General features: G+C 39.1%; 4 protein-coding genes and 1 long non-coding RNA gene across 14 annotated transcripts in view; 2 read left to right on the forward strand and 3 right to left on the reverse strand.

Moving 5' to 3' along the window:
* The window catches only part of LOC139030355 (oxalate decarboxylase OxdD-like), a 15,376-nt gene extending 10,752 nt beyond the window's left edge, over positions 1 to 4,624 (reverse strand). The window contains 4 exon segments of the mRNA XM_070452502.1: positions 784 to 830; positions 833 to 989; positions 1,473 to 1,694; positions 4,133 to 4,624. Of these exon segments, the coding sequence (XP_070308603.1) occupies positions 784 to 830; positions 833 to 989; positions 1,473 to 1,694; positions 4,133 to 4,216 (510 nt within the window). The 5' untranslated portion in view covers positions 4,217 to 4,624.
* Positions 4,625 to 11,075: 6,451 nt separating this feature from the next.
* On the reverse strand, positions 11,076 to 58,533 carry C22H18orf54 (chromosome 22 C18orf54 homolog). Of its 7 annotated transcripts, none has more exons than XR_011482669.1 (10): positions 58,359 to 58,532; positions 57,655 to 57,751; positions 55,333 to 55,655; positions 53,284 to 54,066; positions 52,793 to 52,943; positions 50,209 to 50,311; positions 37,682 to 37,813; positions 37,258 to 37,328; positions 18,790 to 18,913; positions 11,076 to 13,125 (listed from the first exon to the last, which is right to left on the reverse strand). XR_011482669.1 is itself a non-coding variant. In XM_070452505.1 (10 exons), exons 4-10 carry the CDS (start codon positions 55,607 to 55,609, stop codon positions 13,726 to 13,728), a joined length of 1,629 nt encoding a protein of 542 aa, XP_070308606.1. In that variant the 5' UTR covers positions 55,610 to 55,655; positions 55,890 to 55,943; positions 57,655 to 57,751; positions 58,359 to 58,533; the 3' UTR covers positions 13,472 to 13,725. The 7 variants fall into 7 exon arrangements, 6 of the variants coding, with proteins under 6 accessions (XP_070308607.1, XP_070308606.1, XP_070308605.1 ...); XM_070452505.1 differs by lacking the exons at positions 11,076 to 13,125; positions 18,790 to 18,913 and adding exons at positions 13,472 to 13,837; positions 55,890 to 55,943 and having other exon boundaries at positions 58,359 to 58,533; XM_070452506.1 differs by lacking the exon at positions 18,790 to 18,913.
* LOC139030356 (uncharacterized) lies at positions 56,253 to 57,862 on the forward strand. The gene is made up of 2 exons (XR_011482670.1): positions 56,253 to 56,360; positions 57,463 to 57,862. It is a non-coding gene; the product is annotated as an uncharacterized lncRNA (long non-coding RNA).
* Positions 58,534 to 58,659: 126 nt separating the features above from the next.
* Positions 58,660 to 77,402, forward strand: STARD6 (StAR related lipid transfer domain containing 6). Of its 4 annotated transcripts, XM_020895703.2 has the most exons (9): positions 58,660 to 58,980; positions 59,147 to 59,438; positions 60,078 to 60,160; positions 61,565 to 61,658; positions 61,857 to 61,906; positions 64,680 to 64,806; positions 68,125 to 68,242; positions 70,646 to 70,739; positions 76,890 to 77,402. In XM_020895703.2, the coding sequence occupies exons 4-9, from the start codon at positions 61,569 to 61,571 to the stop codon at positions 77,089 to 77,091; spliced, it is 681 nt and encodes a 226-aa protein (XP_020751362.2). In that variant the 5' UTR covers positions 58,660 to 58,980; positions 59,147 to 59,438; positions 60,078 to 60,160; positions 61,565 to 61,568; the 3' UTR covers positions 77,092 to 77,402. The 4 variants fall into 4 exon arrangements, with proteins under 4 accessions (XP_020751362.2, XP_070308609.1, XP_020751363.2 ...); XM_070452508.1 differs by lacking the exon at positions 76,890 to 77,402 and adding an exon at positions 72,714 to 75,180 and having other exon boundaries at positions 58,660 to 59,438; XM_020895704.2 differs by lacking the exons at positions 58,660 to 58,980; positions 59,147 to 59,438; positions 60,078 to 60,160 and adding an exon at positions 60,167 to 60,307.
* A 5,495-nt stretch (positions 77,403 to 82,897) lies between these two features.
* Positions 82,898 to 112,733, reverse strand: POLI (DNA polymerase iota). The gene is given in 11 exon segments (XM_070452503.1): positions 82,898 to 83,168; positions 83,170 to 83,954; positions 90,450 to 90,655; positions 95,804 to 95,934; positions 100,026 to 100,117; positions 100,936 to 101,114; positions 102,016 to 102,252; positions 104,669 to 104,821; positions 108,236 to 108,400; positions 110,882 to 111,004; positions 112,586 to 112,733. Coding segments are annotated over 11 exon segments (2,244 nt in total). The 3' UTR covers positions 82,898 to 83,143.
* Between the last annotated feature and the right edge of the window lie 31,446 nt (positions 112,734 to 144,179).

Here is a 144,179-nt window from a genome sequence, read left to right on the forward strand (position 1 = left end):
TAATAACATAGTGCATTTACTGTTTTGTCCAAGTATTCTTCTAAGGAGGGTTTAATCTCATAGATGAAGCTCTAATCTCTCGTTGTAAATTCTAAAATCGAGTGAATTGTCCAAGTATAAAAAAGAAGTCTTATTAGCAATAACAGAAATATGTCACACATAAAAATTGGCTGATCTATTAACAAGATTACCAGAGTAAGACCAAACTCTGAAAGTTCTATGAAAGCTTAATCACTCCAATTTCCCCAGTGTCTGGAACACAGAAGCCATAAATACATTTCAGAATTAATGAATTATTTGCAATTCAGGGAAGTACACTCATTTCACTTCCAGCTCTATTTCGCTTGACTTCCAAAGAATTCTGAAAGGTAAAAGGGACAAAAGGGCATCCCATTGGCTGATCCCAGGCTGAGCATCAGCAAAACTAGTTCATTATTCCAGTCCCTGCTTTTTCCCTAAAGGGAAGCTGTAGTCTCTTTGATCATTAGATCAGAGCTAACAGTTTTAGCTTTGGCTCAAAGGAAGGAACAGTGATCTGAGCTTAACAATGTATGAAAAATGATTTCATATTGAAGAAAGAAGTTCAAAGTGATGCCACGAATAATTAAAACAAACAGGCTAATGTTCCAAGGCGTTGCTAACTGGTCTAACTGGGTACACGGCCAAAGCCTGGATGTTGTCTATCATCCTATTAGTTTAGTAGGTTCTGCAACAACCTAAATAATAACCTGAGGACACACAGCACAAATGCTCAAGCACAGAATGTGGGCAAGCAGGCTATACCTGTACAAGAGAGCCATGTTCGTTGGCATTGAAGTGCCAGTGAGGGCCCGGAGGCCACTGCTTTTTATTCTCAGGGTCCCCAGACTCATCTGTGATCTCTGGCTGTTCAAGCTGCTGCCAAAGTCGTCTTCTTCCATGCTGAGGTAGTCTTTGGCATTGTTCCTGTACCTGGCCCACTGGATCGCGCCACCAGGGAACTCAAACACCTGAAAAGTCATACGCGAGCCGTCAGCGTGGAGGCCATCTCCCGAGGAATGCGAGGCCACTGTGGCCCCCAGAGTGAGGGGGCAGCACAGGGAAAAGGACACGGGGGTGAGTGGATACTGCAGTCCCCCCAAAAAGAAGAGAAAGAACAGGTCTGCAAGACTCCAGGAGGCAACAGTGCCACCAGGCCCCGTTAGACAGAAAAACGAACTCCTATCTTGACGAGAGAATACAGGGCCTTCCATCTGTCTACCTGCACTTCTCCCCTCCAGCCAGAGAACCAGCTGCTAAAGCGAAGTTCAGCCTGGAGCCAACATCCACCCACCGTTCCCCTTCTCCATCCCTCCTTCCCTTCATCCAAAGAGCCCACAGCTGCTTCCTTCTGATGAAGAGAGGACAAAGCTTAGTAAGTAAAAAGGGGAACTTCCTTTTGAAATCATCATTTATAATAGATGACTCTTTTTCCTAATACGTGTGAGCCATACCTTGGATTTAGATAAATGATTGAGAAACTGAAATTTTGGATCAACAGCCTTTGGCACCATGGGAAATGATGTTTGCAGAGGTTGAGCTCCGGCTTCTGAATGGGGCTGAGGGTTGTTGACATAAACCAAGGAGAGAATCAGGACTCCGATCACTGTGGTGATGGTGCAGGCCAAAAGACACACCAGGAAAATGCTCATCAGTGACCACTGCCTCATCCTTTCCTAGAAGAAATTAGAAATTATTCTGCACTCTTGAGGCATCAGAAACATTGCCGACTGTCTCAGTTTGGTTATTTCCTCTTTTATTTAAAGAAAAAACACACATTTGTGGGATAAACATACTTAGTAAAATGAGACATGTGTAAATCAGTACACACACACACACACACACACACACAGGCACTCACAGTTTGATCAGGCCCCAGAAGACGGCTGCTTCCCTGCTGTCTGTACAGCCCTTGCCCCACCCTGCCTCACCCTTACCTGATGCGCATGACTGCCTCCCCTCCTAAGGCGAAACTAACCAGTAACCATGTGCATGATCGGCCTGACCCCCACTAATGATTGTTCCAGCCCTCGGACCACATCGGCTCTGGTATGCTCAGTCATCACCGAGGAACACTGGCCCTTGCAATGGTTGCTAACCCAGAGCTGTGGGGAGATGCATTCCAACAGTCTCCCCGCAACCCAGGAGCCCTTCTGACATCATGCCCCCTATAATTGATAGCCTCCTCCTCCCCTGTGCAGGGAAAATTGAGGCTGTGTCCTGCCTGCCCTCAGCAGTACCTGGTGGGTGTCCCTCCAGGCCCTTGGCCTCTGACTTGTAAGACTCCCTGTCCAGTGCACCACTGATGCCTCTGTTGCTGACTCAGGTTCTCTCTTCAGTCTAGCAGCTGAGCAAGTGCAAGAGTTGTAGGACACTCACGCATAGCCCGTCCATCAGATGACACCCAAATAAACAAGAATAAAAATAAACATTTGAGGACTGGGGCACAGAATAAATTAAGGAAATTAGGTACTAGGAAATTAAGTACCCAGCTATACTTCCAAGTCAGTCAGTTAGCCCCTATTTATCAGTTTCTTCACCTGAAAATCAATGAGGTTATAAGGAGTTATTTTCTAAGAATGTTTTGGTTCCAGAATGTACAAATGCATTTATGTGTGCAGGTACATGCATGGGAATAAGTAATGGGAATATCAGTAACCAATGGGCCTGACCTGACCAGTCTCTGTCTTTCCCTCCCTCCTTCATTTAAAAAGCTTCAGAAAATTCCCTCCTTCCTGTATATCACATATATGAGGTCCTAAGTCATCACTCAACTCAAAGTCACGGTATTTCCATGTATTTCTATGTTACTACTTCCTGGTTTTATATCACAAATATATGCTATAAACAACACTACTATTTCTGAGTTACAATCCACATTACTGAAAGCTGCCAAGAAAATACTCACCCCAACCTCTGAACCAACTTGCCCTTAGTCCTCTGACCACTAAAAGGACGATTATCATCAATGACGTCAAGGACTCCTTTTCCACTGCTCTCTGAGTGCCTGGTCTTGCTCTCTGAGCAAGTAAATTTTTGATCACTAATAATTTTAATATAGATATTCTTACTTTAACACTCACAAATATTCAAAAGAACACAAATAACAAATTTTGGCAAGGATGTGGGGAAAAGGTTGGAACCTTGTACACTGTTGGCAGGAATGTAAAATCTGCAGCTACTCTGGAGAACAATATGGAGGTTTCTCAAAAAACTAAACATGGGACTACTATATGACTTGGAGATTTTACTCCCAAGCATATATTTAAAACAAAAACACTAATTCAAAGGGATACATGCACCTCAACGTTCATAGCAGCATTATTTACAATCTCCAAGGTACGGAAGCAAATAAGTGTCCATTAGCAGATGGTTGGATAAAGAAGATGTGGTATATATACAATGGAATACTATTCAGTCATAAAAAAGGAACGAAATTACTTGCCATTTGTAGCAACATGGATGGACTGGGAGGGCATTGTGCTAAGTGAAATAAGTCAGACAAAGAAAGACAAATACTGTATGATATCACTTATATGTGGAATCTAAAAAAAACACAACAAACTAGTGAATATTACAAAAAAAGAAGCCTACTCACCATATAGAGAGCAAATTAATGATTACCAGGGGGTAGGCAGGGGAAGAGCAATGGGTTGGGGAATAAGAGTACAAACTGTTGGGTGTAAGACAGGCAACCAGGATGTATTATTATACAACAGAGAGAGTATTGCCAATATCTTGTAATACTTGAATGTAGTTTTTTTAAAGTGTAAAAAATTTTTTAATGTTTTAAATTATTTAATGATGTTTTGTATAGCATAATCATTTACCAACATATTCAGTTTAACCTTGTATGAGGGTATTATATTGAATGATAAATAACTCATTAATGCCGTGAACAAGAATTCATAGAAAGCTGGGCCACTAAATAGCTACAGGAGTTAGCAGTTTATGAGAGAAAAGGCAGGTCAGGAGATTTTCAGAATAGGACATGCTACCTTTCTGAAGAGGTCACTTGAAGAAAACTGGTCTAAGGAGGGGCTCTTTCCTGAGATCTGCATAAAGGTTTTGAAGCAAGTAATCTCAAGATGTAAATCCCCATTTACATTCTTACCATTCTGGAGAAGGTGTTCATCTTCCCCTCAGACACAACCTTCTGCTTTGCATCTTCATGCATTTCAAATGCTAGGTTGTCCATTGGCTAAGAGGGTAGGCAATTCACTGAAAAAGAACAGGGGAGGGATGTAGCTTTAGCAAATGCAGAAACCCCTGAGAAGAATGATCATTCATAAGTAAGAAAGTGCTTATATAAAGCTGAAAGCCAAGGAAATGAAATAAGGAAGCTGTTTCTTTTTTTTTTTTTCCATTTATTTTTATTAGTTGGAGGCTAATTACTTTACATCATTGCAGTGGTTTTTGTCATACATTGAAATGAATTAGCCATGGATTTACATGTATTCCCCATCCTGGTCCCCCCTCCCACCTCCCTCTCCACCCGATCCCTCTGGGTCTTCCCAGTGCACCAGGCCCGAGCACTTGTCTCATGCACCCAACCTGGGCTGGTGATCTGTTTCACCCTAGATAATATACATGTTTCGATGCTGTTCTCCTGAAACATCTCACCCTCGCCTTCTCCCAGAGTCCACAATTCTGTTCTATACATCTGAGTCTCTTTTTCTGTTTTGCATATAGGGTTATCGTTACCATCTTTCTAAATTCCATATATATGTGTTAGTATACTGTAATGGTCTTTATCTTTCTGGCTTACTTCACTCTGTATAATGGGCTCCAGTTTCATCCATCTCATTAGAACCGATTCAAATGAATTCTTTTTAATGGCTGAGTAATATTCCATGGTGTATATGTACCACAGCTTCCTCATCCATTCGTCTGCTGATGGGCATCTAGGTTGCTTCCATGTCCTGGCTATGATAAACAGTGCTGTGATGAACACTGGGGTGCACATGTCTCTTTCAGATCTGGTTTCCTTGGTGTGCATGCCTAGAAGTGGGATTGCTGGGTCATATGGCAGTTCTATTTCCAGTTTTTTAAGGAATCTCCACACTGTTTTCCATAGTGGCTGTACTAATTTGCATTCCCACCAGCAGTGTAAGAGGGTTCCCTTTTCTCCACACCCTCTCCAGCATTTATTGCTTGTAGACTTTTGGATAGCAGCCATCCTGACTGGCGTATAATGGTACCTCATTGTGGTTTTGATTTGCATTTCTCTGATAATGAGTGATGTTGAGCATCCTTTCATGTGTTTGTTAGCCATCTGTATGTCTTCCTTGGAGAAATGTCTGTTTAGTTCTTTGGCCCATTTTTGGATTGGGTCATTTATTTTTCTGGAGTTGAGCTGGAGGGGTTGCTTGTATATTTTTGAGATTAATCCTTTGTCTGTTGCTTCATTTGCTATTATTTTCTCCCAATCTGAGGGCTGTCTTTTCACCTTGCTTATAGTTTCCTTTGTTGTGCAAAAGCTTTTAAGTTTCATTAGGTCCCATTTGTTTATTTTTGCTTTTATTTCTAAAATTCTGGGGTGTGGGTCATAGAGGATCCTGCTGTGATTTATGTTGGAGAGTGTTTTGCCTATGTTCTCCTCTAGGAGTTTTATAGTTTCTGGTCTTACATTTAGATCTTTAATCCATTTTGAGTTTGTTTTTGTGTATGGTGTTAGAAAGTGTTCTAGTTTCATTCTTTTACAGGTGGTTGACCAGTTTTCCCAGCACCACTTGTTAAAGAGGTTGTCTTTTTTCCATTGTATATCCTTGCCTCCTTTGTGGAAGATAAGGTGACCATAGGTTCATGGATTTATCTCTGGGCTTTCTATTCTGTTCCATTGATCTATATTTCTGTCTTTGTGCCAGTACCATACTGTCTTGATGACTGTGGCTTTGTAGTATAGTCTGAAGTCAGGCAGATTGATTCCTCCAGAGGAAGCTGTTTCTTAAACAATAATCTAGGTTGAAAAAAAAAAAAAACCCATAGAAAGAATTGCCAAATTAGAGACCAAAAAACACTTCTGGTCCACCACTCTGCTCACTGATGACACACACAACAGATAATAACAGTAGCTACTAACGTTTATTTCCTCCTTTCCACTAAGTACCGAGCACAGTACTAAGTGCTTTCTAAACATCATGGGATTTAATTCTTACAGCAATCCTGTCAGGTATTCTGGTGATTATTCCCACTTTGTAAATTAGGTACCTAGGCACCAAGAGGTGTGATACCTGTCCCAAATCACACACCTAGTTTTAGAGTAGGAGCAAAGATACCCTTTATCAAAAGATTGTCCCATAACATTGGATTCTCTGCAGAGTTTGATGTGGGTACAAACATTTTTTCACCCACATCAATCCTGCCAGGCAAGAATACTGGAGTGTGTTGCCATTTCCTCCTTCAGGGCAGCTTCCAGACCCAGGGACTAAACCCGTGTCTCTTGTGTCTGCTGCATTGGCAGGTGGATTCTTTACCACTGATGCCATCTAGGAATCCCTGTCTCTTGAGAGTGTGATTGATTGGTCTATGTGGTTTGTTTATTGGATAATGCTGTTAAAGTTAAATCTTTAAAATTCATTTTACATCATCTTTCCTGGTGATGCGTTGTGGCCTGAGTAAGCTAAAAATCTACTACTATAACCCACAAAACAACCAACCATCTGAAACCAGTAGGCGGTGTTTTGGGGGTTCTAAGGAGCTCTGGTCCTTCAAGTCTCAGTGCAGAAAGAATTGAGCGAGGGGCAAAGTGACTAGAGAAAGTCTGTGAGCAGCAACCAAGACCCAGAACATCCAAAAATAAATAAATATTTTTTAAAGAGAAATTATTTGTTAGAATAGGACATTTGTGAGGCTTGCAAACAACTGGGGGAGAAGGTGCCACACCCCAGGAACTTGGAGGGTTACATTCTTTTTATCAAAGCAAAAGTGGGCAGGGGGAATAGACCACCTCCTTCGTCATTCTTGAGTAGACATGATGCTTCCATCATCAGCTCCTTCTCCAGGTTAGGCACAGGAGTTTTCTTGTCCCTCCATGGTCAAGCCAGGACTGTCGGGGCTCCATGGAAAAATTAGTACAATGAAGGTCTTTCAAGTCACGTTTTCGTAAATTATTGAGTTTTAAGTGTGCAGAGAGCATGTCATAGGGGTCATTTACTTACTGAGCTCACTGAGCAGAATATGGGTCTCATGCCACCATTATTTTATTGTTTTGGGGCATATCTTGTGCTTCTGTGGCATGGTTTGTTGCTAAGCAAGCCTGCTTAGTTTTGTGGTTAAGCAAACCTACTTTCTTGAGTAACCATTAACTTACAGGGGTCTCCCATACTTTCTTCTTTATCTACCATTCTCTAGAGGAATTAACTATTTAATCATCTATTTTGTCCCTTTATATCTTCAATAAACAGGACTGAATGCCTATTCTATTTCAGGCTGTATACCATTCTACACATTAAGAAGGCTTTTATTAGCGTATAATCTAGTAGGAAAAATGGAAAGGAAACCAAATAGTTTCCCCCAACAACATGCTGAGTTATGATAGAAGTATGCACAAGATCTTGGGAGGACAGAGAGAGTCACTTTGTTTAAAACAGAAAGAAAAGACAGGGCCAATCTGAAAACATAATTGTGAGCTAAGACTTCGAGTCCTGACACAATTTCTCTTGTTAGGCATACCTACTTGCATTCTATTTTCTATGTCTGACTGCCTGGAAGTAGCTTATTAAGAGAGCATGTAGTAAAAATACAGATCCTATCTGGGTCAGTCAGCTCTGACTCCGACAAGGCTGACAGTTAACCTGTGCCCAAACGATGGGGAGTGGCTGTGTGACTTTCCTACCATCTTGTCAAATCTAAGACTTGTCAGTGACTCATATCAATTTAGCCTTTTCCCATAAAGTCCTGGAATTTAAATGTATGGCATTTGATTTTTGAGATAATAAAATATTCAAAATAATTTATCTATGGGGCTAGCAAGGTGATTTTCTCCTTGTGCTATTACAGTACCATAAAACATATTTTCCTGTTCAATTTTCCTGGTGCATTTGTCGGAGAGAAAATTCTATATTTTAACATCCCTAAAAAGGGGATGTGCTTTACAATAAGTGAGTAATAAGATTCAATGGAAATACAGTTGGTGTGGCCTCACCAGTATATACTAGATGAGTATCAGTCCTGCCAATGGCTATAACCAAGACAAAATTTTATAGTGTATGATTCAGAGTGAAAATTCTGGAGCCAGATCATCAAGGTTTGAATCCTAATTCTGCTACTTAGTAGCTGTGTGACCCAGGATGAGTTATTTAACCTCCTGTGCCTCAAAGCACTTCATTTTTTTGTTGTTAGGTATTTCGTCGCTAAGTTGTATCTGACTCTTTTGCAACCCCATGGACTGTAACCCAGGAGGCTCCTCTAACCATAGGATTTCCCAGGCAACAATACTGGAGTGGGTTGCCATTTCCTTCTCCAGGGGATCTTCCCCAACCAGGGATCAAACCCATGTTTCTTGCATTGCCAGGCATATTCTTTATCACTGAGCCACTTGGGAAGTCCTCTTCATCTTTACAATAGAGATAATAATGTTGCCCTCATAAAGGTTTGAAAAGATTGAGCCAGTTAATGTAAATAAAGTGTTTTATACAGAGCCTGCACATAATAAATGCCCAGTGAATCCTTTTTAATAAGCACAAGTTGACTTACTACTTTAATAATATGCTTATTTTAAAATGGCAGGACATCTGAATTCATAAATCACCTATTGCCCCTCCTAGTGAGTCAAAGTGCTACATTCTCAACCATTACCTTGAATGATTTATAGAACTGTCCTTATTCTACAAATTAGAAAATCACAGTAAAAAAAAAAAAAAAACCTGCTTATATTAAGATAACAGAATTGTAACTAAAACCCTGGTTTTCTTATTGCCAATACAATGAGCCTTCTGTCAAGACCAGCTGGATACAGTGATGCACTGGGGTTGGGGGCGGGGGCAGGGGCAGAGCCTCTAGAAGGGAAAGTGTCTAGCTCTCTGATTCATTATGTAGAAGAAACCCACCTGCCAACCAAGAACACTCATCTCAAACTCTTGTGTAAACAAATAATAAATTTCTGACATATTGCAATATTCTACATTTGGGCAATCTATTTTTTTTTTACCACATACCGAAACAAACTTGTATCCCTATAAAGCTATATCTCTAGTCCTACTGCCACTAAAGTATGCTGCCAGGTTTATTCTTTGAATGTTTATCTCCATCACAAGGGCTAGGAGCATGCTAAAAATACATTTGGCAAGTGCAAAGAACTGACTCATTAGAAGAGACCCTGATGCTGGGAAAGACTGAAGGCAGGAGGAGAAGAGGATGACAAAGGATGAGATTGTTGGATGGCATCACCAACTCAATAGACATGAGTTTGAGCAAGTTCCAGGAGTTGGTGATGGACAGGGAAGTCTGGCGTGCTGCAGTCCATGGGGTCTCAGAGTCAAACACGACTGAGCAACTGAACTGAATTGAATAACTGCTGATTGCAATATCTATCAAATGAATACATATTAAGATATAACTCTTCATTAAATGACTGGAGTTTATTTTCCTGGAACACACTCAATCAAAAAATACTGTTTGTCTTTGTAAACCTGAGTCAACTAGATTCTTACTTTATGCCATGTTGGTGGAGGAGAAAAGGAGGTGCTTCTATGTTCCAGTAAGAACATTTCCCCAGCTTCTCCCATCTCCAAGTTATCTGAATTATATAATGATTCAGGTGGAGAAAGCTGATAAGACAAAGTTGGGCAATCAGTTTTGATTACTTCCTTTGAAATGTCTACCAGTAACAAGATGGATCAATGCTCTTACTATGCAAATGTTTATCTACTGCTCAGCTTTCAGATATCCAGATACTGGAGACAGTTACCAGCATCATAGAAGATATAGACCCTCGCCTCAAAGACAACAGAGTAATGATTCACACCAGCTAACAAATGCATGAGGAAAATTAAACAAGAAAATGATGTTGTATAGTATCCTGATAACCAGATGGGGCTTCCCAGGTAGCGCAGCGGTAAAGAATCCGCCTGCCAGTGCGGGAGATGCAAGAGACACAGGTTCGATTCCCTGGATCAGGAAGATCCCCTGGGGAAGGACATGGCTACCTGCTCCAATATCCTTGCCTGGGAAATCCCATGGACAGAGGAGCCTGGAGGGTCGCAAAGAGCTGGACACAACTTAGTGACCGAGCATGCACCACACACGTACAAGAACAAGACGGAAATCACCTTACTAGCCCCACAGATAAAACATTTTACTTTAAGTATTTTGTCACCTCAAAATCAATGCCATACATGTAAATTTCAGATATTTGTGGGGAAAGGCTCAATACATGTTCCCATTGCTCCCACTGCTACCCATTCCAGAATGTTCTCAAGAAGAACCCTAACACTACAGCTGTTTGGTGGGTATGGGCCCCTAAAGTAAGTGTCAGTGAAGGGAAGGAGCTGGGCAGGAGCTCTGAACTTGTACAGAAAATGAAAACATTCTATTCATGCAGCTCTACATGATGATCTGATCTTGGCCTAACTCCTTAACCTTGCTAAGTCAGTTTTCCTCATGGACATAAAATTAAGGCTGGGTTAAATAACACTTAGGACCGTCTAGCTCTACTCACTCGAATTGGAGGTAAAATTATCTTGAGAAATAATATTCCTAGATTCCCAGCACTCCCATTTTTTCAAGATTCTATTGACATAATTCAAGATATTCAACAGTTCAGCTTTTGTTTTTTTCCCTCCAAATAATTGCTTCATCTATAATTTTCAGTGCCAATCTAACATTAAAAGAGAAGGCCACTGAGTGTTGCTATGAACAAAATCAGCTGAGTCCAACTCTAGAACCTGTTACAGCTCACATGAATTCATGCAACAAATACTGACTGAATGCTCACAATGCCCAGGCAATGTGTTAAGTGCCTGAGATAGATCAGCACCCCAGATAATAATTCCTTACCTGATGTGCAGTTTACAACTATTAGAGGAGTCAGACAAATAAACCAATGAACAAAAAGAGGTGATGCACACACTGTATTAGAAAGTGATAAGGACCATGAGAACTGATTAAGCAGGAGCAGGCAGGAGGGTGTGGGGTAAGAGGGAGCAAGTTTAACAGTGATAAGAACAGGTTTTGTCTGCAGTTAGGTAAAATTTCCTAGAAAAGGGAGTTTTATGCTACTCTCAGCTTCATTGGTGACAAGCCATGTGCCCATCAATAAGGAATAAGTTCAGTTCAGTTCAGTCGCTCAGTCGTGTTCGAGTCTCTGCAACCCCATGAGTCACAGCATGCTAGGCCTCCCTGTCCATCACCAACTCCTGGAGTTTACTCAAACTCATGCCCATCAAATCAGTGATGCCATCCAGCCATCTCATCCTCTGTCATTCCCTTCTCCTCCTGCCCCCAATCCCTCCCAGCATCAGGTCTCTTCTAATGAGTCAGCTCTTCGAATGAGGTGGCCAAAGTACTGAAGTTTGAGCTTCAGCATCAGTCCTTCCAATGAACACCCAGGACTGATCTCCTTCAGGATGGACTGGTTGGATCTCCTTGCAGTCCAAGGGACTCTCAAGAGTCTTCTCCAACACCACAGTTCAAAAGCATCAATTTTTCAGCCCTCAGCTTTTTTCACAGTCCAACTCTCACATCCATATATGACCGCTGGAAAAACCATAGCCTTGACCAGACAGACCTTTGTTGGCAAAGTAATGTCTCTGCTTTTTAATATGCTGTCTCGGTTGGTCATAACTGGCCTTCCAAGGAGTAAGCATCTTTTAATTTCATGGCTGCAGTCACCATCTGCAGTGATTTTAGAGCCCAAAAAATGAAGTCTGACACTGTTTCCACTGTCTCCCCATCTATTTCCCATGAGGTGATGGAACCAGATGCCATGATCTTAGTTTTCTGAATGTTAAGCTTTAAGCCAACTTTTTCACTCTCCTCTTTCACTTTCATCAAGAGGCTCTTTAGTTCCTCTTCACTTTCTGCCATAAGGGTGGTGTCATCTGCATATCTGAGGTTATTTATATTTCTCCCAGCAATCTTGATTCCAGCTTGTGCTTCTTCCAGCCCAGTGTTTCTCATGATGTACTTGCATATAAGTTAAATAAGCAGGGTGACAATATCAATAAGGAATACAAATTCTTTATGTCTTTCTTACTCTTCAGGTAAATGGGTAAGGTCATAAGACCTTTCCAACAATATACTTCAGAAGTTTATGACAAAAATTCAATGACCTATAGAAGAAAATGTTTTGGAAAACTTTTACACTCACCATAAAACTAAAGGGATTCACAGTTACCCTGTCTTCCCCCTTCAGAGAGAAATAAATATACATCTAGGTTTCTCACTTCCTTTACAGTGCTTCCACATCACTTTTCCTTCAAATTTCACCTATCCTATCTGCTTTCTATCTACTCCAGAGAGATGTGTTACGATCAATCCTTCAAATAAATTGGAGAGAGGTTTTACGTGATCCTTCTGACAGATGATCTCTAAGCCAGGTTAATGATATGTCATACATTTCATTTGGTGCCACACACCTGGAACGGTCTCTGCCTCTGACACCATCTCCTGAACTTGCACACCACAGACTGAATTTTTTTATTAGACAAAAGCCAAAAACCCGCAGTGTTAAGAATGAAGCAAATTACTATGTACAAGAATCAGTCCACGGACACCCTCGGCCAGAAACCATTCAGTTAAGTTCAGTCGCTCAGTTGTGTCCAAGTCTTTGCAACCCCATGAATCGCAGCACGCTAGGCCTCCCTGTTCATCATCAACTCCCGGAGTTTACTCAAACTCATGTCCATCGAGTCGGTGATGCCACCCAGCCATCTCATCCTCTGTCATCCCCTTCTCCTGCCCCCAATCCCTCCCAGCATCAGGGTCTTTTCTAATGAGTCAACTCTTCACATGAGATGGCCAAAGTATTGGAGTTTCAGCTTCAGCATCAGTTCTTCCAATGAACACCCAAGACTGATCTTCTTCAGGATGGACTGGTTGGATCTCCTTGCAGTTCAAGGGACTCTCAAGAGTCTTCTCCAACACCACAGTTCAAAAGCATTAATTCTAAAAAAAAAAAAAAAAAAGCATCAATTCTTCTGCGCTCAGCTTTCTTACAGCAAACTAACAGATCAACTGATAATGCATCAAGCACTTGTCCTACACAAGCAGTGTGCTCAGGGGCTGAGAAGAATACCGGAAAACATGCACCGTGATTCCTGACAGTTGTACACCTGAAACTAACACAACACTGTACATCAACTGTACACCAGACCCAGAGGGATCGGGTGGAGAGGGAGGTGGAAGGGGGGACCAGGATGGGGAATACATGTAAATCCATGGCTAATTCATTTCAATGTATGACAAAAACCACAAAAAAAAAAAAAAAGAAAAAAAAAGAAATAAATAGAATTAACTAGAAAAAAAAAAAGCTATGAGGGGATTTCCCTAGTGGTCCAGGGGTATAGCATCTGCCTGCCAATGCAGGAGACATGGGTTTGATCCCTGATCTGGGAGGATCCACATGCCACAGAGCAACTAAGCCTGTTTGCCACAACTACTGCGTCTGTGCTCTAGAGCCCGGAAGCCACAGCTGCTGAAGCCCCCACACCCTGGAGCCCGCGCTCCACATCAAGGGAAGTCATCGCAGGGAGAAGCTCACACACCTCACCGGGAGTGGCCACTGCTCGCCGCAACTACAGAAAAGTCCACGCAGCTATGAAGACCTGCTGGAGCCTGCCGGCAAACGAACTGGTCGAGAACGCAATTCCCAGAGTACCTAAGAAAAATAAGACTCAGAAAGACTTAGAAAGATGGGGTTGAGAGGGACAGAGTCAGCTTGCGTCTGACTCTGCCAACTTTATTGAAGAATACCACACCTATATATATGCTAACAGGAGTTACTAATAGATCAAAGGTTTGCATATGTGCAGAGCTACAGGCACAGATGTTTTAAATTCCTCCACTTAAGATCAGTAAAGCATCACCCTAGTGCCCAACATGACTAAGATCAATAGAACATTAACTAGATAGAAAACAGGCTTCAAGCACGACGAATTTATCAGCACCAGGAAAACAGGCGAAAGGTCACCGGGGTGTTTTTTCCCTGAAGGGGACAAATGCCAGTCTATACTTTAACAAGAAGGGGTGGCAGGACAAAGAGAGACCCTTTGTTCTCTCTTAGGGCCGTAAGGGGCCTGTACGTTCAGGCCAGCTCCCTGCAAAGACCCAATACAGCCAAAAATAAACAAATAAATAAAACTTTAAAAAAAAAAAAATAAGAAACTATGCTTCTTCAGTCGCTGCAATTTTACTTCCTGTCTGTGTGGGCCTTATAATGTCTCCGAACACAGCAAGTTCTTCAGACCTTACATCCACCTGCCGAGCGCCTTTTCCTTTCTCCCATCTATCTAAACTTTAATACCCCAACTGGGTTAAGTGCTCCTATAACATGTTCTCAGAACACCTGAGTGTTGACAGTCTCATTTCAGTTATATGTAAATTATTTGTAGCATGAATGGCTCCAGTGCCAGATTACAAAGAGCACAGACATCATCATTAAAGCTGAGCACTAGGTCTGACACTTAGCGGGCTTAAATGAATAAATGCTTAACTCTTACGTCATCTTTACATTCAACATAATCACATCTCTTTCCCCCAAACGATCACCAACTAGTGACCAGGCTCCATCTGCCATCCTTTATCTTACCCTTCTACAGTGTTGTTAAATAGGATAACATCTAAAGGATCAATGAAATCATATTACAAAACTGTTTTTTTTAAAGTTATAGTATAGGAATATACTATCTATCCCTATAAACAGATATAGTATAGGAATGCACGTGTTCCAAGTTGCTTCAGTCATGTCCAACTCTTTGGAATCCTATGGACCGTAGCCTACCAGGCTCCTCTGTCCATAGGATTCTCCAGGCAAGGATACTGGAGTGGGTTGCCGTCCCTCCTCCAGGGGCTCTTCCTGACCCAGGGATCGAATCCACGTCTCTTATTATGTCTTCTGCACTCGCAGGCAGGTTCTTTACCACTTAGCGCCACCTGGGAAGCCCACAGTATAGGAATATGAGGAGCCAAAGAAGTACAGATGTGAATCCATGAACACGGTTCCAGCTCTTCACTACCAAAAACAGCCCAACGCCACCTGCAGTCGCTGGGCTTTTGCCCTCCATCCACTCTCTTTTGCTTCTCAAGTGTCCAGACTTTGATCTCGAATGTAATTCCCCACTATGAGGAACAAGAACTCCGGGTTCCTTGGGAGGAGGTTATAAGTATGTCCTATGGCAGGAAAAAATCAGGAAGGTCTTGAATATCTGGTTGTTTCCAGAAAGCAATGATGCTGTCAAGAATGTCAACATGAGGGAGGCTTTCAAGGGACCTCACAGGCCAGACTGTGATAACTGGAACTTCAATAATAGTCTATTGGGGTTAATTAGACTGTCACACCTATAGAAGGTTCTAAGGTCATAATGATACTCAAAAGATAAAAGGTAATATAAAGTGTTGATAATAATAATAGAATATATTCTATATTGTAATAAGAGTGCTAACTTGCTTCAGTCATGTCTGACTTTTTGCAACCCCGTGGACTGTAGCCCACCAGGCTCCTCTGTCCATGAAATTCTACAGGCAAGAATATTGGAGGGGGTTGCCATTCCCTTCTCCAGGGGATCTTCCCGACTCAGGGATGAAACTCACATCTCTTACTTCTCCTGCATTGGCAGGCAAGTTCTCTACCACTAGTGCCACCTGGAAAGCCCACTGTCATAAGTAGAAGGATATTAATATATAGGAACCTTGTTTCTTCTATTAATGATATATCTATTTAGAAAGGCATGGTAAACGTCTCCAAGAAGCAGACAACAGAAAAATCATTAGGAATAACAATAACATATTAGTTAAGTATGATCAACACTCTATTGCTCTGATGCAAAAGAGACATAGAAACACTATACCTAGTTACTAATACCAATAATAATATTGAAAAATAATGTACTAGTTAACATTTACTGAGGCTTCCTTTACTATTTACTTATTTACTATTACTATCTATTTTACTGTTCCATGAGATGTTTATGACAATCCTAGGCTGTAGCTGCAATCACTAGTCCCACTGTACAGATGTGAAAGGCAAAGTGTAGAGAAGTTAACTAAACCAGGGTCATATAGCTAGCAGACAAAGACAGGTCTGACTCCAGAGTCCCCACCTAGCCCTTAGAAACAAAGAAACAAATCCCCAACATTTCTTGTTACACACAACCCTCGTTTTCTTAAACCTATGTAACTATGAAGATGTCATTGGTCAGCATTAAAGGAAGAAAATTTACAGCTTTATAAAAGGGGGTGTCAACTTCCTTTTGTCTCCAGAGTCTGACATGTGCCACATATGATCCTTCATCACAACCCAGTGATGGAGTTGAGGAAGGAATACCAGCAACCTGATACACCTATTTTGAGAATTCCACAGTATACATGCCCATATCTTTATTTGTGAGCAATACTACTTATGAAAGTGAAAGTGTCAGTCGTTCAGTCGTGTCTGACTCTTTGCCATCCCATTGACTGCAGACCACCAGGCTCCTAAGTCCATGGGATTTCCCAGGTAAGAATACTGGAGTGGGTGTCATTCCTTCCTCCAGGGGATCTTCCCAACCCAGGGATCAAACCTAGGTCTCCCACCATTGCAGGCAGATTCTTTGCCATCTGAGCCACAAAAGCTCAACTACTACTTATGGCTCTACCCAAATCTTGCTTGTGGCTCTAAAAGACTTTTAAACAAAATGTATAGTCAAAGGTTTTTGCCACATTTCTCTCATGCAAGACTCATGTTAAAAAAATGTTATCACATTCTTCAGTATCAACTTATATGAAAGAAAACTGAATTAATAGAACATAACCTTAAAATGATATATCTGTTTATAAATTACAGGTATATTACTTCTATGAAGATACTGAAATAAACATAAGGAAAAGAACAATGAGTAAGATGAGAAATTTGGAGACTAACAGATACTATATCCAAATCAGGAAGGGCTGAGGTCCACCAATGGTCACATATAATAAGTAGAAGGAGGAGGGTTCAACAGATAATCAGCGCCTATCATTACACACAATTACTTGTCAAAAGAAGGGTTCCAATTGTGTGTTCCAAAAATATCGGTTAGCTAAATTTCTGAAGAGAACAGATAATTACAGGGCCAATCCTCACCTACTAGGAGAAGAAAAATCCTTAGGTTGTCCTACTAATCACAATAAAATCATTTGAGGAATGTATGTTTTTAAAATGTCAACACACCAAGTCAACAAAATATAACAGGAAAATGGTTCAGGTACTGCTGGCCATGCGAAATTTAAAGATTGAATTATTTCTGGGATAAATATCAAGTTTCACAAGTTAAATCTGTATGGAAAAACAAGTACTTAAGGTCTCATGATATAACAGGCAAAACTCATGAAAAGTGAAAGTGAAAGTCACTCAGTCGTGTCCAACTCTTTGGGACACCATGGACTATACCATCCATGGAATTCTCCAGGCCAGAATACTGGAGTGGGTAGCCTATCCCTTCCCCAGGGGATCTTCCCTACCCAGCAATTGAACCAGGGCCTCCTGCATTGCAGGAGGATTCTTTACCAACTGAGCTACCAGGGAAGCCCTATGTAACCATTAAAAAAAAAGAGAGAGAGAGGACTCCCTCTAATGCTCCTGTAAGTAGGCCCATTATCACAACCAATAATTGACTGTTGACACTCAGTTCGTACATTTTGCTTCATTAGGATCCAAAGTTATTGCTCCTTATCAGCAGAACCAGTTACAAATGTTCATCTGTTAATGCTGACCTATTTGAGATTTTACATATTTCATCTTTAAACATATCTTTTCACATAGAGAGTTACTGACAAACACTGATACCAACCCACAAGCACATTATTTCAGTTGAGAATATCCACCATTTGGAAAGTATGTAGAGAATTCTATTTGATTCTTCTCCTGATTGTTGCCTTTTTAAAATACATTGATCACCTCCAACTGAAGACCAGGTGAAAGCTCTTCAGCTGTACAATTATATAGATTTTGTAATTTGGAAGTCTTCTTAAGTCAGACAGAAAAGGAGAAACACCATATGACATCCCTTATATGTGGAATCCAAAAAGAAATGATACAAATGAACTCACAAAACAGACTCACAGACTTAGAGAATGAACTTATGGTTGGAGGGGTTGCGGTAGGGAAGGGATACTTAGGGAGTTTGAAATGGACATGTGCACACTGCTATATTTAAAATGGATAACCAACAAGGACCTATTTATAGCACATGGAACTCTGTTCAACCTTATGTGGCAGCCTGAATAGGAAGGGACTTCGGGGGAGAATGGATACATGTATACGTATGGCTGAATCCCTTCGATGTTCACCTGAAACTATCACAATATTGTTAATTGGCTATATCCCAATACAAAATAGAAAGCCTTAAAAAATGAAAATACATTTTAAGAACCTATCAAAAAAAAATTTGGAAACCTTCTTTGTACTTGCAGGGAGGTCCAAAAAATGCTGCTGCATTAAAATCTGTCTATTAAATTTGTGGAGGAGTACAGCTCTCCTTTCTTGTGTTAACATTTGAAAGCACAAGCAGTGTTTGACATTAAGATGCAAGCCACATTAGTTGCCACTAAAATGACGATACCACATATAAGATTTGCATATAGTTGATGTTTTACCTTGCAATTTCAGGTTGAACTCATTAAGAGGCATAACTGTCTCAAAAGCTAATTTCCAAAGTCATTCAGTGTTTACAGGTAGAGGAACACTGGCTCTTCTCATTAACAAATTTTGATTTTGGCCCTAAGATTAAAAAAAAAAAATCACAGTAAAACTTCACCATTGCTGAGTCATCAAATTTAGTGTGATAGGGCAAGAAAGAATATTCAGCTTCTGTTTCTGATAAAAATTCACAGAACTGATAAAGGTTAAGTCCACAAGAGCAAATGAAGTTCACCATTGACACTACTGGTTCGGTAACACGTGGTAGACTCAAATATTTTCTGCAGACTACCTACTAACGAATAATACCACAGGCAAGCTATAAACATCTTACATCTCATAACATTTGTAAATTTGTACAACTAAGTTTTTTCCCCTGCTTCACACACATTTTTGCCACTGTAAGTTGTTACATCTTTAGCATATTCCACTTCATGTTTACTGATTCGTTTTTCTAAAATTCTTTGAACTATTCCCTTTTTAGCTGTAACATGCAGACTAATCATAGAGGTTAATTCTTTGTCACTTTAAACTCATCTTTACCCCCTGGAAAAAAAAGAAAGCAACTTAATAGTATCAATAATGCGTTTTGGACTCATCAAGAGACAAGAAAAACCAAAGAATCTCTATCAACATCACTAGACCAATTTTTAACTACCAATGTTGCTCCCCAAAATCATCAACTCTTTGGTCAACTGTTCTCCCTAAGAGGTTAATAGCATTTAAACAAGTTTATCTCCTCTGGACACATTCCTTCAGTTGTTTTGATTAAGCAGAATTTAATAAACCCACTGTCAGTAAAGTTTTCCTTATTTGGCTAACAAACAAGCCATTCTAAACTTACTGTGACTTCAGCCTCATTTTCATTTTTTATATTTTTGAAGAAATTATGCTGTGATTTTTAAAAAGTTGTTTCTAATTTGCTTTTCTGTAAGTTGGAAATATTGAGTACTTGGTCTAGTAATGTTGACAGAGGTTGTATTCTTTATGTGTCATAAAACATTCATCTTTTAAATTGTATTCAATCATTTAAAAACGTACAAAACATTCTTAGCTTATTGACTGTACAGAAAACCAGCGGCAGGCTAAATTCCAAAAGTGAGCCATAATTTGCCCATCCGTAATCTAGACAACGGGCTTCCCTGGTGTTCAATGGTAAAGAATTCACCTGCCAATGCAGGAGACATGGGTTCAATCCCTGGGTCAGGACGATGCCCTGGAGAAGGAGATGGCAAACCAGTATTACTGAATCTGAGACTCTGGGTCATGGAGAAGGCTATAAAAACTTCATGCTATAAAAATCTAGACATGTCTAGAATCTAGAACTAGGATACAGAGACTCGTTTTACAATTCAGAACTCTACAAAGGTGACTCAAAGGGGAGCTCCCCGTCTATCCCTACTGGACAACAGAAACCCCCACCTTTTGAATATCCTGGATGATCCTCCCCTCTACTCCTCATCCCTCTATACCTTACTCACTCTTTCATGTTTGGGGGTTCCTTTTTGTGGCCATGGCCAAGTAGAGACCTGACATAGAAACTGGGACCCTCAATGTGACATTCCATTGTATACAGAAAACAAATACTAAGCCACAAGCAAACTAGGGTGTTATAACCTCCCGTGTAAGGTTACTTTGTCGGCATGGTCACTAGCTAGGAAACTGAAGTTTCTACTAACCCATGAAAAGATTATCCTAAGCAAGGTCTGTTAGTTCAAAATAGTGGTGTTATTAAAGTTTGTTCATATTTCACCTTTTTGGGGTTTTTGGCTTTTTGACCTTCCCCAGGGGTTCCCAAGTGGCTTAAAGAGTAGGAGACAGAGATGCAATGTAGGAGACGGCCTACAATGCAGCAGAGATGTGGGTTCGATCCCTGGGTCAGGAAAATAGCCTGGAAGAGGGCATGGCAACCCACTCCCGTATTCTTCCCTGGAAAATCCCGCGGAGAGAAAAGCATTGCGGGCTACAGTCCACGGGCTCGCAGAGCCGGACACGACTGAAGCAACTGAGCACCCACACACTCCTTCCCCATCTCACACCTTCTCTTTCCTCTGACTTGAAATTAAGACTGTGGGGAGGCTACAGCCACTGGCTTAGTCTACCAGCTAAACTTGCTTTACGTACGGGAAAGAGGATGAAGCATAAATGACAAGGGTCCTTCCCTTGAACCTCCACTCCCAACTCAAGATGTCAAGCCTGTATCTTGTTGAAGACCCAAGGCCAGGTGGTCCTTTTAGGGGCCACCCCTGTACAAAGGCAAACACACGTGCCTAGGCTAAAACACCTTCCCATTATGTGAGTGTTGGGACAGTAACTAGGGAGAGACAGGACACAAAGGCCATTAGTGGTCTAACAGGAACCACTTCAGGACTGAAGCCTCCTGAAGAGGGAGAAGAGAATAGGGGTCCTAATCATGACTACAGTCTAAAGAATACATCTGGTTTACAGAATGGGGAGAGCTGCTTCTTTATAAAAGGTTTTAACTTGATGTGGGAAAGAAGAGGGAGATAAGATCATCTCCTATCACACCCCCATGAGCTTTTAAGAGCTATAACAGAGAATGAATGCCAGGCACTAACCTCAAAACCCTGGAGAAGGGAAAGGCCACCCACTCCAGTATTCTGACCTGGAGAATTCCATGGACTGTATACAGTCCATGGTGTTGCATAGAGTCAGACACGACTAAGTGACTTTCACAAGCTCAAAACCAGATTAAGGAGTAGTAGGACTCATCAGAAAAGACCCTGATGCTGGGAAAGATTGAGAGCAGGAGAAGGGGATGACAGAGGATGAGATGTTTGGATGGCATCATTGACTCAACAGACATGAGTTTGAGCAATCTCTGGGAAATAGTGAAGGACAGGGAAGCCTGGTGTGCTGCAGTCCATGGGGTCACAAAGAGTTGGACACGACTCAGTGACTGAACAAGGCCAATGACAAAATGTCTTAATCTTGTTACTGCCAAAGCAGGCAGTGCCCTCTAGTGTGGGAAAAAATTTTAAACAGTCCTTACTAAGAGGGATGGCTTCTACAAAGTATCCACACACAGCTAAATGGCAACAATTGTAACTAGCTGAAATTCTGAAAACCAGTACTGACATAACTGCATTTAGCAATAATAGTTTACGTTGGGCACTTCCCTAAGGTGAAGCACTGTGCTAAAGAAGTGTTTTACAGGCATTCTCTCAGTCCCTTCAACTGTGTTCTGAAGCAGCCCCATTAGCTCTGCTTTATAAATGCAATCTTACAGCTCTAATTTGCTCAAGGCACCCCAACTAAGAAGGGGCAGGAGGGAATAAGACATTTAAAGTTTAAAGCCTTGTAAGAAATCTCAGAAACACACACACAATGAATGAGAACTACATCAGGAAGTTGGGAAACGTTTGCTAAACTTTGCTCATATTTAATAGAAAATTGATACCGCTTTAACTGGAGATGATGAAATAAATCTAAATAAAATTTTTCATATGTCCCTCAGGTCTAAAAAAAAATGAAGACTGAAATAATTTGAAGGAGTGCTGAGTGGTTCGTTTGTGAGGGGCATTATCAACGTCCTTCCAGGGCTCCGGCTCCTGTCATGAGGACTTCTGAATCCCATTCCAAGAGACTTCTTTGTGCTTCTTTCTGTTGTCTTCTTATACTCGTGTCCAAAATCCCACATAAATCATCCAGTAAATCAAATAGCATCTAGTACTTCAACCTGAGACAAATAAATAGTCCTCTAAATATTAGTATTGGAAAAAAAAAAAACCTATATTCTAGGGACTTATTTTACAATAAACCATCACAGGAACATAAGTAAAACTGTAATTCTGAGCAAAAAACTAAATAAGGCCTGCTTTATAGTTTTACTTCCTAAAAAAATTACTAACAATGCATTTATGCTGTGGTATCAGATTTTAAAGACTTAACTATCAGAAAGAAGAAAAATTGTTGGGTTTAGTAGCTGGAAAACAGTTCAGTCTGACTGCAGCCATAAATCAATGTAGGGACTAACAACAAAAGTTAATATTCACTCAAGGCTGCATCAAAAACATAGGTCCCTTTTCCTAGGGAATAACATCCAAAATTCTCAGCTGAGCACACCAACTGCCTCAGAAAGGTTCCCAAGCCACTCTCTGGTACTCATTCAGAGAAACAGCTACGTAGCTCTTTAAATTACTGCTAGGCACTATCTTAGTTGTTCAGGAGTAGTGAATAATACAAAGTTCCAGCCCTCAACATTCAGTGACGAAAAATAAGGTAGGAGTTTCCCTGGTGGCTCAGTTGATAAAGAATCTGCCTGCCAAAGCAGGACACACAAGAGATGTGGGTTCAATCCCTGGGTCAGGAAGATCCCCAGAAGAAAATGGCAACTCATCCCAGGATTCTTGCCTGGGAAATCCCATCGACAGAGAAGACTGGCAGGCTAGTCCGTGGGGTTGCAAGAGTCGGACATGACTTAGTGACTAAACCACCACCAAAAAGAGTAAAGTATAACAGCATGGTGGGGGGGGGGGGGGGAGGCTTGTCTGATAAAGTGGCATTTGAGCAGACACCTGAAGCGAGGGAGGGAATTAAGAAGTGTTTGTGGAAAGACTGACAAGGACACTGCAAAGGCCTGGACGCAGAGGTATATTTGTGGCTATCTGGTAACACCCAGGCCAACGTGGCTGAATCAGAGCAAAAGTGGCATTTGAGCAGACACCTGAAGCGAGGGAGGGAATTAAGAAGCGTTTGTGGAAAGACTGACAAGGACACTGCAAAAGCCTGGACGCAGAGGTATATTTGTGGCTATCTGGTAACACCCAGGCCAACGTGGCTGAATCAGAGCAAGCAGAGTGGTAGCAAAGGTTTCGGCCTTGAGGAGCAATGGGAGGGGCGTTGGCACGTACATCATCTAGGGCTTTTCAGGGTAGGGTGGGAACTTCTTCACAACTGCTCTTCCAGCAGGAAGCCACTGGAAGGCTTAAGAGGTACATCATCAGACATTTTTATAATTCTTGCTGTAATGTAGAGCATATAGCTCTACCATAAAGGAGGCAGAGCTCTGAAAAATTGATGCTTTCCAACTGTGGTTGTTGAAGACTCTTAAGAGTCCCTGGGGCAGCAAGGAGACCAAACCAGTCAATCCTAAAGGAAATCAACCCTGAATATTCATTGGGAAGACTGATGTTGAAGCTGAAGCTCCAATACTTTGGCCACTGAGCTCCAATACTTTGGCACTTGCTGCGAAGACCCAACTCATTGGAAAAAACCCTGATGCTGGGAAAGATTGAAGGCAGAAGGGGACAACAGCAAGGATGAGATGGCTGGATGGCATCACCAACTCAAACTCTGGGAGATGGCTAATGACAAGGAAGCCCTGAGTGCTGCAGTCCATGGGGTTGCAGAGTTGAACACAACTGCACAACTGAACAATAATGTCGAGTAGAAGGGGTAACCACAAGGGTAGAATCAGCCTTGTCTTATTCCTAGCACCTCCCTTACCTAGCTGTATTAGCATTAGTTGCAGCTAGTGTTTACTGAGATCACAGATGCCAGGCATTGTCATTCAATCCTTGAAACAAAACTTCAAAGCAGCTGTTACAAATTAAAAGGAGGTGGGGAGGGGGGAAAAAATGAAAGGGAAATTTTAAATGAAGCCTCAGGCAAGATCAAGGAGCTTGTTCACAAGAGTTAATAAATGGTAAAATCATAAAACACATCTGCCTGCTATTAAAGCACAGGTTTCCTCCACTATGACACACAGCATAAAAAATTTTCCATCAGGCCTTTTTAACAACTCAAGTCTTTGCATGTCTTGTTGCTGTCGTCATTTCATCATTATGCCCAGCTCTTTCTCAACTCCGTGGACTGTAGCCTTCCAGGCTCCTCTGTCCATGGGATATCCCAGGCAAGAATATTGGAGCGGGCTGCCACTTACAAGGGATCTCCTGACCCAGGGATCGAACTTGGATCCCCTGCATTGGCAGGCAGATTCTTTACCACTGAGCCACCAAGGAAGACCTTTGAATGTCTTACTCTGTCTAAACATCCTTCAGTCCAATTTCTTTGATGGCAAATTTGTTCATTTTGGAGATCAATTCAAGCAACCTCTCCTAAATGACCTTGTTCCTCATTCTTCCGGCCACTTAGCTGCGCCATCAGTTCAGTTCACTCAGTCGTGTCCGACTCTGAGACCCCATGAACTGCAGCACGCCAGGCCTCCCTGTCCATCACAAACTCCCGGAGTCCACCCAAACTCATGTCCATAGTCGATGATGCCATCCAGCCATCTCATCCTCTGTTGTCCCCTTCTCCTCCTGCCCTCAATCTTTCCCAGCATGAGGGTCTTTCCAAATGAGCCAGCTCTTCACATCAGGTGGCCAAAGTATTGGAGTTTCAGCTTCAGCATCCCTCCTTTCAATGAACACCCAGGACTGATCTCCTTTAGGATGGACTGGTTGGCTCTCCTTGCACTCCAAGGGACTCTCAAGTCTTCTCCAACACCACAGTTCAAAAGCATCAATTCTTCAGCGCTCAGCTTTCTTTATGGTCCAACTCTCACATCCATACATGACCACTGGAAAAACCATAGCCTGGACTAGACAGACCTTAGTTGACAAAGTAACGTCTCTGCTTTTTAATATGCTGTCTAGGTTGGTCATAACTTTCCATCATCTGTGCCTTAATAGCTATTGCTCCATCTTCATTTCTCTGAAACAATACTTACGTGGTGGCAATGTATCTGTCTACATATTCCCATCAAGTTCCTCATGATGTCATACCTTATTTGCCATCATCTCTCCTACCCCTACCCTCTCCTCTCCTCCTTCCCAGCTCCACAAAGAGCCAAGTGCATGTTGAAAAGTGAAAGTGAAGTTGCTCAGTCGTGCAGGACTCTTTGTGACCCCATGGACTGAAGCCTACCATGCTCCTCCATCCATGGGATTTTCCAGGCAATGGTACTGGAGTGGGTTGCCATTTTCTTCTCCAGAGGATCTTCCCGACCCAGGAATTGAACCTGGGTCTCCTGCATTGTAGGCACTTCAGCATCTGAGCCACCAGGGGAGTCAAATGCATGCTAGCTGAATGGAATAAATCATCGAAGAATCATACGTAGACTTTTCATGCACCTACTCTATGCATCTTGGATATCCGACGCCACATTTTAAAAAAATAAACTGTCCCAGAAAAGATAGTAATTGGTGATGAATATATTAATAAGATGGGAGAATCTTTTTACAATGTGTATACACAACATACGCTTTAAGTATCTTTACAATTTGCCAATTATACCTCAACAAAGCTGGAAAAAAATCAGCTATAGGTGGCAGTAAGAAAAAATAAAAGTGGATGGATATTAACTAGTGTTCAATGGATATTAACATAAGCGTTCAATCATGTCAGACACCTAAAACTAATAAATGTCAATCCTATCAATATGCAAAATAAATGCACACTCTAGCATCTTGCTGTTAGGTAGGGCTCTGAATCACCTGTACAATTTAGACATTTAAACAATAAAAGGAAAGCCAGATGGCATTATTACAAGTGAGGCAATTATGAACATAAACTTGTGTCCAAAGTACTTAGAAATTAAAAACAGCCTTAAAGATGGAAGTAGCATTATTTTTGTTGGTTTCAGTATTTTAAGACCAAAATGTGTATGAGATTGCCTTGAAAGGCAAAATTAAATAAGGGTAATATGTGGAAGACACAGAAAAACAAATCATGGCTTAATTTAAGCAATATACTACAATGCAAAGCATTCCAAATGCAAGAAACGCTCAACTTACATAAACACTCATATAAAACCTATGGGGCTTCCACGATGAAAAACAATTAAATGCAATCTACTCCTCTAAAATTCTGATCTTCACTTGTATAATTCCAGAATGTTTATAACAGTCCCAGATTTCTGGTTCAGAGTTTCTTCTATAAAATTATCAAATTTATTAGGTTTTGGAAGTATTGACCCAAGGTTTCTTATTGGGCCTGTTTCCTAAATGAGCTGACATTTTTGTTATTTTACCTTTATGCCAGGTTCTTGGTTTGGACAGGCTATATTGCAAAACAGGATGTCAGAGGTGGGCAGGTGAAGCAATTTTTAATTTCTCTTTGTGATGCTTTTTCCCACCAAAACCTTTCAAGAACCTGACAAGTTTCTGAGCCAGTCATCAATTCAGTCTCTCAGCTCCAAATTCACCCTGAAGGGGCTCACTTGCAGCTTTCCGGCAGCTCCACCATCAGTTAACACGACGGATATAAAGAAACCCAGTGGTTTTCTGGCCCAGTCACCGTCCCAGAATGTATGATTCTCTCTGGCAACGTCACACAGACCTGGCCCAGGCCGGTGATCACCTTCTTTCAACTTCCCCAATACAAACCTCTTTTGCTCCTGGCATCCAGCCAGCACTGTCCAGCATGCGGAGGCTCCCTCACTCCCTCTCCAGGCCCACACTTGGTCACTAGCTGCAGCTCCCCTGAACCTTGGAGGGTGGCTTCCTGCTTACCCAGTGACTGCAAACCAACTCTGGTCTGGGCAAGCCTGTAAACTTCTCTGCCATCCAGTGGGCTGCAATCACCCCTTCAACAAGGTCTGACTCCCATCTGAGATCCCTTGTCCTTGAGTACTTGCTTGTCCTTACAGGCTTGTCCCTGCTCGAGTCCGCTCCCTTAGCTCTGGGGTACCAGAGAGACTTCTATTTTGTCATAATTCAGAACTTCTTGTCCCGCTCTGTGGAACCTGGGAGGCAGGCAGCCAGCCAGGTCCAGGGCAACACTGCTTCATCGGCTGCTGCAAACACTGAACACTGGTGGGTCTGACTAGTTTAAAACTTTTGTATATTGAGTTGCTCCTGTTTAAAATCACTGGGTGGTTTGTTTCTAAACTGGACCCAGACTGACAGGTTCCCATCTAGCCAGGCTCACAGAAGCAACACAATGAAAACCAGCCACTGAAAGCTTCCCTAGACTTAGTCTGGGGAACGGATCTGTAACACAGGTCATGTACCTGATGAAATGCAGAATATAGAAAAACCCAAAAACAGTAAAAGTCTTGAAGGCTCAAGACGTTAGAAAGCTTACAGCCAAGTCACCCAAAATACCTAAATGTTAACCTTGTTTGATAAATTGCAGTATTAAAAAAGAAACCTCTTCCAAAATAGGTTTAATTTACCTCATTTTAAAAAGGATTTGTAGGACATCACAAAGGATGTGGTTTCTACCATGAATTTACAATCTTACACAGGAAACCTGGCTTAAAATAATCGATTAACATGTCTCTGGTTATTACATCACTATGTAAGAGACATTACCAAGGAGACAAAACAAAATCAATCTCATACTTTTTTAAGACATTTTCTCCCCTAGGGATACAAATTCTGCTACAAGAGGTACATCCAACACTTAAAATAAGAAATCTAACAGTTAAACACGTGATGGGGAAAGATAAAGGAGAGCCAACCTATCAGAGCTTGGAAGGTTAAAGTGTTTGGGGAATAAAGGATAAACTCTGTCAGAGCTTTAAAGAAATTACACAGTATTTCAAGTATGGGAAACAATATGTACAAAGGTGAAAATGAAAACATACCTATGAAGTTTGGGGGAATCTGAGTAAAGCAATTTAGCTACAGCAAACTTGCTGAAATAAATCAGTAAGATTTCAGTAGTGGTGTGTAACAGTGTCTTGCAAAGACTCGTCAGGATATCTTTGAGCCAAAAATGAAGGGAAGAATGGTTAAGGTTGAAACACGTATTAGGAGGCAAATGGACTAGTCTCAGTAAAGAGGCTGCTACAATGAGAGTTGGTCAGGCCTGGTCTACAGGAAGGACAATGTAGAATAAACTGGAAAGATAAAAAACTAGGTTTTTGTTCAAAAAAAGATCTTAGCCATACATCAGTTTTGCTCCCTTTCATGCTACTTGCCTTTTAGCCATTTATTTTTAATTATTTTTATTGGAAAACAGTTGCTTTACAACGTTGTGTACGATGCTGCTGAGCAGCCAAGTGAACCTACTGTACACATCCCCTTTTCTAGATTCCCTTCCCATTGAGGTCACCACAGAGCAAAGTGGTTTCCCTGTGCTGTACAGTAGATTCTCATTAGTCACCTACTTTATACATTGAAGTGTTATCATATGGGCTTGCCTGGTAGCTCAGCCGGGAAAGAATCTGCCTGCAATGCAGGAGACTCCCATTCCATTCCTGGGTCAGAAGATCCCTTGAAGACAGGATAGACTACCCACTCCATTATTCCTGGGCTTCCCTGATGGCTCCGAAGGTACTGAATCCACCTACAGTGTGGGAGACCTGGGTTCGATCCCTGGATTGGGAAGATCCCCTGGAGGAGGGCATGGTAACCCATCCAATATTCTTGTCTGGAGAAACCCCATGGACAGAGAAGCTTGGCGGGCTACAGTCCATGGAGCCGCAGAGAGTCAGACATGACTGAGCGACTAAGCACAGCACAGTGTATTATATAGGTCAATCCCAACCCCCCAATTCAGCCCACCCCCCTTGGCAAGTTTACTTCTGAGAGCACTTCTACCAAAGAGATTTTGAGACATTGTGAAAAGCAGGACAGAAAAAGAGGAAACCTAAAAACCAAAACTATGAGTCCACATATGCAAAACATCGGGGGAAGAAAATCTTGCCATGACTTCTCTTCAGGCAACATTTTGGTATAACTACATATGATTTACATTTATGATTGAACATTATCCCAAACATTAATTATACAAAATACACAAAACCCACATTTATAAATTTCAACAAGAAATAACTAGAGAGAGAAACACACAACCCAAATGAACCCAACACAGAGTTCCTTGATGTGGTCAGAAATCTCTACAAATCTGAAATGAATTATCCCAGAAAAAAATGAAGAGTTCCTACTGATAACAAAGAAAATGTAGTTAAGCTCAAGTCTTCACATATTCATCACAGTTTTATCCCTGGATGTCAAATAATTTTTGTAATTAAGTTTGTTCAATTTTTTCATACTCAATTAAAAACTTGAAATGTCATTAAAGTTTTATCACTTTTTCTATCCAATATTTTCCAATACACCAAAAGAGAGAAAAAGGTTGATAAAGGCTTATATTCACAATGCTATTCTTAAAATCTAATTGCCTTAAATTCCCAACTCAGTTGTCTCAATGATGTCTTCTTTTTTTTGGAAATCTCAAAAAAATGCTAAAATATTCAATTAAATTCCTTAAATAATTTATTGAACATTTATCATTTACATTTTTATTACTGAATCATTGATATTTTTTAAAGGTTACAATTAATCATTAAAAGTTTTCTTTTTACTAAAAAACTTAAAACTTTCATATTTAATACAAAAAACTTTGGGATAAGTATCATCAAGTTTCTTAAAATATCAGTTAAAATTCTAGAACAAGTTTATCTTACTTAGTACTGGGGATGTTTTTGCAAATGAAGTGCTAACCGAATCAGTGTTACAGAGTCATTAAGCAGAGCCCCTTTGCAGATCCCATCTATGTACAGTAAGGGCATCATGTCTGACCAACATGGAATACATAATTACCTGGTATCTGCTGTGCCTTTAGACCCTTTGCAGATCCCGTCTATGTACAGTAAGGGCATCATGTCTGACCAACATGGAATACATAATTACCTGGTATCTGCTGTGCCTTTAGACCCTTTGCAGATCCCGTCTATGTACAGTAAGTGTATCATGTCTGACCAACATGGAATACATAATTACCTGGTATCTGCTGTGCTTTTAGAATTCATCAAATCCTGGATTTCACTGAAACATGCTCAACTCAGATCCATTAATTCATCCACTTAAAAAGCTCAATTCATCCAACTTAAAATCAATCCATTCACACTTAATGGCCAACCACATTACAATCATCAAAGTAATGTCTTGTTTCATTGTATGCAAACTAGTTGCTGTGAAGCAGACCATAATTAGAAAATTGAATGTCGGTGGCAAAAACACATCCAGAGTAAACAAAACAAACTAACTAGCAAGTGACTCTCAAACTGGGCAAAAAAAACAGTAGTGACTATGATTCACTCTACAGTCTTTGACATGTAATTTCTGTAACCAAGGTCTTATATAATTGAGGTGAGGGGGCAGGAATTCTTTCACCCAATGTGCTTAGAAATTCTTGATAGTAAAGGTACTAGCAAAAAATGCTCCAAAATTTGAGTAGTGTTAATTTGTATACATACATACTCTTTAATTTCATCAGGCTTTTTTTAATATACTTCACCACATCTTGACTTATTTCTTCATTTTGTTAGCAAACATACTTCCTGCTCATCAGAAGCTCACTTGGCAGAAGTTGCAAAATTAGAGAGGTTTGTTTAGTTCTACCTAGTGACAAATCTTCAAGACTACAGATTGCTTTAAATAAAAGTTCAGCACTTACAAAATAGCTTTAATATAGTTACTGATTTTTGATATTCATTTCAGTTACCAAATTTCATAAAGGAATTGGTCAAATATAGTTTTTACTAGTTTGAGCTAACCTCAAAATTTAAATCTAAGAAATATCAAAATATTAAATTCTTAAATATCCCCCACAATATGTTTTTAAAACTGTCAAGTATTGTCAAATTATCTCACATAAAATCAAAGCATTAATTAAATGAGGTTTCCCTGGAATTCACAATATAAAACATTCCTTTTAGCACTCCATCAATTAATGTTATTTGCAAATATAACATATTCTTAAATGCTTGCTTTATGAAAGTAACATACTTCCATGTGGATAAGATACATCAACAATTTTGATATTCCTTAAGCTTCTTATGTTGGATGCTAACTTTATGAGCCTATTTAATTAAGAGATTTTGGATAGAAGCCAGGAAAAGCTTCTAAATGATTCAGAACCAGATGATAAAATCATGAGGATGCTGAAGAAGGTTTAAGTCCAGGTTAGCTTCAAGAACAGAAACCATCCATCTTTGACTATTAGACATATGATAGCCTGAAGACCAAAGTCAGACTAGGACTATGGGTCCTCCCAATTCACCTCTGGTATTTTGGCACAAAATGAGGACAGGCCACAAAAAAATACATGGACGTATTCAAGTCTGGTTTTTAAAAAATACGTAATACTTGAACCAATCACAGAATAATGTATGGCTTATAGGTAACTCTGTCAGTTTAAGCGATATGAAAAAAAATACATTTTGTTCTGTGGTGACTATTTATTGGTTAAACTTTTATTTTCCTCTTCATATTTTCGGTGACTGTTTCCCACTGGTATCATCAACCAGGTCTCTCAGGCGAGATAAATGGTGCAAAGCCCTTCATTAAAAAGTATAAAACACATTATCAACCAACATCAAGGACTGAATAGGTAATGCAGACAGTAAGAAATGGTCATTACATTGTTTATTAACTTCAAAATCAGTATAAGAGATAAACTTACGGAATATGTTTAGCATCAAAACTATGAAAATTTTTATGAAACCTTGCAATCTGAATAACTCAGGGCTAAAATAATTCATCTAAAGTTCTATAAACAGATAAAAACTTATGTTTGACATTTAAAGATTTTCTTTTTTAAGTGTACCAAGTAGCCTAATAAAAAACAGTAACAGGTATCATTTGTATCACACTTAAAACATCTTTTCCATGTAATTTTCAGAGATGAAGCCTTCTGATATACTAAGTATATCATTTAAGAAATAAAGGACATAATTCATTTTTAGCATATACATTCAAGGCAGCTAAAATTTTAAAAATAGCACTAAAGAATCAGTTACATTTGAGGAAAACTCATTTTTATTGAGCATGGGGAAAACAAATGACAATTACATTACATTGAATAATGTAGTATTATACCAGCAACCTGGTCTTCCCAATCATTCCTCAGACCAACCAAGAAGACAGGAACCCTTAACTTTCCAGTCTTCCTCTGAAAGTATTCTTCCAGCTTTCCCTCTCCCCTACCTTTCAGATCCTTGAGGGTCACTCAGAAAATATAAGTTAATCAACCATCCAAAAATATGTCTCTGATAAACAAGAGACTAAGAAAAACAGAAATAATATAACAATTATGATGTACAGTAATCTCTAAGGTGAGAGATCAGTGAGATGTTACAATGATGTATAATAAATAAAATACATCCTCCACTTTAAGAGTAAGAAGATAGAGGAAACTAGTAGTGTTAATTACTATATTACATCGTATCTCTACTTTTAGACACTCAAATGTAGTAAGAATCTGAATTCTGGCACCCATTCAACAGCTTCTGTTAATTTTTGAGACTGTCATCTTCATTAACTAAATGACAATAACTCACCCAGGGTTACTAAACAATTAGAGGTAAAACTAGACTTTATTATTTCTACATCCTATAATAATCTCTACTTAAAGAATTTTCTTCTTCCTAGACACACATTTATGAGGAAGAATAAAATCTGTAAATGTAATAGCTGGGGCATATCTTCCTTTTTCTTTTCAGGCTGTGATTCAAGATACAGAAAGACAAATGGCTAAAATCCGATCTCACTGTTTACAAATTGGAGGACCACAGATTCTTTAGATTTTAAGGATCATTACAATGGGATGGGGGGAAAAAATTATCTTTATTTTTACTAAATGCTATCTCTAAATTAGCATTTCCTTCCATTATGAATGTAAGCAACAAACCAAAGTGATCTCATATGCCACAGAAGTCAGAGATATTTTCATATCACATAAGTCATTGCAGGTATGTTTTATCCTCATGACTATTCCAAAATTACAAGTTTATATAATAGTTACAAAATTACAAGTTATTAAATCCACTGCTGTAAAACAGGTACTCTCATTCTTTTTTTTTTTTTTTTTGGTACTCTGATTCTTTCTGCCTCAGTCCAAAAGTTCATACGACATAACTAGGTAACTATTGGAATTTTAAGTCTAGTTGTTCAGCCACCAAACAGTGAAGTCTCAGTGGTGACCCAGACATCAATGTCTTCCAATATTCTCTTTAAGTGCTTGCTGATCAACATGTGAAAGGTTAAGTAAAAGACCACACAACTGGTTAATGCTTTTATTCAAGTTATGCAAAAGGCCTTCACAATAATACACGTTTCTACAAAATGAATTTTAACTTACCTGTATTTTAAATGTCTTGTCTTATTTTAAATGCAATAGAGAAGCATATATCACTAATCAGAAATGTATTTAAATATTTCCATAATTAATCCACTGTAACCGGTTTCCTTTCTAATCTCATGTAGTATATTTTATGCCTTTAAAAGGGGGGTGGGTAATGAAAGGAATAAAAAAGCTAAGTAGAAATATGAAACCTTTAGTCGCTCTACCTCAGTTACACAATCAGTTGGCAGTTTCTTTCATCTAACTCTTTTGAGAATAAAGCTTAGAAAAGACTATCAAAAGTGATTGGTATTTCAAAGGTAAGAAAGGGAAAAGGGAAGGATAAAGCTGCAGAAGGAAATTTTTCTTGATTTTCTTCTGTCAAAAAGTGAAAAAGCAGGTTAATGGGGGAAAAAATCAACTTAAGGATTATATTACAACACTGAGTAATCATTCACTTTAAAAACTGAAATTTAAAAACTCATTTCTTATTTTGACAATGTATCTACCAATGACCATTCAAATACATACAAATCAATCCCCAGAAACTCAGTAACACTGATTATATGATAACAATTCAGCTATATTTTAATTTACTTATTGCTACCTTGCATTTACGTTTCTATTAGTACTACTATATTGGCTGTTCTCTTAAAGACTATGTTTACTGACCAATATTCAGCCTAGTATCCAGCAAGAACTTAACAAAAGGCTTTTCTGGACAAACTGCCTACTATTTTCTAGATCTAAGTAACAAACGAGCACATTAGAATAAAGAAAAATCTTTCCTTTAGGGTCATGTTTTCCAAGTCTGAGAGCTAATTCTGTCTATCCCTAGTATAGAATGAACACCAGAAAACTGGGCAGGAAAGGAGATCTGAGAAACAAGACAATTTTCCAACTATCATTAAGCATGGTCTTCACAACATGACCTTTATTATTGAGAATTCTTACACATTTATCTCCAATTAATATATAAAACTACATGTCCTGAGGCCAAAACAAATTATTTTTGGAGGACTGATAATTCTGCAATCATCCACCACTGCTCACCTATATAGTAAGTGAACAACATGCAACTGCTCATTTTTTATAAACAGCCTAAGCTTATTCGACATAATAAAACATCCCCAAAAAGGTACTGGCTCAAAAACCAATTCTTTCATTTGCTTAAAGATGATAATTTTAATATGCAAATACATAAGACAAAACTAAGTATTATAGGGATACAAAACAAATATAACTGATTCCTATTAAAAGCAAAATCTTTCTGGAAAAAATAACATCTTCAGCTGTATCAGCCATTTATACTTCAGGTCCAATGAACCTTTTTCTCTGTTATTTCTAATAGGAGAACCTAAGAAAACTGAGTGTCCAGGGGAGTAAACAGAACCCATACCAAGATCCTGGAGTTTCCTAAAGTTAATGAAAGGTATTTTAATGAACTGGTTAGCAATCCAAACTGTTAGAAAGAAAATCCGGTTATTTGAGGATTGGGGAGAAACACCCGAGAAAAGTAACTAAAGCACCTAAAATACAACCATAACTTCTGCAAAAGTTGGGTTCCTTTAAAGTATGAAAAGATGACCATAATCCTAAACAGATATTTTGCAGTCTTGTAAGAGAAATTCTGAGACTGAATTAATTTTAAGCTGTCCTAAAAACAGTCTATCTTAAGACTGAAAATAAGGGGGAAAGGGGAAATGACATGCTTTCTTCATAAATCTAAACTTACTTCATAATACTACAAATGCCTTACTGATAAAACTTTCAAATGTAAAATAAAAGCCAAATTAAGGTTGCCTCAGCTAATCCAGAAGAATCAACAGCTAAGACCCATCTAACAAAACTGGACTCTTACTGGCATTCTGTAGACAAACTACTGATGGTCTAAGCTAGAAAAAAGTTACTACTATAAAAAAAATTACAGAAAATGGTAAAAGCACCTGTACAATCAGTATCAATTTTTGTGGTTAACTACGTATGGTTCAGAGTTCATTTCCACCAAGAAAAACATCTTCTGGGCTATGTACTTTAACTCAGGAAACACACAAGTCTTGTGACACAAGTTCAATATCAATGTTTTTAAGAACTGTGGAAAGCCTGAGGTCATCTACTTTAAATTTTAAAGCAGAATGAGGTCTTTATCGAAGATAATCAATTGAGGTACTGCACAGAGACTAAAAGGATAATGCACCACTATCATTAATGAGAGTAGTATTAGGAACACAGACTGTAGAATCTGTCTGGTTTGAATTCCAGTGCTGTTTTACTAGCCAGGCAGCCTTGAGCAAGTTACTTTATTACTTGATCTGTATTATGAAGCAAATAGTACTTACCTCACAGGGTTGTAAAAATCACATGAATTACATACAAAAGCACTAAGAATACTGATACTTGGTAAATGTTCAATAAAGGTTAGTTATTAGTATCACTACTCACTGAACCCTATTAGATATGAAACGTTATAGCCAAGACTATGACAAGCAACAAAGAAAGAGGCATTATTTCTACCTAGAATAGAGGCAGAAATTCATACATATTTTTTAAAGTATGAAAACAAAAATGATATACATATCTTTCTCATGACAATTATAAATTTACATGTCTAGGATTTCACTTTTCCACTGCTTCCTTACATAAGAGAATCCTAAGCAATTCTGAAAGGACAAATGGTAGTCAGTATTTGTCTAGCCCACTTACAGCCAAGCAAAATAATGTTACAAAGTAAAAAATTTTAATCTTAGCATTTACTAAACTGCCTATTCCATCTTTTTGAGGGCACTTCATATTCACACAACCAAATCTATAAAATATAACCTTCTCTTCCACCAATATCATGACTATAAGAAAGAACTGCATTCTTTCCAACTTTTAAGATAATGTAACTAAGAAAAAAAGTAAATTAACACCTTAGGACATTTGGACCTATCTTTACATCCAGGGCATTATATTCACTTTAGATTTCTGTGGAGATATATCAAACAATGATACAATTATTTACCTCTTCTAGAGAGAACACACGACAACACATCTCAAGCACAAGCTGTCCTTCCAGAATATCCATACCACTGCTCTCTCAAATTGCTGATATTACTCAGAAGGGAAAAAGAAAATTTCTCCAGGCCATTCACATCTATTATATTTTAAGTGTCCACTGTTATCTCATTAAACCCTAAGAATATTTTAAATAGAAAATAGTACACGTTTAAAAGAAAAGTCTCAGGGTTAAACAACATGCTCCAGAAAGCTTAAATATACCTAGTACATTCTTCCTTCTTAGAGCTACTTAATTCCACCCTGTAACCTTCTGATTTCAATCGAAGCAAACTAAAACAGATTTGTATTCATAATACACTCAGAAATTAACAGAGAACACTTACTTTTGAAGTGACCTAGTAATAGGAGCCATACTTTCCTTCAACTGTAATTTAGAGAGATCATCTTCTGAGATCTATAATTGAAAACACCAAATACAATGAAATAGTGTAAATATTATGTAATTACAAACGTAAATGTTATTTAATATGTGATTAACAAGAACACATTAAAAATATTGTCTGTGTTCCCAAAGAAATAAATCTAGTAAATAATTTTCAGTAATATATATACTTTTAATTCTAAAAATATAACTTTATTTTGCAACAGTCCTAAAGTATGCCTCTAAATGTTTGTTCACTATATACCATGCTTATTAACAAAAAACTAGAGGGAAAATCTACAAGAAGATCTAGGAGGAAATCGTATCCTTCACAGATCTCAATTTGCATTCATAGATTTCAATTCATAAATTAAGTTTATGCTTACTTGTTTAATTTCTCCTTTTGGCTCTGCAGTTTTATTCTGATTGAAACTTTCTTGCACTGCCTGAAGATTAAATAACATTTGCTTCAGGGCTTCAACAGGTCCATGATGTTTCCCTCCAGAAAGGGTACAGCTCTAAAGTTAAAACACATGAATAATGAACCACTCAAATTCATAAGGGAAAAAGTTATATTCCGCATTATTTCCCCACAATATAAAATTAATGCAAAATCCAAATAATACATGTCAATAAAGTGTTTTACCAAATCAAAACTGTAACTCAACCTCCTCTTACCTAGTCCCCAGATTGAATCACTTAAAGACAATCATTATTAAAATGCTGGCATATCCTTTCTAGTCCTTGTTCTTTTACAATGAATGGTGCATGTTTACATTTGCAGCACATTCATTTACCACATTTAAAATCATAGATTCTTACAAGTGTAAGGTCCTTAGAAAGCAGGTAAGCCAACATGCTCCTTTCAAGTGTGTAAATGAAGTTGATTATCAACTGAACAAGAACTAGCATTTCAAATACACAATGGTATACTCTTCATTCTAAGAAAGGAAGGAAATTCTGATACAACATGGATGAACCTTGATGACACTACACTAAATGAAGTAAGTCAATAACAAAAAGGAAAATATAGTATGATTCATCTTATACTATGCTATGGATTGAATTTGTGTCCTCCATCCCCACCCCCACCACCCCCAGAATTCATGACAAAATCTAACTCTGAATGTGGCTGTATTGAGAAATAGGGCTATAAGGAGGTAATTAAGTTAAGTGAGGTCATGAAGGTGGGACCCTGATAACCACTGAATTAGGAGACCAAGGAAAGGCCATGTGAGGACACAGTGGGAAGGTGGTTTGTCTGCAAGTCAGGGAAAGGGCCTTCACCAGTAAAATAATAAGTTAGCATCTTGATCTTAGATAATCCAGCCTCCAAAACTGTGAGAACTGAATATTTGTTGTTTAAGCCACCTAGCCTATGGCATTTTGTTATGGCAGCCTCAGCAGACTAAAACATACATGGTTTCCAGAACACTCAACTTTATCAAGAGCAAGGGTGGCACCAGCAGAGGGTGGTAAACAGGTGTGGGCAGTTACGTGTTTAGTGAGCACAGAGTTTCAGTGGGCAAAGATAAAACAGTCCCAGCAATAGATAGAGACGATGCGTACACAACAATGCAAAGATACTTACTGCACAGAACTATATACTATATCCTTAAAAATGGTCAAAATATTATGAATACTTTACCAAAATTTTTAAAAAGAAGAAAAAGAAACAGCATAAGGATTCAGTTTGGCTTATACTCCTAACAACCTTGGAGACAGCACTTGAGGCATTATCTCTAAATGATCTGCATCCAGTCCCTGGTTTAGAAGAAATTCTAGTTGCTAATGCTAACCATAAAAGTTACAAAAGCTTGCCTCTGAAATTTGGTGTCTACCTTGAGCGAACTTTTCAGGCAAAATTGTGGTCAGAGTACCAAAAACGAGAAAACTAAAAAACAGATTATATGAACTGTTACGTGTCATTCATGAATGAATGTTTAATAAATGCTATTCAGTACATTTGATAGAATTTGTTCTGAGACTTGGCATTAAATCCTGGTAGTGAATGCCTCTGAGTACATCTTTTGGTATAGCTCTGACTCTTAGAACTATAATAGTGTTTCATATATTCAAAAAACCACCATTTAAACCACACAAAATGTGGGAATAACCCAATTTACACAATAAAAAAATGACCTAAGAGCATTACAAATGGACGACATGACCACACTGAAAGGAGCTGAGCAGAAAATAATTAACCAAGGTACATTTGGAAAAGAATACTTTGACTGGATACCTTGCGGCTAAAGACAAAAAGTGTGTGTGTATGTGTTAGTCGCTCAGTCATGTCCGACTCTTTGAGGCCCCATGGACTATAGCCCGCCAGGCTCCTCTGTCCATGGGATTCTCCAGGCCAGAATACTGGAGTGGGTTGCCATTTCCTTCTCCAGGGGCTCTTCCCGACCCAGGGATCAAACTGAGGTCTCCCGCATTGCAGGAGATGCTTTAACATCTGAGCTACTACGGAAGCTCCAAAGACAAAAAGAATCACACACAAGCAATATAACTTAGCTAGTAAATCTATTTCTTATAGCAATTCTGAAACTATGCATATGCTAAGACTGAAAAAACAAGTAAATCTATTATAGATAGTAAGAGCAGAGATTCTTACCAGAGGAGAAAGAAGTTACAAATAAAGAACAGAAAGGGCTGAAACTAATACTGTGGTATTGAACTGGAACTGGTGTCAGTATGAACTCATGATTTATACCTACACATAAAATATACTAATCCGTATGTAAATAGACATAGAAATATGTATACGTGTATATGTGGGTTAGCAAACATGTTTTCTAAGTCTGCCTGCTGAAAAAGTCTAGCTTAAAGAACAACCCAGGAGCAATCAGCACACCTCGTGCCTAGATCTTAGTTTCTAAACAGTTTTCAAATAAAAAGAAACCATGGCTCCTCAGAGAAGTCCTCAAAAAATGATAGGGACATGTCAAAAGGACACAGGAGCCAACCTGAAGCAACTCTTACGGCCTATACTGGAACAATTTAAGCAACGAATTAATAATATTATATTGTAAACCTAGAAAATAATACCAGGTTTCCCTGGTAAAGACGGTAAAGAGTCTGCCTGCTGTGTGGGAGATCCAGGTTCGATCCCTGGGTCAAGATCCCCTGGAGAAGGAAATGGCAACCCACTCCAGTATTCTTGCTGGGAAAATCCCATGGGCGGAGGAGCCTGGCAGATTACACTCCAGGGGGTCACAAAGAATCAGACATGACTGAGCAACTTCACTTTCACTTTTCTTTCAAACCTAGAATTAAATATCTATAAAGCCCCCGGATTTAGAGAATGAACTTATGGTTGCTAGAGGGGTTGGGGGGAGGGAATGTTGGGGGGAAGGGATAGTTAGGGAGTTTGGATGGACATGTGCACATACTGCTGTATTTAAAATAGATAACCAACAAGGACCTACTGTACAGCACATGGAACTCTGCTCAATGTTATGTAACAGCCTGGATGGGAGGGAAATATGAGGGAGAATGGATACGTGTATATATGGCTGAGTCCCTGTGCCGTTCACCTGAAACTTTCACAATATTGTTAATCAGATATACCTCAATATAAAATAAAGTTTTAAAAAAATCTAAGTCCCAATAAAAACAGTTTAATAAATGGGGAAGGAGGAAGAGCTCATTAAACAAGAACTTCAACTAATAATTCAGACGAAAAAACAAGATTCACCAATGATGCTAAAAACAGTGGGTGGAAGTTTGAGACTATTAATACTTGCACAGTCTCACAGCATCTCCCCTAAGATACTTATTAATTACAAGAGGAAACTGTAATTTTACTTAAGAGAAAGCCAGTAGGCTCCACATGTTCAAGACTAATATCACCAATACTAACATAAGGTTTATCTATAATAAATATCAATTATCTATAAATAAATATAAAAATAAATTTACACAGATCTGTTCCTCTACCAGGGTTCACTTCAACTAAGTAAACTGTGCCACACACTGCTTTAGTTGCTTGGCTCAAACGTCTTGGACTCACCCTTTGAATCTTCTGTCTCCATCCTACCCAGTCACCTTAAGAACACATCACGAGTCTAACTATTTCTGACCACTTCTAATGCTCCCAGCTAACCCAAGTCTTTACAATCCCTATTCTGGAAGATGGCTAAAGTCTCCTAACTGGGTTCCTTGTCCTTCCCCAGTTCCTCTCAAATCTATATTCCATACCACTGCCACTTTTCATTTTTAAAATGTAGATCTGATCATTTCATTCCTCCGAAGTACTTAAACTTTTCATCTCACTTAAAATGTAAAATCTTCATTCCACTGCTTACATACGTACACGATCTGACTCCTGGCTACCATCTTATCTCTTAACCATTCTTCCTTGCTCATTCTGACTGAGCTACACTGACTGGACTCTGATTTTCCTTGAACATTTTTCTGCCTTGGGGTTTCTGCACTTACTAGTCCCTCTAAATGAAAAGTTGTCTCCCTCTGAGTACACATATGGCTTATTCCCTCATTTTAGGTTTTGGTGCAAACATCACCTCACAAGAGAGGCCGTTACTGCCCACTCCAGCTGAAATTTCTCTGCCCTCATTTCTCTATCTCAATCAGTTTTTTTTCACAACATCTGTAAGACTCTCCTTTATACATGGGCTTCCCAGGTGGCACAACGGTGTAAAGAATCCATCTGCCAATGCAGGAGACACAGGTTCAATCCCTGGGTTGGGAAGATCCCCTGGAGTAGGAAATGGCAACCCACTCCAGTATTCTTGCCTGAGAAATCCTATGAACAGAGGAAGACGGGTGGGCTGTAGTTCATGGGGTTGCAAAGAGTCAGACATGACTGAGCACAGCACTTATATATTATTGTCTGTTGTTATTCAGTCACCATTACCTATTTCATTTTGATATAGCTCCTCTGTCCAACTTGGAATAAAAAATCCAAGAGGCAAGGATTCTTCTCTTATTCACTATTAGGAATTCAATTCCTAGAAAAGTGTTTGGTATTCAAATTTATCTGGCAAATAAATATTTGATAATTAAGTTTCACTTACCCAGCATTTGCTATAGTATCTTCTTAGAGTACTAAGGTCAGACATATTCTGACAACCTCTACCTTCTCTAGTAAATTTCACTGAAGGAAAAGATATATTTTAAAATTTTTAGTGAACTGGCCTGAACACACTGCCAGCAGTTCACAAAACAAAGGGAATGAGAAACTCCAGAGAAGAGCCGGCCCATCCCCGCTGGAGGTAGGAGGCAGGGGGGAGGGGAAAAGGGCAAACTCAGCCCCTGAGAAGCCACCCCCTCCCACACTGCAAACAGGCCCCCAGTTCCTATCTAAAGAGTTCCTGAGACCCGACTGGAGGTGTGCGCTGGGGCCGCGGAGGGAAAAGGCGCGCCGCATCTGGGGAGAGTGCGCCCAAGCCTCTGGCGGCCTGAACCGTTCAGGCCGCGGAAGGCACAAAACGTAGGCGTAACCGAATCTGCGCTTTTGTGGAGTACCCGAAAACTGGAACCGCACTCAACGCAGGGCCCGCTCCATATAGAGCAGCCGGGAGCCTGAGCAGTGTAGACGGCGAATGCACTGACACCCGTGAGCGGGGCAAACCCAGTGTGACCACAACACGGTGAGCGCAATCCACACAGAGCGGTATCTGTCTGCAGCGCCCCGCCCTCCCCGTAGCAGGACTGAACTGAACTAGCGAACCTAAATAAGAGATCACCTCCGCCCGCCTGGGTCAGGGCGGAAATTAGACACCGAAGAGAAGCCAAAATAAACAAAGGGAACTGCTTCAGAAAGGACGGGTGCAACAGATTAAAATCCCTGAAGGTAACACCGACTACACCGGAAGGGGCCTACAGATATCGAGAAGTGTAAGCTGGAAAGAGGAGCTATCTGAAATTGAACTGAACCTACGCTGACCGCAACAACTCCAGAGAAATTCCTAGATATATATGTATATATTTTGTTTTAATTTAAAAAAAAAAATTTTTTTTTATTTTTTTCTCTTTCATTTTCTTTTAAAATTCCCTATTACTCACCCATTACTCCTCAACTTTAATTTTCATATATTTTTACGATTTTTTTTAATTAGGGAAAAAAATTTTTTTTTCTTTTTCTTGTTTTTCTCTACTTCCTTTTAAAGTCCTCTAATACTCCTCTATTATTCCTTAATTTTCATTTTCATTTCACTATAACCTTGCCAAAAAAAAAAAAAAAGAGAGAGAAACCCTATTTTTAGACCAAACTTCATATACAGTTCTAAATTTTTTTTGTGTTTTTGTTTTTAAATATTGTATTTCAAAGAGTCTAACCTCTACACTAGATTTTTAATCTTTGTTTTTCAGTAGTATGTGCTATAAATTTTGGTCATTTAAGAATCCAATATTCAGTTCCCATTTCTATTCAGGAGTGTGATGATTACTCTCCCACTTTTGACTCTCTGTTTTCTACCTCAGAACACCTCTATTTCCTCCTTTCCCCTTCTCTTCCCAATCCAACTCTGTGAATCTTTGTGGGTGTCTGGGCTACGGAGAACACTTTGGGAACAGATAACTGTGTAGATCTGTCTCTCTCCTCTTGAGTCCCCTTTTTCTCCTCCTGCTCACCTCTATCTCCTTCCTCCCTCTCCTATTCTTCATGTAACTCTGTAAACCTCTCTGGTTGTCTCTCACGGTGGAGAATCTTTTCACCATTAACCTAGAAGTTTTATTATCAGTGCTGTATAGTTGGAGAAGTCTTGAGACTATTGGAAGAATAAAACTGAAATCCAGAGGCAGGAGACTTAAGCCCAAATCCTGAGAAAACCAGAAAACTCCTGACTACACGGAACATTAAGGAATAAGAGACCATCCAAAAGCTTCCATACCTACACCAAAACCAACCACCACCCAAGAGCCAATAAGCTCCAGTACAAGACATACCACGCAAATTCTTTAGCAACGCAGGAACATAGACCTGAGTGTCAACATACAGGCTCTCCAAAGTCACACCAATCACATAGACCCATCGCAAAACTCATTACTGGACACTCCATTGCACTCCAGAGAGAAGAAATCCAATTCTACGCACCAGAACGCTGACACAAGCTTCCCTAACCAGGAAACCTTGACAAACCAATCGTCCAACCCCACCCACTGGGTGAAACCTCCACAATAAAAAGGAACCTCAGACCACAAGAATACAGAAAGCCCACTCCAGACACAGCAATCTAAACAAGATGAAAAGGCAGAGAAATACCCAACAGCTAAAGGAACATGAAAAAAGCCCACCAAGTCAAACAAAAGAGGAGGAAATAGGGAATCTACCTGAAAAAGAATTTAGAATAATGATAATAAAAATGATCCAAAATCTTGAAAACAAAATGGAATTACAAATAAATAGCCTGGAGACAAAGATTGAGAAGATGCAAGAAATGTTTAACAAGGACCTAGAAGAAATAAAAAAAAGTCAATTAAAAATTAATAATGAAATAAATGAGATCAAAAACACTCTGGAGGGAACCATGAGTAGAATAACAGAGACAGAAGATAGGATAAGTGAGTTAGAAGATAAAATGGTGGAAATAAATGAAGCAGAGAGGAAAAAAGAAAAAAGAATCAAAAGAAATGAGGACAACCTCAGGGACCTCTGGGACAATGTGAAACGCCCCAACATTCGAATCATAGGAGTCCCAGAAGAAGAAGACAAAAAGAAAGGCCATGAGAAGATACTCGAGGAGATAATAGCTGAAAACTTCCCTAAAATGGGGAAGGAAATAGCCACCCAAGTCCAAGAAACCCAGAGAGTCCCAAACAGGATAAACCCAAGGCGAAACACCCCAAGACACATATTAATCAAATTAACAAAGATCAAACACAAAGAACAAATATTAAAAGCAGCAAGGGAGAAACAACAAATAACACACAAAGGGATTCCCATAAGGATAACAGCTGATCTATCAATAGAAACCCTTCAGGCCAGAAGGGAATGGCAGGACATACTTAGAGTAATGAAAGAGAATAACCTACAACCTAGATTACTCTACCCAGCAAGGATATCATTCAGATATGAAGGAGAACTCAAAAGCTTTACAGACAAGCAAAAGCTGAGAGAATTCAGCACCACCAAACCAGCTCTTCAACAAATACTAAAGGATCTTCTCTAGACAGGAAACACAGAAAGGTGGTATAAACATGAACCCCAAACAACAAAATAAATGGCAACGGGACCATACCTATCAATAATTACCTTAAATGTAAATGGGTTGAATGCCCCAACCAAAAGACAAAGGCTGGCTGAATGGATACAAAAGCAAGACCCCTATATATGCTGTCTACAAGACACCCACCTCAAGGCAAGGGACACATACAGACTAAAAGTGAAGGGCTGGAAAAAAATATTCCACGCAGAGACCAAAAGAAAGGAGGAGTCACAATACTCATATCAGATAAAATAGACTTTCAAATAAAGGCTGTGAAAAGAGACAAAGATGGACACTACATAATGATCAAAGGATCAATCCAAGAAGAAGATATAACAATTATAAATATATATGCACCCAACATAGGAGCACCGCAATATGTAAGGCAAATGCTAACGAGTATGAAAGAGGAAATTAATAGTAACACAATAATAGTAGGAGACTTTAATACCCCACTCACAACTATGGATAGATCAACTAAACAGAAAATGAACAAGGAAACACAAACTTTAAAGGACACAATGGACCAGCTAGACCTTACTGACATCTATAGGACGTTTCACCCCAAAACAATCAACTTCACCTTTTTCTCAAGTGCACACGGAACCTTCTCCAGAATAGATCACATCCTGGGCCATAAATCTAGTCTTGGTAAATTCAAAAAGATTGAAATCATTCCAGTCATCTTTTCTGACCACAGTGCAGTAAGATTAGATCTCAATTACAGGAAAAAAATTATTAAAAATTCAAACATATGCAGGCTAAACAACATGCTTCTGAATAACCAACAAATCATAGAAGAAATCAAAAAAGAAATCAAAATATGCATAGAAGTGAATGAAAATGAAAACACAACAACCCAAAACCTATGGGACACTGTAAAAGCAGTGCTAAGAGGAAGATTCATAGCATTACAGGCCTACCTCAAGAAACAAGAAAAAAGTAAAATAAAAAACCTAACTCTACACCTAAAGCAACTAGAGGAGGAAGAAATGAAGAACCCCAGGGTTAGTAGAAGGAAAGAAATCTTAAAAATTAGGGCAGAAATAAATGCAAAAGAAACTAAAGAGATCATAGCAAAAATTAACAAAGCTAAAAGCTGGTTTTTTGAAAAAATAAACAAAATTAACAAACCATTAGCAAGACTCATTAAGAAACAAAGGGAGAAGAACCAAATTAACAAAATTAGAAATGAAAATGGAGAGATCACAACAGACAACACTGAAATACAAAGGATCATAAGAGACTACTACCAGCAGCTCTATGCCAATAAAATGGACAACTTGGAACAAATGGACAAGTTCTTAGAGAAGTATAACTTTCCAAAACTGAACCAGGAAGAAACAGAAGATCTTAACAAAACCATCACAAGCAAGGAAATCGAAACTATAATCAGAAATCTTCCAGCAAGCAAAAGCCCAGGACTAGATGGCTTCACAGCTGAATTCTACCAAAAATTTAGAGAAGAGCTAACACCTATCTTACTCAAACTCTTCCAGAAAATTGCAGAAGAAGGTAAACTTCCAAACTCATTCTATGAGGCCACCATCACCCTAATTCCAAAACCAGACAAAGATGCCGCAAAAAAAAACTACAGGCCAATATCACTGATGAACATAGATGCAAAAATCCTTAACAAAATTTTAGCAAACAGAATCCAACAACATATTAAAAAAATCATACATCATGACCAAGTGGGCTTTATCCCAGGAATGCAAGGATTCTTTAATATCTGCAAATCAATCAATGTAATACACCACATTATCAAATTGAAAGATAAAAACCATATGATTATCTCAATAGATGCAGAAAAAGCCTTTGACAAAATTCAACATCCATTTATGATTAAAACTCTCCAGAAAGCAGGAATAGAAGGAACATACCTCAACATAATAAAAGCTATATATGACAAACCCACAGCAAGCATCACCCTCAATGGTGAAAAATTGAAAGCATTTCCCCTGAAATCAGGAACAAGACAAGGGTGCCCACTCTCACCACTACTATTCCACATAGTTTTGGAAGTGTTGGCCACAGCAATCAGGGCAGAAAAAGAAGTAAAAGGAATCCAGATAGGAAAAGAAGAAGTGAAACTCTCTCTGTTTGCAGATGACATGATCCTCTACATAGAAAACCCTAAAGACTCTACCAGAAAATTACTAGAGCTAATCAACAAATACAGTAAAGTTGCAGGATATAAAATTAACACACAGAAATCTCTTGCATTCCTATACACTAACAATGAGAAAGAAATTAAGGAAACAATACCATTCACCATTGCAACAAAAAGAATAAAATACTTAGGAGTATATCTACCTAAAGAAACAAAAGACCTATACATAGAAAACTATAAAACACTGATGAAAGAAATCAAAGAGGACACAAACAGATGGAGATATATACTGTGTTCATGGATTGGAAGAATCAATATTGTCAAAATGGCTATACTACCCAAAGCAATCTATAGATTCAATGCAATCCCTATCAAACTACCAATGGTATTTTTCACAGAACTAGAACAAATAATTTCACAATTTGTATGGAAATACAAAAAACCTCCAACAGCCAAAGTAATCCTGAGAAAGAAGAATGGAACTGGAGGAATCAATCTGCCTGACTTCAGACTATACTACAAAGCCACAGTCATCAAGACAGTATGGTACTGGCACAAAGACAGAAATATAGATCAATGGAACACAATAGAAAGCCCAGAGATAAATCCACGAACCTATGGTCACCTTATCTTCCACAAAGGAGGCAAGGATATACAATGGGAAAAAGACAACCTCTTTATCAAGTGGTGCTGGGAAAACTGGTCAACCACCTGTAAAAGAATGAAACTAGAACACTTTCTAACACCATACACAAAAATAAACTCAAAATGGATTAAAGATCTAAATGTAAGACCAGAAACTATAAAACTCCTAGAGGAGAACATAGGCAAAACACTCTCCGACATAAATCACAGCAGGATCCTCTATGACCCACACCCCAGAATTTTAGAAACAAAAGCAAAAATAAACAAATGGGATCTAATGAAACTTAAAAGCTTTTGCACAACAAAGGAAACTATAAGCAAGGTGAAAAGACAGCCCTCAGATTGGGAGAAAATAATAGCAAATGAAGCAAGAGACAAAGGATTAATCTCAAAAATATACAAGCAACTCCTCCAGCTCAACTCCAGAAAAATAAATGACCCAATCAAAAAATGGGCCAAAGAACTCAACAGACATTTCTCCAAGGAAGACATACAGATGGCTAACAAACACACGAAAAGATGCTCAACATCACTCATTATCAGAGAAATGCAAATCAAAACCACAATGAGGTACCATTACACGCCAGTCAGGATGGCTGCTATCCAAAAGTCTACAAGCAATAAATGCTGGAGAGGGTGTGGAGAAAAGGGAACCCTCTTACACTGTTGGTGGGAATGCAAATTAGTACAGCCACTATGGAAAACAGTGTGGAGATTTCTTAAAAAGCTGGAAATAGAACTGCCATATGACCCAGCAATCCCACTTCTGGGCATACACACCAAGGAAACCAGATCTGAAAGAGACACGTGCACCCCAATGTTCATCGCAGCACTGTTTATCATAGCCAGGACATGGAAGCAACCTAGATGCCCATCAGCAGACGAATGGGTGAGGAAGCTGTGGTACATATACACCATGGAATATTACTCAGCCATTAAAAAGAATTCATTTGAATCAGTTCTAATGAGATGGATGAAACTGGAGCCCATTATACAGAGCAAAGTAAGCCAGAAAGATAAAGACCATTACAGTATACTAACACATATATATGGAATTTAGAAAGATGGTAACGAGAACCCTATATGCAAAACAGAAAAAGAGACTCAGATGTATAGAACAGACTTGTGGACTCTGGGAGAAGGCGAGGGTGGGATGTTTCAAGAGAACAGCATTGAAACATGTATATTATCTAGGGTGAAACAGATCACCAGCCCAGGTTGGGTGCATGAGACAAGTGCTCAGGCCTGGTGCACTGGGAAGACCCAGAGGGATCGGGTGGAGAGGGAGGTGGGAGGGGGGACCGGGATATGGCTAATTCATTTCAATGTATGACAAAAACCACTGCAATGATGTAATTAGCCTCCAACTAATAAAAATAAATGGGAAAAAAAAAAAGGAAAAAAAAATTTTTTTTAGCTAATTTTTGTCTGGAATGTTCAATCTCTCAAATCTTCCAGATGTCAGCATCTCAAAAGTGTATTCAATATTTAACAGCCATGAATTAAAATTCTAAATCATATTATAATCATTCCTTATGTACACATATAAACATTTACATTTTATTTCAGGATTACGTGCAAGATGTACATGTGATGTTATAAAGCTGAGTAATAAATTTCCCATTTTAAATTAAACAGATGTATAATTGTCTCTCAGAAACACAACTCTCAATAAGCAACTGCCCTAGGGGAAAATATACTATACTCTGTAAGGTGCTGTTTTACATGTTTTCCAGGGGGAAAAAAAAAAGAAACCACTGTAATGACAATTTAGGCTCCCAAGAGAGTTCAATCCCAGGTCCCTCTACTTCAGAATACCAAAATTATCATAATTCTAGGAGTCATGGTCTTACGGATATATGCTGGGGAAGAGAGGATTTGAGCCATTTTTTGTTTTATAATATCCAAACAACTTAGAAATTAATATCTATAAATTAGTCATAAATATTCCTTTAATAAGATAAAAAGATTTAACATCACCCACCTGATTATCATCATTTAAAAAATCTTCAAGGAATTCATTAGCATACTTTGTCTTTGGAATTTGTTGAGGACTATCATCAGTGTTAACAGGAACAGGAGATTTGCTAGGATTTAAGGATACAAGACAGCATATAAGTTCCCAATTGATAAAAATTAGACAGTATATAACTGACGGTTATCATTTAAAATGGTCACCATGAAGTAACCATTATAGATAGGATTCCTATGGATGTTGCTTGATAATTCCTTCATCTTCTCCCTAAACTTCTTCCTTCATCACTCCCTATCTCCTTGCTTCTCCTGTAAAGCTTTAAGGAAAAATATAAAGAAACTGAAGACATTAGTCTTTAATTAAATGAGCCTTCAAATATACGTATCCTCCAAAAGCTCATTTGTTTGAAACAAGCAGTACATTTTTCCAATTAAACATTTCTGGCCACTCAGTATTAATACACAAAGCCCCCACAAATTTGTAAGTTTCTATTAAGATGGAACTACATGCTGCTTCTACATCAAAGCAACAGGACAGACTTCTCCTCCAGAACTGGCACTATGGACAGACTAAAGTAGGAGAAGGATTAATTCTGAAATTAAAATTCCTGAGTTCAAATCCCAATCCCACTCATGGTATGACTTCACAAAACTTTACCTTCACTTCAGTTTCTACATTTGCAGTCCTTCTTATCTCTACATGTACTACATAAATTTAACTCTCCATACCTGGGACATTTAAAAGAAGTTCAATAAACAAAAGTTTTTAATATTGAAGGGGAAGAAAAGTGCATCCCCAGCGAAAGTAAAAATTTTCTCAAAACAAAATTCCATTAGCTGCAGAGAATAAACTCATTCTTTCTCTCATTTATATATCAATATGTGTTTCTTATTCAAGTACTCATATATCTAAGACTCTTAAAACAAACATCATAATGCAAATTTTTTTCTCAGTAATTAGCAGTTCTTCATTATTCACTCATCTGATTTGTAATTTACTATTAACTTTTTCTTGTTCCCAAGTAGTTTTTCCTCCCATTCTTTAACAAAGAGTTTGTACATCCACCAACTATCATCAAAAAAGCATTTATCTGATTATAAAAGATGAGTGCTGGATACATATGGAATCATCATGCTATTCCTCTACTTTTGTATTTGTTTGACATTTTCTATTACAGAAAGTTAAACCAAAAAAACAAAAACAATTTTTCTGGCTGTGGTCATTTTTTTAGTACACTATTACCTAGTCAATTTTGTTTTTGATGACAGATTAATAATTTGTCAATATCACACTGAAGTCAGATCTATTCCTTATCACACCATCAATAATTTTATGTAAAACATATCCATCATAATATGATGGTACTAGGGCAAACCATTAACGATAATTATACAAGTCAGAAGTCATAGTATCTAATTACAAAATACATTTAGTATATTCAAAAACTTTACTCAATTTAAGCACCTCTGATATTTGCTCTCCCTACAGGATTTTACAAATACAGATACAATACAACCAACTGATAAGGAAATAAGAAATTAGTAAATATGAAAAATAAGAGAACTTTAAGAATTAAGTGAGCTAATTATTAATCCGAGTTTTTTTTTTTAACACATTAATGAACCAACAGTTGAGAAATGAAGCTGAACAAACAAAAAATATTCTGGATGATCACCACCATTATTACAATTTACAAGGGAGCATCATAAATCAGAAACTGTCCTAAGTACGTTAAATTTATTTTCTAATCAACTGAATCCTGACAACCCTGAAGTAGAAGCAACCTGTACAAAATCTCAGGAAGGAAATCACAGAATCAAGACTCCAAACTGCAATTACAGTCAATGTCCACATTTAAGAAAATAAGATGCTCAAATGAGAAGTAATCAAAGGAGGAGTCAGGAAATAAACTCTAAACAGAATGAAGGTTTAGACAACTGAAGATATTAAATTATCAGAGCCTAGGACAGGATATAAGATTACAAAGAATGCATTTCTAACATGTAATTAATATCACTAAGAAAAGCAGCTTTCCTAGATTCTTCCTCTACACTCACATTCATGGGTAAACACTTTTTAAAATTATTCTGAGCAACTATATCACAGAAAGGTTTAGCACACAAATGAAAACTCTTAGAAACTTCATTTACCATACAAATACAGTACCATCATTTATGGAAAATAATGATTGAAAAATATTAAAATGTAAATGAAGAGAAAGGAATATTCTAAAATAATATAGAGGGAGAAAAAACTTAAAAGTAAAAAAAGAAAATAGTAAAATTTTAATAGCCTTCTCCATTTGCAAAATAATTGCTTTTGGTTCTAATTCCTCCTATTAAACTTATATCAATATTTTCTAGTGCAACGAAAGGATCATGTAACAAAGACAAAAGTTATATAAGGTACCTAAAGTTACCACCATCTTGTGGTAATGAAAAATGTGATCTAAAGCAAACACTGAAAGTTATGCTCTATAAAATACCATGATACTACCATTGTTAATTATCATTAAGTTACTTAAAGATTAAATAAGATATGCACATGGCATTCTTCATTTGGAAAACTGAATAGTTTCTCTATTTTAACTTACAAGGTAACAGGAATATTTTCCCATGATCTTTCCGCTTCAAGTTTATCTAATGAACAAGGACTGTCATCCTTTTTCATAGACTTTGGTAACTCTTCAGTACAATGCTCTAGATTTCTCTTGGCCTTCAGGATAAGCAATTCAATTTTGTCACCTAATTTAAAAGATTACATTAATTCTTTAAGAAAAGAAATAAATACAAAGCATAGTAAAATCTTATAAAGGCAACAAGAATTTACATTATTTGGAATATAAACATATCCACCATAGCAAGCTATGTTAAAATGTGACATTTATTGTGACACAAAGGAAAACAAAAAGACATTTTCCAGTCACAGAATACTACATATATAAAGGTGATTAAGAGTTCAAAACAAAAATATCACTTGAGCATTGTATCAAGAATATAACAGATCCTAGATGCTAGGTCAAATTTACAGCACTTTCTTTGGTTCTTAAAAACAGTAAAAACACAAAAAAAACAGAACAATTACCACTGAATGGCTTTTTGGATCCTGGAAGAAGCGGGTTCTCACACAGACACTGGCTAGGTTCAGGACCACATTTATATTCATTCAGTAATCCTTTATCCTCACTCAAGGAATGTGAAATGTTTGAAGGTTCAAAAGAATATTCAAAACAACCTAATTTATTCATTAGCCGAGAAGTTCTTTGTGCCTGGTAACTATGCCGAGGAGAACATTGATCTTCTTTAAACATTTGGTATATTCTTTGACTATCTGTATCAGGTAACAAGTCTTGATTGTTGAGCCAAACTGGGTACTTGAAGTCCGGTATACTAGTTATCCCTGAAATATTAAGGTCAGACTTCTGGCTAGTGAGCCATCTTGGGTAATTCTTTTCAAGATTGTGTTCTGAACTGTCCCTAAAAGATAATTTTTTGGAAAAACATAAAGATGGTACAGAAACGCTTTTATTAGCCTTATTCATGAGTTTTGGGTTTTTCAGCCTACCACATTGCCTTCCTTTTATATTTGTGTACACAACTGGGGTATCTAAGTTACCCTTGCCCTGGAGAGCAGCTGGTTCTTGAAAATTCTGATTCTTTTCTCTGTCAGATGAACTCAGTCTTCCAATGTGTTTCCTGTTTTTCTTGCTACTTCTGTGACCTGATCCAAAATAAGCGAAAGAAAATGCACCATCTGCTGGAAGCTTTAATAGATCATCAGTTGTTAGACTAATGGAGTCTATGTCATTAAGAGTCTGTCCACTACAGGATAAGGATAAATGTCTTCTGTCATCAAGATTTTCAAAAGCTGAAAAACAAAGCAGAATTCTGTTTATCTTCCTGTATCACATATAAAAATACTTCATAATATTCAACAGTAAATGAGAATTAAGAACTAGGAATCATGTTTGCTGTTTTCCCTTAATCTTTACTTAAGCTTTGGTTAAAAGTATGAAAGGTATAGGTTGATGTAATAGGATATGGTTTTTTTCCTTCACATCTCTTCAATTTAACTACTTGCTACACTTTTTTCTCTCCAGCCTCCTAAATATTCTCATATTCTTTAATTTACAGTTTCTTAATCTAGACACACCCAATGCACTAATACACTCACATGAATACCGGTCACTCAACTGGCTGCAACACAGGAAAAAAAACAAGTCATTAAACTAGGTGAAAAAACAATTTTAACATTAAAAAAAAAATATTTGCTTTCTTGCTTGCTAACCCTGAAATACACATAACAGCTGTTCTAATTCTCCTCTGCTGGAATATACTGCCCACTTTTTTCTAACAGTTGATGTAAACTTTTTCACCCTAGAGGTCAGTCAAGTGTTAACTGGGTTATCAACAGATGCATTTTCCAAACTTGTCTTCATGGACCTCGATACCGTGCTGTGCTGTGCTTAGTCACTCAGTCGTGTCCGCCTCTTTGCAACCCCACAGACTGCAGCCTGCCATGCTCCTCTGTCCATGGGGATTCTCTAGGCAAGAACAGTGGAGTGGGTTGCCATGTCTTCTCAACCAAGGGATCAAACCCAGGTCTCCCTAATTGCAGGTAGAATCTTCACCGACTGAGCCACCAGGGAAGCCCTAATGGACATGTGACCGAGGAAGAATCCTTAACATCCTGTGAATGCTACTGACCCATAGAATACAGACAAGGAAGACTAATACAGCCCTATCCTCTCAACTGAACTGATTTAAGTATAAATTCTGAAAGGCTGAGATTTGTTTAAAGTCATTAAGCTAGGTAATGAAAGCTAGAACCACCAAGTCAATGCTCTTTCCATTACACTGTAACAGAATGGCTTAAGGGTTTAGAATCAGCCATCTGCTATTACTAGTTGCATTTCATAAGCTTCTACTCCAAAATCAAAACAGAATCTTTACCCCAAAACTCCAGAGAACCAAAAAATCACAGCATCATTTAAGAAATATATACAGAAGTCAACACTGCAAGTCATTTTTTACTTCAAAACAAAATAAAGCATTTAGTTTTCTAAGACTACTATACACCTCTCAAAATGCTTTATATCAATAGGTAAAAAGAAAACAAAGGATAAAAGCATACCATTGTTTGGTTTACAAATGTAGCTGGAGAATTCCGGCATATTGGTAGAACATTTATCGATGTTAATCTTTTCAGTGCTTGCACCAAGACACATTTGGCTGAGATCAAAATCATCAATATAGGCCTGTAGAGCCTGAGACGCAGAACTGTACAGTTTATCCTTATACCGAAAAGAGCCAGAGTTAGAGGAATTACTGCCACTCAGGCTGCAGCTTAACAGAGAAGATACTGAAGACTGCCGAGAACAAACTCTGTGTTTTGTATTTGATTTTGCCATGGCTTCCTCAAAATTGGTTATTTCTATTCATTTCTCCTAAAAACAACTATAATACAAAAAGAAAAGGTTAAAGTTCCAATTAAAACGAGTAATAGCTCACACAGAAATTACTAAATTTGCATCAACTTTTTACAACTTTAAAAAATAAAACCCATTATCTGTAAATTATTTTTAAGCAACGCACATTATATATTTTCCATTTTAATTACTTTAAATTCTTTCATCATCGATTTAGAAAACATGCATTGAGCACCTAATATATGCTTGGAATTATACATACAAAAATCATCTGATGAATGATCCAAGGAGCTCAGATCTGCTGCTCTGTGATAACCTAGAGGGATGGGATGGGGTGGAAGGTGGGAAGGGATTTAAGAAGGAGGGAACATATCTATGGCTGATTCATGTTGATATACGGCAGAAACCAACACAATATTGTAATTATCCTCCAAATAAAAACAAATACATTTTTAAAAAAATCATCTAAGACTATATAGGAAGTGTCAAGGGAAGAATACTCACTTTTTTAGTCCTGTAAACTACTGATGCAGTCTTTTCTTATGCTGACACACTCTATGACATCACAATACATAACATTCCCCTATACAAAATATTGTTCAACCCATAAGCCCACCACCATACACTACACACAGTAGGTGCTTGATAAATTTTTAAAAGGCATCAAATGACATAGTTGAAACAAGGAGGAAAAATGGAGACTAAGTATCCACTTTCAACATTTTAAATGCCAGTATGTAACTTTAAGCAACCTTCTCCCCCAAGACGTGAGCAAACAAAATAATTTACAATATTTATCGATAAAGAAATAAACTGCAAGTCTTACTGTGAAGTAAGCTGGCAAAATGTTCTTTTCCTAAAATAATGCAGTTTTAACAATCCTTTTCTGACATTCGTTTTTTGATACTACCCTATTTTCAATTCTCATGTAAAACAGATTCAGCCCACCTCTCGAAGGAGACTTAACAGTATGGAAAAATGGCCTCAATGCACTCATCTTTTTTTCCATTATTAAAATTGAGAGAATTTCGGTCTACATTAAAAGAGCAACAACAGTATCTATATTTGAAAACCTACGAAGTAACAGAATGAACAGGCACTACTTGAGTAAAATGACATTCTTTTAGAATTAAATCAATGGATTTTCTGAAGTAAAAATAAAAGCTTAATGTCTAGGACTTATCACATGCTATGATATTATAACATGTTTCAGTTCAGTTCAGTCGCTCAGTCGTGTCCGACTCTTTGCGACCCCATGGATTGCAGCAGGCCAGGCTTCCCTGTCCATCCATGTCCATCACCAACTCCCGGAGTTTATTCAAACTCATGTCCATTGAGTCAGTGATGCCATCCAACCATCTCATCCTCTGTCGTCCCCTTCTCCTCCCGCCCTCAATCGAGGGTTACAATTTTGGGAATGTTTAACTTATAACAACTTTTAATGTAATCTTAATAACTGTCAAATTTGATTTTAGAACACTGAGAAAGTCTTCAGTTTAAGAAGAGAAAAAGGTCAGAGTTGACAGTAGTCAACTGAAGCCTCAGTCAAACATAATTGCTATTTCCCTGATTGCTCTGATACTACTGGTATACCTTCTAAAGCCTGGCTAGACCAAGTCAGCGTTGCCTTTTCTTCACCCCCTAATGATTTTAAATCTTCTCAAGTAAATATTGCTTGCATGACAAAACTGACCAAATGTTTCCTCCCTTATCCCAACACAGTACAGGTTACCGATTTTGTATTTTATTTTACAAAATCTTAGAAACCCTAAAAGGGAAAGCTGTTGGATTACAGTTGTCAGTGAGTGGGTAATAACATTTATTTTAATTCACAGGAAGCAAAAAGAAAACCCACGACTGAATTATTCCTGTGCAAAGTTTCCAAAAGTACACAAACGAAAGTTTAAGTCAACTCCTGGGCACCCATCATTCTGCCATCAATGACCAACACAACCACACTCTTTATTCACTCACTTCTCCTCACGTCCGCCAGAGAATTATTTGGAAACAAATTCGCTGTCTCTTACCATTTCTTCCTTAAACATTCCAGCATGCTGCTCCAAAAGGAAATCCATCATTCCGACGAACAGAATGTTGAAACGAGTGGCCAGTGGTTTCAACTACCTTTGATCCAAACGCAGAACATACAGCATTAAACAACCAATATGGTAATAGCTCACAGGAAATAAACGACTCAACGACTCTGTGATTTATGTTAGGAAAATAAACGTGTTTGTGGTTGCCGCAAAAACAAGACTTAATGACCCTGGAAAGCGAAGGTCGCTGGCGCCCCTGGCTGACGGGCATCTGCGGATTCAAAGCTTGCGTCCTGAAAGAACTAGGACCCACGTCCCTCAGGGATTCCAGCATCCCCCGCCCGCCACCCAACGCCGCGGTCACAGACACAGGCTTCTCTAAACCGTTATCAGACAACAGGAGTGGGCGGTCTGAGTCTTTGCGAGGCAGCAGCCCCCGAAGCCCGAGAGCCTCCCTCCCCGCCCACTTCAGCCTCCGGAAGCGCCCGAGGGCCAAGCCAGGCCCCTCCGTCCCATTCCGAGCCTCTCCACGTTAAACTGGCCGCTTTCCACCCGACCTCTCAGTCCGCGCCTTGCCTCAGGAAACGCCTTTCCTCTCCCACCCCGCCATCTTTTCCTTAGCCCTCCCCTCCCCTCAGGCTGTCAAGGAATGGGAGGCCCCTCGAAAATACACCCGCCTTTCGGGCCGAACTCACCGACGAAGGCCCGAAAAAAAACGAGAAAAGCGCACACGTCCACAATTCTCCACTGATGGCCTTGGGCTGTCACAGGATGGGAGACGCGACAAAGCATCCCAACCTGGTCCCGCGCCTCCTCCGCCTCAGGTCGCTCACATCTCCCTCCGCCGTCACGGCCCAGCGAACCGCCCGCGCTCGCTTTAAAACTGACCCAACATGGCGCTGACTTGCGGTGCGCATGCGTGGTGCTCGGAAGAGGGCGGGGCAGAGAAAACGGGGCCAGGTCGCGGTCGCCGCTGGGAAATGTAGTTTTTCCTTCCGGGTCTTGCGGGGTGCGGAGATTCCCGGGCTACCTCAGCGTTGCTGACCCGCACGCGCTACGTCCTCTGGATCTTCGTTATGGCTCTGAGCGGCGGGTCTCCACGGATTACAGGCTGAGCTTCCTTCGGCCAGTTTCCCGAGGCTTCAAGAGGGGACTGGGCAGAAAGGGGGACCAGGAACCCTGGCGGCTTCCGTTTCAGTCTTTTGAGAGCTAGGCCCTCCATTCCAGTCCTCCCCACACGCTCGGCCTCCCTGCTTTCAGAAACCCGCTCCCAGGATAAAACAGCCACTCGGCCCGGGGAGCCGCTCCCCAGACCACGTAATTCCCTCCCTCCCTCCTTCTGCGCCTTCCCCTTCCCTTCCGTGAACCCGGCTCCCCTGGTCTCCCCACCAGCCCCCTCGCGTTCAAAGCAGACGCGGAATTGGAGGAGGCAGTTGGGCCCGCGATGCGAATTAACAAAGTCCTTGGGGACCTTGATTCCCAGGGAAGAATGGCAGTGACCCAGCACGGATTGGGGATCCACTCAGGCAGCGCAGAAAGAGGGAGATTATACAAACAGATGTAAAGAGCCACTTAACAACATATGGGAACCTGTCTACAAGGCTGGGACAGGATGTAAGGCGCGAAGAATCCAGTTTCAACCAAGTGGTGTTATCAAAAAAGATGCCATCTCAATATTGGTTTGTGTTTATTTTCACCTGACCCTGTGAGTGAAGATATCCTTGATCATTATCCCATCTGAACATGTTCCTGCTCAACCAGTGTTACATCACCAGGTAATACTGTCCAACTGGAGTCTTGCCGTTGGCTCTTTTCATCTCGTCACCCTCTCTAGCCCACTAGGCTTAACCATCCCTTTTTTTTTTTCCTTGGCAAAGGAAAAGGTCCAGAAGTTATAAAGTTTAGTTGAGTGGTTCAGTTAAGCACATGTTTGTTGTGGCAGTAAGCAGTGCTAGTGATTTGAAAATGAATAAGATGAAGTCCTTGCAGAAAGTTTATATTCCAGTGATATGTTGCAAAAAACCTGCAATTTCATGATCCTTCAGTATCAAGTATGTTGTTGGCAGGAAATAAAGAACTGTGTTATATACGCTGGGAGAAGCCCAGGTCAGAGACCAACCAAGGATTGTTAGTGGCATGAGCTTAAAAACTTAGACATTTTAATCCACATTTCACACTTAGTGTCGTTTAAACCTGTCCTTTTAAAAGATAATTTCTTAAAGATTCTTTTCATAAACATTATCTTTATGTTCTTACTACCTTTTTCTTACATTGAGGAAACATATAGTATATGTTTCTGAATGAGTACATAAAGTACAAATCAAAGACACTGAAAAAATATTAAGGAAATTATCAAATATATTTTCTAATTCATGGATCAAAAGAATTCTGCTTCCACTTTTGTTCTTTCACAGGTTAAAAGATATGGAGATATCCATGAGGATTTGGAGAAGAGTCCAGTAGTTATTAAAATTCTGGATTAGATCTACTAGGAAAGGTAAAGAAGCCAAGAGTCTCCTAAGAAGAAGGAATTATAACAGTTTACCAATGTTTTTCAAATATAGATGTCAATTAGGTGCTGTGCCTTGCCAAAGAACTAAGACAAGAGAAAAGTAGATTTATGATCCAACCTAAAGGCCTTTAGGTGAGAGCTGGAAGACATGTGCTGATAATTAAACTTTGAGAAGGTTTATTCAGGCAGCTCTTAGGAGAGTGTTTGTTTGTTTGTTTTTAGCTAGATTTAAATATGTCCATTTAAAGAAAAAGACTAACCTTTGATCACCAAGAAGGGCCTGACACTGTTTCAATCATTTCTGCATATATTAAAATCACTTAATCCTCATAATAACCCCATGAGACAGGTATTACTATCCCCCATCTGTAGAAACGAAAATTGAAGTCCAAAGGCTAAGCAGTTTACCCTAAATTATAAAGCTGGTGGTAAATGGCAAAGCCAAGATTTGAATCCAGTTCTGTGTTGTCACTCTTTCCACCACACCAGCCAGCTTCCCTTAACTGAAAACTGGGTGATGGGCCAAAGGACCAATGAGACACCAAACAGGATCATACTCAACTGCTTTTGCCACAGATACCACAATATTTACCCCTTAGCAAGAGTTCAGTATATCTGTTTGATCTGAATTGATATGAACTTGATCCTCTCTGAAGAGAATATTTAAGCAAAGACACTGATGAGGAGGAGTCAGTTGTGAACACACTGAGGAAGAACATTACAAGCACAGGGAACAGCAAGTACAAAGACCCTGAGGTAGGAAGTTGCTTGGTTGTATCTGAGGAACAACCAAGAAGCTCGATATAATTGCCGCTAAGAGGGAGAGAAGGAAACAGGAAGAAGTTGACTTTGGAGAGGAAGCCGGGGTCAGGCCCTTCAGTGCCACTGCCACTCACTTTAAAAGAGATAAAGCCCCACTAACCCCTGATCAACAGATTATATTGCTTCACAGGGGAAAGGAAGTAAGACTGAGCTGTTAGAAATAATATGTGCCACGTAAAGGGGTAAGATGTTTAAGTGCATTGTTTCATTTAATCCTCACATCAGTTCTACTGAGTTAGGTTTTATCCCAGTTTTACAGTTTGATAAAATGAGGAAAGAGAAATATTAAAGAACATGGTTTACAATTTGTCAGTGGCAGAGACAGGATTTGACTCCAGTCTCTGACTCCAAAACTAAAGCCTGCTCTTTGTAATATATCACATTTTCTTATTTGAAATACTGAATAAAAAAGAAGAGATGCATGTATTCAAAACGGAATTATTGTTCATTACTATGTGACAGACATTTAGAAATAGTGTTAAAATGTAATACAGTATTTAAAAAAAAAATCTTTGTATGATTACATTCTCACCAGTCATTTGCTTTTAATACTTTGCATGTTTGCAGGTAGATGGACTATAAGGCACTTGCCCAACAAACTGCTCAAGAAATTTTAGGTTACTATCAAGATACATCAGGCTGGAAAGTGGTTAAGAATTCAGTAAGAAAACAAGTTATATATATTTCAATAGTTTGTTTTTTTAATGGAAAACAAATCATTGCAAAGACATTTTTTTTAATATTTTTATTTTTACAAACTAAAAAAGTTTTTACTTTCATTTTTTTGTTTGTTTTTTAAATTTATTTTTTTCTGTATCTGACGGCTAATTTATTTGTGGATTTTTTATTCCTCTATGAGAAAAAAGTAACTGTTTCCAGCAAGGCTTCTAAAAAATTCCATGGAAATCTGTGAGTACAATTTCCTATTTATAATCATGGTTTTGAATTCAATGACATTGATGTATCTAGAATTCAGTGCTACTTCATTAGCTATTAAGACATTATTGGATAGTGAACCGGAAATAGAAATTACTTATAAAGTCACTTGATTGAAACATGGATGAATAAAAAGAATAATATGTACCATCTAATTTTCAAACCTGAAGACAGAAAAAAAATCACTTCTAGTGAATACTTCACAAAGCTAGGAAATTTCCACTTCAAGAACTAATTACTGTAAAAATAGATTGGTATTTTCTTAGAGTATTTTGTGGTCTTTTCAACATTTTACCTTTTCATTAAGTGAACCCCTTAAAGATAAAGTTTATTTCCCCAATATATTTCTCTTGCAAATGTATATAATTTTTTCTGTAAGGCTTTTAAGGATATTGTGGGGTGGGGTGTGTGTGTGTGTGTGTGTGTGTGTGTGTGTGTGTGTGTGTACACATGCATGCATGTTTAGTTGCGCAGTTGTATCCGACTCTTTGCATCCCCATGAACTGTAACTTTCTAGGCTACTCTATCCATGGAGTTTTCCTGGCAAGAATACTGAAGTGGGTTGCCATTTCATCGTCCAAGGGATCTTCCTGACCCAGGGGTTGAACTCATGTCTTCTAAGTCTCTTGCACTGGCAGGCAGATTCTTTTATAATTTTTTTCTGTAAGCTGCTTTTAAGGATATTTTTTAGGAACCTGTTGTTTCAAATTCAAATACACTAAGGGAAATTGTGCAGATGTTTTTTAAACCATATTTTTAAGAGTTGTTCATTTATTGATCATGGTATGTTATTTAGAAAACCAAATTTGATTCAGTTTCTTTTGGGGGGGTGGTTGTTGTTCAGTAGCTCAGTCATGTCCAAGTCTTTCCAACCCCATGGACTGCAGCACGCCAGGCTTCCCAGTCCTTCACATCTCCCAGGGCTTGCTCAAACTCATATCCATTGAGTCACTGAGGCCATTCGACTATCTTATCCTCTGTCATCCCCTTCTCCTCCTCCCTTCAATCTTTCCCAGCATCAGGGTCTTTTCTGATGAGTCAGTTCTTCCCATCAGGTGGCCACAGTATTGGAGCCTCAGCTTCAGCATCAATCCTTCCAATGAATATTCAGGGTTGATTTCCTCTAGAATGGTATCATCTGCATATGTGAGGTTGTTGATATTTCTCCCAGCAATCTTGATTCGAGCTTGTGAGTCATCCAGCCCAGCATTTCATGTGATGTACTCTACATAGAAGTTAAATAAGCAGGGTAACCGTATACACACAGCCTTGCCTTATTCCTTTCCCAACTTTGAACCAGTCCATCATTCCATGTCCAGTTCTAACTGTTGCTTCTTGTCCTGCCTACAGATTTCTCAGGAGACAGGTAAGGGGATCTGGTATTCCCATCTCTTTAAGAATTTTCCACAGTTTGTTGTGATCCACACAGTCAAAGCCTTTAGCAGAAGTCAGTGAAGCAGAAATAGATGTTTTTCTGAAATTCCCTTGATTTTTCTGTGATGCAACAGATGTTGGCAATTTGATCTCTGGTTTTCCAAAACCCTGAATTTTCTAAATCCAGCTTGTAAATCTGAAGTTCTCAGTTCACGTACTGTTGAAGTCTAGTTTGAGGGATTTTGAGCATTACCTTGCTAGCGTGTGAAAGTTGTATGGTAGTTTGAATGTTCTTTGGCATTGCCTTTCTTTGGGATTAGAGTGAAAACTGACAGTTTAGTTATAATACAGACAGGCCCATTTACTATATATTATCTATGGCTCTTTCACTGCTGCACTAATAAAGTTGAATAATTGCAGCATAGAACATGAAGCCTGCAAAGCCAAATAAATTATTTACCATCTGGCTCTTTAGTGAAAAGTTTTCTAACCTCTGCTTATATCATATTACATTCTTAAATTAAGAATTAAGGCCACAAGATGCTGCACAACCACACAAGTGTCTCATCAGTTACTTGAGGCTTATGATAAATAGAGCATGTAAATGTTTATGAGAAAGAGTTTAGAAAAATTCTAAATGAAAGTAGTCCCTTTGAAAAGATAATGATAGGGACTTCCCTGATGGTCCAGTGGTTAAGCATCCCACCATCCTATACAGAGGACGTGGTTCAATCCCTGCTTGGGGAACTAAGATCCCACAAGCCATAGGGCAACTACCCCCACTCGCCACGACTACTGAGCGTATGCATCCTGGAGACCATAAGCCAGACCTAGAGAGAAGCCCGCACACAGCAACACAGAGCCCAGCTGGGTGCTGCGACTAAGATACAGTGCAGCCAAATAATTTTTTTTTAAAAAAGACAACTATAGAAACAGTACTAACAAAATTTGTTGAAAAACGAATTTTCAAATAATTTATATTAATTATTGCAATGCATATTTAAATAAAACTGTTACTGGCTTCCCTGGTGGCTCAGTGGTAAAGAATCCTCCTCCCAATGCAGGAGACACAAGCTTGATCCCTGGGTCAGGAAGATCCCCTGGAGAAGGGAATGGCAACCCGCTCCAGTATTCTTGCCTGGAGAATTCCATGGACAGAGAAGCCTGGTGGGCTACAGTTCATGGGGTCACAAAAGGGTCAGACATGACTTAGCAACTAAGCAACAACTTACAATTGAATATTAGTATTTTAAATTGCTAATATTACCTTTTCTTTATATTACTTGTTAAATGAGTGTGCTTTATAGTGTGATGCCATATTTTCAACTTAGGCTAAATTCAATTAAATTTTGAATTTTCTTTTTAACCATAGATATAGTGTTGAAGGAATGATTCCAGAATCGACATCTAAACTATCTGATTTCCTCTTCAAACCTGAAAACAGAGTCACATGGGACAAATCATTGAAAATGTACAACATAGTACTAAAGATTGATTCGGTAATTTATTGTTTAATGTTGGACTTTTACTGTATTCAGTTTTTTTATATCTCAGTATTTCAGTTTATTACATCTGTATTTTATATATTCAAATAAAGTTGAAATCTTTATAAGAAGCTTAAAACTTTTTTCTTTATTGAGAGGTCAGTTCCACTTAGCTTTATTCTATTTTTAGTGCATACCACATTCTGAATCTGCAGATGTGTGCCTTTGATTATTGAGAGGACTGAACTCATGGATTTGCCTCCTCCATCAAGGGGAAAAAAGGATTAAGCATGCCTTGATGGAAGTCAGTAGATTTATCATAGTGATAACACACTAGATAACATTGTAGACACTTAACAAATAGCATATAACTTTTTAAAAGCTTGTGTGAAATAACATTATAATGGTTGTGGTTTTAGAAACACTTTCAAAGACAGTATTTCAGAGATGAAGAGGAAGAATAAAAACAGAGAAAGGAAAACTACAGGTAACGGAGTAGAAAGTTAAAGTCCTAGAGGTGAGAGAAGGGAAGACAGGATGCAAGAGGCGAATAGGGCTTAGAAGGGGAGAGGAGCAGAGTGAGGCAAGGGACGCTGAGAGCTTGGGAGGAGATGAAATGAGACTGAGATGTGGCGGGAAGAGGGAGGAACTGAAGACAGGGGCTGGCCGAGGGACTCTGAACTCTGGCGCAGTACCATGTCACTCCGTTACTTAGGAGGACTGCTAGACAGCACGGCATGTAAATTACACCTTAGTAGGCTGATTTTAAAAAGTGACTTCTATATTTTGGCTAATAATAATTTTATTAGAAGGAAATGGTAAAGGTGAAGAATGTTCGTGGAATGCAAACTTTTATGATTTTTACAAACAGTTGCATTTGTAAAATTACAGATTACTGAGTCCGGTTCTTCAAGTCTCCAAGCCCATTTCACACATCAAAACAAATGTCCCACATGCTGCCATCACTTTACCGTTTATTTAGAACTCTGTAGGTTAACTGTACCTCCTTCTCTTAAACTGATTTTAAAATCTGGGATGAGGGTGAGGTGGTGGAACAGCCTGGGAAGGTAGGGTAGTTTCATCTTGTAGAAAGGCTCTGGAGTTCTGCCCACAGAACACATGTCTGTGACCCTCTTGGGATTTGAACTTGGTCTATCACAATGAAAATGCAGACACTGGATTGTTTCATTCGTAACTGTATAATACTAATTATAGAGTTTCATTAGCATTTCAGATATTTCTGTTTTTGCTGCAAGTCAGCTATAATAATGGAAAGTATAGTCGATTTGGCATCAAAAGATTTGAAAATATATTCAGAGAAATTTCAGTTCAGCTCAGTTCAGTTCAGTCCCTCAGTCGTGTCCGACTCTTTGCAAACCCATGGACTGCAGCACACCAGGCCTCCCTGCCCATCACCAACTCCCGGAGTTTACTCAAATTCATGTCCACTGAGTCGGTGATGCCATCCAACCATCTCATCTTCTGTCGTCCCCTTCTCCTCCTGCCTTTAATCTTTCCCAGCATCAGGGTCTTTTCAAATGAGTCAGTTCTTCACATCAGGTGGCCAGAAAAATTTAGATTTGCCCAAGGTCAACACAGTGTATGGTAGAACCAGGACTTATACTGATCTCCTGATTTGGATTTGATGTCTTTTTCAGTATACTATAATATCTCTGAATCACATTACACAATGAGAAGAATTTTTCTGCCTTCCTATGCATGTTTGTAGCATTCATTTTGCAAGGGTGCGTTTTAATTGACTCATTCATCCTATTGGTGAGGAAGGGATTCCTGCTCTAGGGTTATGGCGGTCAAACAAACACTTGACACCATAAGATCAACAGCAGTTTATTAATCCTAATCACAGCCCAGGAAAGGAAGACTGTTAAGATTTTGTTCAGTTAACATTTGTTGTTGGGGCACAGAGTGCCAGTGGTGAGCCGGGTTCAACAAATGACCACAAGAGAAATTGAAATAGAGAAGTTTATTACAGTCCTGGAGGAAGTGGACAGCCCAGGTCAAGGGCCCCGTGTGGGGGTCAAGGCAGGGTGCAGACAGGGGTGGGCTCGCACCTTCACTAGGGTCTGTGGGTGCAGTGCTTTGGGGTTCCTAGGCTAAGGCCAGATTGATCACTTGGAACCAAACAGAGCAGGATTTGGGGAAACTACACAGGGGGTCTGATCTAAGGGGCTCACACGGGGAAGGCCCTGGGAAGTGTGGGAGGCTGCTGATGAGAAAGGCTGTTGGGGAAGTCATATCAGGAACTTACATTTGCTTGTGACCCTGCGGGCTATTATCTAAGCTGTGCTTACGTGAGAGAGCTGGTGTTCGTTTAAGGCCACCGCAGGCTGCTTGGCCAAGCAAAATGGATGCTGAGGCAGCAACACATGGAGTAGCTCAGCTAAGCTCTCTGGGACACACCATGCCCCGCAGTGTGACAGGGGAGTTGCACTCAGGAACAGAGTTAATAACCAGGGATTGTGCATGGCAGGCTTTGTAGTATCAGGAAGCTGAGGTGACCCTGATTCTTGCAGGAGGATCTGATTGGTTGTTGGACTAATTCTACAGGGTAGCAGGGAACTGAAACCCACTACTCAGGTATAAGTAGGAACTGTGTCTTATCCTGCTATAAGGAGGGTTGTGGGACCAAGGGCTCTTATTTATGGGAACAGAGTGGAGAGAGGATCTTGCAGTTTGGCCATTCAAGACCCTCCCAATTTTAACAGATGTCAAAGCAGCACATATACTGGTCTTTAATTTTAGGCTTTACACCACAGGCTGTTAAGTCAATATATTATTCCAAATATATTACCTAGTCAGTGTGGAGTAGCAGACACACTATTGTACTGGAAATCTGGAAACCCGGGTTCTAGTTCTGTACATCTCTCTAGTTCTACATGTAACTTAATGTTAGGCTTCAATTTCTTCATCTAAAAATTTGAAGATTAGATAATATCAAGATTCTTTTCTAAATTTATTGTATTTCTAATTTATATTAACCCCTTGTTAGAGATAGGATTTGCAAATATTTTCTCCCACTCTGTGGGTCGCCTTTTCATTTTGTTAATGGTTTCCTTTGCTATGCAGAGGCATTTTAGTTTATTATAGTCCCACTCTTTTATTTTTGCTTTTGTTGCCTTGCACTTATAATTACACATCTAATATTTCTTTAACACTGAAAATGCAAGCTGATTTGGTGATAAATTCTTAAAACCTCAAAGCCCTGCTTTTTCCAAAAAGAGGCCAAACTTAGGCAGTGAAATTCTTTGGGGAGCAGTACAAAGAACAGATATTAAATCCTTGTTGCAATCTTTATGATGTGATTTGTTTCAGGATACATTCATATGTCATACCATTACACAAAGCTTTGCCATGGGCTCAATTTCCCCCCGAGACTTTATCAACTTAGTCTCTTTGAAGCACTATGAAGGGAATATGGATGTTGTCAGTGGTAAGTTGAAACATTTTGCCCACACCTGGGAATTACTATGAGTCATTAATAAATTTTTTTCTTTTAACTCACAGTTTGAAAGAATGTTTTCAATTAATTATTCTTGTATTTACTTGGTGAGACCAATAAATACATGCGTAATGTAGGTAAGCCTGAAGTTTTTAACCTAATTCTGGAGGTACCATTTACATCATAGTCAGTCATTGTGGCATCTCCTGGCCTTTTTGCAGCATATACTCTGCAGCACTGAATATAGACAGATACTTGCAGGCTACATTACAAAACTACCAAGAAACAAAATGGATCTTTGGATATATACTTCTATATTTGAATATGTAGAATGGATATATCTAAAAACTGATAAAACTCCTCAAGAAAATTCTACTAGATAGCTCTTTTCATAAATGTGCTTACATTTCTTTTAAAAACTGAAAGTTTTAACATACTCTTATCCATTGCTTGTTGCTCAGTCACTAAATTGTGTCCAACTCTTTGTGATCCAATGGACTGTAGCCCGCCAGGCTCCTCTGTCCATGGGATTTCCCAGGAAGAATACTGGAGTGGGTCACCATTTCCTTCTCCAGTCCTTAACCTACCCTCCACCCCTGGCCAAAAATGTATCACTCTGTAAAATGCAAATGTGTAACGACTTGCTATTTGCATTATTCACTTAAAACACACCAGTTTATACCCCAGAGATCTTTGGACTCCTAGAACTCAAGATATTTATGGTGAAGGGACTTTGGTAGGGCAGTAGTAGCCTAGAGCCTTTTTTTTTCCTCTGCAATTCAATTTAATCTCGCTATTCCTACCTGAATTCCCCTACTGTAACTACTTGGGGACAGGGACAGTTAACTGTTGTTAATTACTCTTTTCCACTTGTAGGACCCTTTAAGTTTCAGAGTACAAGACCGAGTAACAGCTCTGCTAATAGCACTCAGGCACAGTTATCTCTGTTGACCGTATATACCACTGGGGCCTGATGTTCATCACTTTCACATATTTGTCTCGTATATTTTCATACAGCTGTCATTAGTCATCTCATTTTCAAATGAGGGCACATAAAAATTTATTCACTGCCTATAACACAAAATACTGTCCCATTTGAATCAGAGATCTCTTATTGATCTCTTATTGTCTACCTTGAAACCATTCTATTTGTGTCTCATTTTTGCCGGTCAGAGGGAAGGTCAAAAAGAAGTATAGAAGATAAAATCCATGAATAGTTATAATCAGTCATTCAGTGATCACTACTGAATTTGCTTTAAAGTGATTTTCTTTGAATGAGTTTTTGATGAACACTGATAGTTTTCTTCTTAATGTTTCCACTGTTGTTTAGCTTACTGTGTAGTTTGCTTTTAGCTAAATGTTTTGCATGCATTTTTCTCACCAATGAGGAAACTGAAATTCACAGAAATCAAGTTACGTAGCTCATCAACAGCTCAAGTCTTTCTGATTTTCCAGAATCTGTGCTAACTACCTCACTGTGTGCCTCACAAAAGACCCATACTTGTTTGTGGAATATAACAAAATTGTAAAAAATAAAGACAAATATAATCTCCATATTTTAAACAGAGAAGAAATATGTTAATATCAATTCTGGCAGTACCATTTTGCCAACATAAGTGGCTCTATTAAGATGATGGGACAGATCGTGAAAATGGGAAATGCATACAGCCACATTTGTCTCCTAACTAGAGCTTAATGTTGTATTTCCTACCGAAGTAATTATGTACATTAAAATCATATAGGAAAATTCTCTGATGAGCAGGATTCAGTTGCACAGACTAAAGAAATACATGTTTTAAAATGTTTTTAGGAAGAGTATCTATAATTATCATAAATGTGACGGTAATCAAATCTCCTCCCTTCTACCTTCACATGCAGTATTGCAGTTACACTGCATAATTCCTAAAACAAAATCTATTGATTTTTAATCATACATTGAAGTTAGCTACAGGGAATTGGCAGAGAAGAGCATTTAAACTACCTCTATTGACAGGCTAAATAACACATCAAATATTTTATTTAAAAAATGATAAACCAAAAAAAACTATCCTAGTAGATTAGTCTTTTTCTTTGTAATTTCTGCTTCTGATCTCAGAAAGTAAATAAATTATACTTTGAACAGTTCTTGTATGTAAAAGGAAGCAGCATCTATAGAACTAGCATGAAAAAGTTTGAGAGGACAGTAGTGATACTTTTTCATGCTGTACTTGTAGCATGATACTTTTTCATTTTTGGCCTGTGTACACATTCAGGTGTGCAAACATACAGACCTATGTTAAAATTAATGTCAGTGTTAAATGCTATGTCATGTATTTTTGAAAATATGCTATTGGAAACAGAATTTTTCATCTTTGTGGCATAGGTTTCATTTTAATTTTTCTTTTGATCACTTAGCTACTAGTGTGGATTTTCCAGCATATCCTCCATCCTCAAGTTACATCCGAGGTTATAACCATGCTTGTGGCTATATATGTTTACCTGTGCAAGAGTAAGTGTTATTTCCATATATTTATTGTTTAACCATATTTTAGTTCAGTTTGTAACTTGCTAACGAACTCACCAGAAATATTTTCTGGTATATCCTGTTGGGGGGAAAAGATGCCCCTAAATAACAATTTTTAAAATAATATTTCAAGTATTTTTTGTCTTAAGTATAATAAGAATAGACAATTACCTATAAAGTATAATCTGTGGTTTCTGGCACCAGTCACATGTTCACAGACATCATCATGCCCTCTAATTAACCTTAACCTGATGTTTTATGTTTCTCCATTAGTTACTTCTTTGAATTATTAAAGAATTTTTGCAAATGAAAAATAAATTTCTCTAGAATTATAATAGTTAGCCTTTATCAGCAATGAATCATGTTTTACTTTGAATATATTCTTTCCAATGGACTACTTACTGTGAACAGTTACCTGCAGAACAAGCCACCCAGTAGGTAAATTCAGAGAGGGAAGAGCTGGAGAAATTAGAGATGACTCTTTGCCCAAAGGTGGCCAGCCATTGGATAAGATGGTGACATCCAATACACATATTCTGTAAATGCATATATATATTAATTCAATATATATCATTCTACAACTTCCTTACATATTTGCTAAATGATTTTATATTAAATAAAAGACACTGGCACACAAAATGACATGTAAAACTTTATATTGGTCAGATGTAAACCACTCAGTAGGAGAAAAATATGTATGTGAAGGAAGTCAAAATAAAATGACATTTAGACCCATATTCCTTAATATTTTCTACTGAATTAGAGAACTAAAAGAAATCCAAAAATATTTACATTGATGGACAGGATAATTGGTTCAGATGATGATGACAATGTAGTCTTTCTCCCCATCTGTCAATTTTCTATATATAGCCAAGATTGTATTCTCCACAGCAGGAAAGGATAAAACAAGGGAAAAATTATTACTCCATATCAGGTAGGTGAATCAGCTGCTAGTGGGGACTCTGGTTGGGAAGTTATACAACCTAAAGTGTGCTTCACAAGTCCCCTTCTTGCATCTTGTCACCATTCCCTTTCCACTGCGAAAAAAAAAAAAGAGAGAGAAAAACTCTAATTTAGATATTCTACCCAGAGTGGGAACTCTGCCTAGCAACCTGCTGGAGAAGGGTACTGACAAAAAAGTGATTCTTCTGTACCTTTTCCTTCTGTGCAGCTGAAGGCCTGTAGTAAATTTATAAAACATATTATCTACAGTAAATGTACTCTCCAGGAAATCTTGGAAAAGCTTTGTTAACTGTGTAAAGCCCTAGTAAATTCACGTAGAGATTTAAGGCCATACAAATTGCTAGTGAGTACAGCCATTTGAGACAATGTAAAAATAGTCTAAACTCTGAATGGAAAAGGGTTTAGGAAAATAGATGCTCACATGGTTGGTTGGAGCAGTGGTCTTCAAACCCCTCTAAGAGAATTTTGTAAAACCATATATTGCCTTGCACATTTTTAAGTTGATATTAAAATTTTGTAGAGCATTATATCAAGAGGGTGAAATTTCCAGCATACTATAAATCTTGACACTTTAAAAAAATGTTTTTATCACCCTTCTAAGTGCATTTATCAGAACATAAATACTGTAACAACTTGAAACCTACCACTACATTTTCAGTTTCAAAATACATGTAACCTTTAACAGTCAGAAATATTATATCATTTCTTTTCTCCTTGATCTGATATTTTTACTCTTTTTCCTTGCATAATTTTATCCAAATAAAATGTATTTTATGCTTTGGGTTCTTTTATGAATCAGTGTTTATGCTTTAGGTTCTTTTATCAATCACCATTTATTTTCTATCATACCTCTATAGGAATAAGTACCTAATTTTTAAAATTTGTTTTAATATCTGTGACCCTAATTATCTAACCCTGAAGAAGCTGAACAGTCCTATGAAGACCTACAAGACCTTTTAGAACTGACACCCAAAAAAGATGTCCTTTTCATTATAGGAAACTGGAATGCAAAAGTAGGAAGTCAAGAAACATCTGGAGTAACAGGCAAATTTGGCCTTGGAGTACAGAATGAAGCAGGGCAAAGGCTAATAGAGTTTTGCCAAGAGAATGCACTGGTCATAGCAAACACCATCTTCCAACAACTCAAGAGAAGACTCTACACATGGACATCACGAGATGGTCAACACCGAAATCAGATTGATTATATTCTTTGCAGCCAAAGATGGAGAAGCTTTATACAGGCAGCAAAAACAAGACCGGGAACTGATTGTGGCTCAGATCATGAACTCCTTATTGCCAAATTCAGACTTAAATTGAAGGAAGTGGGGAAAACCACTAGACCAGGCAGGTATGACCTAAATCAAATCCCTTATGATTATATAGTGGAAGTGAGAAATAGATTTAAGGGACTAGATCTGATAGAGTGCCTGATGAACTATGGACAGAGGTTTGTGACATTGTACAGGAGACAGGGATCAAGACCATCCCCAAGAAAAAGAAATGCAAAAAAGCAAAATGGCTGTCTGAGGAGGCCTTACAAATAGCTGTGAGAAGAGAAGTGAAAAGCAAAGGAGAAAAGGAAAGATATACCCATTTGAATGCAGAGTTTCAAAGAAGAGCCAGAAGAGATAAGAGAGCCTTCCTCAGCGATCAATGCAAAGAAATAGAGGAAAACAACAGAATGGGAAAGACTAGAGATCTCTTCAAGAAAATGAGAGATATCAAGGGAACATTTCATGCAAAGATTGGCTCAATAAAGGACAGAAATGGTAGGGACCTAACAGAAGCAGAAGATATTAAGAAGAGGTGGCAAGAATACACAGAAAACTGTACAAAAAAGATCTTCATGACCCAGATAATCATGATGGTGTGATCACTCACCTAGAGCCAGACATCCTGGCATGTGAAGTCAAGTAGGCCTTAGGAAGCATCACTATGAACAAAGCGAGGGGAGGTGATGGAATTCCAGTTGAGCTATTTCAAATCCTCAAAGATGATGCTGTGAAAGTGCTGCACTCAATATGCCAGCAAATTTGGAAAACTCAGCAGTGGCCACAGGACAGGAAAAGGTCAGTTTTCATTCCAGTCCCAAAGAAAGGCAATACCAAAGAATGCTCAAACTACCACACAATTGCACTCATCTCACACACTAGTAAAATAATTCTCGAAATTCTCCAAGCTTCAATAATACGTGAACCATGAACTTTCAGATGTTCAAGCTGGTTTTAGAAGAGGCAGACAAACCAGAGATCAAATTGCCAACATCCACTGGATGATTGAAAAAGCATGAGAGTCCCAGAAAAACATCTGTTTCTGCTTTATTGACTATGCCAAAGCCTTTGACTGTGTGGATCACAACAAACTGTGGAAAATTCTGAAAGAGATGGGAATACCAGACCACCTGACCTACCTCTTTAGAAACCTGTATGCGGGTCAGGAAGCAACAGTTAGAACTGGACATGGATCAACAGACTGGTTCCAAATAGGAAAAGGAGTACATCAAGGCTGTATATTGTCACCCAGCTTATTTAACTTATATGCGGAGTACATCATGAGAAACGCTGGGCTGGAAGAAGCACAAGCTGGAATCAAGATTGCCAGGAGAAATATCAATAACCTCAGATATGCAGATGATACCACCCTTATGGCAGAAAGTGAAGAAGAACTAAAGAACCTCTTGATGAAAGTGAAAGAGGATAGTGAAAAACTGGCTTAAAGCTCAACATTAGGAAAACTAAGATCAGGGCATCCGGCCCCATCACTTTATGGCAAATAGATGGGGAAACAGTGGCTGACTATTTTTTGGTGCTCCAAAATCACTGCAGATGGTGATTGCAGCCATGAAATTAAAAGACGCTTATTCCTTGGAAGGAAAGTTATGACCAACCTAGACAGCATATTAAAAAGCAGAGACATTACTTTGTCAACAAATGTCCTGTTTAGTCAAGGCTATGGTTTTTCCAGTGGTCATGTATGGATGTGAGAGTTGGACTATAAAGAAAGCTGAGCACCAAAGAATGGATGCTCTTGAACTGTGGTGTTGGAGAAGACTCTTGAGAGTACCTTGGACAACAGGGAGGTCCAACCAGTCCATCCTAAAGGAAATCAGTCCTGGGTGTTCATTGGAAGGACTGATATTGAAGCTGAAACTCCAATACTTTGGCCATCTGATGGGAAGAGCTGACTCATTGGAAAAGACCCTGATGCTGGGAAAGATTGAGGCCAGGAGGAGAAGGGGACGACAGAGGACGAGATGGTTGGATGGCATCACCGACTCAATGGACATGAATTTGGGTAAACTCTGGGAGGTGGTGATGGACAGGGAGGCCTGGCGTGCTGCAGTTCATGGGGTCACAAAGACTGGGACACTGAGCGACTGAACTGAAGTATCTAAATGTTAAATTTATTTGTACTGGTTTAAATTGTTATTACCCATTGATCAAAATAAAAATGTATTACATAATTGTTAAATGTTAAATGTAAAAGCAAATTGTTAGTCAGACACTGTTACAATTTACAGATACCAAATGTCAACTATTTGATCCTCACAAGAACCCCATAAAGTAGTCGGCTTACTATCCCCATTTTGCAGAAAAGAAAATGGAAACCCAGAGAAATTAAGTAACTTTCTCAAGGTCTCATATAGGTAACAGTAAAGCTCAGCTTCAAACTATGCATTCTGGTTCGAGAGTCATCATGCTTCTGTCAGTTACACTCACTTAGAGTAAAAAACGTGGGACAAAAGGCCCATTGTAGATATCCCATCAGATAGAATGACCTCAAGTCTACTTATGCTTTGCATTTTTATGAACGTTAAGTGTAAGAAACTTTGTTCACATGAACGGGTGGGTTGAAATGGAGAGTAGAACTCTAGTACCATCACACAATCCCTTGACATTCTTCTGAGTTATATTCCATGTTATGTAGTGACCTATAATCAAAAATTGTTTTTAATGACTTATCAGCTGACAACTCAGTTAGATCCTTAAGTTTTATTGAAAGCAAAGAATTGACTCAGTAAGGTGTTATTACTGTCATCCATCATTCACTTTCTTAACTCACTTCCAATTGATTGAATTTTTCCTTTAGCAACTCATGTTTATATGCCAGGGTAAAGCACCTTAGTACCATTCAGTCTTAGGTGGGGGAGATGACAGACATCCCTTGATTCTATAAAGCAGAAGGTTCTATTAAGAAGGCTGGTGTGATCAGGCTGGTAGGACAAAAGCTGGCATGTCCATCAGAGATATATTCTCAGATCAGTTTTAAGGAAAAGGTACATGGAAGTCAGAGATTTGAAACTGTATTCCCTTATGTGTTATTCAGCCTCTCATACCCCTTGGCAAGTCTTCATATCCTCTAATTTGAAATTCACTGGGTTTAAATATAAAATACTACGGTCTTCTTGGAAGGTAGTTTGGAGATAACATTTCAAAATGTTAAATACACAAAAACATTGACCTAGAAACTCAATATAAATATTTCTAGAGGTGCAAATGAATATATTACAAGGTGTTTAATTGCAGCTTGATTTATCATGGCAACAAGTAAATAATTCCATGATAGTCAATAGAGGACTGGTTAATCTAATATGAAATACCATATGCCATCATTAAAAACAATAAGCTGATCTGTATAGACACAGGTGCATGGTATCATACTAAGAGGAGAATGAAATTAGTTCCAGAAAAATAAATATGTCTCATTTTTGCAAAAGAATGTACATGTGCATATATATAGGGTACACAAACATATATGTACACACATGTTATCTTTGTATATCCATAGATGATCATCTGAAAAGATACAGTCAATGCTATAAATAGTGACTGTCCTTGGGGAGCAGAATGAAGGGGAATTATGAAAATGCTCTACTGTTTAAATTTTCATAAGCATAATTTTATAATTTTAAGAAGTCGATAAAATGACAAGAAAGAAGTGATAACTAAAACTGAAGACTTTAAGATATAGTCTTACTTAATATTTTTATGTAAAATAAAATTTTGAGTGTGCAAATCATTCCACATGTTTTTTCCTTCCTTCAGTCACTATTTACCCTGTCATAAGCACTGTGTTGGCAATCAATGGTGCATAAGAATCCTGCTCCTTATAAACTTGTAAATTCAATAGATAAAAATTCTTTATATTTTTTAACTCCTCCTTTGTTTACAGGAATCCAGCATATTCCAAACTAGTGATGTTTGTTCAGACAGAAATGAGAGGAAAATTGGCCCCATCGATAATTGAAGCAACCATGCCTTCCAATTTAGTAAGCTTCATGCTCAATGTAAAAGATGGAATAAAGACACAAAAAATTCCATCAAGACATGGATATCATCATAATGGGCATTCATCATTCCTAAAGAAGAAATGAGGCCATTTAAAAATCATGTATGGCAATTACAGCCTTTTGCTTCTAAGTCAATATGCATAAATACTGTGGCACTCTTCTAAACAGTATTCTTGAACAAATTACTGAAGGTACTTCGTGAAAATAAGACCACATAGTTGTACAAGAGAACAGCATTAAATATTGTTTTTAATCTCATATAAGAATGTTAAATAACAAGGGTTCTTAATGTACTTTTATCTTTTGCTTTTTCCCCTGTAAAATTCTCTGCAAAAAAGCATCAATAAGAAAGCATATGCAATCAGAAGTCAGCATTAATTAAAGATTAAAATATATTTTAAATTGTTTTTCTTTTACTTCTTAAATCGATAACTGTAGGAAACATGAACCTAAAAATTGAAAAGAAGTCCACTAGAATGTTTGACAGTTGATGTCTGGAATGTGCAGGCTTCCCTGATGAATCAGTGGTAAAGAATCCGCCTACCAATACAGGAGAGGTGGGTTTGATGCTTGGGTCAGGTAGATCCCCTGGCGGATTGCATGGCAACCCACTCCAGCTTTCTTGCCTGGGAAATCCTATGGACAGAAGAGCCTGGCAGGCTGCTGTCCATGGGGTCACAAAAATCTCGTACACGTCTCAGTGACCAAACAACAATCTGGCATCAGGAGCTGAATCATTAATCAATTTCTGGTCTGGCCAGAATGTGGTAGCCATTCCTCCTAAAACTAGAAGACCATGCACTCACCAGGCAAGCATAGGAAGACTCCAGCTTATCCGGAACGAAGGCGGCAAACTAGTCAAGGACCTGGGGGCCTGAGGGATGTCCTAGCAGAGAGTTCTCTGGGTTCCCTTATTACCATATGTATATTCGAGACACTGACTTTTCACCAGTCAGTCTCCGGCGTCACCGCAGCCCAGAAAATGCCGAGCCGCCCGCCCCACCCATCTGTGATGGCCTCCCGTCTGTGGTGAGTTGAGTGGTGACCCCAGAAGGTATGTCCTTGTCAAATCCCTGGAGCCCTGTGACCTTATTTGGAAGAAGGATCTCGGCAGATGTAATTAAGAACCTCAGAATGAGGTCACCCTGGATCATCTGGGTGGGCTCTCCATCCAACCCCAAGTGCGCCGGAGGAAATGCACGTGGGAGAGCCGTGTGGAGAAGAGGTGGCCGTGTGAAGACGGGCAGGGATGATGTGCTGCGACCTCAAGCCGAGGGACCCCCGGAGCTGCCAGAGGCTGAGAGGGAAACGAGGACTCTCCCCTAGAGCCTTCAGCCTGAGCGTGACCCTGCGGATGCCTGGATTTCAGACTTCCGGCCTCCAGAATGGAGAATACATTTCTGTTCCTCCAAGCCACCAAATTTGTGGTCATCTGCATCACTTAAGGAAACCGGTGCACCCCAGCTGCAGTCAGCAGGGCTCGGCGGGAATCTGGGCCTCCGCTCCTAGATGGCATCGGGAAGGTGAAACCAGATGTGGGACATGAGGACGGTCAGCACTGCATGTCTCCTTCCTGCCCTGGTGTCCTCCGGACCAAGTGCAGAGCTGAGCTTGTATTTGCGATTGCAGGCAACAATTAATGCAAATCAGGGCCCATTCCTGCCCCCTCACGGCTCGGTCAGTCTCCGTTCAGCAGAGCGGTGAGAGCTGGGCCGGGCGGGAAGCTGAGTGCACGCTCCCACCAGCCCTCCGTGATACCGCAACTAGGAGACTGCCTGCTGAGACAGAAGGTTCAATCGGGCCCACAGTCCTTCGGAAAGCAAGACCAGAGTGGGTAAAAAGAGGTGAAAATGTCATTAATGTATCCTCGGGAGTACATTAAAGCACATTCGATGGTTGTGTGTGCATGCTCAGTCGTGTCCAACTCTTTGTGACCCCAGGGACTGAAGCCTGTTTCCTCTGTCCATGAGATTTTTCAGGCAAAAATACCATAGCCGGTTGTCATTTCCTCCTCCAAGGGATCCAACCTGTGTCTCCTGCGTCTCCTGCATTGGCAGGCGGATTCTTTACCACTGAGCCACCTGGAAGACCCCCATCTGATAGTCAGCGAAGGTGGGAAAGCAACTCAGGGCAGGAAGAACCACCTTTCAGCAAACGGTGTTGGGTAGCTGACATCCGAAGACCTAACCTTGCACTTTATACAAAAATTAACATGGAGCAGGGGCTTAAATGTAAAACATTAAATTATAAAACTTGGGAGAAAAATCTTCACAACCTACAGCTAGGCAGAGTTCTTACACTGGATACCATAAGTATGATTCATGTACGGAAAAGTAATAAATTAATCATCAAAAGTTTTGCTCTAAGAAAGGCCTTATGAAGAGGTATTATGAAAGATGTCATCTGTAGTAACAAAAATCCCATATAACACAAGTTTGAAGGTAATACTGTCATCCAAATAATATGAAAAATAAAAATAATCTAAATTCTAAACTGATTTTTAAATCTTTTAAATAATCTAATAATGCAACTCTAATAATCTCAGATACTCAGACATTACTGGAATTACCAAAATAAAATGTTTATATTGAATCAAAGAAATGCTTATTCCCTATGCACCTTCATAGCTTGGACCCTATCTAACCATGATGTTGGACATGTAATGTTAATGAACCAGAACAGTGCAACATGATTATATCAATTAAGAAAATATTTGGCTGCAAAAAGAAATAAAGGACTTTCAGAGAACACACGGTTGAGCAGCTTACTGCTCTCATACAGAAGTCTATGATAACTAAGACAGGGGAGGCTCTTTACACCAATTCTGCTTTGCTGACAGCTCCTTTCTGTCCCAGTGTTTCAAGCAGAACAAAGAGGGGTAAAAGCAAAAAGACATTTTATTTGATTTCACCCTGTTACACGGTTTTTTGGAAACCCCCTCATTCAGTCAAAGATGCTCACATCTCATTAGCCGAGAGTGGAACACATGGCCATGCTTGGTATTTAAAGGTATTCCAGCACCTGTGGTAGAAAAATACCTGTGGTATTCCCCACCTGTGGGGTGGGGGTGGGGTTCCACTGGAGTGCAGAAATAAAATAGTACAACTTCTATTTATATTTAAAAAAAAAATAAACCGCTAATTACTAACATACTGTGTACATTGACTCCAGCGTCACACCTCGCCATTTATGGAGTCCTGAGACACATACATCATATGTGCTTAAATTTTTCAGAAATCTACATTTTAAAGTTTGACAGGGTGCAGGAAAAAATAATTTGTTTTGTCAGCTTCTGGACGATACCTGCAGACACTATATTGTACACCTTCTCTACACAGGTTCAAGTGGCACATATAATGATATTACTTCTTTGGACATAAAATCTGGGAGTTTAGGGTTTATAGCTTTGACAAATATCAAAAATCCTTTTTAAAAAATGGCAGTCTATAATAAATCATTTTAATAAGTTGCTTTCAACTTTATCCTCCACTTGAAGGTTGTTTTGGGACTTAATTGAATAAAATAAGTTGTTTTCCAATGCCATTTTTTCACTAATGCTTTCTTCACATACTTTATCTTTTTCATAAATTAAGGTGACTTCTGTACACTACTGTAGATTATCATGTATCAAGTGCAACAATTATGATGTATAACAGACAATCACAACGCCTCAGAGGCATACAATTAACTTTATTTATCCCATGTCTCGCATTGGCTGTGGGTCATCCGAGAAAGGATGGCCTGGGCTGGAACAACTGGAGTGAGGTCACTCTGCTTCCTGAGTCTCCATCCTCCAGTGGGGATGGAGCTGTTCTCACAATGAAGGCAAAGGAGCAAGGAAGGAAGTGGAAAAAACCTCAAGTGCTTTTTCAAGCCTAACATCCCATTGGCAAAGCATGTCACTTGGCTAGACTCAAAATCCATAAGCAAGGAAATAAAACCTGCCTTTTAGTGAAACTGTAAAGTCACACAGTAAAGGAGCATGAATACAAGAGGTGTGAAAGTGAGACCGTTAATCTTGATGTCCGACCCATGCTCACACCTCACTTTGCCACCTTGTTAACCGGGGCAGCTGGAGAGTAAGAGGGCAAGTTTTCCACTTGAGTTCTGGCTCTTTCTATTTCTGCTTGCAACCTAACCATCTCCTCTCTAAAGCTCAACTCTTTCTTGCATGTAGTACTTTAACCCATATAGCTGAAAGCCACCAGGTGGCGCTTTAGACATTTTGCCTGGAGATAACCTTTCATTAGGTAACCTTTCATTAGGTATGTTTCCCAAGGTACCATACGCAGCTGTTTTATCAAATGTTTCGTAAAAGCTTTTTAATAAAGAAACTTCCGCATCATTCTTCCAGCCTCAGCTAACAGTTTTCTCAACTCCCTACTGAAGCCAAAGGCACATTTTCAGGGCTTTGTTGGTTGGTGACAGCTCCCCACTTCTTGAATTTTGTAGTAGTTACCTATTAACAAAACGATGCCACAAAATAACCACACATTTTTTGTTGACTCAGAATATTTACCATAAAGTTATCGAGTATTTGCACTACCTCAACATTCATATTAACTGTCAATATCTTTCCCTACTCAATAACTGAAAATTGTTGTCACCAATATATAGCTTTCATAACTATTGATTAGCACATTTACTTTGCAATAATTACAAATGCATACTTTGACTAATGGAACTTGGTGACATCTAGAATGCTTACCTATATTTGAAAGTGAATAATACTGAGATGCTCATAATAAATCTAAGTGTGATAATAAATGCTTATAATAAATCTCAATCAGCAGATTAACACTGATATGATGTTAACCTACATAATCACAGAACTGCTCCAAACCAGTGCTGAGCCATACTTTGGAGTCTTCTAGAAATATCCTCTATGCCTTGCAAATTATAAAACGTCCACAATCTTATATCCGATTTTTAATCTTAGAAGGCACTGGGACAATGGGGAACAGCGGATACCATCAGTGTACTCACTGTGTGTATCTGCTGGGGTGTGACAGCCTTAATCTCATCTCTAAATCTCCATCTACAAAATCGTAGAGATTAACACATCCAATCCTTTGCTTTTTTTAAACCTTACAGACGGGCCAGAGGAAGTGGACTTCTATTATCTGACAGTCCTAAAGACAGATCACTTTGAATTTCTGGTGTCATCCTTCCCTTAATCAACTTGTATGGAGAGTTCCTTCCAGTTCTTTACAACATATATATTCCACCACCCAATTCTTCATGGGGCCTGTGCCACACAATTCATCCATTCAGTGTTTACTGAGCACCCTCTGGGTGCCAGGCATTGTGGTAGGTTCTAGGTATACTAAGGAGCATTAATTGAATATGCAGTGCTTTTAAAAATCAATTTACCAAATGGTACATATTACCAAGACCTATACATTTTTAGCAGCTTAGCTGGCAATAGAATTTCTTTATGGCTATTTCCTAAAAGAGGTGAATTTCTTTTTTTTTTTTTCCATTTATTTTTATTAGTTGGAGGCTAATTACTTTACATCATTACAGTAGTTTTTGTCATACATTGAAATGAATTAGCCATGGATTTACATGTATTCCCCATCCCAGTCCCCCCTCCCACCTCCCTCTCCACCCGATCCCTCTGGGTCTTCCCAGTGCACCAGGCCCGAGCACTTGTCTCATGTACCCAACCTGGGCTGGTGATCTGTTTCACCCTGGATAATATACATGTTTCAATGCTGTTCTCTTGAAACATCCCACCCTCGGTGAATTTCTTGAGCAACTCTGTACTTCATAGGAAAAAGCCCTGTTCTTTGCTCTAGCATAGCAATGATTTGGCTACTCTATTTTTTATACACAATCATATATATCTTCCTCCCAATGTTTCCATGATGTATGGAAAATATACTAATGCTGATCATGATACTCTCTTTATTGAAAAGCAATATAAAACATGTTAGGAATGAGAGGAAGGTAATATTTTACATTATTTCTGTTATATTTTTATGCTTTGTGCCAGAATTTCTTCCCATGTTTGCTTTATCTAGAACATTTCATATTACATTTCTACATTATTGAAAGTATTAGTGTTTAATTTAGAAGAGCTTAATAAACTGCTAATCTGAGAACAACCGTCTTTCCCTTTTGTGGAGCATGCTCATTTATGTACAGTGTGGAAATCTCCCCGTTCTCTTCCAATCAGCCAACAGCTCTTTTTGTACCTCTTCCGGCAGTTCATAGAAAACTTCAGGATCAATGTCAGAAGGAAAAGTAATTTTCTCATCAGAAGACTCTTGCTGTCTATTTTCTTTAAGTCCTTCATGATGAGAGACTGTTGGCACTGGTTGCTTATGGCTGTCTGTGGTACGGTTTTTGGAGAAAAGTTGCTCACTCTGCAAATTTGGAAATGAATGGAAAACAGATACAGCAGGGTTTGTATTTGAAAAGTGGAATCCTTGACATTCTTTAGGTCCTTGACTCATTCGTTCATCTTTTAAGCTACTGTCTAAATAATGTGAATAATCCTTTTGGCTAGACACATAAGAGGAACTGCTACCGCCTGATGTTCCTGGTTCACAGGGAGATACAGAGGAGACCTGTGTGCTTTTGGGTACATGATCTTTAGGATTTAAGGAACTATCCTGCTTTTGTTTCTTAGAAAAGAAAGATAATACTCCTCGAGAAGCATGTAATGGACAACTCAAACTTCCTTTTCCTTGAACTTTTTCTCGAGATTTCCCAGAAAGGATTTCTTCTTGAATATCTACAGGAAGCTGCTTGAAGACTTCTTGGTCAATATCCTCAGGAAGTGAGGAGAGGGGAAATTCATTATTGTCTTTTTCTTTGGAAGAATTTGTGGGATCTGGTGGAGACTCCCCAGTTGTACTTTCCATCCTTCCAGTTGGTAGAAAATCCCGATTTGTTTCCTTGTCTTTAGAAAAATCCTCCATATGACAGTCTTTCATTTTCTAGAATGTAAGGATAACAGAGTAATTTAGGTATCTGATATCTTTTAAATATTCATGCTGCTGAAGTATAACTGTAGCTATTATGGAACCAATATGCTTCTATCCTACTCCATAACTTCAGTCCTTCTGGACAGTTCCAAACAACTAGAAATGATTAATCCACCACAATTAGTCACACTGCTGTGTGGACCTTTGCTCACTATTCCAGGAAGAGGGCTTCCTCCCTAGACAGCACTGAGCCAGAAGGTAGGTATGTATCTGGAGACCTGGAAAGGACCTTAACAATCATGTATTCAAACTTCCAATTGTGAGGATAAGAGAATGGTGGCCTATACAAATGATGACTACCAATGACTCAATCTAAAACATGTATGTGCACAGATAGCATCAAGGACTGATTTTCTAAAATTCTCTACTTTGAAGTGTAACATTTAACAGAAAAAAAAATATCTCTATGATAAAAATCCAATATCATTTATAAGATGTAACACTCTTTTATATGTACCTGAAATAAAAATTTTAAAACACCTTCCATTTTAATGTGCATAATTTTCCCTCTAGTTTTAAGCACCATAAAAAGTGTATAGATAGTCAAATATAATTCAAGAAACATCAACACAACAGTAATTTCAAAAAAATAAAAGTAGAAGAGATTTGGGCCACTGTATTTATTGAGCACCTATTGTGTGCCAGACATGAACAAGGTACTTCCACTTATTTTTACCCCTCTAATTCTACAGTGAATTAAAGACCTTTAATCCTCATTCTACAGACTAATTTTAAAAAGTAAACATCTTTTAAAATTTCAGTTAATAAAAAGGGTCACTGAAAAAAAGTACTTTGAAAATGGCATTAATTCAGTATTTCCATAAAACTATCCTGTTCTCACTATAGGCTTAAAAGTAATTGAAAATATTACTAAAATTATACCAACAATAACAATAAAGAAAATAACAAAAACATTTAAATTAAGAGTTAACTGTAGGCATAAATAATTTAGTAAAAGATTATTTTTTAAAGCATCCCATATTTGGTAAACAGAAGTTTACAGAATGGCCATCATAGCATTTTCTTTAATCATTTGAAATTATGACTGACCTTTGCCTCTCTGCCGGAGCCTGCCGGCAAACGAACCGGTCACGGGCGCAATCGCCGAAATACCTGAGAAATAAAAGAAAGGACTAGGAAAGAAAAGACTAGAAAAGAATGGGGTTGAGAGGGACAGAGTCTGCTTGCGTCTGACTCTGCCAACTTTATTGAAGAATACCACACCTATATATATGCTAACAGGAGTTGCTAATAGATCAAAGGTTTGCATATGTGCAGAGCTACAGGCACAGGTGTTTTAAATTCCTCCACTTAAGATCAGTAAAGCATCACCCTAGCACCCAACTGAAATCAATAGAACATTAACTGGATAGAAAACAGGCTTCAATCATGACGAGTTTATCAGCAACAGGTGAACAGGTGAAAGATCGCTACAGCAATTTCCTTGATGGAGGTGAGAAAGGCCAACCTGTGCTTTAATAAATCAGGGGTGGCGGGACAGAGAGGGACCTCTTGATCTCTCTCAGAGCCAAGAAGGAGCCTGAGCAGTCAGGCTGGCTCCCCGCATCTCCCCCTTTTCTTTTGACTAATGGCCTTTATATCTCCCTCAAAGGAAATGGCTGCGTTTGCAAATGGGAAAACATCAACAATCTTTTATATCTCATTTCAGATAGGCATTGACAAATGCAAGAACCAAAGGTTGTATTCACAAATCCATCAAGTGTTATTTGGGGCTACGCATCTTATACTAGGACTATTGTTCCAGTCTGACTCAGGCCACACAAAGGACTTATTAGTATCAAACATCACATCTATCACAATTTTACATTTGTAGGAAAGTAACAGTCCCATATGTTTCATCAGGATTTCCTGGGAGTGTTCAGCCTTCAAATGTTGGTATATGAGTCTTTTGCTCCCAGCAAATGTCAGCAGGGGTCAGTAGCTGTCCTTTTTCAGGGGTCATCCAGAAATATTCATCCCAAACTTGATAATAATCACCTTCAAATCGATCAGGAGCACTGGGGGAAAGCTTGATTAATTACTGCACATGCTAATGTAAGAACAATATAGGCCAGAGCAGATTGGGGTTGAGCAGCGTCAACGGTCATCCTTCTTGCTTGTAAGATGAACTCATGCATCTGCTGAGCTGTCGGGAATGCATTTCTCTGCTGTAGAGATAGCCGACTCATTTGCTGGTTCAGTGATCTTCTCCGTCTGGCGTACCAGCCTTTCCAGGAGCCAGTGCGGTGTTTTGGCATCCTGTGGAAAAACACATACATAACCCCTCCCCCAAATTAATACTGGATCCGGATCATGCCATGAATTGTCTAATGGGTCTTTCCATACATCCATCTGCCAAAGGTGATTAGGTAAGAGTCCATGAGTGTTGACACCTAGATGAGGGACTGGAAGAAATTCAGGACAAACAGAACAAGATTTAACAAATTAAAAGGCTGTAAGAGATATTGAAAACAGACTTTGTGAACCACTGAAAGTTCGACTTCTTGAGCGAAGGTATATCCAGTCTGCCAGGAAAAAGAAGTATTATTAACCACAAAAGCAGAAAAACAATCTTAATTATTTTATAGGTTGCACGTGGTATCCCAGCAGGTGAGGGCAAGTTGGCCTGGAGTGGTCCCATAACCACCATAGTTTCATTAACTTTGCAAAGGTCTTGTAACAACCTCCATTTTCCAGATTTCTTCTTTATAACAAATATTGGTGAATTCCAAGGGGAATTGGAAGGCTCAATATGTCCTAAGCTCAATTGTTCCTGCACCAATTGTTCAGCTGCTGAAATTTTTTCTTTGGTTAGGGGCCACTGATCAACCCAAACAGGCTCATCAGTCTTCCAACTGATAGGATCTGCATGAGTTACAGGAAAATCAGAGGTCCCCGTCAAAAACACCCTAGGCTTGCTCTGGTGGGGCGAGGAGTGGATACAATAGGGCAAGTAATTCCTTGATTACTCTTTCCTAGTCCCTGCTGTGGAAGCAGACCTTGATTCATCATCATATCTGAGATGACTTGATTTGGAGCAAACATATATACACCCATTTGTTGCATAACATCTCTTCCCCAAAGATTAACAGGGAGATGAGGCAGAATAAAAGGTTGGAAATCGCCCTCGTGTCCTTCTAAATCATTCCAGTGAAGGAGGCCGCTACTCTGTTGTGGGTTTTGAGATTGACCTATGCCCCTCAGAGTAGAACAAGCTTCTTGCTTCGGCCAATGCTGTGGCCAATGTTCCTCAGCTATAACTGACACATCTGCACCAGTGTCCAAAATTCCAGAGAATCTTTTTCCTTCAATAATGAGCTCTAATTTTGGTCTTTGAGCCGAAATAGATTGAACCCAATAAACATCAGAGGAACCAAAACCACCAGCCTTCCTTTCTCTCTGTGAGGCAATCTTTCCTTCCACATGAAGGGGTAATAAAATTAATTGGGCAATTCTTTGATCAATAGGTATACTAATAATGTTAAGGGGGGCACAAGCCATAATTTTAATTTCCCCAGTATAGTCGGCATCAATCACGCCAGGGGAAATGGACAATCCCTTCATGGTCCAACTGCTCCTGCCAATGATTAATCCAACTGTTCCTTTTGGTAGTGGTCCAAATACCCCTGTAGGAATGGCTTGCATCCCCATATCTGGGGTTAATACTGTGTGGGCGGCGGCACACAAGTCCAATCCTGCGCTGCCTGGGGTGGCTCGGTAGAGGTTTTCGATACCAAGTCGATCAGGTTTGGTTGTGACTCGGCTTTGAGTGCCCCATAACACTGTTTCGGGGCCTGGGGCTGGCCCCTCACCCAGTTTCCCGAGACAGGAGGCAGAGGTTTACCTTCTATGTCAGTCTTAGAACGACAGTCTCTGGCCCAATGTTTTCCCTTTTTACATCTAGGGCAGACATTAGGATTTTTTGCCGAATCAGGGTTATTGTTCCTTTTTGGGCATTGAGCCATACGATGTCCCATTTGTCCACATGAAAAACAGCTACCTGGTGGCCCGCTTCTTTTTATATTTCCCTTATTCCTTGCTTGTTGGTACAAAACCTCTTTAATAGACTTTCCTTGAATAGCTGCGGCCATAGAAAGCCCTTGAAGGTAAGAAGGGCCAATATCAGCACAAATTCTAACATAATCTGTTAAATTTCCCTTTTTCCTGTAAGGTCGCAGAGCGGCTTGGCACGCAGCATTTGCATTCTCATAGGCCATCTGTTTTGTTAAAATAAGACCTGCCTCTTCATCTCCTATAATCTTAGATATTGCATCTAATAGACGAGCAACAAAATCCTGATAAGGCTCGTCAGGCCCTTGCCGAATTTTCGAAAGATCTTCAGTCTTTCTATTAGAAACGGGAAGTTTCTTCCAGGCTTTTAATGCAGCTTCACTAATCTGAAGGTAAGCTTGTTCTGGATAATTTAGTTGTGCATCAAGAGCCCTAAAGACTCCTTCTCCCATTAGCATGTCAAAATTAATTTGTAACCCATTACGGCGATTACGATCTTCAATAAGACCACAAACTTCTCCATACTCGGAGCGCCAGAGCAAATAATCGCCTCCAGAAAGGCAGGCGCGTGTAATAGCTTTCCAATCGTTGGGTGGCAGATATTGGGCTCCGAGGCTCTCAATTATAGCTAATGTAAAAGGTGCCGTGGGTCCATACTGGGCACAAGCCTGCTTAAGCTCCTTTAACTGTTTAAATGGAACAGGCTCATAATGCCTGCAGCGGTTAGCGTCTTCAAAAACTGGAAAAATCATGGAATATCCCTCAAGGCTTTCTCCTTGGTCTCTAGCATGTTTAACAGCCATTTGAAGTGGGGAAAGGACGGGTTTTTCAAATTTCAAAGGAGAATATACAGGAGCTGTAGGTATTAAGGGAGCCTCAACCAAAGGAGGAGGCATAGGAGGAATTGGAATGGGATCCAATCCTGCCACAACAGACGGTGTATTGAAGTGCTGCGGCTTGGGACCCGAAGGAAACAGTAACTCTAATTGCTCCACTCTCTGTGATATAGATGTTAACATTTCTTTAAGTTCCAAAAAGGGGGATGCTTTGTCCTTCCCTTTTGTAACAGTAAAAGCATCCCAATTCTCTCTATTGTACTCATCTAGTTCTCCTTGATCCTCATGAGAGAGTTCAGACTCTGAGTCAGATGTTAAAGCAACAGCCTCCTTTTTACTAGATTTTGGGTCTTCCGGGAAATTGCAAATATGTTCAACTGTCCCGGAGGTAGGTTGCAGATTTTTAGGAGTTATAAACTTTAGAGCAGTTAACATCATTTTTAACGTAGAAACAAAGAACTGTTTACTACTACTTTGACCCATGATATTTACTCTCAACTATACCCTCTCCACCCACAATACCTGCAACTTTAAACGCTGCCCGCGGGATTACTTGTTTTTGGGTGGCTGTAGTCCGGGATCCGCTCATGTCCCTGTTCGGGCGCCACTTGCCGGAGCCTGCCGGCAAACGAACCGGTCACGGGCGCAATCGCCGAAATACCTGAGAAATAAAAGAAAGGACTAGGAAAGAAAAGACTAGAAAAGAATGGGGTTGAGAGGGACAGAGTCTGCTTGCGTCTGACTCTGCCAACTTTATTGAAGAATACCACACCTATATATATGCTAACAGGAGTTGCTAATAGATCAAAGGTTTGCATATGTGCAGAGCTACAGGCACAGGTGTTTTAAATTCCTCCACTTAAGATCAGTAAAGCATCACCCTAGCACCCAACTGAAATCAATAGAACATTAACTGGATAGAAAACAGGCTTCAATCATGACGAGTTTATCAGCAACAGGTGAACAGGTGAAAGATCGCTACAGCAATTTCCTTGATGGAGGTGAGAAAGGCCAACCTGTGCTTTAATAAATCAGGGGTGGCGGGACAGAGAGGGACCTCTTGATCTCTCTCAGAGCCAAGAAGGAGCCTGAGCAGTCAGGCTGGCTCCCCGCACCTCTCTATTACCATACTCTTAATTTCTACAATTATAAAGTGAGTATTCATACTCTATCAATATTGCTACCAGAATTCAATATAATTTCAAAACCAAAAAAATTTAAATACTTGAACAAAACTTTGGTGTGGGGGAGCTGCTGGTAGCTTCTGTATAAACTGACAACAAGATTCAATTTCTAGTATTTGAAAGTATTTTCATATGTGCTCACCATCATATTCCTATATACTGTTAAAAAATGTTTTAACAGTTCCAAAACAGAGTACCTCTATCAAGGTTTTCTCTTTTATCCAGTGACACTTATGTTTTACTTTTAGACCACAGTACAATATACTTAAGGCTAGTAACCATAATATGAAAGATACTATTAATATATATAAGTAAGTCATTCAAATCTCATCCCCAAAAATTCTCTAAATTATATCAGTTAAACACAAATTTATATTTGCAATTTAACTATACAAATCCAATAACAGTGTACTTACAAAACTGCGCTTTCCAGCGTGTGAAGTTGTTGATAATGAAGGTGTTAAATAATAATCAATAGTCCCTTTCTTAGCAGTATTTAGGGATTTGAGGTTGCAGAAGCACACACTTAATAGGGTAAGATGAAATGGCATCTTCACATTCACCATATTTCGAAAAAGTTTCATAAGGGTATCAACCATTGGGGTCATCACATCATAATTTCCTAAATAAAATGTGCAAGAAGACAATATCTAAACATACTATGTTATAAATTAATGTTAAGAGCTTAATCTAATTTGTATTGCCTAGATTAAGAAATTAAAATCCTAAATAGGTATCATTGGGACACCTTGACATTATATACTGAACTGGGACATCTCAACATTAACACCAACTGCCAAATGAGTTGAACTTTCCAGAGGATTTGAAATATTGAACTTTTAGTTGTGGGAGAATGTGGAGGTTGAAAAATCTCCGCATAAAATTAAAACTGAACAAAATGGTCAAAATAATCATTTTGAAATTCTGAAATGAACCAAAGGTGAAAAAACTGAGAAGCACTGACTTATGAAAAACTGCCAGAACTTAGGTAAGAAAATGGGGACAGCAGCCTTCTTGGCTGGAGTCGTTTGTATCCCCCACTCACAGAGGGCGGCTGGGATAGTAGTTTCGCCAGGATGAGGCTGGCTGTCAAAGCCAGCAGCTTTGCTGCCAGCAGAGACTGACCTGATTTGAGGAAGAGGGCAAGAGCCCACAACCATCAGTGACGCCAGAAAAATGAGCACACGGTAGGAAACAAATAAAATCACATGGCTCGTGAGCCCGGGACTGCCACTGTGGTTGGGATGAGTCAATGATCAGTAGACCAGACATAACATCTAACCAGGAGATCTGGAAATGAGAGAAGCACAGCCGACTGAGCGCAGAGAAGGCCTCAGCTCTGCATGCGTCTATGTCGAGAATGGCAACCAGCACAGCGGGGAGACGCAAGAGGCGGGAGCAGAGGACGAGGCGCCGCGGTGCTGCGGAGAGCCTCCATTTCCAAGGTGCCCTCCCACCCAGCACACCTCCCTTCACAGACCAAGGCCTTCCAGCCCGCTGTATTTGAGCAATCTTTTGACCAATTATTGTCTAACTACCAATCTATGCAGACAACAGGGTAACCACCTAGGAAGCCAAAATAAATGTTTTTAATTTTAATTTCAAAAAGAACCTAAGCAGAGAAATCAGGGCAACACATCACAGGAGAGGTAGATTTTGCAGCTTAAGTCCAGAAAAGTTACAAACAAAGAAAAGGAAAAAAAAACAAAATGCCCACAGGGGGAAAAATCCAAATTGAGAGTTTTACATTCTTTAAAATGTCCAATAGTCAACAAAATATTACAATACATACAAAAAAACAGCAGCGTGGTTCATACTCAGGGGGAAAGACCAGTCAATAGAAACTGACTTTAAGTATGATTTAGCAAAGACTTCAAAGTTGCTACTGCTTTTCTCATGATTTTTTAATTTCATTTTCAAATTTTCGGGTGCACTGGGTCTTCGGTGCTTCAATCGGGCGTCCTCCAGCTGTGGTAAGCAGGGGCTACTCTCGAGAGGTGGTGTCTGGGCTTCTCCTTGCTATGGCTTCTCTTGTTGCAGAGCGCCAGCTCTAAGGTATGCAGAAGTTGGGGCGCAGGGGCTTAGTGGCCTCATGACATGTGGGATCCTCTCAGACCAAGGGTCGAGCCCATGCCCCCTGCAAAGGCAGGTGAATCCTTAACTACTGGACTATCAGTGTGCGTGCACGCACACTAAGTTACTTTAGTCATGTCCCACTCTTTACAAGCCCATGGACTTAGCCCACCAGGCTCCTCTGTCCATGGAATTTGCCAGGCAAGAATACTAGAGTGGGTTTCCACACCCTCTTCCAGCTATTTTCCCAACCCAAGGATCGAATTCCTGTCTCCTGCGGCTAACACACCTATAGGACAATGTCAAGCATATGTGCAATGCAAGTCCCAGAAGGAAGAGAAAGAAAAAGGAAAGAATATTTGAAGAAATAAGAGCCCTTAACTTCCCAAATTTCATTTAAAAATTTAGTCTACAGAATCAAGAACCTCAATAAATCCCAAGTAAGATAAACACAAAAAAACACTGGAGAAGCGAATGGCTACCCACTCCAGTATTCTTGCCTGGAGAATTTCATGGGCAGAGAAGTCTGGCAGACTCAGTCCATGGAGTCAAGAAGAGTCAGACACGACAGGGACTAACACACATACAGTCAAACTGCTAAAACGAGAGGTAAGTGACTCACTCATCACATAAAGGAGAACAATGATATGACTATGCCTGGTAACAATTTACTGCCTCTCAACTCCAAATCACACTTAGTACCTGCTGTGATAATGGGGTAGACTCTGAAATTCTTTTTTATGTTAAACATAATTCTTAAGCTTTGCAGTAGAGAACTGGAGGATCATTAAATTAGAAAAGGGGCTTCTCTTCCTGTTCCAGTGCACTGTTCTTGACTTTTCCTTGCTCGTGTAACATGGCCTGCATGCAGTACACACATGTGGAGATACCTACTAGCGCTCTGCCACACCACATGTGCGTGGAAGGCTCGGCCCCTCAGCAGCCCCAGCCCCAGTTGAGCCCAGTGACCGTGTTCCCGAGGCACCACCTCAGACCCTGCACACAGCAGGCCTGTGCCTCGCCCGCAGCCCTTCCACACACCCAGCTCACAGGCCTGCCCTGCCCCTGTGGGCTGTTTCCTCCAGCCCTTCCGAGGCAGGCACCATGCCCTCCACCCTTGTGCTGGCACAAAAACGAAGATCCCACTGATCTCAGCTTGCCCACATCCTAGAGGACTGTCAACAGAAGCCCTCCCAGCACGGACGCCTGCGAACCCCAGCTCACGCGCTGCTCTGCCAGGGAGCAAGCGCCCACGGCCGCCTGTGTGCCCACCAGTCAGCCACAGCTCCTCTGGGGGCCAGGGGGTGCTTTCCCTTGGCCCAGTAACTACGGAGCCGCTCTGGGCCAGGCAACTCACAGGCTTTCTCCACCATCCAGGGTTCCGCAACCACATCTTCTCCTGGAGGGGAGGAAGACTCGCTTTCCAAGTCTGCTCCTCCTTGGCCACTTTTGCTTGGCCCCAGGGTACCTCTTAAGGGTATCTTCATATCTTTGTAGTTACTCCCCATCACAGTGTAGCCATTGTCGAAACCTTCATTGTTCAAATTTCTGTGTGGTTATGCTCTCTTGATTGAAACTAGTGACAGGAATCTCTGCTGATTAAACAGCTGCCTCTTCATCAAAAATAATGGAACACAAAGCAGTGGAATACCATACTCAAAGTATGCAAAGAAACCAATCAAAAATTACATATCCAGACAAACTGTCATTCAAAAAATGCTATTTTAGAGGAAGAGGCCACAAATTTTAGTTCAGTAGAATGGTATGACAGTGTTGCTCAACTCTTCTTTTCAAATGCAAATCCTAGAACATGCTCCAGGACAGACCAGAGGCAAGGCCACAAAAGAAGCCTCAATAAATATAAGAGGATTGAAATTACTCAAAGTATCTTCTCTGGTCAACATAAAGACAGATTGGAAATCAACAACAAAAGGTTATTTGAAACATAATCAAATATTTGTAAATTAAACAGCCAATTTTTAAATAAGTTTGAAATCACAACAGATATTAGAAACTATTCTGAGCTTAATGAATAAGAAACACAACACAACTTATGGAATACAGCTAAAGCACTGCTTAAAAGGAAATGTGTAACTTTTAACCTGAATTATTAGAAAAGAGGTAAGTATAAAAGAAATAAAGTAAGCTGCCATCTTAAGAACCCAGGAGGAAAAGGCAAATTAAACCTAAAGCAAGCAGAAAGAATAACAAAGATCAAAGTAGAAATAAACGAAATACAAAGCAGAAAGAAAACTGAGAAATTAATGACACCAAAAGTTGAATCTTTGAAAAGATGAACAAAACTGATAAACCTTACTGGAATAACAAAGGGAAAAAAAAAAAGAAATTATCAAAATCAAGAATGAAAGAGAGGCTATCACTGTAGACCCTATAAAAATGAGAATTACAAGGGAATATTAACAATTCATGATACTAAGTTACACAACCTGGATGAAATGCATACATTCTGAGAAGATACAGATTACCAAAACTGACTCAAAATGAATAGAAAATCAGAAAAAACTCATAACAGAGAAATAAAATTCCTTTAAAAAAAAAATCTTTCTCCATGGCTAATTCATATCAATGTATAACAAAAACTACTGTAATGATGTAAAGTAATTAGCCTCCAACTAATAAAAATTAAAAAAAAAAAAAAAAAAAAAATCTTTCCACAAACAAAGCCGAGGACCATGAATAGCCAAATCAACTTCATAAAAGAACAAAGCTAGAGAACTTACATTACCTAATTTCAGAACTTACAACAAAGTATCAAGACAGGGTGGAACTGGAATAAGCATAAGTATACAGATCAATGGGAAAAGAAAGGCAAAAAAGAAAGCCTTACATTTATGGTCAGCTAGTTTTTGACAAAGATGACATGGCAATTTAATGGGGAAAGAACAGTCTGTTGACAAATTCTATGGAACTAGTGGATACTCACATGCAAAAGAATAAACTAAAACTCTTACTTTACACAACACATAAAAATTAATTCAAAGTGGATTTAAATATAAATCTTCAAAGTATAAAATTTCTGAAAAAAAAGCGTAGGAAATATTTATAATCTTTGCATTAGGCAAAGAATTTTTAGATATATCAAAAGTAATACCCATAAAAGAAGAAAAAATAATGAAAGACCACTACATAGTTATGAGAATGAGTCAAGAAAATGATAGTATCAAAACATAAATGAGAATATGAAAAACCTGAAAGCCTCTGTACTCTGTTGCTGAATATCTACCTTGTTATACTCACTTTGGGAAAAAATGTGGCAGTTTCTTAGAGTTCAACTACCATACAACCCAGAAATTCCATTCTTTGTAATCTACCTAAGATGAACAAAAGCATATATCTGCCTGAAGACTTGCACTCAAATGTTCACCCCATTTTTTAGAACAGGTGAAAAATGGAAACAATCTAAATGCTCATAAAGAAATTATCTAATGCCATATAATTAATTTTCATAGTTTTGTTTTCTTTGGAGTTGGGAAGCATTCTCAATAGGGTATTTACTTTTAATATCTACTGAAATAACACAAGTTTTCTAATGAAAATTTCTTATAGAAAATAAAGTACTTAATAGCTCACTAACTTCATGTGAGTATTACCCATTTTTGGATCATATTTCTAACTCAAAGTTTGTTTTTTTAAGAGTTCAACCTGCCAATTAAATGATCAGAAAGTAATCCATCACCTGCCCCTAACTTCTGAATTATGTGGGACGGAATTGGGCACTGACGACTCTCACGGTTATAGTGCTTCTCAGATGAATACCGACGGATTATTAATCTGATTGTATGCGGCTTCCTTCCATCTTGGCAGACTCTAAAAATAGAAAGAGGAGACAAGGAATTAGAAAAAGTTTTCTTTTCTTTTTGATGATCGACTATACCTCATTTACTTAAAAGTGCCAGACTGAGTAACTGCAACAATTATAAACACAGTTGATAATCAGGCAGTAGGCAATAAAGGTGCCTGAACAGCTCAAGTAAACTTCATAAAGTCTTCATAATTTATTATGAAATTTAAAATTAATAATAATTAACAACTATCATAATTATTATATTTATTATGATTATATATATTATAAATATAAATATAGTAATAAACATTACTTGATATTAATATACAATATACAAATATATTTTAAATATTATATATAATATATAAACATATTGATAATTATACATTATATAATTAAATTATAACATTATCTTAACGTATGTATAATATATAATTATTAATATATTATATATAATAATGATTTTTGATGGTATATATAATATATATTAATTATATTATTGTATAATATATAGTATATTATATCATATCTAATATATATCATATATCATATATATTATATAATTATTTAATTATATTACATTTACATAATTTATATATTACATATATGCACATATATAATGTACATGTATATAATGTACATATACATACATAATTACATATATGTATATATATGTGATTATGTATAATTATATATTATATACATGTATGTGTATATATGTGTACATATATAATGTACATATATGTATAATGTACATATACATACATAGTTACATATATATAATTATATATATATTAAATACACAATATATAAAAATATAAAATATATATATAATAAAATATATAAATGTATAATGTATAAAAATATAAATATAAATATATTATATATTAAATATATAAATATATAATATATATTTATGTATAATATATACATATAAAATATACACACAATATTTATATACTTAATGTATATATTTATATATTATTTATACAGTTCTATATAATATACAATGTATAATAATATATAATATACAACATAATACATAATATTCATAATATAATTATGAATGTATATTATATTATAGTTATATATCTTATTTTGTTTTATATTTATTATATATATTATATATGTAATCATATATCATACATGATATATGTTTAACATATCATATATTCTATATAATATATATAATACTCTATATAATATACTATATATTATGTATAATAAATAATAATATAATAAAAATAAATTTTAAATTTTAATTTATCTTGAAGTTTTAAATGTAAGGATCTCAGGCCTCACACAGAATTGAGTGCTATCAGGGAAAAAGCAGAAATAAGATACAATTATAACAAGCCATTTTATTATTCAAATCCAAATCATAACTAAAATAACATTAAAATCAGCAGGAAATTTAAGAAACTGAGAATCATTTACTGACAGAAGCAAATATATGAAAAATGACAAATTTTTTACACATTAAAAAGTAAGACTACAAAAAGAAAACAAATATTTAATGAAATTATTTCTGTCAAAAAGCACTTCTCAAATATATCCAAGGGAGTCAGTAATATCACCATTATATGGCATATTAGAGCAATAATGTGAAAGATAAAGCATATTAGAGCAATAATGTGAAAGATCAACGATATTTATATTTAGGAAAGTAAGCACTCGTCCACGAATCTTAAAAGTGATCCATCCAAATGATCTTGGTTTTGGTGTTGAAAAGTTTTAATGCCATGGAAAATTCGCTTAAAAAATAGAAAATCTAATCACTAACAGAAAATAAATGTCATCAAAAAATAACATTTACCTTATATGTATGTCAATGCACTAAAAGATCACAAAGATAAAATACAAACAGTATTAAGCATAATCAAATTGATTTTGAATTAGAATATTTAGATTTTTGTAGTAAGCATTTTTTTTATTGCTTAATCACAAAACTTGACTGCTGTTTTATTAAGATAATAAAATATCTCAACTGGTTCCTATAAACATGTTACTAGTTTAAACATCTTCCAATTAAACTTGTTCTGTTAAGTTAATATGCAATTCCAAGAGTGTGATTTGGCTCCTATAACTAATTAAGACATACAAAAAAAGGGTTATACTCTAAGCAATCTTAAGGCCAGTGCCTAGAGAAAGGATTAAACAATGTATGATTTTATACCTCTTACATACCTATAGTATTAATAATCATATGCTCGAGAACAGTCACACATACGCAGTTACCTTTTTTTTTTTTTGCCAGCTAGATGGCATTATAAGCCACTATATAGAAGAGGGCAAGCCAAGCAGAGATAAGGAGACATAGCTAGTAGTATTTCATAGGTTTAGGGCATCTAGACTCATTTATAGACTTCCCTGTAGCTCAAACAGTAAAGAATCTGCCTGCGAGGCAGGACACCAGGGTTCGATCCCTGGGTTGGGAAGTTCCTCTGGAGAAGGGAATGGCAATCCATGCCAGTATTCTTGCCTGGAGAATTCCATGGACAGAGAAGCCTGGCAGGCTACAGTCCACAGGGTTGCAAAGAGTCAGACACAACTGAGTGACTAACACACAGACTCATTTATGGGTTGATTCTTCAAATAAAGGAACCTATGAAATGTATAATTCTTGTGGTTTCCCTTTGTCCAGAACTGTTTCCAGTGGCTAGGCATTTCATAGTAGTCTTATTTAGCTGAAGCAAAGCAGATGACCCAGTTTCACCCGCACACTCGAAGGCTCGGCCTGAGTCATATCCCTGAAGCTGCGTCATACAGCCAGCCAGCTGCGTGCAGCAAATGATGAGTTGCATGGCCTTGCTCAGGACATAAGAACTGAAATGCATGTGGCAGCAAAGTTGAAGGAAAATTCACTTTATCAGTTTTCTGAGAGTTAGTCATCCAAAAACCATTTTTTTTTGTCACAGAGGCCATCCTAACATCATTACAGAAGCACACTTACCCAGAGCTGTTAGACCCCTGACACCCTATTTTGAGAAATCAAAGAAATGGGAGGAAAGGAAGTAACACTCTTCTATGGAGTATTGAGAAATAGATATATGATGGCAAAGGAGCATCAGAAAATGAAATTAGTTTCTGCAATGCTATTTGTATACTCATAATTCCAATTAACACTCTTCATGTATTTAAAGGCCAGTAACCCTGAGCATATTAAAAAGAGACATTACTTTGCCAACAAAAGTCCATCTAGTCAAGGCTATGGTATTTCCAGTGGTCATGTATGGATGTGAGAGCTGGACTGTGAAGAAAGCTGAGCACCAAAAAACTGATGCTTTTGAACTGTGGTGTTGGAGAAGACTCTTGAGAGTCCCTTGGACTGCAAGGAGATCCAACCAGTCCATCCTAAAGAGATCAGTCCTGGGTGTTCACTGCAATGACTGATGCTGAAGCTGAAACTCCAATACTGTGGCCACCTCATGAGAAGAGTTGACTCATTGGAAAAGACCCTGATGCTGGGAAAGACTGAGGGCAGGAGGAGAAGGGGACGACAGAGGATGAGATGGCTGGATGGCATCACTGACTCGATGGACATGAGTTTGAGTAAATTCCAGGAGTTGGTGATGGACAGGGGGGCCTGGTATGCTGCGATTCATGGGGTCGCAAAAAGTCAGACACGACTGAGCAACTGAACTGAACTGAACTGAACCCTGAGCATACACACAATCACCCTCACTGCTCACACACAGTCCCATTAAGTCATTCCTTCATCTGACTCTATACTCTGAGGCACAGGAGATAAAAGGGTTCTGCTTTCTCCATCAACTGACTATCCTCAATCATCACAAATTTTAAGTGTAGCGATTCCAGAGATACCCACAAAACTCCCTTAGGTAATGATCAGCAGCTTAAGATCCACAGTGAACCACAATGTTACTAATATTAAGAGCAGTGGAAGGATGAATTAAATTTAGTTAAGAACATGTGTTACTACCTTTGTAATACTTTATAATGTGGAGAGGTTCAAAGATAGATGATCTTTACATGTTTAGTCTCCAATTAATCTGTAAATTCCAAGAAAGAACATCAAATACAGTAAATATATAGTATTTCCATGTACTGTACAGAGAATCTGTAAGATAATATGGCAAAATGGAAAGATCACCTGTTCAAAAGACTAGCAAGTAGTTCTTCAATCTTAGTTTTAACTTCAACTTCTGATGAACATTTTTTAAATGAATCTTCCTCACTAAAGGACTACCAAAGAAGAACAAATAAGTATTAACATAAACCCAAATAAGCATATCCAATTATCAGTGTGTATGTCAAATAAATATTCAAAACTTTCTTTACCTCTTACGCTTAGTCTGAGCCATTTAGTTCACTCTTATATTAAATCTTTTCATCTGCAAATTATTGTACTCCACTAGAAAGTAAACTGGAAGTCAAGAAAATTACAAGGCTCTAGTACCAATGCCAAGCTTTAATGTGTGATTACAGTGAGGCTCTTAATCTCCTAGGACCTGAATCTCAGTTTAACCTTGGGCAAGTTACTTATCCTCTCTAAAATACAGTATCTTCATCTTAAAAAAAATTACAGGAGGAAAAGGGAGTAAGAGAGGGAGGAAAAGGTATGAACAAACGTTAATATTACCTACATGAAAGGTTTATGGTGATGATTAAATGGGATTATATATATATATATTCTTACCTTACAGGAAAAAAATTAATCACTGTTACCTGGGTGATTATAAACTTTCTCCATTTCTTAAATCATTAGACTACTCTGAAAACAATATTTTCACAAATTGTTTTGCCTCCTATATACAATATAGGCTATTAAAATTAAGCAGTAGTCAAAGTGGCTAACTTGAGATTTAAATACTAATTCTTAGATCCTATTTAAGGATATTTATTAATTTAATATAATAAATAGCCTTCTCACAGGAAAACGATCAAGTACTAACCTAATAAGCAAACTGGAACAGTAAGAATACAGTAGTAAAACTGGCAATCTTTATCTCAAATAACGTGACCACCAGCACTCAGTTAAAATAAGTAACACCTTCACAGACCTGAGGTGGTCCTGAGGGGGTCACAGGGGAGTCATCCTCTCCAAAACAGAGCTTCTGGATACGCTGAGCAACTGAGATTCCTAATTCCTTTTCTAATATTTTGGATGGAAAGGTCTGAAGATCACGCACACTAGTGATACCCAGTGCTTCCAGACGTTTGGTCGTTTTATAGCCAATACCTAAAGCAAAAAGAGGTACATGTAGTGTTACAATACATTTCTCTTTATAATTAGCTAATTAAAATATTATAAATATTATCAACCACATTTTTTGATACCATAATTTTGGACACCATTGGCATTTTTTTGAGACCAAACTTAAAATTTAATGCCACAGAAATGAATTTTCATACATACATTACTGATAGTCTATAAAAATGTAACCATTTGATCTTCAGAGATACAAATTTGCCCAATGATATGAACAGGTCATTGAACCCCTCAAGAAAATCAGTTTCTCGTCTCTAAAATAAAAAGTGGGCCCAGCTGCTTTCAAAGGTCCTTTGTGGCCCTAATATTTTATGTACAAGCCCAAAATAGAGTTAGTGAAAGACCAACTCCATTCTCTACAGTATTAAACTATGAACCAGGGACTAAAAATAAAGGGGCATATATTTCCAGTTTATAACTTTCATGATCATCTTCAAACAATATAAAAGCAGGTAAAACTAGAAAAACACTTTCATATGTATAGTTTCCTAATATAGAGTCTCTCCAGAAAACATCAGGATTTTTGGGGGGCTTATGGTTTTCACCAAGGGCCAAGTATGCTTCCCTGCTGACTCAGACAGTCAAGAACCTGCCCGCAGTGCAGGAGTCACAGGTTCAATCCCTGGGTTGGGAAGATCCCTTGGAAGAGGGTACAGCCACCCGCTCCAGGGTTCCTGCCTGGAGAATCCCATGGACAGAGGAGCCTGGAAGGAGGCCACAGGGTTGCAGAGTCAGACACCACTGAGCAACTAGCACACACAAGGGCCAAGCACACAGACTCTATGAGAATTAATTACACATAACTATCATTTTTTAACTTAAAAGAAATACAGTAAAACCAATATATGTTTTTCAAATATATCTGTCTTACCAGGCATTTCCTTTATGTGGTTCAAACTATGAATGAGATCTTGAGAACTTTCAGGTAGTAAGACCGTTTGTTGATTTGGTTTAAAGACGCCAGAAACTAATTTTGCCAATAATTTATTAGATGCCACCCCTGCACAGCCAGTGAGACCAAGCTGATGATATATGGCTTCCCGCATCTCGGCCGCAATCTGAGATCCAACAAGAAGTCTGATGTGTGACGTGTCACGTGGGTTTATAGCTACAGAAAACAGTCAATGTTGTTAAAAGTCATCGTCAAAACGTTGTTTTTTTGTTTTCTTTTCTTTTTTAACAAATGAATTTTTAAAAGATAAAGGGCTTCATCTATATCCAACCTACCCCTCAACACCACCACACTGCTGCACACTTAACTAATCTCTTTGGCTCTTCACAGCAATTCTGTAAAATAACTATCACAAGTGAATTCCAAGGGCCTGTGATAGCAAATACATACTGAGAGTGCTGATTGATTAATAGATTACAAAAATTGTTCTCTCATAAAAAATTCCTCCTGGCACTACCAGAACTTTTACTCATGTTTACCTGGAGGTAAGCATAAAAGTAAAAATGTTACATTAATGATACAGCTAACATTTCAGATTCAAAGGTTTTAATTTCAAGTTTCCACACCAGTAGTGTGCGCTACTAAAAACAATTTTGGATTTGTACACAGTTTAAGACATCATTTATTAAAAGTACAGGGAAATTGCTATATAGAAACAAATTTCCTTAGATGTGAAAATGAGACAAGAGTTATATGAGACAGTACTGATCCTCAGGAGTATTTATGTCTGAAGTGCCATGATGTCTATAATTTACTTTCAAATGCTCAATGACCTATCAACTGATCAATAAGCAGCAAGATAAAGCAAATGTGTAAAGCAATACAAAAGGAGATCTACAAGGAAAGGCATAGTGACTGTTCTCATTGTATTGCTCCATCAACTTCTCTGTAGGTTAAAAAAAAAATAACAAAATCTTATGCGAAAGAGAAAAGAATCATGAAGAATTAGACTTTTTAAGGCCATAAAACCTAGCTCTCTATAGTATGTTCTAACCGGCAGACTCCAAGTTTGCTTTAGAAATTATACAGAAACACACCTGGAACCTCCCTGTTACCCAGACCTTGTAAGTGACAAAGGACACGTGAAAGCTGCATGTTTTCTTACAAAGGAGAACTGGAGCGCCACCTTTCTTCTTTAACATCAGAGAGGTGGAGAATGACTGGGGAGAGTAAGAGGAAGCACAGCAGGGCTGAGACCCGGGAGCAAGGAGGCCAGGACAAATCTTACACAGAAACACAGGAACTCGCCTTCTACGCAGTAGGTTCTGGAAGTCACCAGCAGTCACTAGATGTTTGACAGCCTAAGAAGATATTCAGTGGAGCTGACTGCAGCTTATTTTCAAGCACAATACTGCCCTGGAAATACCATCAGTCATTGGCACTTTAATAGTGAAGGAGATGAATTTTAACTGATTAAATATGAGCATGCAAAGGATGGTAGGTAGGTCAGGATAAGCTCCCACATGTGGGAGGGTCTTGTTGCCCTGGGAGAAAAGAAGCCAACAAGAAAAGAGGCAACAAGGGCAAATTTAGTAGACCTAGAATTTTGCTTAAGATGGTTTTAGGAAAACCAAAAATTACTCTAAGAAGTCAACTCCTGTAACCTAAGGATGGCCTAAAGAGGTATGACACTTTTTTTTTTCTTTCAGGTAAACAAGAAGTTTAATAAAAGTGAAAAAAAATGACAACACAGTGGGCTGCCAATGGGCTGCTTTAGGAGGTTTGATAAGTTGGCCGGCATGCCACGCTGACTCCATGTGGGTTCTGGGAGGTCACAGGATTGGTCCCTCACACCCCAACATTCACTCTGTATCTTCTGCCCACGGGTGAGGTGTCTGTCTTCCTGGTATCATTTTTGACCAGGCTGGTTCTGAACTCCCTCATCCTGCAAGGAAAGCTGCCCAAATCTGACCTTTACCCATGATGATGGTCATCTACATCATTTTCTTAGGGTCACATCCCATCCCAGCTTCTGAGGTGGGCAGACAGGTGAAAGCCCATTTTATGGAGAATTAAGGGCTTTGGGAATGTTGGAGTCTCCTCCATAGGAGATAGCCACAGCTCCCAGGATCTCCTGGATCCCCCACAAATCCCTCTGAATCCTGCATGCCCATCTTTCTTGCAAAGTGCTCAGGGTTGCAGAATGCTCAGGCGCTGGTGACAAGCAGGGTCCGAGAGTCTGCAGAGAAAGGAGCCTTGCTGGGCCTGGGCTTCCCTGGTGGCCACCTAGAGCCTGGTCAGTTAGGAGATACTGCTCCTCCTCCGGGGGCGGAGGGCTTTTCTTTTGGCGATGTCCTCCTCCGTGGGTATGACACTTAAAAATGGTTAACACAGGACCGTGTCAGAGAAATGAAAAGTGCACAAAGCACTGAGCTGTATGTCATCAAAATACCATTTTCTGCCTGTTTAATATGGAATAACAATATCTAATTTTAATCGCCTTAGATGGCTGAACTATGGCAACAAAAGGCATAAAACTTTCGAAAGACACAGTCAACTCACTGAACTGATTGAACATTAGGAAATGCAGGTACTTTAAGTTACTAAATAAAGTGCATAAGAACCCACTTACGTTGATTATTGTACACATGACCCGACACAGTCAGTGCTGAGAGTTCATCACTTTGAAGCTGCTCTAGTCTCTTCTCAACCATTTCTGTTAGATCCACAAAATTTTCATCAAACCCAAGTCTCTCAACAACTGGACTAAATTCTTCCAACAGCTCTAAATTAAAATAATATTGGAGTACAGATGTAACTGAAGTTATAACTAGACTAGATTTAACTCTTTTATGTTTAAAAAAATAACAAAATAAAGATTTTACGTACATTCACAATTACACAGTATCTTGAATAAAGTTAGTTAACTGGGATTTTTTTTCTGTGTCATATTCTGCACAAAAGCAATGTTTTCCAACAAAATAAGTTCAAAAATAAACATTCCCTGGGCAGATACTCATAGCAATTTATTTAGCACAATCTCCTATACCAATAATTTATCTGTAGTACATTAAATATCAATGCATGTAGTTAATTATGATCTTGACACAGTAGGTCATATAGAGTCTGCTTAGAAAAATAAAGATAAGTAATAATATACTCAAGCTATATTTTTCACTAGAATTTTAAAAAGGAAAAACAAAATAAAATTTAAATTTCCAATTAATACTAAGTCAAAAAGAAAAGTTACTTAATACAAAATATACTACAATGCAATAATTTGACTAGTCACCCTCCAACTCATTCTGTAAGGACAGAAACGGATCGTGACTTACATGTATTTGAACGTCCAGCCTCTAGCACAATGCCTAGTCCTTATGTCAAATGTTTCCTAAATTGAACTGAACCAAGATTTGAAATAAGTTCAAAAAGACTATCAAGTCTCGTTTTTAGGATTAAAACTAATAACTTTGAAACCATTAAGAAGAATTTTCACTTCTCTCCGAATCATCTACTGATACCAGCTGGGTGACAGAAAACAACTTACCAGTCACTAATTACATAAAAACGTAAATGTTGTTAAAGTCCTATAATGTGAAAGCTCTGTTTTCTTGGTGCTAACACTGATAACAGCAGGATAAAACAATTAATAAAGAAACAGTATGATCTAGTGAACTTCAAAAATCATTTCCAACCTACCAAGAGATGCATTTATTAAACCTTATGATTATACAAGGCCAAAGGAGTTTATAATTAGAGAAAAAAGTGGAATACTGTAGAATGAAGGTATGAAGTAAACAATAAGGTTGTATGTTATAAATAGGTCTGAGATAAATTCAGTATAGGACTATTAGGCTACATTCCTATTTCAACTCCAAAAATACCATAAAAAATTTAAAAAATAACTTTTTATCAATGTATAAATCATTCTTAGAATATATCTTGTTATTATTTTAGTGCATTTTTAATTCTTTCAAGACACTAATTTATAAATTAAGAATCGGTATAAAAACTGAGATTTATGCATTGATTTTCTAATATGATACTTTTCACTGTGAAGAGTTGCAGTGGTACAGAAATCATTTAGACTGATTAGTCTGACATTATAAAGCAAAAAAGACAAAACATGTATATAAATGATCAAAAATACACAAAAAAATGCTCAAACTTCTCATAGAGAAATGCAAATCAAAACAATGATTTACTATTTTTTTTAACTATCAGGCAAAATCTTTGTAAATATCTAATACTCTCATACATACTAGCAATGTGCTAGGAAAACCTGAAGTGCACCATATAGCAGTATTCAAAATTTCTAATGCAAATTATCTTTGATCAAGCAGTTAACCTTTAGGAACTTACTTTAAGGATATCTTCATGGAGGTATGTGAAAATTCTATATGAAAATGTCTACCGAAGCACATGCTGATATTTTTTAAGAGCAAAAGTTGGTAAGAGCCTAGTAACCCCTCGCTATGAGAGAAATCACATAATTTATCATCTAAAATGAGATATCTTTTGAATGAAAGGAGATACTATTAATGATTACATAAGGACAACAGGCATAAAATGAGATATACTGCCTCCAAATCAGTAAAGGAATGGTTAAATAAGTTTGAGACAGAATAGAAATCCGTGCAGGCCTTAAGAAGAACAAGGAAGAGCCACATGGACGATGTGATAGATCATCAAGACCAAAGACGTGCAGCTGTCTGTGCTCCGTCACCTCTTCTGTGCAGAGACCATTCCTTTCTAAATGCCCGGGTACACATGTGTAACGGTGCACAGACACACAGTGGGCTCTGGGAGTACAGTCTTGGGTTCTCTGCTTGGCTACCCTCTCCCCTCCCCTGAAACAGGTGCCCCTGATTCAGCACCACCTCTGCCCCCGCAGAAGCTATGCAGGGCTAAACAGCGAGTATGCACCCTCTCTTCTCTCTCCTCCTGAGCACACACAGACACACACACGTATGTGCGGGAAGGTGTCTGCATCACTGTTTTACACATATGGAAAAACCTGTATCAGGTTTTTGCATCTTGCTTTTTACCCACTCAACAAGGCATACCTCTATCAATCAAATGAAATTATACCAATGAGCTATTTTTAATGGCCATATAATATTCCATTATAGAGAAGTCCTAAATTCATTTAGCCATTTTCACCCTGATGAGCATGTTTTCATTCCATATTTTTAGCAATTATGAATCATGCTATGAGACATTTTTTTACATATATGTTATCATTTTATTTCTATTTGATAAATCCCTAGAAGTTATACTATTGGGTTAAAGAACATAGTATGTATCTTTAATTTCAAAAAATGCTTCTAGATTGCCTTTTTTTAAGACTGTAATACTTTGTTTCTACTTTTTCTCACATTCTTATTTTTAGTACAAATGAATTTAAGCATTCCATTTTCACACTGTCGAGTCTGCTTTTTTGTCAACTGTCTATTCATATCCTTTGTCCATTTTGCTTCAGCTTGTTTCCTCCTATTAATTTGTAAGAGCTCTGGGATAGTATATTTAACCCTTTCAGCTGAAAACTGCTACAAATAACAAAAGAATAAAAATTATAGCAAACAAGTAAAAAGCTGATTCTTATACACTTTAAAATGATATCTATTTGCCGTATGCCAGTACACATATGGTTTCATTTTTCCTATAATTTACTAAAACAGCAAGATTCAAATCCAAACCTTAGTAAGGGGGAGTTTATCCACACTGAAATATCTAATACACACACAAAAATCTAAAAAAAAAAAACTAATATACGCATTATCTTTGCTAATAGTTCCTAACAAATTGTTTTGTAATTATGTTAATCAAACATTACAGAAGTCTCTCTCAACTGCCATTAGTACATTAGAGTACAACATAATTCTTCACAGTTCCAGCCTGCATTTAAATATCTGGTTTTATTTATTTCCTTCCATTTTCTCACTTTAAAATTTTTTTACATTTTCTCATATTTATATAAACATCACCCATGACAGAGTTCAATTCCTTCCAACTATACGTTTCTTTCACCATTTACTCATGACATATTAAGTCATTCTCATATAAATTTTTTTAAATGGGAAAGCCCCAAAATAAAAGAAAACTGACTTATGCACTTTACACTTACTAAACAATCATGTAGTTAACAGGCATCCTATATAAAATTTAATGCTGAAAGTATATTGCCCATAATCTATACCTGTAACCTTGTATGACATCTCTCTGTAACGAGTCAGGTCTTCTCCATTAACTAGTACTAGCTGTGGACACTTTTCTTTTGCATCTCTGACACTCGTAAGTTTCTTAACTCCAAGTTTCCTAGCTTCATAGTTGCAGGTAACCACCAAAGATTTCTGCTGAACCCCTATAAAAAACAAATATTAAAAAAAAAACAAATATTTTATGATAAAATTAAGTAGAATTGAAAATTAAAATTTACTTATTCCATATTCTAATTTTAAGTTATAATACAATATTTTGATAAGAATAAAAAGCTCTATCTCAGTTAGAAAATATAGCTTCCATCCATCATAGTTCTATGAAGCACAATTTAACAAATCAGGGGCTTCCCTGGTGGCTCAGATAACATAGAATCTACCTGCAATGTGGGAGACCGGGTTCGAACCTTGAATTGGGAAGATCTCCTGGAGAAAAGAATGGCTACCCACTCCAGTATTCTTGCCTGGAGAATTCCATGAACAGAGAAGCCTGGTGGGCTACAGTCCAGGCAGTTGCAAAGAGTCAGATATGACTAAGCAACTAACACTTTCACCACAAATCAACAACTCTATGAAATCTTCAGCAAAAAGATACAAATAAAATCCTTCCAGGATTTTTTTTCAAACAATAAAAAACCAAATTATATTGAATTAACTCTATGTAACTTTACATATAACTCTAGGCCTTGTTTTACCAAAAGTAAGGCAGATGAAAGTAACTGAGTACAATTAACTACTGGTCACTGCTGGAAAATCTAACTTGTCTTCTGAATAACTTCCCAGTTAATATAAAGCTATGTTCTGTTACAGGTGCCAACCTACAGCAGTTTTTAGGAATCTCCCCCAGTAAATGTTCTAATGACTGAGCTTTTCTTCACAGTAACCTACAGAAAAGATTAGACAGTGAAGTGGCATAATGAGCTCGCTCCTTATCAAAAAGATTAAATATGATCACCTACACACTGCTTAAAAATTCTAATGTACCAGTGACTCATAGTTGCTAAAACTATTTGCTTTTTTCTAAAATTCTCATATTATAAACAGGCAAAGAAACATTTCACATATTTTTGATATGTCAGATGATGCCCCAAAACAGAATCACGGGGTCAAAAATAATAAATTATGATTCATCAGTAAACTATATAAAAAAATCAGGTTAGTCACTTCCTTAACTAAAAAAATCAGCCTTTTAAAGCAGGATTATATGGACTCACCACTGAGTCACCAGCCCAAGTTAAGCAGTCATATAATTTGCTAATGGTGGCTCAGCAGTAAAGAATCCACCTGCAAGGCAGGAGACTGGCGCTCGATCTCTGGGTTGGGAAGATCTCCTGAAGAAGGCAACCCACTCCAGGCTTCTTGCCTATTTAATCTCATGGAAAGAGGAGCCTGGCAAGCTACGGTCCATGGAGTAACAAAGAGTTGGATATGACTTATCCACTGAACAAATTAAAATGCAGTAATGAATGATTACCAGGAAATAAGGGATATTATGCGGACAGTTTCTAGAAGAAAACAACATAGCCCCTCATTTTATTAGCAAATATTGTTGTTGTTGTTTAGTCATTAAGTCTTGTCCAACTCTTTTAGGACCCTGTGGACTATAGCCCACCAGATTCCTCTGTCCATGGGATTTCCCAGGCAAGAATATTGGGAGTGGTAGCCATTTCCTTCTCCAGGGATCTTCCTGACCCAAGGATCAAACTCACTTCTCCCACATTGGCAGGCGGTGGATTCTTTACCACTGAGCCAACAGGGAAGCTAGCATCTTAATTTTACAATCCCTCTTTACTAATCATTACTTACACAACATCTTCTTACAATGCTACTAATTAGAAATGCCTAGTGAAGAAAATTCAGGTCCCCTAATCCCAACTCCTTGACAGCTTCAGGAAATTTTAAAGACCCTAGACCTTGGCAAACCAAAATGTACTCATCAGTCATCCTCTGTTCCTTAGTAAACTAGGCTGAGCTGAATTGGGCTTTATCAAAATCAAAGTAGACACCAGGGGGTGGCAGCAAGTGACCAAAACTTCTGTTTATGCTTTTACTCAAAGGTAAATTCTTACTACATGCATAAAATAAAATTTTAGAAATTTACTTTTCTAATGTAAAAACAAAATATAAAAATAAGCCAACACAATACTCGGTAACTCCCTAATGTAAAATTTCTTTGCTTTTTATCTTAAAACATACTTATGTTTTCATGAAAAGCTTGTACTATGCATGCCTTAATATTTTGGGTTGTTCAAAATCCAATTACTTTGTCACACAAAATCCAACTATCACACAATTCAATAGTTAATTTCAAAAGTGGGAGAATAGTTGAAAATGTCTATTAAAAATTTTTTTAAAGGCTGTTTTTGAGATAAGATGGCTGTAAAATTTCAAACATTGAGAAAAATACTAGAAGTTTATTGTGGTCTTTCTGTTTATTTGGTTAATTATACTACTTCTGTCAAATTTGCCTTTTAGTAAATGAGGCTCATAAAGTTTATAGCCAGTAGCGAAATAAAGATTACTGTCTATAAAGCATCACAAAACTGCTTCCAACATTAATATGACTAATAGAATAAACATAACAAATCATATCACACAATGAAAATAATATCAAAGTCCAGAATTACCTAAAGGTTTGTCCTTTAGTTCTGGATTGGAGATCATTTCTACTTGTGCGTAAAAGCAATCCAGATCCACGTGTACTATGACTCTACATGAAGAACTTCCTGCTGGCTCCAGCTCATCATGAACTGTGGCACAATATGCAACCAAATGAAAGAAACACATTCATGCTGTTTATCATCTCTGAGCAACTGCCAGTCCCTTAAAACATGGCAACCAAGAAAGAATAGGGTGATTTTTAAGCTTTTTCCCCCCTGGATTTATTACATGTGTCAAAGAATCTAAAACTTACAAGCATGAGAGAAACTCCACCCACAGTAGAGTCCTCAGTCCTGTTTACTATTTCTTTGTGAATTGTATTTTTCTCGGGATAGCAATAAATTTTAAGAAAAAAAAATTATCAATAATGGAAGATGCAAGAGGTAATCCTAGGACTTTGAAGCTTATTGGAAAATTTAAAGTAAGTCAGAAAGGGCTGAAAAGTTTAAAAACACAAATCTTCCAACCAACTTAAAAGTTATCCTTCCCTGGTGGCTCCTTCTAAGATTTTTAACCTGCCAACGCAGGAGACATGGGATCAAACCCCGGGTGGGAAAGAGCCCGGGAGGAAACAGCAACCCGCTCCAGTATTCTTGCCTGCAGAATTCCACGGACAGAGGAGCCTGGTGGGCTACAGTCCATTCCATGCAGTTACAAAAGAGTCAGACATGACTTAGCGACTAAACAACAAAAAATTATTCTAAGTGGCATGACCTTAAAAAAATAATCTGAAACACAAAACAGCAGACAGACTCTTATGAGATCAGGATTGTTTGGTTCAATGCTGAATACTGGATACCTAGACTACCAACAAATACTTGCTAAATTTAAAGATTGAGTAAATATTTCCTGGATTTTAAAAAGTAGTTCACATCTTGGAGGGGGCAGAGGGATAAGACAGGAGATTTCAGCTATTAACAGCAGTTAAAAACAAGGCAGGCTAAATGCCATGTGGTATCCTGGTTTGGAGTTTGGAATAGAAACAAATTAAATGGGAAAAAAAAAAAACCCTGGTAAAATCTGAATAAAGCTTGTCCTTCCGTTAAGAATATTAACTACTATGCCAACGTTACTTCCTTTTGACAAATGTATCCATGGTGACGTAAGACATTAAAATTGGTAAAAAGTTATCTGTGCATCTCTCTGTAAACCTAAAAGTATTTAAAATTTTTAAAGCTTTTTAAAAACGAAGGGTGGGGAGGCTGGGAAGGAGAGAGCCTTGGTCCCAAATCGCGGGGGCGGGGCCCCGAGGCTGAAAGCGGGTCAGCAGAGGCGGCCACAAGCACACGTGCCGGCCGGGTTCGGTTCCGAGCCGGGCGGTCCCTTCCGGGCTGAGGCCGGGCCGCAACCTCTGCCAAGTGGGCGACACGGTTCCCGCTTCCGCAACCCTGAGGCACCCGAAGCCCCTTCCGCTTTCGCGGGGCTGTTTGAGGGGAGACGAGCGCAGCTTCCATTACCCCACTGGACGCGCCCGGCCTTCCCTACTGGGCGAAGCCGCCCCTCTCGGGGACCTTGGCCTCAGGACACCATGCGGCGAAGGGCCGCTCTCTCGGCGGAGCGGGAAAACGCGGGACGCGGGCGGGGCAGGGACTGTCGCTCCCCAACGGCCGCCGCCGCCGCCGCCGCCGCCCGGGGAGCCCGCCCTCGTCGCCCCGCCCCGCCTCATTTACACCAAGGGAGGTCGTCGAGCTCGTCAGGCTCCAGCGCCCCCGGCCAGCCGCCGGGCGCCCCCGCCTCCGCCCGCTCCATGGCTCGAGTCGCGTCCTCTTCCTCGTCGCTGCCGCCAGCCTCCTCGGGCTCCGCCCCCCGCTTCTCCATTTCCCTCCCCCCCCCGCCGACCGCCCACCGAAAGGCAGCTTCCGGCCTCGGCAGCCCGCGCAGCGTTCGGAGCCGGCGGCTCGCGCCTGCGCAGTGTGCGCCCAGCCGTGGGCTGCCCGGACCGTGACCGCGGCTGCAAATCCTCTTGACCGGTGTTTGGGACTTCCCTCCTACGTAGCCTTGAAGGAGTGTTTACTATCCCAGACAGCACTTTTTTCTCCCCCTTGCGGTCTTCGAAGTTACGTTCTTGTCACAAGTTTTAAATGTTTATTTTTGTGTAGAAGGCAGCTTGTTCTCCCGGTCACCTGTTAGAAATGCTAACCCGGAGATGAAATTTTATGGGGATGGGGGTGGGGGAAACGATGGAAATTATGGTGAGAGCAAGGCGACCTTGTAAACTAATATGATTGTCTTAGTTGCTCAGTCGTGTCCGACTCTTCATGATCGCATGGTCTGTAGCCCACCAGGCTCCTCTGTCCATGGGATTCTCTGGGCAAGAATACTGGAGTGGGTTGCCATTTCCTTCTCCGACTAATATGATTAGCTATTATGTTAAAATTTGCATTTTGTTGTTTGACTCAAAGATACTGTAATATAAAGATACTATATTTAAAGTGGAAAACTTAACAAGGACCTACAATATAACACAGGGAGCTCTGCTCACTGTTAAGTGGCAGCCTGGATGGGAGGAGAGTTCGGGGGAGAATCCGTGTATAGGTGTGGCTGAGTCCCTTCACTGTTCACCTGAAACTGTCGCAACGTTGTTAATTGTCCACGTGCCTGTGTGCTAAGTCCCTTCAGCCAGCTGATTGTTTGCCACCCTATGAATTGTAGCTGACCAGGCTCCTCTGTCCATGGGATTCTCCAGGCAAGAATATTGGAGTGGGTTTGACAGTTCCTTCTCCAGGGGATCTTCCCAACCCAGGGATCAAACCCACATCTCTCAGGTCTTGTGCATGGACAGGCAGGTTCATTACCACTCAGTTCAGTTCAGTTTGGTCAGTCAAGTCCCACTCTTTTTGCAACCCCATGAACTGCAGCACACAAGGCTTCCCTGTCCTTCAGCACTCCCAGAGCTTGCTCAGACTCATGTCCATAGAGTCGGTGATGCCATCCAACCATCTCAACCTCTGTTGTCCCCTTCTCCTCCTGCCTTCAATATTTACCAACATCAGGGTCTTTTCCAGTGAGTCAGCTCTTCCCATCAGGTGGCCAAAGTATTTGAGTTTCAGCTTCAGCATCAGTCCTTCCAATGAATATTCAGGACTGATTTCCCTTAGGATTGACTGGTTTGATCTCCTTGAAGTCCAAGGAACTCTCAAGTGTCTTCTCCAACACCATGGTTCAAAAGCATCAGTTATTCAGCACTCAGCTTTTATTCAGAAAACTAAGATCATGGCATCCAGCCCCATCACTTCATGGCAAACAGATGGGGAAACAGTGGAAACAGTGGCTGACTTTATTTTGGGGGGCTCCAAAATCACTGCAGATTGCAGCCATGAAATTAAAAGACGCTTACTTTTTGGAAGGAAAGTTATGACCAACCTAGACAGCATATTAAAAAGCAGAGACATTACTTTACCAACAAAGGTCCGTCTAGTCAAGGCTATGGTTTTTCCAGTAGTCATGTATGGATGTGAGAGTTGGACCATAAAGAAAACTGAGCGCCAAAAAATTGATGTTTTTGAACTGTGGCATTGGAGAAGACTCTTGAGAGTCCCTTGGACTGCAAGGAGATCCAACCAGTCCATCCTAAAGGAGAACAGTCCTGGGTATTCATTGGAAGGATTGATGTTGAGGCTGAAACTCCAATACTTTGGCCACCTGATTCAAAGAGCTGACTCATTTGAAAAGACCCTGATGCTGGGAAAGATTGAGGGCAGGAGGAGAAGGGGACAACAGAGGATGAGATGGTTGGATGGCATCACTGACGAAATAGACATGGGTTTGGGTAGACTCCGGCAGTTGGTGATGGACAGGGAGGCCTGGCGTGCTGCGGTTCATGGGGGTCGCAAAGAATCGGACACGGCTGAGTGACTGAACTGAACTGACTGAACATATGCTTTAATATTCCAATGGATGTAAAACACTTGGGTCATGGAACAATAGAAGGTGCTCAACAAATGTTCATTCTCTGTGCCTTTTGTTGAGATGCCTTATGTTCCTGTGTGTGTTTCTTCCAATAGAGAAAATTTGTGTGTATGTGTGTACATATATATGTATATTCACACAATTATTTTGATTTTTTTTACTAGAGTCTCTCTTATAAATAGGAGGTGAAAACTTTGAGAAACCCATTAAAGGACATGCTGATGCATCCCGTAAAGACGAAGAAATAACAGGCAGAGCTGGGGCTCAGTGGTTGTAGTATTAAGACCAAGTCTTCCTTTTGGGGGTTTTACTCTTAGACCTGTGGACCAGTTTCCTGTAAGTCTCCAGTATAGGATCACATATACCAACTTGAAACTACGCTGCTTTCTGTGTGATTGCCATTTCTTAAGTCTAGATAAAGTGCTTTTGAGTTGAGTAGCTCTTTGGCCACTTACTACCTCTTTGGCTATCATCACCGGTACCATTGCTTGTAGACAGCTAAGATGCATGTGTGTGCTCAGCCGCTCAGTCATGTCCAACCATTTTGCGACCCTATTTACAGTAGCCCACCAGGCTCCTCTGTCCATGGGATTTTCCAGGCAAGAATACTGGAGTAGGTTGCCATTTCCTTCTCCAAGGGATCTTCCCAACCCAGGGATTGAACTTGTGTCCTCTGTGTCTTCCTGCATTGGCAGGCAGATTCTTTACCACTGAGTCACCTAGGAAGCCTGAACATCTAAGGTATTTTGTTGTAATTTCTCCATGTTGAGAACAATGCAAACCAGAGAAATACTATGCCAGATTAAAATAGTTCCTTTATAAGAGCCCTAGGCTCACTTAACACTCAACAGCTTGATTAACTGTGAAAAAGCATTGAAAAACGACACCCATAATCAAACCCTGTTTGGTTAGTTGAATATATGTCCCTCTGAATTGTGAAATTGAAGAGTGACTTTTAATTTAGTAGAAGAAAAGACAAATGGAATCTTAAAAGCCTAGGGGAGTGAGCTGGGCTCACTTTGTGAGTGTATTACGACCTTTGTAATAACACAGAGCCCCAGTCTTAGAAGGGCCCGTCACTTGGTTTAGGTTGGCCCATCACTTGTTCTGCTGTTGCTGTCTTGAAATTCTTAATTTTTGAACAAGGGAGCCTTCATTTCCATGTTGCACTGGACCTCAATTATTTAGCCAGTGCTGGGAACAAAGGAGGGAAGCAGCATAGAAAACGATGTTTATAAAACACTTGTGTGTCAGGCATAAGCCCAGCAGCATACAAGCATAAAATTCAATTTGCTTTGGAGGGTGGGTATCATCAGTTTCATTTTACCAAAGATGAAACAGGCCAGCAGAAACTAAGATGCTTACTCAAGGTTATGCTTCTAGTAATGGTAAATCCACTTTCCAGAGTTTTCCGTAGAGAAGAATTTAATGAGAATGTTTCTTCCACCAAAGAAACATTTTCTGCCCATTTTTCTTGGTGCTTCCTTGGCCAGTTTGTATTCTTTTTTCCATCCCTTCCCAACTTGCCATCTGCTGGTCAACATTGTACTTTGCATTTTCTAGAATTTCATATAAAGGGAAATTCTCCAGTTACTTTTATATGGCTGTTTTCACTAAGTGCATAGATATATTTAGTGCTATTCATGTATGTGCAAAAGCATGGCATTAAATAAGAATAAGTAAGGCCCTGTTATGTATTAGAGCTGCATTGTTTATAAGCAAATGTCCTTTTATGTACTGACAATCACTGAGAAAAAGAGTTGTTTAAAGTGAGAAGTGAAATTGCAACTAAGTAAATTGAAATTGTTTCATATCGATTCATCATCAATAAGAGAAGTTTGAACCATATGCCTCATTAAAAAGAAAAACCCCCCAGACAACTTGGGTATATTAGGAGGCATAAAATAAAATTTACTTAAGCTAATATGTGTTACTTTGTTGTGGGATGAATTAGGGAAAGCTTTTCTTTTTTTTAATCGATAAATTCCTTCCCCCAGTTTTAATTCACTGGCCCTAAGATCATTTCCAGAAATAAACATTTTGAGCATGAATCATAACTGTGTATTTAAGTGCCAAATAAGAAAAACAATTGCAAAGCAGAATAAACATTTAATTAAAGAAAATTATGTTTAATATTCACGGGGGAGCATGGGTTTTGCAGTCTGTGGGTAATGGATAAAGAAACTGGGGTCATTCACAAGCATCTGGAGTCAAGACATTATGAATTGACAGACATTAAAAGTGACGAGTACGTGGACTTCCCTGGTGGTCCAGTGGCTAAGAATCCGCCTGCCAAAGCAGAGGACACAGGTTCCATCCCTGGTCCAGGAAGTCTCCACACGCCACGGGGCAACGAGCACAGCTACTGAACCCTCAGGCCACAACTACTCAAGTCCATGTGCCTAGAGAGTCTGTGCGCCACAGCAAGAGACGCCGCCGCGCAGAGAAGCTTGTCACAGCAACTAGAGAGTAGCCCCACTCAAGTCCGGGTGCAGCCGCAAAGATCCAGCACAGTCCAACAAAACAGTGACAAGCATGCAAGTCCACATCAGGGAAGCCTGGGAAAATTACCAGCGCCTGCTTCTCGCCTTCCAGCCAAACCGGCCACGTATGAATCAGAGGAAGAACTCTAGACAACGTTCAAAGGCTTTGCCGTGAAGAGTGTGAGGGCGTTTATGAGTGTCTATGTTTTATGCCAGTGGTGACTAGGTAAGTAGAGGTTAACTGTAGGGCCAGAGAAACAATTTGACTTGGCGAGAGCCAAGGGCCTTGTTTTGTAGCCTTTGACTTAGTGCAGTGCTTCTCACTACAGTGATTTTGTCCCCTGGAAAATATTTGGCAATATGTTGGAGAAAATCTTGATGGTCACATCCGGGAAGTTCCAACTCTTCATTACTGGCATCTAGTGGGTAGAGACCCAGGATATTGTTGAATACCCTACAATACACAGGAGCCCTTTACGATAAAGAATTATCAGCCTCAAGTGTCAGCTGGGCCAGGCTTAGGGAACTCTGGCCTCATAGTGTTTACATCATCCTGCTCCCAACTCCTTCCTCATCTTGAGATCCCCAGTTGTAAACAAATAATGTAGAACTGGTCTTTGGTTATGTGCTTTTAATTATAAATAGGATAGTTTTAGAGAAAGGAAGATATAAGAGAGGGAAGCAAGAATTATTTACTTGATTTTCATTGTGGAGATTTATGTTCGGAGGCTAAAAAACAAATGAATGCATTGTCTAGAAAAGAGATTTAAGAAAAATATTCACACTTTTATGAAGCTTGTGAGATGCCCCCAGGGTGAAAGGCTAATGAGTCAGAAATAATTTACAGGGCTTAGTAGCTAAAACCAGAAAGCACAGAAAGGCTACACATGGTTGCCAGCAAACTAGAATTATGACATGCAGTTGTATAATGTGCCTTTTGTACAGTGTTTACTAAATAACATTCATCCAAGGATCTCACACCCTTTGCATAAGTTTTTCAATTGTCATGAAAAAACTGTCTTCTGTCTGTCTCTCTCTTTTTTGCACATGACATTGCACACCAAGGCTACAGTCTCAAGCTTTCTCGGTGTTACCTAAAAATATTTGCTGCATACCATGTGATTGTGGCTAAGAGAAGGTGTAAGAGGCTGGAGTTTTTCTAACAGTCAGCTTCTCTTTGCTTTGACCTTTCTTTGTGGTTGTGTAGAAATTCGATGAAAGGAAGGCCTGCATAGTCATTTTAATAATGGCATTTTAAAAGTTGCTTGTCAAAAAAAAATAATAAAATTTAAAAAATAAAAGTTGCTTGTCAGGGTGTGCTCAGTCGACGTTGCCTTGTCATTTTGGATAGAGAGAGGTAGGGACCAGTGTGATCATGTTGCAAGTCATTTGGTCCCAGTTTGTAAATAAAGTCTGCAAACTTGGTCGTTGAGAAGAAGGGAACTCCCTGATGCTGTGGAGAGTGCAAGCGGATTGACATTGATCAGACACACTGGGTTAAATTTATAGACACCTAACTTCAATGAAACATTGTGTTAATTGCAAAAGTGATTTGTGATTTTTATGGAGAATTTGGAAAATATAGAAAGGAGGTAAGAAGAAAATCATAGTCACCCGTAATAATCCATAATCTGGTGCTCAGAGATGATCAGCTTTAGTAGTCTTTTCATAAAGTACAACTTAAAAAGAAAGCTTTTGCTTTATTTCACAAATAAACTTCTGTACCTCTTTCTTTTCTAAACCACAAAACCATTCCCTGAATACATGACATAGAAAAATCTTTGTATACTTACTTGTTTTTGATGTTAATTGAAGGAAGTGAATGTGTTTTCAATGTCATTTTGTGAAATGTTAATAATTTTGACTTAATAAATAATATTCCCCATTTCCCTGGTTTGAGTGTAATCTGCACTGTTTTTAAAGGAAAGTAATATTTATATTTATAGGACTTATTTCATAGAGTTGATTCAAAGATTTCATTAAAGTACCTATTCATCCTAAATGTACTGTTCTGAGTTAAAAAAAAATTTTTTTTTTCTCATCCACTGTTCAAGATGTCACAGTAAGACAGAAAGGCATAAGATATAATGTAAAAATCCCTCATAATCTCCACTGCACTGACATAACCACTGTCAACAGGTAAGCACCGTTAACATATATTGATACACTTCATCAGACTTTCTTTTATTATATTTAATGTAAGGTAGACATAAGTGAGGGCATCCCTGGTAGCTTAGTTGGTAAAGAATCCACCTGCAATGCAGGATACCCGAGTTCAATCCCTGAGTTGGGAAGATCCTCTGGAGGAGGGCATGGCAACCCACTCCAGTATCCTTGACTGGAGATGCCCCATGAACAGAGGAGCCTGGCCGGCTACAGTCCATGGGGTTGCAAAGAGTCAGACACGACTGAGCGACCAAGCACAGCACAGCACAGACATAAATAACAATCTTTTCTAATTCACCTTAGTGGGATTGTACTATGGAGACTCTTCTGTATCATGGTTTTTTTTTTTCACTTAGTGTCTCTTGAACATTATTTATTTGCATGAAAATATACTGCGTTCTTTTTAATGGGTATTCTGTTTTACCAATTCCATACTTATGGACACTTATTTCTGATTTTTTGCCGCCGTGAACATCCTCGTACATACATCTTTGTGCCCTTCCTCTAGAGTTTGATTCTGCCCTTCCCCAGGACAAATCTAACATCCTAAAATTCTATAAGAATGTTATCTTTAACTTTTTTCTCTATTTTTAAATGTATTATTACATGTTTATTTATTTTTTGGCCTCATACAGTCTTAGTTGCAGCCCATGGGATCTTCGTTGGGGAATTCAAACTCTTAGTTGTGGCAAGTGGGATCGAGTTCCCTGACCAGGGATCGAACCCAGGCCTCCTGCACTGGGAAGCACAGACTCTCAGCCACCGGACATCCAGGGAAGCCCCCACAATTTGTTTATTTTTAAGTGAAGGATAACTACAATATTGTGTTGCTTTCTGCCATACGTCAACATGGATCAGTCGTCAGTACACATATATCCCCGCTTGAGAGCTCACTGTGCTACAGGGGGCATGTTGGTTCTGGAATCCCTCCAGCTCTCTGCATTCACATTGACACAGTGCTGACCACACACAGACAACTTCAGCTCAGCCTCCAGCAGGGGCCTCGGAACATCTGCCCTTTACCATCGGTGAGCCACGAATGATCTTTTCATAATGTAATATGCAATTTAAGTTTCCTGCTGAAAATCTTTCAAAGGCTTCCCACTACCTTTAGAGTAAAGTTCAAACCCCATTCTCGCCATGGTCCTCAAGACTCCCCTGGGGCAGGGCTTCAGAGCAGTTTATCGTTTTTCCTTTCTACTTCTTCTCATGGTAGTTTACTTTTTCCCCTTGTATTTGGGCCACCCCACCCCTCTTTCTGTCCTGAAGACGTATTTTACTGCAGTCGGCAAGCTGGAGATCCAGGAGAGTCTTCAAGTCCAAGAGAAGACGGATGTCCCAGCTCTAACACAGTGAGTCAGAGAGTCGATTCTCTGATTCAGCCTTCAGTTTCTGTTCAGGTTGTCCACAGACCGGATGAAACCCGCACACCTGCTTTACTCGGGCTCCCCATTGGATTGTAAATCTCATCCAGACACATCCTCGTAGACACACTCAGTGAAAAGTGAAAGTGAAAGTCGCTCAGTCCTGTTTTTGTGACCCCATGGACTATATCGTCCCTGGAATTCTCCAGGCCAGAATACTGGAGCGGGTAGCCTTTCTCTTCTCCATGGGATCTTCCCAACCCAGGGACTGAACCCAAGTCTCCCACATTGCAGGCAGATTCTTTTTTTTTTTTTTTTAAGGCAGATTCTTTACCAGCTGAGCCACCACGGAAGACCAAGAATACTGGAGTGGTTAGCCTAGCCCTTCTCCAGCGATTCTTCCTGACTCAGGAGTTGAACCAGGGTCTCCTGCATTGGTGGAGGAGTAAATCCATCAGTAAAGGTGGATTCTTTACTGACTGAGCTATGAGGGAAGCCCAGACATACTCAGAATAGTATTTAACCAAATACCTGGGCACCCTGTGGCCCCATCAAATTGGCACGTGACATGAAACATCATAGACAATTTCCCGTCACCAGACCACTCTATCATTGGAAAGGATTTTCATGGAAGTCAAATGTCAACACCTTTGACCATTCCAGAATGTACTCTCTTAGGTTGCCTCCCTCAGAAATACCCCATTCGCTCAGGACATACTGAGTATCATTTATAACACTTAGTCAATATGTAATGTTTTCATTTGCTGTTCGCTTGTTTTTTAATGAATTAAAAAGTTTAGTTAGCCAGAGAAAAAAATTGATTCCTTAAAAATCCATTCTCATGGTTCCTCGTAAAACAGTAAGCTTAGAAACAGAAAATTTCATGAACAGAAAATCACTATGCTTTTAGTTCAAGACATGTTGGGTTTTTCCCTTTTTTTTTTTTCAGATGATAGACAGATGGATGTAGCCAAAACTATGAATGTGTGTACTTGCCCCAAATGTGCAACAGTAAATACAGAAGACTTGTAACCAAAACTGGAACAGGGTCAACTTCCAGCCCCGGTGGGGCTACTGTGTAGAATTGCCGCAGCCCAAGTGCCTCCTGAAGTCCTGAGGCCTGTGCCCCTCACTTCCCAGCTGGCATTTTTGGTCCGCAGGACTCTGGACCCAGCTGCCCGGGCGGCCCCCGCTTTGGGAGAGAATGCCCTGAGGAGCCCGTTAGTGTCACAGGGGGCAGGACCAGGCATGCTGGAGGCAGGAGGTGGCAGGGAGCTGAAGAGAACGGCAGGTGCTGTTTACTTACTTTTTAATAGATTTCTAAGCTTTTAGTTGTTTGTGGCTCTGCTGGGTCTGCGCTGTTGCTCAGGCTTTTCTCTGGGTGGGGCTGCCCTCTAGGTGCAGTCTGCGGTTGTGGCGGCTTCTTCCGCTGCAGACACGGGCTCTAGGGTACGTAGTTGCGGCATACTGGCTTAGTTGCTCCGTGGCATGTGGGATCTTCTCGGACTAGGGATTGATCCCATGTCCCCTGCGTTGGATTATTTAACCACTGAGCCGCCAGGAAAACCTTGCTTGCTTATTTTTAATCTCTGTCTCCTACTAAGATATGTTAGGATAGAGTGAGTGAAGTCGCTCAGTCGTGTCCGTCTCTTTGCGACCCCATGGACTGTAGCCTACCAGGCTCCTCTGTCCGTGGGGTTTTCCAGGCAAGAGAACCGGAGTGGGTTGCCATTTCCTTCTCCAGGGGATCTTCCCAACCCAGGGATCGACCCTGGGTCCTCCCGCATTGTAGGCAGATGCTTTACCCTCTGAGCCACCAGGGAAGACCTCCTACCAGGGTAGGGATCTATTCAATAGGTATCTACCCAAAACAAGGGTGCAATAATGAATAGAATTATTTCATCATCAATTAGGTAATTTAGTAATATTAGATATTGAAAGTCCTGTATAGACAAACCTCCCTTGTAGAAGAATCCCAAATAATACATGGAGATAACCACCCCTACAGGAGGTGGAGTTTAATCTCCCCACTCTCACAGGTGGATTACACAAGTGACTTGCTTCCAAGGAACAGAAGATGGAAAGGGAGGGATGCTAACCTTACAGTGGAGAAGCCTGGCAGTTGTTACCTTAACCGGGCGATCATGGGTATTACACATCCTGAGAGGATGTCTTCAGAAAGGCAGAGCATCACTTCTGTGGAATTCTTGCCCCCAAGTGGGTCATCTCAACGTAATGGCAAGAAAACCTCAGACAAACCCAAACCGAGACTTGTTTTACAAAGCAGTTAACCAGTTTCCATCAAAAGTGACAAGATCAGAAAAGACAAAAGTGTCACAGGTTGGAAGAGATTAAAAAAACATGACAGCTAAATGCCATGTGGCTCCCTGAATTGTTTTCCAGAACAGAAAGAGGATATCAATGGGAAAACTGAAGAAATCTAAATAAAATCTCAAATTTATAGAAAAGTATCCATGCCGGTTTCTTAGTTTTAACCAAAGTACAGTGGTAATGTAACATGTTAACAAGAGCAGAAACTGGCGAGGGTTATGTGAGAAATCTACTGATTATCTTTGCAACTTTTCTGTAAACATAAATTTATTCCAAAATAAAAAGTTAAAACATATGTAATCACAAACAGACTCTAAATAAAGCAATGTTTTTTTTTCAGATCTTAATAATAGAAATAAAAAAACAAAAAACTGAAAACAGGAAGTCCTCCAGACTCACCATACACACACACACACACACACACACACACAATGTGAGACAATAGATGTGTTAATTAACTTGATTGTGGTAATCATTTTAAATATGTATGCTTATTAAATTATCACATTTTACAACATAGATATATACAATTTTTATTTGCAATTAACCTCACTAAGGGCTTCCCAGGTGACGCTAGTAGTAAAGAAACTGCCTACAATGCAGGATATGTAAGAGACATGGATTTGATCCTGGATGGGGAAGATCCCCTGGAGGAGGGTATGGCAACCCACTCCAGTATTCTCACCTGGAGAATCCTATGGAGAGAGGAGCCTGGTGGGTTACAGTCCATGGAGTCACAAAGAGTCAGACACAACCAAGTGACTTAGCATGCATACATGCCTACCTCACTAAAGTTGAGGGAAAAAATCTTATGTGTTGCTAATGATATTCAAAAGTGCAATGAAAATTTTCTCTTTTTATTAGTTAACATATACATATATAGATTGATGACTACTACCGTTTGAATTCTGTTTATAAATTTTTTAAACCTTCAAGGTCTCAACTATTATTTTCCATTTCTGTTACTAAAAGAAGTGATCTTTGCAGTTCATGCCCACTTAATGTTTATAATTGAAGGATATTTTTGCATAGACTGGCACCAAACAGTTAATTACTACTGTTAAAATGATCACTGCTTAGAAAAGTTTCTGTATGAGATGATTCTTGCTTGACTATACATTTTACCTCATTTTTCTTTTGAATAAAGCCAGAAAGATTATTGAGAAATCAAGGGTAATGGGTACCCAAAGTCAGAATTGCTGACTCTCCAACCCATTTGAGGTGTTAGAAATGTAGAACCATCAACAAATTTTTCCACCAGCATCTGAAAGAATTCCAACTCTAAAATAGTCACTATCCCAAAGCAAGCACAGTTTGTTACTTTCATCATCACTTGGGTAGTTACATTCATTCCAGTAAATAGCATCTATTACACGCACTTGTGTAATGACAAACTGATAAATAATCCGCTGCATAAAATATCCTGGCTTGGGATTTACACAGAATTAACTAAGACATCAATACCTACTTAAGACATTTTTCAAAATGACTTGATTGATTTACTTTACTTTCATGGAGTCACAGATCAAAGTCATAAAAGATAAGAGAAATGAGGAATCATCCTAGTTTGGGGGAGAGCAAGAAAATGGAACAAATAAAGGTAGGAGCCTGGATGAGATTCTGGGACAGAAAAAGGACAATGGAGAAAATCTGGTGAAATTTGAATAAGTTTTGTCATTTAGTGAAGAGTCTTTTTTTTTTTTTTTTTTTACTTTTTTTTTTTTTTTTAATTTTTATTAGTTGGAGGCTAATTACTTTACATCATTACAGTAGTTTTTGTTATACATTGATATGAATTAGCCATGGATTTACATGTATTCCCCATCCCAGTCCCCCCTCCCACCTCCCTCTCCACCCGATCCCTCTGGGTCTTCCCAGTGCACCAGGCCCGAGCACTTGTCTCATGTACCCAACCTGAGCTGGTTATCCGTTTCACCCTAGATAATATACATGTTTCAATGCTGTTCTCCTGAAACATCCCACCCTCTCCTTCTCCCAGAGTCCACAAGTCTGTTCAGTCTTATACCCATGTGTATCTCCTGCTTTTGATAATTAGGCTATGGAGATGAAAACTGTTAACACAGAGAAACTGGGTGAAGAATAGAGGCCATCTTTCTGAACTATTATTTCAACTTTTTGCAACTTCTGTAAGTCTAAAATTATTTCAAAATTAAAGATTTTTAAACATTACACTGGAAAACGCCTCAGGAAGTTGTTACTTCAAAGGCAGACACAGTATTTCTCAATAGTTCTGATAGAGTCAGCTTCCTTCCAGCTTTGAAATGGAGCATTATTTCTTCAGTTGAGCAGCAGACAAAGTGCAGGCATTGGCTGCACTTTAGGAATATTTTGTACCGAAAGGTATATGTCAAGTTCCTAGAGTTATACTTTGGACAGTGAAATGTTCATGCTTTGAGAGGCCCGTTGGAAGCAAGACCAATAAAGACTCACATTCTCATTTTACAATGTACACGAAAATATTCACGCTCATTGAGTGGAATATCAGGCTGAAATTGCCTAGATAATTTTAAATTGGGAGGGTTTTTTTTCCCCCTTTCCATTTTTTCCTTTATCATCAAGCACATAGAGTTGAATTTGAATAAGTAAAATGTAGACATCATGTGAGGATTACCAGGTGGCACTAGTCGTAAAAAGTCCATCTGCCAATGCAGAAGACATAAGATACACGGATATACATAAGATCCCTGGGTCAGGAAGATCCCCTGGAGAAGGAAATGGCAACCCACTACAGTACTCTTGCCTGGAGAATTAGAGGAGCCTGGTGGGCTAGGGTCCACGGGGTCACAGAGAGTCGGACACGACTGAAGTGACTTAGCACACACACACACAGACATCTCGTGACTTCACTATAATCCAGTGGAGGAAATACATATGCAGGAACTTTGCTAGACAGGTTATTATCACTTTTTACAAAACAATTTTATTTACTTTCGTGTGTGCTGCGTCCTCGCTGCTGCACAGGCTTTCCTTGGGTTGTGACGAGCTCCTCTCTAACTGTGGGCTCTGCTCGCTAGGGACGGTGCCCGAGCTTCTCATTGCAGTGGCGTCTCTGGTTGCGGAGCACCGGCCCTAGGGCGTGCGGGCTTCGGAGCAGCACACAGGCTTAACAGTTGCAGCTCCTGGGCTCCAGAGCGCAGGCTCAGTAGTTGAGGCGCACAGGCCTAGCTGCCCCGTGGCGTGTGGGATCCTCCCAGTCAGCTCAGTTCAGTCGCCCAGTCATGTCCGACTCTGCGACCCCATGAACTGCAGCACGCCAGGCCTCCCTGTCCATCACTAACTCCCCGAGCTTGCTCAAACTAATGTCCATTGAATCGGTGATGCCATCCAGCCATCTCATCCTCTGTCGTCCCCTTCTCCTCCTGCCCTCAGTCTTTCCCAGCATCAGGGTCTTTTCCAATGAGTCAACTCGTTGCATCAGGTGGCCAAAGTATTGGAGTTTCAGCTTCAACATCAGTCCTTCCAATGAACACCCAGGACTGATCTCCTTTAGGATGGACTTGTTGGATCTCCTTGCAGTCCAAGGGACTCTCAAGAGTCTTCTCCAATACCACAGTTCAAAAGCATCAATTCTTCGGCCCTCAGTTTTCTTTATGGTCCAACTCTCACATCCATACATGACCACTGGAAAAACCATAGCCTTGACTAGACAGACCTTTGTTGGTAAAGTAATGTCTCTGCTTTTTAATATGCTGTCTAGGTTGGTCATAACTTTCCTTCCAGTCCCCTGCACTGGCAGGCAGATTCTTCACCACTGAGCCATCAGGGAAGCCCCCAACACTTTAAGAAAGCTCTCTTGGTAGTTTAGCAATGATGCGCTGTTTTATTATTACCATCATTATTCACCTACCACATGCTTGCCTCTTCATCACCTCTAGTCTAATACATAACTCAGCAAGGAAATGTCCCTATTTCACAGATGAGGAAATGAAGGCTCAGAAAAGTTATGTAACTGGCACATCTAGGTTTCAAATCTAAATGGAGTGTCTCCAAATGACTAATATTTATATTGGTTGCACTTCTCTGAAACAAATTCTACGCTTAGTGAATGTGTCATAGGCAGATTTCAGTATACAAGTCTTCTGACATATTTGAAATATCCTGTTAATTTTAAAAAGAAAATATAATATTTCATTTGAAAGTTGGTCATTTATAACTAGATTTTCTTGAAAATATAGAAATATGTAAGAAAATCTAAGGTCTCCCAGTTATCAAATTATTAGGTCCATTAGTAACAGAATGTATCAAGTTAATAAATTATATTTCATAAGTACATTAACTATACCAAGATCCTAAAGTGACTTTGAATATCATACATTGAATGTATTTTGTTTTTTTTAAGCTAGAAAAACTATCAGTGATCTAAAAGAAGTAACTCAATGTTTACTTTAAAAAGTCTGCTTTGGCCCTTCATTTCCTGTTCAGAACTATAGTGAAATATTTATGGGTCATCTCCTTGCTGCAAAGTAAACTTTTCAAAGCACAGATAAATAACCAACTTTATTCTGATTGCACTGAGAGTTTCTACTAAAAAAGCTAACCATGTCTTTCGGATATGGGAAATATTATTCCAGCGAGCTTTTATCTTAGAATACTGATCCTCTGTAATTGGATTGGTGGCAAAGATCATTCACCTGATAAAGAGGCAAAGAAAACTTTGTGGCTGTTGCTGCTTTCACCTTACAATTAAGAGTGACATAATTAGATACTCTGCTTTAGCACAGTTATAAGATACAGGTTTAAACCTATCCCTTACATCATGAAACAGACAAGTTTCGCTCTGTGTCCCGGCAGTCCTTCTCAGTGAAGTTGAAATGCATTAAAGGTCCTGAGCAGGTATGGTTCTGCTCAAACTCAGAAATAAACAGAGAATACCAGAGTTTCTCACTTAAGTTGCAAAACGACAGTGTCCCCTAGATAATCATTGTTTCATAAACTTTCCCGATCATGAGAATCAGCTAGGTACCAGTTTAAAATAGATTTTCCTAGGCACATTATCTAGAAATTTCAGTTTGATAGACTGAAGTAGGACCTAGGATCTGAATTTAAACAAATATCGCAGGTGACCAGGGATTTTTGAGATGCAACTTTTTTTTTAAATAAAACATTTGTTACTCTTATTGGGTATTATTAGAATACTGGAAAGAATAAGAACTTTGCTATAAATCAATTTCAGGTTTCCTCATTAGTTTTTAAATCTTTCCTTCAACGTTTGCTTTAAAAGATATTAATAACAATATCTATCTCTCAAATTTATTGCAAGTATTAAATATGAAGGATCTAGGCTTTTGTTGCACACACTGTGGTCTGGGGACCAGAAGGTAGCAGTCACTGAGAATCTGGTAAAAATGCAAAATCTCAGGCCCTGCCCCAGACCTGCTGAATCTGAACACGCTTGTTAAGAGGATGCCCTGGCTGGGATGCCTGGAGGTCCACTGGTTAGGACTTCACACTTCCACTGCAGGGGGGTGTTGGTTCGATCCCTGATGGGGGAACTAAGGATCCCACAGGCTCCAGTGAAGCTAAATAACTGACTAAATAAAATAAACTTGCAATACTTCAGAAATGACCTGAAAAAATAAAAAGATGCCTTGAGTGATTCATACACACTTTAAAGTTGGCCAAGCACTGACCTTGTCACTAAGTAAGGGTTCAGGAAATACTAGATTCTTTCCTTCTCATTGTATTTATTGTACCAATAATTCAGCACAACTAGGATTCAGTGACTGTCACCACCTTACTGTTGCTTACTATTGGTTTAAGCCCATTGGGTATCCTTTCAGCTCTGACACAGTGGAAGCGTGTGCGTTACTCGCTCAGTCGTGTCCGACTCTTTGTGACCCCATGGAGTGTAGCCGGGCAGGCTCCTCTGTCCATGGGAATTCCCAGGCAAGAATACTGGAGTGAGTTGTCATTTCCTTCTCTAGGGGATCTTCCCGACCCAGGACCTGGGTCTCCTGTATTGCAGGAAGATTCTTTAGCATCTGAGACATCCTGGAAGCCCTATACAGTGGAAGGTTCAGCTGGTAAAGAATCCACCTGAAATGCAGGAAACCTGGACTTTATCCCTGGATTGGGAAGATGCCCTGGAGAAGGGAAAGTTTACCCACTCCAGTATTCTGGCCTAGAGAATTCCATGTACTATATGTGGCTCAGATGGTAAAGAACCCACCTGCAATGCAGGAGACCTGGGTTTGATCCCTGGGTCAGGAGGATCCCCTGGAGAAGGGAATGGCAACCCACTCCAGTATTCTTGCCTGGAGAATCCCACGGACAGAGGAGCCTGGTGGTTTACAATCCATGGGGTCATAAAGAGTAGGGCACGGCTGAGTGGCTAACGTAGAGTGAAAAGTCAGTCCGAAAGAAAGGCGTGCATGGGCTGGCCATCAGGCTGCTGCAGAAGGTTAACTCTGAGGACTTGACTTCCAAGCCTCTGCTCCCACGCACTGCCACTGGCACGAAGCCAGCACCACGCACTCTCCAGTCTTTCCTGAGGATGAGTTCAGAGCCTCTCGTCTGTGCTTCCCTGAGAAGCGCTGAGCGCTTCCATTACTATTCAGCAACTGTTGGTAGCAGGAGAAGCCTACAACTTATAATTAAACTGGGTGCTATTTGAAAAAAAAAAATGTGGGAAAGATTTCATAAAAAGCATTGGGGGCTTCCTTATTTTTCTCCCACCCTTTTACTCCCAGGGTTTATCATGAAACTCCGCAGAGTCAGAAGAAGAGAACTAGGTACAACCTGTCTTACTGCTTCAAAGACATTTTCAGTAATTGCCTGCAGTTAAGGCGGAGAGCACATGTTAATACATGACAAATGAAAATGAGGACTATATTTTAAACTTTGGGGGTGTACTCAGCCAACAATGGAAAAGGCTGGTTGCTGCCATGAATATTTTAGCTGAAATGCTCTTATTAAAACTGAAAAAAAAATTTTAGTTTAATGGTGAAAGATAAATGACTAGGATAATTCTCAGATGTCTAGATAATCCAGCCACACACAAAAAAAGTTTCTTTAACACCATGTGTCTCTTAAAGAGTGTGCTCTCCAACACAATGTATCAATATCTGGTATTTGTTAGTGTTCTGTCACCGATATGTTCATTATGAAAATATTTTTTAATTTTCTTTTTTATACTGATGGGCACTCAGCCTTGGAGGCTCCTGATTGCACTGCGTTATGTAGCTCAGCCAGAAGCCTGACTTCAGCTGCAACCACACCATTCCCATTTTCTGCACTCTTACAGAAAGCGGTAAGATGAGTTCTCACCTATTATTACTAAGTTCTTGGGGAAAGGTCTGTATATTGAGACAGACCTTTCCAATAGGTATACTGGAATACCTATTGGGTATGCCTGGAAAACCATTTGGTAGGTTTTTTAATTCACTGCCAATCCTTTGTAATATCGTAGTGGTGGTGGTTGTTCAGCCACTAAGTCGTGTACTATTCTTTGAGACACCATAGATTGCAGCATGCCAGACGTCACTGTCCTCCACCATCTCCTGGAGCTTGCTCAAACTCATGTCCATTGAGTAGGTGATACCATTCAACCACCTCATCCTTTGTCATCCCCTGCTCCTCTTGCCTTCAATCTTTCCCAGCATCAGGTCTTTTCCGATGAGTTGGCTCTTTGTATCAGGAGGCCAAAGTATTGGAGCTTCAGCATGAGTCGTTCCAATACTGTGGAGGTCAAGCTACTCTCTTTTCCCCATTTCAGTGAAATAGATCTAGCAGTGGAAATGAGATATGCCTTGAAATTGAAAGGGTGAAAAAGGAAGAACCATCTTTCACTAAAATCAATGACTCATCAAAGACTTTGTTCTTAAGAAAAGGACTTTGCACGTACACTCACAAAAGAAGCTATTCTTCATATTGTGGGTTTTGCCCCCAAATTCATGTGTTGAAGTTCTTACCCCCAGTATCCCAAAATGTAGAGAGAGGGTCTTTACAGAGGTGATCCAGTTAAAATGAGATCACTAGAGTGGACCTTAGTCCAATATGACTGGTGTTCTCATAAGAGGTAATTTGGGCACAGACATTCATAGAAGAAGACTAGTGAAGAGACATAGGGAGAAGATGTGCGTGAGTGCTAAGTCGCGTCAGTCATATCTGACCCTTTGTGACCCCATGGACTGTAGCCTGCCAGGCTTCTCTCTCCATGAGATTCTCCAGGCAAGAGTACTGGAGTGGGTTTCCATGCCCTCCTCCAGGGGATCTTCCCGACCCAGGAATCTAACCTAGATCTCTTAAGTCTCCAGGCATCTATAAGTCAAGGAGAAAGGCCTAAAATAGTTCCTTCCCTCACAGGAGGAACTAACCTTACTGAAACTTTGATGTGGGGCTTCCAACTTCAAGAACTGTGGGACAATACATTTCTGTTGTGTCAACCACCTGGTTTGTGATTCTTTGTTACAGCAGCTCCGGGCAAGCATACTTCATGAGTCATTGTGAAAATGAAACAACAGTGGATTTGTATCCATTAGGATTAGGGCAGCTAAATTGCCTATTATGCGCTTATAGTATTAAAAAACAAGTGATGATTTATTGATGATTTCTTTGATGAGGTATTTTCCAATGCTAACATTGGCTTGCTTTTAGCTTAATAGTAACAACTGTGTATACCTGATCATTCTATCACCACAGCTCAGGAATGCTTTCATTTTTTATTGTTCCATTGTCTTTACCAAGTACTTTCTCATTCATTAGCTCAGTTGTCTTCAGGGTAACCTTGAACCACATAGGAGTTTAGTTTATCACTCTCAGGAATGGGGCCACGTACCAGGACACAAACATTGCTAATACTTTCTCTCTCTAACCTTTGCTGATCTCTGGTATCTTTACGGAACTGGGAGGTGTTTTATTTCCCAGTCAGAAATAATTGGGTCAGAGAGCAACAGAAAGCAGAAAGTATCCTGGTTCAAGGTACACACACACACACACACACGCACGCACGCACGCACGCACGCACACATATTTTTTCTGAGCTATTTGGGAGTAGGTTTCATACATCATACCCTTTACCCCTTAATTTTTAAGTGTCATTTCCTAAACCATATCACCCTTTTTTTTTGGCTGTGCATGGTCTTCCTTGCAGTGTGTAGGCTGAGTCGCCCTCGGCCTGGAGGATCTTAGTTCCCCAAACAGGAATTGAACCCACATGCCCTGCATCAGAAATGTAGAGTCTTAACCACTGGACCACCAGGTAAGTCCCCATATTTTGGCATGTAATTGATAGTTACAAACATTTTTATTGTAATCCAATCATCAAGCTTTTATCCCTCCCTAGTCTTCATTTTTTCCAGCATGGTCATAGTTGTGTTTTTCACATGCTATTATTTTTCAATTAGTTTTAGTCTCCGAGTTCTCCTTTACCTAGCTTTAGGGCTTCCCAGGTGGCTGGCAGTAAAGAATCTGCCTGCCAATGCAAGAGATACGGTTCAATCCCTGGGTCGGGAAGATCCCTCAGAGAAGGAAATGGCAACCCACTCTAGTATGCTTGCCTGGGAAATCCCATGGACAGAGGAGCCTGGCGGGTTACAGTCCATGGGGTCACGGGAGAGTAGGACATGACAGCAAATCAACAACAAGAAGTAGTCAGAGTTTCCCACTTCTTGGCATTTCCTCATGGCTTTATCCCCTACCGCCTGTACCTTACCACTACATTTCTGGTAAGGAGTGGCCATAACTGAATCATAACTTTCCTCCACACTGCAGCCTCAAACTCACCCACCGGGAGCTCTGCTGCTGTCTTTCAATCCCTTGTAATTACCCCACATTCATATTACAATAAAGGACTAGCCATTTTATTACTTTTATTTCTGGTATTTACTTTTACTTTGAGTTAGTGTGGTTTGAGTAAAGGGCATTATCACCAGTAGAAGTAATACTTGCAGATAACTAGTGATTCCAAACAGTTACGCTTTCCCTTGCATCTTTTTGTGGCCTATACAGGTGTTTGCTGGAGTCAGAAGACCCGAATTCTTGTTCCAGTTCTTCCATTTATCATACAGGTAATCTTTGCCAATCACCTAATTTCCCACAATCTTAGTTACCACCTAGTTATCATCTTAGTTAAAAGGATACCCAACTTCTTATCTATTCTCCAAAGACCAGCCTTATCTACTCTAATGATTCTCTTGAAGACAAAATGATATGTGTATGTGAAAGGGCTTCATGAGAAATGCCAGAGTATTTTAAAACAGCATCTATTCAAATACTCTGAATTGGAAAGGATCATAGAGACTGAAAAGACTGGGTCATTTTACAGATGAGTAAATGAATGACCAGAAAGATTCAATAACTTATTCACAATTGTTGAGCTGTTTGGCAGAAACAGGCTTCCTAGGTTTTTTTTTTTTTTTTTTTTATTGAAGGATAATTGCTTTACAGAATTTTGTTGTTTTCTGTCCAACCTCCACATGAATCAGCCATAGGTATACATACACCCCCTCCCTTCTGAACCTCCCTCCCATCTCCCTCCCCATCCCCCCACCCCAGGTTGATACAGAGCCCCTGTTTGAGTTTCCTGAGCCAGACAGCAAATTCCCGCTGGCTATCTATTTTACACATGGTAATAGAAGTTTCCATGTTACTCTTTCCATACATCTCACCCTCTTCTCCCCCTCCCTATGTCCATAAATCCATTCTCTATAGTTCTTTAATCATAGTTTTTTTTCTCAGCAAGCTGTCTTCCTAGACAGAGTCTGCCTCTCAGGTTGCTCAAGCTCATGCTTTGAAGTTGTGAAGAGCTTAATCCCAACTGTCAAATATTTTTAAAGTATTCATTGCAGGGTATTGAAAAAATACAAGTATAGAAAGACAATTTAAAGAAAATGCTCAAGGATTATAAGTGACTTAGAATTTCATTTGACATTATTTGAAATAACTGTTAAGAAATCTTTCTTGCTCACTGATGTTCAGGCTTTGTAGAAGCATCAACAGCTAGGATCTATGTTAAGCTTGAAGAGACCAGTCCTCAGTTCAAGATCAGTAAGTCTCTGATGCTGGGAAAGACTGAAGGCCAAAGGAGAAGTGGGCGGCAGAGGATGAAATGGTTAGGAAGCATCATCAACTCAGTGGACATGAATTTGAGTAAACTCCAGGAGCTAGCGGAGGGACAGAAGAGCCTGGCATGCTATAGTCAACGAGGTTGCAAAGAGTCAGACACAGCTTAGAAACTAAACAACAACATTCCCGAAAAGGACTGTGGTTGGCAGAACCACTGTGGTTACGATTCTAAACAGGAAGAAAATACAGCGTGAGGACAAAAATGCCTGCTGTAAAAATATGATATGTGTTTTTAACTCAGTAAATAAAAGCAGAAGGCATCTGCTTTAGGGGAAAAAACAACAGATTTATTGGGTTTAAAGATCCGCTCCGTTTTCTTGAGTCACCTTTATCCATTCTTCAGGAAAAACTGCTGAGGTAGATACTCAAGTTAACAGCATGTTATCAAACCATAACTCTAATGCTTTCAAATCAGCCTTCTCTACCTTCAGATTTACTCTTTCTTTTCTTTCCTTTTTACTTATGCTTTCCTTTGTTTTTCTGCAAGTCTCAGCAAATGCTTGTGTAACACCTATACCTTTTACAAGATACCTCACTATTCAAGCATCAGGGGAGAGAGGAGGGAGTCTGGTTTTGACGGCGTATCAGAGAGGGTGGGGCAAAAGCGCAGAGCTGGCCCTGGACACGTGACCTGGGCCACGCCTCCCCGGGGGAGCCGGATGGAGCCGCCCTTTCACAGACGTCACCCCAAGCTTTCTTTTCTTTTTTTGAATCTCAAAGGCCATGGCTTAAATCCCCTCCAGACGGAAGACATGTGCATCCTAAACTTTATGAGCAGTAACACTAGGTTTAAAGTAAAAAGCATTTTCCTGAGGCCTACTACCTTCCTCAGAGCCCCACCCACCGTGAACTGAAGATAAACAGCCTCATGTCAACGGCCGCGCTGACTCTTCCACCCGGGAACCGGGCAAGAAGCTGGTTCTGAGAGAACAGAGGCCTGTCAGGGCCTGTGGAAGGGCAGACACGCCTGCCAGCTCACCGATGAGAACCTGGACTCGCGGTGACCCGCAGCGCCCTGGGGGAGGCCGTCCAAGAAGCATTCTCAGGGCTGAGCCCACCTGGCTTTAGGACTCTCAGGCTCTCCTCCCTAATTAAATAAATAACTGCTCTTGCCTTGGGGAAGAGAAAGGGAGGATGAAGAAAGAAAAAGGGAGAGAAGAGAAGTAAATACACGGCCTCTGGGAGAGCAGAAATCCTCTTCACTATTAAGGGCAAATCTTTAACAACCCCCACTCCCCACAGACATCTGCAATAGTTGAAAAAATAGATAACCACTATTATTTTGGATTCGACTCCCATCTTTTCCACCTGGATTTTATCAAGTAGTATTGATTTCAAACCTGAAGGAGGGCATGGCAACCCACTCCAGTGTTCTTGCCTGGGAAATCCCGTGGACTTAGTCGCCTGGCAGGCTACAGTCATCCATGGGGTCACGAAGAGTTGGACATGACTGAGCACACACTCACGAATTAATTTCAAAGTCCAATTATGGGTACAACTCAGAGACAATTCAAGATTGAGAGGAAGGAGGTATCAGTCACTGTGTACAGGGTCCAAAGAGTCTCTCCTAGGACTTCCCTGGTGGTCCAGTGATTAAGACCCCATGATTCCAATGCAGGGGTGCAGGTGATTCCATCTCTTGTTGGTCCACATGCCATGCAGCACAGTTAAAAAAAAATCAAAGAATCTACCCTGAGGATGAGAGTGCAAAAAGAGAGCTAAATTGTTTTTCAAGTTACCTTTCTTGTTTTAAATAGATGAGGATTTTCCAGGCAAGAATACTGGAGTGGGTTGCCATTTCTTCTCCTCTTAAAAAAAAAAAAAAAAACTCAGGGTAAACATAAAGTATTTTAAACGCGTTATTCACTCAGTCGTGTCCAACTCTCCATGACCCCATGGACTGTAGCTGCCAGGCTCCTCTGTCCATGGAATTCTCCAGGCAAGAATACTGGAGTGGGTAGCCACTTCCTCCTCCAGGTGATCTTCCCCAACCAAGGACCAAACCCGGGTCCCCCGCATTGCAGGCAGATTCTTCACCATCTGAGCTACCAGGGAAGCCAATTTTAAAAGTATCCCCTAAAAAAAGCAAGTACCCTCTAGATTTCTACTGGCAATATCTTATTTACTAATAGTTAACAGTTGGAGAAAATTTTCTAAGTTGACATTCTCTTCTTAGAAGGATAAAATTTCTCTAAAAACAAAACACACAAAAAAAACATTCTTCCATTCTACATTGATTGCAAGGGGACTTTCTATTGAACGCCCCTGCACTAATTCTAGTGCTCATGTCTCCAATAACATTAATAGTATCTACCACAAGATATGTGATATAAAGTAGGTACCTGGTGACTTGGTGGTAAAGAATCCACCTGCCAATACAAGAGACACAGGTTCAATCTTTGGATCACGAAGATTCCCTGGAGGAAGATATGGCAACCCACTCTGGTATTGTTGCCTGAGAAATCCCACGGACAGAGGAGCCTGTCAGGTACAGTCCACAGGGTTTCAAAATAGACACAGCTTAGTGACTAAACCACAATGGCCAAACTGTCACAACATTTTAACAAACAGTGCATGTCCTAGCAGAAAACACATGCATATAGAGATAGAGGACCTCTAACGTATTAGGTGATAGGATTGAGCAGTCCAGAACAGATTCTTATTATACAGAAAGTATGAGTCTCCTCAAGTTTGGCAGAGATCAAAGAGATTAGCTTATCATTTACTGAGCCAAGATATTCAACATGAGGAAATGGGTAACTTGAATGCCAAATCTTTCCTGGACATCCTCATTAAAAACACACTAGATAACCTAGGGAAAAAATGAGCAAAAGATTTGAATACCTCACACACACACACAGACACACAAAGATCCTTACCATCATTTGTCACTGAGGAAATGTAAGTTAACACAACTACACACCCATTAGAAAGACTAATCTAAAAACTGTCCCACGTGTGGATGACAATATAGAGCAACTACACTCTCACACATTTTTCATCAGTTCGGTTCAGTTCAGTCACTCAGTCGTGTCCGACTCTTTGCAAGCCCATGGACTGCAGCACACCAGCCTCCCTGTCCATCACCAACTCCTGGACCTTGCTCAAACTCATGTCCATCGAGTCAGTGATGCCATCCAACCATCTCATTCTCTGTCACCCCCTTCTCCTCCTGCCTTCACACATTTTTCATAGGAATGGAAAGTGATACAATAACTCTGGAAAGCAATGTGGCAGTTTCTTAGAAAATGAAATGCAACACCTACTGTGTGCCAATTCCATTCCTAGCTGTACACTCTAGAGAAATGAAAACATATGCCCACATAAAGACCTGCACATGAAAGCTTATTCAGGTTTATTTGTAAGACTGAAAAATTGGAAACAATCCTAATGTCCATCAGTAATGAATGGATAAACAAAAGTGACATAGCCATTCAATGGAATACTATTCTGCAACAAAAAGGAATGGAAAATTGATGTTCCCCACAGGATGAATCTTTTCTTTCTAATTTTTATTGGAGTATAGTTGCTTCACAGTGTTGTGTTAGCTTTTGCTATACAACAAAGTGAATTAGTCATACTTTTATGCATACTCGCTCTTTTTTGGATTTCCTTCCCATTTAGATCACTACAGAGCATTGGGTACATTTCCCTGTGCTATACAGTATGTTCAGATTAGTCATCCACTTTATACATAAGATCAGTAGTATATATATGTCAGTTGGAATCTCCCAATTCACCCCACTCCCCTTTCCCCCTTGGCATACATATGCTGTGTGTCTGTGTCTCTATTTCTGCTTTGCAAATAAGATCATCTATGCCATTTGTCTAGGTTCCATGTATATGCATTAGATTATATGATACTTGTTTTTCTCTTTCTGACTTATTTCAAAGGATGAATCTTAAAATGAGTAGCTGAGTGAAAGAAGCCAGGCAAAAGGAGAGGACAGAGGGGATGATACCATTTAATTTCAGAAAATATTAATCTGTGATAACAGGAAGCAGAGTAGTGGTTCTGGGGGAGGGGGTGGAGGTAGGGAAGGATTACAAAGAAGCAAAGGAAGCCTTTGAGACAGATGGAAATGTTCATTATCATGATTGTGGTGTGCACGTCTGTTAAGATAGATCAAATTATACTCTCCAGATGTGTGTGGTTTGGTACATTTCAATTATATCTCAATAAGATTAGGGGTCAGGGAAACCCTTGAGAAAGCTAACACTTTAGGACATTTAGATTTAGGTCTCTCCTGACCCCATCCCAGGAGAGGAAATCTTAGGAGGCATAGACCAAGGAATACAGTGTTTAAAAATTGTGTCCTAGACTTTAGGCAGCCTATAGCCTATAACTAAAGCTATAGCTGACAGTTGAAAAAACTAACCTTGGCTGATAAAATGTGTCTGAATAGGTTTATATATTCAGATTTAAGGCTTACTCAGTGACACAAGAAAGGCTATTGTATATTTCTGAAGTAGATCATCACTGGGGTCTTGATCAGGTTCAAAAAACCTTAATGGAGGAGGTAATATCAGTAGTCCTTTATTCAGATTGGGTGGATATACAAATGCTCAAAGAATATAGAAGCTTCATAAGTCCTATTTAAGAAAGAATTAAATTATTAACTTGATTAGGTTCTTGAATTTCCTAGATTCATTTACTAACTGAAGATCCAGCCTTTCCAATACTATCCTGTTCAAACTCTTCTGTGGTGTTCAAACTATTTTTTAAAGCAACAGACTTTTCAATGAAGCGAAATTTCACTTAAAACACCCACCTCAATCACTACCCTTACTATAAATAAAAGCAGAAACTTATGACCATATGTTTATTTTTTAAGGTCACATTTTAAACTCCGTATCAACAAGTATAATGTAAGCAGAGATCAACCCCAACAGTCATTTTTATATCTTGTTGGGATTGCCGAGTTTTCAGAAATTCTAGATTCATGCAGATAAGGAATTTCAAGTGGTATTTTTAAATCAGTGTCCATGGAAAACTCTTCAGTTAAAGTGATCCAGAAGCTTAAGCAAATGTTAATAAAGGTTTGCCTCTTCGTGGTATCCCGAGTAATATCTAGCAACTGATTTCATTCCTTACTGAAAAAAGGCAGGGAAAAAGCACCTCAGACTTGAAAAAGTTAAAATCACCTAATATAAAAGTACCACAAGTCCAGGGGCTGTGTATTTCCTCTAATTGCATGACTCCCTGGTACATACATGCAAAGCAGGCGTACCTGAGGCTCGCCTGTGATTTCACAGTAGTGCACACAGGTTGTAACAGTGTCTTTACTTGTACAGTTTTATGGGTTCCAACATGCAAAAACTTAAGTTAATATCGAGAAAAGAAAAAGCTGAGTCAGAACCGAGTGACAAACCCGACAGCCAGTTGAAACAGTACAAGAGGTTCAAGTATTTAATCCAGACAGCAAAGCTGAAGGGGTTTTGCAGGTGTAATTAACATGCCTGATTAGTTTACACTGAGCTGATCAAAAAGGGAGATGATCCATGGTGGCCTGACTTAACCAGGTAAACACTTTCAAAGAGGATCCTGAGATCAGAAGCTGAAGCCAGAAACTCTTTGTGGATCTTGAAGAAATAGACCTCCCTGAGTATTATGGCTTCACAATGAATGCTGCCTACCATTATATGGACTGAAGAAGACTGAGCTTCACGTGGATACTCTGGGCCCAGTCAATGCCTGGAATATTCTAAAGATCAGAGGACCCAGAAAACCATGCCCAGACTCCTGATCCATGGAAAATGTGTGATAATAAGTGTGTATTGTTTAAGGATTTATTTGTGGTGATTTATTATCCAGCAGTAGGAGAATGAATACAGATGCTTTATTTCTAGGCAAATAATTCTATGAGAATTTCGGGGCTGTCATTCAATGTTAAAAGTTCTTTAAGCTCAGAAATATAGCTGAGAGTGATCTCAGATTAGCTCAGAAAGCTCAGCTAAAAAAAAAAAAAATTCATAAAGAATCATTTAACATTATGTTGTTAGAACCTGAGAAAAATAGTAAGCAACTGGCTGGGCTCTATGCAAACATGAGTTAAGCCCAAAACTGGAAATGGCCTCCAATTGTTAAAAGCTGACTTATAACATATATATTCGGGTATGTTTTATCATCATTAAATTTTTTTAGCCTGTATGTTAATACTAAAATACATACAAGCTACAAAAGTAAGAAAGGTAACCTTATAGGGGAGGAGCTTGCCAGACACCACCGTCAAGTGATCAAAGTTAACATGACCAGTTATGGGACAAATTGAAATCCTGGACCTGCTGATAGGATGTAATGAGAACACAACATTGCTTCTACCATAATACTGCCCAAGTTACACAGCTACCTGCATTTAATCACAAGGAGACATCAAACAAACTCAAAGTGAAAGACATTCTACAAAATAATCAACCTGTAATCTTCAAATCTTCAAGGTCGTGAAAATCAATGAAAGCCTGAAGAATTGTTCCACAATTGAAGAAAACAAAAAGATACAACAACCAAATGCTCTGTTACTCTAGACTGGATTCATTTGCTCTAAAGATTATTGCTGGGACAACTGGTAGAACGTGAATGGGGTCTGGGGATCATGGTTATATACAAATGTTAATTTCTTGTTTGAAAGGTTTTACTTGCAATTGTTTTAGAGAAGAACATCATTGTTTGTAAGATTTACACATAAAAGTATTTGGGGTTATAAGACATCATGTTAGCAATTTACTTTCAAATAGTCAAGACAAAGATGTTCTTTAAATTTTTCTTGTAAATCTGAGATTGTTTTAAGATAAAAGATACACAGAAAACTATACACTTGGACTTTTCAAGAAATTATGCACTTTGGCAACCCCCTGAAATACTTCTCATGGAGCACTGTTTTTTAAAACAGTGATTTATCTTCTCCAAATATAACACAATGTTAAATAAAACTACCTTTCATCTGTGTGGCAAACATATACTTTGCTACTTATTTAAAAAACTGTAAAACGTATCATTTGTCTTTTTTGTGGTTTCACTAATTGTTTTTTTCCTTTGTGATAGGTCATGATTTGTATAATCATAGACTTTGAAAAATCTGCAGGAGGTATTGCTAAAATAAGTACAAATTTCTTATATTTTCATGCATCCTTTAATTCTCCATTTCTCTCACAAATATAATTTGGTTTGGAGTCTTTTTTCTTTATACATCCTCTATGCTATTAATTATTTAGAATCAGTTAATTACAGTATTCTACAAGTTGTAGGGTCTAACAACAAATCTGCCATACATGTTCAAATGTTATTTTAGGGTAAACAATAAAAAGTGTACAACTGGAAAATCATTTCTTTCTGAGTTAATTTTAAAGGCTAAAAGAGTCAATTTATAATTCTATCTTTTTATTGTGAGCTAAGATTCCAAAAATAGCTTTCTCGTGTATAATTACTGGAGACAAGTCACATATTTAGAAAAGTCTGTAAACATTTCTTTGTTTCACGTCTTTTAAAGAAAAATACTTCCCACTAAATTTTTTGATGTTGAGTATTTTCATATATTTTCACTGTCATGAAACTCCTATAACAGAATAATTACTTCCTGATTACTAGATGGAGATAAATAAGGCAAGGGAATGAGGTTATGATCCTCATCAAGAGAGCAAGCTTTGCTCTCTCTTGCTTCCAAGGCTGCTGCTATATAATACTTGGCTGTGTAGTCAGTGAGCCTACAGAATCTCTTGACTTTCTAGACTCATCTCACCTTCAGCTCGCACTTTTCTTCACCCGACACCAAGGAATCCAACTTAGAGATGAACACTGTCCACAGTTCAGGCCTACCATTCAGTGCTAAAAATTTCTTTAAGCTCAGAGTCAGGGCTGAGAGCAATCTCTGAAACTCAAATCAGCTAAAAAAGAAACAATATGGAGTTATCCAAAAGGATACATCAGGAAACTGAGAAAGATAAATATGCTGCTTGCTGAAAAATGTCAGCTTAAGGAGACCTGCAAGGTGGAGTCCCTTGCTGGTCCGGTGATTAAGAATCCGCCTTCCAATTCAGGGGATGAAGGTTTGATCCCTGCTTGGGGAACTAAGATTGCACACGCCAAGGGGCAACTAAGCCTGCCAAAGACCCAGTGCTGCCAAAATAACTGAGCAAAAAGAGGGGTGATGCATAAAACCCAGGTAGGGCTTTATGTAAACATGTGCAAGACGTACAAAAATTAAAATTATATATAATCAAAGGTAAAGCTGTATTTCACCACAATGTGTAATTCAAAGAGCCTAGGTTTTGAAACCAGATGGCTACACTCTAGCTTTCTTTTTTACCAGTTAGGTAAACTCTGATGGGTAATTTAACCTCTCAGTGCCTTAGTTTCCTCATGTATAAACTGAGGATAATACTATTTACTTTGCACGGTGTTTTCGAAGACTAGATAGATGCACAGGAAGTATCTAACATGAAGACTAGTGTGTAATAAACACTTGGGTAAAAAATGGTAATTATCCATATTTGTGAGGTGGTGAGTGATGGTACTAAAAGAAAGTCCCATGACAATTTAAAAAATTGTTATATTTTTACCAAAATATACAGGCACATGGTTCAAACAGTTACATGATACTAAGAAGTATATAAAGAAAATATGCAGTGCTCAGCAGCATCTAATTCTGTCTCACCCTCCACAGGTAACACATTCCTGCTTTATTAGCTGCTTCCTCTAGTGTAGACTCACCTTCTCAATATACTACCTATTACATAATATCACCATGATTATATTTCATTTATTTTTTCCCCTTGAAGTTAATGATTACCTCTTCTTAAAAATGTTCTTAGTCTTCTATGCAGTTATCATTGATTTTTTCCCCCACAGTCTCCAAGAGCTTTTTAATGTAATTTTCTGCATTTTTATTGTTGTTCAGTTGCTAAGTCATTTCCAACTCTTCGTGACCCCATGGACTGCAGCATGCCAGGTTCCTCTGTCCTCCACTATCTCCTAGAGTTTGCTCAAATTCATGTCCATTGAGTCAGTGATGCTATCTAAACATCTCATCCTTTTCCGTCCCATTCTCCTTTGCCTTCAATCTTTCCCAGCATCAGGGTCTTTTCCAATGAGTTGGCTATTTGCATCAGGTGGCCAAGGTCTTTTCTGCATAGGCAAAGTATTTTCTGCATAGGCATCAGCATAGATAAATGGTCTTTTTTTTTTTTTTCTAGAAATATGCCTCCTACAGCCTTTGTCTCTTTTGCTCAACCTGGAATATTGCTCCCTGGGCCTCTTGCACATCTCTTAGGAGCTCTTTTCCTGATCACCCAGGGCATTCCGTTGCCTCGCTTCAGCATTATTGGAATCTCCCTTTCCTGGATTCCCTGGCTTTCTCAATCTTGTTTCACTCTCGTGTTCTGGTAAAGCACATCCTTTAGCAGCCTCCTGGTTAAGACCCCCTTTAGCAGACTCATCTTTAAGACCTACCTTGCATGTAGAATCCAAAGACAAGGAGTCTACAGAGGGAAGCTTGAAGAACACCGTCATTTAAGAAACTGTTCAAGAAAGAAGCTATACCATAGCACAGGGACCCCTGTTCAATGTTATGTGGCAGCCTGGAAGGGAAGGGAGTTTGGAGGAGAGTGAATACATGTATACGTATGGCTGAGTCCCTTTGCTGCCCATTTGACACTATTATAACATTGTTAATCAGCTATATTCCAATACAAAATTAAATTTTTTTTAAATTAAAAAATAAATGTAATGTTCACGTTTATTGACAAAGAAAAAGATCTTTAAAACAAAGAAAGATGCTATACCAAATTCAAGTGGAAAGCAGTAGATAGAATGAGAATTGGAAGAGTATGATGTCTCATAAGCCAAGGAAGGAAAGAATTTTAAGGAGGGGGGTCACCTGAGATGAATTATCAATTTCTCAGAAATCTCTTTGCTAAGGAAAAGACTATGA

Source organism: Odocoileus virginianus, chromosome 22 (assembly GCF_023699985.2).
Source record: "Odocoileus virginianus isolate 20LAN1187 ecotype Illinois chromosome 22, Ovbor_1.2, whole genome shotgun sequence".
In the NCBI taxonomy this organism is placed as follows: Eukaryota; Metazoa; Chordata; class Mammalia; order Artiodactyla; family Cervidae; genus Odocoileus; species Odocoileus virginianus.

Excerpts from the sequence above, each read along its gene's own strand:
- STARD6 (XM_020895703.2), top strand. The coding sequence starts at position 61,569 with ATGGACTATAAGGCACTTGCCCAACAAACTGCTCAAGAAATTTTAGGT. Across the intron at positions 68,243-70,645 it reads GAATATGGATGTTGTCAGTG|CTACTAGTGTGGATTTTCCA; the intron begins GTAAGTTGAAAC and ends TTGATCACTTAG. Across the intron at positions 70,740-76,889 it reads ATATGTTTACCTGTGCAAGA|GAATCCAGCATATTCCAAAC; the intron begins GTAAGTGTTATT and ends CTTTGTTTACAG.
- C22H18orf54 (XM_070452505.1), bottom strand. The coding sequence starts at position 55,609 with ATGGCAAAATCAAATACAAAACACAGAGTTTGTTCTCGGCAGTCTTCA. Across the intron at positions 54,067-55,332 it reads CATTTGTAAACCAAACAATG|CTTTTGAAAATCTTGATGAC; the intron begins GTATGCTTTTAT and ends TTTGTTTTTCAG. Across the intron at positions 50,312-52,792 it reads GAAAATATTCCTGTTACCTT|CAAATCTCCTGTTCCTGTTA; the intron begins GTAAGTTAAAAT and ends CTTAAATCCTAG.